Source organism: Antedon mediterranea, chromosome 6 (assembly GCF_964355755.1).
Source record: "Antedon mediterranea chromosome 6, ecAntMedi1.1, whole genome shotgun sequence".
Classification (NCBI taxonomy): Eukaryota; Metazoa; Echinodermata; class Crinoidea; order Comatulida; family Antedonidae; genus Antedon; species Antedon mediterranea.
The window spans coordinates 4877405-5021583 of NC_092675.1; the positions used below are offsets into that span (position 1 = coordinate 4877405).

Genomic DNA, 144179 nt, shown 5'->3' on the forward strand with positions numbered 1-144179 from the left:
TATAATATTTATTTGCATATCAAGCACAATCTTGTCAGGAGCAAGCAATAAGCATGCCTCAACAAATTAACAAATTGTAAAACATTTTCTGCAGAACACTCTCAATTTGATTTGATAGGCGGTAGGAGCCTAGAGAATCATTGGATTATACATTTTTATATACATCTGATTGTAAAAATAAACATTTCTTTCTCAACTTGAGCTTATTAATATTGTATGGAATTATTTAGCCAATAGAAAAATCTCTGCATATAGATTAAAATTAGAAATATTAAGTAACTGTGCCATAATATGTTATGCTGAATTATAATGCAGAATTCATGATTGATTGAAAAAAAAAGCTCTGTCTACATTATAAACATTTATGTGACAAAAAAAGTATGTGCCCATATATGGACATGACGATGTCATATCAATGGTTTAATGCTTTTAAATTTATATAGCGCAAAATACAAATAGTCTCTATGCGCTGTTTAGCACAAGTGTGAAAATGAAAATGTCTTTATGATTAGAAGTTTTAAAATAACTGTAAAATTTAAATTGTTAGAATACAGTTTCATATACCTAACAGTATAACCCTTCCTTTGGGACACTTTTCAAACGATAAAGAGGAAATGCTTTAAAACTAAGGCCCACCATTATTCCGGGACATCTCTATTTATTAAGGGGACATTTTGTGGGGTTTCGGAAGTGTCTTGTTTATAGGTGTTCTACTGTGTAGTAAAAGCTCTAGATTTAAGCAAAGAACTTATAACACAAGAATCTCCTGTTCTACCGAAGCGCGTAACAATTTCGAAAGGCATTGTGGGATAGAATAGAGCTAATGGGTGGCGCCATTGTGAGCCATGGATTAGGGCGCCCGCATCAAATTAGAAAGTCAAAATAATAGAGGGGATCTGCTAATACTCTAGGGGGGATAGAGTAATTGACTGAGGAGTAGGGCGCCCGCATCAAATTAGAAAGTCAAAATCATAGAGGGGATCTGCTAATACTCTAGGGGGGGTAGAGTAATTGACTTCCTAGTTTGGAGGGGGCGCTGCTCCATGCTGTGAAATGGCGTCGCCCAGTTTGACCTTTTAACCCTGTACTTCCGATACTGTGTTTTGAATGCAAATTGAAGAACAGGAGATTCTTGTGTTATAAGTTCTTTGATTTACGTGTTTATTTAGCTATTTGAAAGCATGACCCACCCAAAGCATGACCCACCCAAAGCATGACCCACCCAAAGCATGACCCACCCAAAGCATGACCCACCCAAAGCATGACCCACCCAAAGCATGACCCACCCAAAGCATGACCCACCCAAAGCATGACCCACCCAAAGCATGACCCACCCAAAGCATGACCCACCCAAAGCATGACCCACCCAAATCAACATTGAAAGAGCTGTCGTGCATTATTTACAAGTAGTCTGGTTCAATGTTTTAACAGTACGTGTAATAAATGATTAAAAACTCACGATGAAGCCTATATACAAAACAAATTAATATGAAAGATGTACGTTTGATTACAACATGATTTTTTAATGTATTAAATGCTAATACATTGCAAATAAGGCTATACGTTCTTAATAACATCATACTTGTACACCAGCTCTTGATGAAAGCATTTCTGAAAATAAATGTAATAGATATAGTATTATTACCCCGATCGAGTTAACAACAGCACCCTAGTGTGTGTAAACTTCTGAGTTTTGCTAGATAATGTGAATGGGTATATCAATGCAAAGTTTGAGTAGTGTAAATCAGAAAGAAAAGTGTCCCTGAGAGAATAGACAAAAATATTGAATGTAGACATTATTAATTTGAGACAGGGTTTTCAAGAAAATGTCTCTATAATAGGGTGTACCTTGGCTGTGAGGATGAAAAACATATTTCCACCCATTCGTTTCAGTGTTCTCTTAATAGAGATCCAACAGACGGGTTTCTATATATTGTATGTGTTCAATATACAAGAAACACACAAACTTACCATCATTAAATCAATATTGCACTGGTGTTGCTTCAGGTACTCTCCTGACTTTCATAGAACTTTTTTGTTGCACTGAATTATTATTGTTAGAGGAGTGTTTTGATCTGCCAGATTGAGGAAAAGATCCATTTTGAGAGATTTGATCATGTGAATTATGTTCACTAAACGACGTCTGAGATCCCCTCCTGTTTTCTGAATGATTCGTGAACCAACGTTGACTACTATACATTGATGGCATTTGTCCATCATGGTTCCGGGAACAGTACGAAGATAATATTGCTTGTTCTCTTGGTACGGGTATGCTAACGGTTTTGGCAGCTGCATACGCTGATGATATCATTCCGGTGGATGCTGCAGGAAACTGTGAAGGCTTTGGTTTTTTTTCAGTACGAATAAAATTATGTCCTGTGAAACGGTACATAGATGAATACTCTGCATCATTTGGCCCTGGGTACCTACAAAGTTGAACAAAGAATTTCAGTCGTTGCTGTGTTTTGATTTCAATTAAGCCATCATGCATAAAAGCTTTAATCTAATTTATTTAAAAAAACTTACCAAGGGTTCTGGTACAAATGAGTATGCCTATTCTCATTCGCTCTTCGAAATTCGCCATTCTATAAGTCAATTAAATTATTATTATTTTTTATTATTTTAAGTAGTAAATTTTATTAGTTTATATGTATGGGTATTGTTTTTGGGGTCTTTCTCGAGACAAGAAACGTTATTTCTTCTAGAGAAGACCCTAAGTGATGGTTTATAACCATGTTCATTTAAATACACACCTATGTTATACTGTACAATAATATGCCATTAATGGGCCTGTTTCTGCTGCATAGAAAATAACCGGTTAAAATCGGTGTGAATAAATTAAAATCAGTGTGAATAAATTAACTCCATTTTCTTAATCTTCTATTACCATTTAACAATAATAATAAATATTACTTGAAAATAAAAAGTTTGTTATTACTACAGCAAATAACCTCATAATTGATCACAGTAAATTGTTTGATATCAATAATTTAAAATGCATTATTCATAACAGAAAACAATTATGTACTGTACTATCAAATTATTACCTCCGTCAAGGAGGTTATATTTTCACCCCTGTATGTTTGTGTGTTTGTGCGTTTGTGTGTTTGTGTGTGTGTCTGTGAACAACCTGGAGGCCACAGTTTTTATCCGATTCTCACCAAATTTGGCCATAATAATCTATGCCCCAAAAGCTCGGACGAGTTCGAATTTGAGGGGAAAAGGTCATAGGTCAAGGTCATAGGTCACAACTAACAAAATACTATTTTACTGCCTAGAGACCGCGGTTTTTATCCGATTCTCACCAAACTTGGCCACAATGATCAATGACTCATCATATAATTTTGGTTAAATTTGAGCTATCCAATACCAAATTGGCGAGTAAATCATGTTTTACTTTAAATTAAATTCATACGCTCTTCCACAAGGTCAACTGTTAGTTATACATACAGACTACAGTATATTAAAACAATGATCTTGAAGTTGAACACGTAGGGCATTTCTTTGAATTCTTTCCTATCGTCGTTTTGTGGTAATTTACAGCTTTTTTTATGTTTAACAAGCGTACATAATCAATTGCGTCTGCATCATGCCAGACTACAACTTCCGGTAGTGACGTAATCAGCACATTTTTGGTAATAAAACTTTTTCCCTAAGCTAGGGAATCTTCTGATATCAATATTCATTAGACCGTACTTTAGTTAGTCAATCAAAATAAATGTATACACAATTTTGCGGCGATGTTACATGTTGCTGAGTTAAAATATACTGTGTTTTACAATAACCAATTTGGTTAGAGTAAAACACAATGATATAAAGAATAGGAAACATTTAATAATAATTATGATAAATTACATTTACATAGCAATTTAACACCGTGTTTTACTATAACCAATTTGGTTATAGTAAAACACAATGATATAGAATAGGAAACATTTAATAATATGATAAATTACATTTACATAGCAATTTATCACTGTGTTTTCTACAACCAATTTGATTAGAGTAAAACACAATGATATAAAATAGGAAACATTTAATAACATGATAAATGACATTTACATAGCAATTTAGCACTGTGTTTTACTATAACCAATTTGGTTATAGTAAAACACAATGATAATAGGAAACATTTAATAACATGATAAATGACATTTACATAGCAATTTATCACTGTGTTTTACTATAACCAATTTGGTTATAGTAAAACACAATGATATAGAATAGGAAACATTTAATAATATGATAAATGACATTTACATAGCAATATAGAATAGGAAACATTTAATAATATGATAAATGACATTTACATAGCAATTTAGCACTGTGTTTTACTATAACCAATTTGGTTAGAGTAAAACACAATGATAGGGAATAGGAAACATTTAATAATATGATAAATTACATTTACATAGCAATTTAGCACTGTGTTTTACTATAACCAATTTGGTTATAGTAAATTCCAAATGGTTTTAATTCAATCAATGATGAAAATTACTACTTGGCCTACTAGTAAAGTAAATGATGATGTTAATAATGATGTTTATTATCTATTCTTTATCATTGTGTTTTACTCTAATCAAATTGGTTATAGTAAAACACAGTGCTAAATTGCTATGTAAATGTAATTTATCATGTTATTAAATGTTTCCTATTCTGTATCATTGTGTTTTACTCTAATCAAATTGGTTATAGCAAAGAATATAAATAGGTAAAGAATCAACAGTACGCGCTGTTATACATAGAAGGATAGGAAACGCGGACGCTTATTCATGGACGCGTAAGAATCCAGCAGCCGAACGACGGCGGACTCTAGATATGGTTCCCGTCTAATCCCACGTTTCGATGGATCGTGATGATCTGATGTGTTCTTGCGTCTGTGCTCTACTAATTTTGATATTATTAATATTTTGATAATCATTTTGATAAATAATCATCGTTTGCATTTTTATAGATATTTACAATAAAAGTTTTACCTTACCCACGCCTGAAGGTGGCGCACTTCTTCTAGCGAAAAAGAAATGCGCCACCTTCAGGCGTAGGCAAATAGTAACCCGGATGTGGTTTACACCGCCAACGGAACTGTTGTATCTTCTCCTTTTATTATCTTTGGTTATAGTAAAACACAGTGCTAAATTACTATGTAAATGTCATTTATCATATTATTAAATGTTTCCTATTCTTTATCATTGTGCTTTACTCTAATCAAATTGGTTATAGTAAAACACAGTGCTAAATTGCTATGTGGATGTTATTTATCATATTATTAAATGTTTCCTATTCTTTATCATTGCGTTTAATTCTAACCAAATTGGTTATAGTAAAACACAGTGATAAATTGCTATGTAAATGTCATTTATCATATTATTAAATGTTTCCTATTCTTTATCATTGTATTTTACTCTAACCAAATTGGTTATAATTTATTTCATTTCATTTCAAAAGACATTTAGCTAAATTGCTATGTAAATGTCATTTATCAAATTATTAAATGTTTCCTATTATTTATCTGGTTATAATATAGTAAAACACTGTGCTAAATTGCTATTGTATTAAGGACGAGTTCCGAGAAGAAGTATTCAAAGCTACAACCAATCAGAACAGTGTTAATCAATATAATCCATGGCTACAACCAATCAGAAACGTCCAAATCGCAATAACCCCTAGGATAGAAATTATTGGTCCGAGTAGCCTTTTCAACCAGACGTTGCGAGGTTTAAAAGTAAAACATGATTTACTCGCCAGTTTGGTATAGTTTATATACCTTTTAATTTTGAATGGTCAGGGTCAAAGATCAAGGTCCAAAAAAAAAAAGAAATAAAAAAATAATAAAAAAAAATAAAAATCCTCAGCGGGACTTGAACCAGCGATCTCAACTGTGAGAGGCTGGATACATATAACCATTACACCAAACTCTCATCCACAACTTTGTAGTGTGCAGTTAGCCTTTTTACACTTAGAACTAATAAAAAAAAAAAAAAAAAAATATATATATTTTCCGGACACATTTTATGTAGGGGAATTTTACAGTAGGCGGAGATTTGTACTCTCGGAGTACCCTCTAGTTTAATTGTTTATATTTTTATGTCTATGTTACTTTCTTCTTTTGTTATGATGCTGTCTGAAGATTCTGGAATGTGCTACAAAATATTTATGATGATTACTTATAAATATAAGTTCGCTTTCAATCAATTTAAAATATTGGAAAAAATAAATAGAAGACGATGTTTGTCCTTTTTACCTTTATTTGTTGTCGAGATGATACAGCTCTGTAGTCTTTGTACGGTGGAATCAACCACCCAATTTCACCCACCCAACTTGTTTTCGGTCGAGGATGAGGTGTTTTTGGTGAAGCTCTCATAATATATTTAAGTTCGCTTGTACCTTCTGCAGACATAGTTCCAATTCCAACAAATCGATCGTCTGTTACTACATTAACTTTGTAGTCGCCTATCCCATCTGGACCTGTTGGTATAGGCTTACATTCATTTATATTCAGATATGCATTCGTCTGGCTCAAAACACAGAGTAAAAATTAAAATAGCATGACTGCCACCTTGTCCTTGCTTGTATATTTAATAATCTATGACAGAGGTGATCAACTCTCAACCATACCATTTGAGAGTGTAGGCCTAGGCCTAGCTAGTAGTAATTAACATAAATCTTCTCTCCTCCAGGTGGCCTAACAGTACACCTTCCTACCTACTAGTTAGGCCTATATAGGCCTAGGCCTACTAGGGCCTAGCTAGGCTAACAATGTATACAAAATACAACTAAAACATAAAAATGTAGCCTACCAGTAGCCAGTTAGACTGCCTGCATGCTATAGGCCTATGCCCATTCATGCACGGGATATTTAAGAAGTGTAGAAGGCCTAGTGGAGCCTACTAGGCCTAGTTAGAATAGATTGGCTAGTAGGGCCAGGCGCGCCTACTATAGGCCTCTAGTTAGTAGTAGTAAGTAGCTTACCGGTAAACAGTACTGCTCCCTTCCCCATCGGATTACTGCCAGTTGGAGTCTTCCAGGTAGCATCGGAATACGTAGAATTTCTAGTGTAAGATCTTCTTCTAGGTTTTACGTAAGCCATGAGATTACTTCCTAATCATGCAGATCCTATAAACTAGATACCCCCGGAGATACTCTGGCAGCACACCACTACGTATACACGTGTTTGTTTACATTATAAAAGCGTCCCGTTACCACGGTCGTTGTTAACCAAATTTGCATAACATCACTGCCAACAAAACGGTACCGGTACGGCATTAGTGGTGCGTTGCTTTTGGTATTATAAATTAATTAATATAGGCCTAGCAATATTTTATGCAGACTTTTAACTTATTTAAATACATTTTTTGTAACAAAGACTATTTTGTTTTTTACATATTAATTATGGCTTAGGCTAAATGACTAGTAAAGGTCGGGTCATAAACTCTAGTGTGATGCAGTTTTCCTGCTTATTGGAGAGAGGCCTATAAAGATCCAGATCCAGATAATTGGAGAATTTCGTAACAGAGTCCGTCAGATTGTAAACTAATATTGCTGCAAAGTTATTGCATAATAGGCCTATCACTAAAAAGTAATGACGTTGATTCGAATTTGTGCTTAATTATTGGCTCAGAGAGTAGCCCTATGCCTAAAATCGAACGTTCGATTGGATTCAATTGAAACGTGAAATTATTTTCAAACGATGAAAATATTATGTTTAGTAAATTACTTTGTCAATCTTCTGTTACCGGTACTGATTTCCTTGAAAACATTATTAGGCCTATCGCTTTTATTATCGAAATCTATTAATATCAAGCCACATCAAAATTATTATCCGATGCACGATTCCATTTATTGTGTGAACCGATCATTCGCAGAGAAGATAAGACAGGCCATAGTTTTGTATTGCCATGTCCACAGCATGGTGAACAATTTCCTGCTGCTTTACAAACACAGAAAATTCACAATGGTTAACATAAACAAGTATATAAAACATATAATATAATTGATGTATGCTTTAATGAATGTTTTTATTTTTGTTTCTATGTATGATGTAATGTGAATGTTTTGTTTGTTTTGCCATATCTTCTGTCGAGGAAAACAATTTTTCCATGTAGGCCTACACATTTTAATATGGAACAAATACAGATTTGATTTGATTGAATTGATAAAAACGTAGAATTGACATGGCATACATAGATAAATAAAACATTATAAAATAATCTCATTTTATTTACACACATGTGTTCCTACATTATTATAAAAGATCAAACAAACCAACATCATGGCTTTTATTCATATTGGTGTACCAACTATCAACGGAGTACATCCATGAAATTATTTCTCCATAAACAATTCTATAAACATAACAAAATATGCCTAATATACGCATAATATATTACATTTTACATACTAAATATACTAAACATTGTTTAATGTTAAATGTGTGCTGCCTTGTTCTCCTCTATTTTTACAACATCCAGTCTGAAAAATGTTGATCACTTCAGTTCGGAACTGGGATAAAGAAATCGTATAAATAAATGGATTAAGAGAAAAATTTAATACCACCAAGTCCACTGCAACATATTTTCTAATCCCTTTACTCACAAAAATATCTCCATATAGAAAAACAATAATTGGCACAAAGCACACTATATAGGCCGTGCTCACAGCTATGAACACTTTTAGTGTTTTTACGTGTATGGATGATGTCATTTGATTGCTTACATTATTTTTCATTTTAACCAATTCGAAAATGATTCTTGTATAAATAAGTACCAGTATTAATATAGTAGATATACATACAACTGGGATTATATTTGTTGTAATTTTTCTTGCTAACTCTTCCTTTTCCTCTCCATCATCATCATCACATTGGATATTTTGAGTTATAATCTTATATAACATAATTAGCATTGTTGGATGACACAGAATACCAAGAATCCAAGCAGACACCATCATGATTACTGTTCGTTTTACTGTGTAATTAGTTTCAAACCAAAATGGCTTTATAATCGCGAAGTACCTCTCAACCGAAATAAATAATACATTTACACTAGATGCCGTCGAGAGTGTAAACGTCGCACTTTGAAACCATAGAGTAATTCTATTGTAAAAACAATCAAAAGGGGAGAAAGGTAATAATGATAATACAAAGAAAAGTAAACATCCTGTCGCATCGATTAATGATTGGTTGAAAATAAACCAGCGTGTAGTTTTACGAATGAAAACAACTCGATTAATAATGAGAAGTACTACAATATTTACGATGAAACCAAGAACGGACAAGGCACAGCCGATGTTGATCAGTGACTCGACCACGCCCAAACTCTCTTCTGTAATGTTCGAAGCCATCGTCAGAGAGTTTCCTTTGGCAAAAATCACATAGGCCTATAGATGCTAGGCTGAAACAACTCAGTCTGTCCAACACCTCTAACAAAGTTTCTGGCCTCCAACAAGTTGAATACAGTAACGGTGTATGTCTCAAAATCAGATCAACTTGAATTCATGGCATAAAAAAACAGAGTCTGGGTATACAAGATAATAGCGCAATGTGCACTCATCAGTCATCCATCCATGATTTAGAAAGTCGAACTTTAAACTTTTCTCAGAAAAAACAGCAGCAAGAGTAGCAACTGTACATCGAATTATTTTCTGATTCCAATCACCTTTATAGTTTCGAGTGCTTAAAAAATACTGAAGTTCGTCTGCACTCAAGTTTTATATCCACTGCAGGAAATAGCCCATCTTCCGAATGGATACAACTATGACCCGGTACCAACACGATTGTAAATTAAAGCATGTCTCAAGCATGTATATTCTTACAAAACCATCATTGTTCAGACAGAAAACTATTTGGACTGTTTACAAACGTGCTATAAATATTTCCAAGCGACGAAAATATTAACCTTGGTTAAACAAAAAACTGAATAAGAATACATTGTTATTTCCTTGTAAAAATATTACCGATTTTGATTACCGCAATGATAAGAACATTTTGAGCACGTACTGATATTTGTGAATCACAACAAAATGAAACTAACATTCACTATGTTCGCCAACGATTTGGTTGGAATACATTGTCCACTGAGATTTCATAAAAGAGACTCACAAATTGTCCTTACAAAAATTTAAATATAAAATTACAAGGGAATGAGTCTGCTGTCAATATTTACCTACAGTTTACCAAAGACACATGGTTGCACATTACTATCAACAAATAATGTTAATAACATAATAAGGTAAACTATATTAATATTGAATATTCATGTATGTAGTTCGCAAATCGCTACATAATTATGTATACCGTATACGAATTAAGATATTTCAGTTGCATGAGATATTATTGTCTTTTTGAACCAATATCCTGATATTTTGGTGTATCCATGAAATGATTTGCACGTGATGTAGCATAGTAATCCCAATAGATGACATTGTATACAAATAATAAAACGATAAGAACAAAAAATCATAGTTATTGAATCTAGAAGAATTATACAATAGTTGAAATAGTTTGGACCGTACAAAAAATAATATTAAATGACTAAATTAGACATAAAATATGTTTTAAATATACATAAATTGTACCAATAAGATAGTTTCATGAATTGTACCAATAAATGAAAACAATCTCTCTGTATGATGCATCCCAAACGAATGATAGTGTATCCATGAAAATGACAAGGTGTTATCCATGATATCACATGGTGCTATCCATGGAATGACATGGTGTATTCCTGGAATACTATTATGGTAATGTATATCCCTATGGAATAACGTGGTGCTTCAGAGTAATGTGGGCGTGGTGCTCAGGAATAATAATACCAACAGCAGCCAATAATAACATATTGCAGGCTGTGACTATGAACACTATTATCAACACCTACACTCACACCTACACTCATTCTATACATAGTCGTTTTAGCTTTCTGTTTTTCCTCCTCTGGTAAACTCGAAAACGTAGGCTTTTGTATATTCTATAAGAAGACAGGTACAAAATACTGCAACTATGTGTGTCTAAACAAAATCATAACTATAATAAGTCTATACATTTTCAATTGAAAAAGACGCTTACATACCGTGATATAGTAATTCAGATAAGAGTAAATGTAATATTGGTTAATTTAGCATCCAGGATGTTGGGAAAGTCCCGGAAAAAATAGAAATTTTGGGTTCTCCCAATACCCCCATGAGACGATTTCGCTTTAAAAAAATTAAGAGGAGGGTAGGCTCCTCCACATCCATTGTGTATAGATGTATTTTTGAGAGTATAGTATACGCTAACTTTTATTCTGATAGTAGTAGGCCTAATAGAAACAAATTATGACACAATACGTTAGATAATTACACCTACGTTGTGTTTAACGGTTTTCACAATAAACAGGATGCCATGTGGACGCCAACTGAGTAACGAGCCAAGCCAAGCATTGTTGAAATGGCATAGAAAAGCCAAACTCTATCCATTTGAAGTTTGTAGAAAAGGACAATGATGTTGACTGTTTCTGTTATACCTAATCCCTCTAGTGTTCCTGCAGCAATAATATCAAAACTCCATAGTTGTTCAACTTCCTGTTAATAAAACGAATGCTATTTTTCTTTACAATAAAAAAAAACCCAATGTTTCGGAACCATCATACCATTTTAAGAAACAAAAATTATCATTTGAGGGCAATGGGTTTCCTTTGAATGTAACTGTTTATTTTGTAATTTTTATAAGCGAAATCATCATGTTTTGGCAAAAGTGAATGACTTTCTCTAAAAAAACAACAAAATTACATTATTCAAAATTTAATTTTGTAGGCCTACATCTTTTAGTTTTGTTCATAACTTGGGAATCAACGTCTTGCATGATTTACCAGGACCGAACAGCCAAGTTAATAATTTTTCTCCCATTTAATTATGTTTATCATCATTGAAATTAATAACATCTTCATCAGGAAAAGATTGAAGTTCTTGCACAATCACATCACAAGGCTTGATATCAATATAGGCATAGGATTGACTATATGTTGTTATTATTAGATTAGGCCTATGCCTTACCTTAATACCCTGTTTTGAAGTAGATATCAGACCTTCTTTTTCTTTGGCGACATATTCAGCACTTCTTTGAGGCATTTTTGTATTTTATAGTTTTTATATTATTATGGCTATTTTAAATTTCTTTAAATACCAACATAAATACCAGCAAAATATACATAATTCTGAGGTAAGAACTTTGTTAAATATTAACCATTTACAAATGGACACTCAGTAAAGCCGTTTCTATCAGTAAGATAACATCAACCAACTTTTTGACAGGACAAATTAATTAATTATTAGATTAATCTTCGCATGACATCAATTAATAATTTATGAGATTACCAACAAGTATCATTTTAATTAGTCTCAATGATTCTAATAGCAATAGCATAGCGCAATTAACTTTTACCTCACATCCCTTTACAAAAAACAATTATAGATAAGGAGCACAGACAGTGATTAAAACTAAAACACTAATGAATGGTTGCTAACGTTTATGTTTTGTGGACCGAATTTCTTATTATTCGTTGAGAAGTCAGTCGTTATATTTGATCACAACTTAATTAGGATTTATGGTAAGAAATTGCTGATTTACATTTACATTCTAGGCCTTTATTGTTTTTCTACATCCAGTATACTTGAATCGGAAATGTTGGGGGAATGACTTATAGCAATCAATAAAAAAATTAAAATCTTAAGCAACATCTTTTTACTCCTTCTTTTGGTATGATAGGATAGACAGATGCCTTTTTCACTCGAGCTGATGTGAATACTGTTCCGGCGAGCTCTCCTATGAGAGCTTCAAAGTGCTGGAGAACGGAGCGGTGTAAAAGGTTCCTCTGTTTTTCATTTTTTGATTATCTTAGGATATTTTATGGATCGTATTTTGTGTATGTAAAGCGTTTAGAAACATGGTATTAGACGCTATGTAAGACTACTTTTATTATATTACTATTATGCATCTATAGTTTATTGAATATCACGAGAAATACATTGTGCTTAAATCATTTTATTCCAATCTGATTATTAAATTAGACCAAATATCACCAATTGATTTATATGAGCTGTACAGTACACGTGGTTTTCTCGAATCAAAACGAATCAATGACGACGGAGCCTATATAATCGCAAAACTTGTTGACTCAATAATGATTATAGCCAGTGTAATTTCAGTGTAATACGTGTAAATAATTCAAAAATTATATTGAATAATTCATACTTAATGCACTAATTATAAAATAATAGACAACAAGAACTTCTATTAAGAGGACACCACCGAGACCCCAAAAGAGTGTCCCCTTAGTAAGGGTGTACCTTGAAAGGGGTTGTTAAAATATACTTCGCCCTTTTCATTTCATGGAAACGTGTCCCCTTAATAGAAGTTTCTCCTGAATATAGGTGTCATAAAGGAGGAGTTCTATTGTAATATAATCACCAAAGTAATGTTATTGAATCGAATAGTGTATAATGTTGGTAATGGCTTATTCAAGAGTGCTTAATATATTTGCAGTTTTTCCGTATTTTATATTTTGTGTGTTATTTACTAAACTCTATGGGCGTACCTCCACGGTAATGCAACTCCACAAGAAAATAAAAGAGGTCGAATAGGCCTATTGGTATAATTGTCACTTGATAATTAAGGATAAATATACTAAACATTGCTTGATCTTATTACATTTGTGTTGCCTTGATCGATGTTGCCTTGTTGATGTTCTCCTATATTTTTACATCCAGTCTGAAAAATGTTGATCACTTCAGTTCGGAACTGGGATAAAGAAATCGTATAAATAAATGGATTAAGAGAAAAATTCAATACTACCATGTCCACTGCAATAAATTGTCCAATCAAATCTTTCGTTCCAGAAGATTTAACTCCATATAAAAAAACAATAATAGGCACAAAGCAAACTATATAGGCCGTGCTCACAGCTATGAACACTTTTAGTGTTTGTACTTGTATGGATTGTGTCATTTGATTGCTTACATTATTTTTCATTTTAACCAATTCGAAAATGATTCTTGTATAAATAAGTACAAGTATTAATATTGTAGATATACATACAACTGGGATTATATTTGTTGTAAGTGTAATTGCTAACTCTTCCTTTTTCTCTCCATCACATTGGATATTTTGAGTTATAATCTTATATAATATAATTGGCATTGTTGGATTACACAGAATACCAAGAATCCAAGCAGACAAAATCATGATTACTGTTCGTTTTACTGTGTAATTAGTTTCAAACCAAAATGGCTTTATAATCGCAAAGTACCTCTCAACCGAAATAAATAATACATTTACACTAGATGCCATCGAGAGTGTAAACGTCGCACAGTACAACCATGTAGTAATTTCATAGTAAATCCCATAGTACAAACAATCAAAAGGGGAGAAAGGTAATAATGATAATACAAAGAAAAGTAAACACCCTGTCGCATCGATTAATGATTGGTTGAAAATAAACCAGCGTGTAGTTTTACGAATTAAAACAATGCGATTAATAATGAGAAGTACTACAATATTTACGATGAAACCAAGAACGGACAAGGCACAGCCGATGTTGATCAGTGACTCGACCACGCCCAAACTCTCTTCTGTAATGTTCGAAGCCATTGTCAGAGAGTTTCCTTTGGCAAAAACTACCTATAGATGCTAGACTGAAACAACTCAGTCTGTCCAACACCTCTAACAAAGTTTCTGGCCTCCAACAAGTTGAATACAGTAACGGTGTATGTCTCAAAATCAGATCAACTTGAATTCATGGCATAAAAAAACAGAGTCTGGGTATACAAGATAATAGCGCAATGTGCACTCATCAGTCATCCATCCATGATTTAGAAAGTCGAACTTTAAACTTTTCTCAGAAAAAACAGCAGCAAGAGTAGCAACTGTACATCGAATTATTTTCTGATTCCAATCACCTTTATAGTTTCGAGTGCTTAAAAAATACTGAAGTTCGTCTGCACTCAAGTTTTATATCCACTGCAGGAAATAGCCCATCTTCCGAATGGATACAACTATGACCCGGTACCAACACGATTGTAAATTAAAGCATGTCTCAAGCATGTATATTCTTACAAAACCATCATTGTTCAGACAGAAAACTATTTGGACTGTTTACAAACGTGCTATAAATATTTCCAAGCGACGAAAATATTAACCTTGGTTTTATAAAACAAAAAACTGAATAATAATACATTGTTATTTCCTTGTAAAAATATTACCGATTTTGATTACCGCAATGATAAGAACATTTTGAGCACGTATTGATATTTGTGAATCACAACAAAATTAAACTAACATTCACTATGTTTGCCATCGATTTGGTTGGAATACATTGTCCACAAGATTTCATAAAAAAAGACCCACAAATTCTCCTTACAAAAATTTTAATATGAAATTACAAGTGAATGAGTCTGCTGTCAATATTTATCTATAGTTTACCAAAGACACATGGTTGCACATTACTATCAACAAATAATGTTAATAACATAATAAGGTAAACTATATTTATATTGAATATTCAATTTGAATAGCAAACATTCAAATGTAGTTCCTAAGTCGCTTAATAAATATTCATAGGTATACCGTATACAAATTAAGATATTTCAGTTGCATGAGATATTATTGTCTTTTTGAACCAATATCCTGATATGGGAATGATATTTTGGTGTATCCATGAAATGAATGGCACGTGATGTATCCATAGTAAATCCCAAAGGATGACATTGTATACAAATATTAAAAAGATAAGAACAACAAATCAATGTGATTAAATCTAAAAGAATTATACAATAGTTGAAATAGTTTGAATCGTACAAAGGAAATAGTAATAACAAAATATAACTAAATAATATTAAATGATAACACAATTAGACATAAAATATGTTTTAAATATACATGTTAAAATATAAGACAGTTTCATAAATTGTACCAATAAATGAAAACAATCTCTCTGTATGATGCATCCCAAAAGAATGACAGTTTATCCATGAAAATGACAAGGTGCTATCCATGATATCACATGGTGCTATCCATGGAATGACATGGTGTATTCCTGGAATACAATTATGGTAATAATGAAAACATTTCTTCTGGTTTCGATTCGTATATTGATATGTAGTTCTTTGATACGTAAGTTTACATAACTGGTTTACTATCAAAGAACTACATATCAATTATGGTAATGTATATCCATATGGAATGACATGGTGTATTCCTGGAATACTATTATGGTAATGTATATCCCTATGGAATGACATGGGGCTTCAGAGTAATGTGGGTGTGGTGCTCAGGACTAATAATACCAACAGCAGCCAATAATAACATATTGCAGACTGTGACTACGAACACCATTATCAACACTGCTACACTCATTCTATACATAGTCGTTTTAGCTTTCTGTTTTTCCTCCTCTGGTAAACTCGAAAACGTAGGCTTTTGTATATTCTGTAAGAAGATAGCTAGGTACAAAATACTGCAGCTATGTGTGTCTAAACAAAATCATAACTATAATAAGTCTATAAATTTTCAATTGAAAAGAAAAGCTTACATACCATGGTATGTTGATTCAGAGAATAGTAAATGTAATATAGGTTAATTTAGCATCCAGGATGTTGGGAAGATTTTGGGTTCTCTCAATACCACCATTAAAAAAATAAAGGGGAGGTTGAGCGCTTAACAAATAAAGATGGTGGTAGGCTCCTTCACATCCATTGTGTACAGATGTATTTTTTTTACGCTAACTTTTTCTTCTAATAGTAGTAGTAGACCTAATAGAAACAAATTATGACACTATACGTTAGATAATTACACCTACGTTGTGTTTAACGGTTTTCATAATAAAAACAACACCCGACGCTAACTGAGTAACGAGCAACAAGCCAAGCATTGTTGAAATGGCATAGAAAAGCCAAACTCTATTCATTTGAAGTTTGTAGAAAAGGACAATGATGTTGACTGTTTCTGTTATACCTAATCCCTCTAGTGTTCCTGCAGCAATAATATCAAAACTCCATAGTTGTTCAACTTCCTGTTAATAAAACGAATGCTATTTTTCTTTACAATAAAAAAAATGTTTCGGAACCATTATACCATTTTAAGAAACATTATCATTTGAGGGGAATGGGTTTCGTTTGAATGTAACTGTTTATTTTGTAATTTTTATAAGCGAAATCATCATGTTTTGGCAAAAGTGAATGACTTTCTAAAAAAACAACAACATTATATTGTTAAGTTTAATTTTGTACATCTTTTAGTTTTTTTCCTAATTTGGGTATCAACGTCTTTCTTTATTTACCAGTACCGAACAGCCAAGTTATTAATTTTCTCCCATAGGCCTATAATTATGTTTATCACCATTGAAGTTAATAACATCTTCATCACGAAAAGATTGAAGTTCTTGCACAATTCATATCACAATGCTTGATATCAATATAGGCCTACGATTGACTAAATGTTCTTATCATTAAATTATGACTTACCTTAATACCCTGTTTTGGAATAGATATCAGACCTTCTTTTTCTTTGGAGACATATTCAGCACTTCTTTGAGGCATGTTTGAATTTTATAGTTTTTATATTGTTAAGTCTATTTTTAATTTCTTTAAATACCAACATAAATACCAGCAAAATATATATAACGCTGAGCTAAAAACTTTGTTAAATATTAACCATTTATAAATGGACACGACACTCGGCAAAGCCTTTCCTATCAGTATGCCTACGGTTGGTCCAGTAAGATAACATAAACCAACTTTCTGACAGGACATATTGATTAATTATTAGATTAATCTTCGCATGACATCAATTAATAATTTATGAGATTACCAACAAGTATCATTTTAATTAGTCGCAATGATTCTAATAAACTTTTACCTCACATCCCTGTACAAAAAAACAATTATAGATAAAGAGCACATTATTAGGCAGTGATTAAAACTAAAACACTATGAATGGTTGTTAACGTTTATGTTTTGTGGACCGAATTTCTTATTATTCATCGAGAAGTCAGTCGTTATATTTGATCACAACTTAATAAGGACTTATGGTAAGAAATTGCTGATTTACATTTTAGGCCTTTGTTGTTTTTTTACATCCACTATACTTGAATCGGAAATGTTGGGGGAATATCAATCGATAAAAAAAATAAAATCTTAAGCAACATCATTTTACTCCTTCGCTAGGTAGGATAGGATAGACAGATTCCTTTTTTTTAAACTGTTACTGCTTCAATGTGCTGGAGAACGGAGCGGTGTAAATGGTGCCTCTGCTCTTTTCCATTTTGTTTTGTTTATCTTAGGATATTTTATGGATCATTGTTATGTGTAAAGTGCTTAGAAACATTAGTATTATATTAATATTATTCATCTATAATTTAGAATTGAAATTTTACGAGAAATACATTGTGCTTAAATCATTTTAATTCCAATCTAATTGTAATTGCTATATGTACAATTGTTTTTAATTCAAACAATATAGCGTTACTACTATTTGCATACAACAGATAACATAAGATATTTAATGTGAAATTACAAATCGTAGTAAAATATAATTTACTAAATACCAAAACCAATAAGTGTTATTTAATTAGACTAAACATCACAAATTGATTTATATGATCTGTATACAGTACACGTCGTTTTCCCGAATCCAAACAATGACGGAGCCTATATCTTTGCAAAACTTGTTGACTCAATAATGATTATAGCTATAGTGTAATTATGTTTATAGAGAATTACTTCTGGAAGGTTTCAGCGTAATACGTGTAAATAATTCAAAAATTATACTAAATAATTCATACTTGATGCACTAATTATAAAATAAGTACAATAGACAAGAACTCCTATTAAGAGGACACCACCGGGACCCCAAAAGAGTGTCCCCATATAAAGCAGGCGTTCTATTGTAATATAATCACCAAAGTTCACAGTTACAATTTTAATTACATTTACAACAACACCCAACAGTACACCAAAAAGAAGCGATCAGTGCTTGTCAGTTTAGTGACTATTATTTAAATGCATCTACATGTACATACAACATACAACGAAGTAATGTGTTTATTATAGTTTGAAATTTTTACCTATTTTATATTTGGTGTCTTATTGCTTATTACTAATTCATTAATTTGTAGACCTGTGTTCGTTCATATTTACAGTGATAATAAAGTAAAAGCTACAAAAGAAAAATCACGTATGGCTGTACATACACCAGGAACCATGTAAACTCTATGGGCGTACCTCCACGGATAATGCAACTCCACAAGAAAATAAAAGAGGCCTTAAAAGATAATTAAAAAACATTTTTAATTTTATAGATAATTTGTTTAATTTATTTCTGAAAAAAGAAAAATTTGTATAATTGTCGCTTAATAATTAAGGATAAATATAAATATACTAAATATTGCTTGATCTTATTACATTTGTGTTGCCTTGTGCGATGTTGCCTTGGACGTTATTCATATTGGTGTACCAACTGCCAAAGGAGTACATGCACATGGAATTATTTCTCCATAAACAATTCTATAAACATAACAAAATATGCCTATTTACACATATTACATTTTACATACTAAATATATTAAACATGGTTTAATCTAAAATTTGTGCTGCCTTGTTCTCCTGTATTTTTACAACATCCAGCCTGAACAATGTTGATCAATTCAGTTCGGAACTGGGATAAAGAAACCGTATAAATAAATGGATTAAGAGCAAAATTTAATACTACCAAGTCCACTGCAATATATTGTGCAATAAAATCTTTACTTCCAGAAGATATATCTCCATATAAGAAAACAATAATTGGCACAAAGCAAACTATATAGGCCGTGCTCACAGCTATGAACACTTTTAGTGTTTTTACGTGTATGGATGATGTCATTTGATTGCTTACATTATTTTTCATTTTAACCAATTCGAAAATGATTCTTGTATAAATAAGTACCAGTATTAATATAGTAGATATACATACAACTGCGATTATATTTATTGTAATTTTAAGTGCTAACTCTTCCTTTTCCTCTCCATCATAAATAGGCCTACATTGGATATTTTGAGTTATAATCTTATATAATATAATTAGCATTATTGGATTAGACAGAATACCAAGAATCCAAGCAGATACCATCATGATTACAGTTCGTTTTACTGTGTAATTAGTTTCAAACCAAAATGGCTTTATAATCGCGAAGTACCTCTCAACCGAAATAAATAATACATTTACACTAGATGCCGTCGAGAGTGTAAACGTCGCACAGTAAAACCATAGAGTAATCTCTTAGTACAAACAATCAGAAGGGGAGACAGGTAATAATGATAATACAAAGAAAAGTAAACATCCTGTCGCATCGATTAATGATTGGTTGAAAATAAACCAGCGTGTAGTTTTACGAATGAAAACAACTCGATTAATAATGAGAAGTGCTACAATATTTACGATGAAACCAAGAACGGACAAGGCACAGCCGATGTTGATCAGTGACTCGACCACGTCCAAACTCGCTTCTGTAACATTCAAATCCATCGTCAGAGAATTTCCTTTGGCAAACAATGAAAGGGGGAGGAAGGTAATAGTAAAAATATTTTCTGAAACGTTCGAAGGTAAACTCTTATAGATCCAAATCCGAAACGTGACTCATTCAGCCATGTCCAACACTCTGTCCCTGCTAGAACTTTCGACAAATCGGCATATATCTTTTTTCTCCTTGGGTAGGCCTACATCTATGACCTCAACAGATCAACTTAGAATTCATTGCAGAAACCGTATCAATAGCGCAAATGTTAACTTAATTTAGTCACCTATAGACTGTAAAGATTTAGAAAGTATATCAAAATACAATTATAATCTACTCCAACACGATTCGTAGGCAACATTCAATTTTCCAATCGCCACACCAAATAAGATTTGTATATTTGCTGATTCAGCTTTTATATGCCTTATAGTTTCGAGTTCAGGAAATATAATCATTGTTTTATTTTATTTACACTCAAGGTTTTACCACTGCAGGAAGTATATCCACTCCTCTATAAACTATTTATAAATCTAGGAAGACGATTTTAAAAAAAAAATTAAAAAAATTGTTAATGTAAAACCAAAACATGTTTGGCAGATGATAATGAGCACGCGAGTGTTCGAGTATTTCACAACCGTTTTTAAAACAATCAATGTACCTGTAGACCTATTACACGATTCTCAGTGCTCTCCCCATACAATTTACCCAGTATCTGGCATATTTTGGTAATAGAGGACCTCATTTGTATGTATCACAATGTGGTTCCGTTCCTGTATCTTTTAATGTAAGGTTAGGCAAAGGTTAGGTTATGGATATAGTTGCAAAAATGTAGAACAGTACCGAGAATCGAGTGTCTATGTTATAATTTGGATACTTTTATCAACCAAGTTTAGGGAGAGATTTTATTATTACCTCCACCAAGGAGGTTATATTTTCACCCCTGTATGTGTGTGGGTGTGTATGTGAACAGCCTAGAGGCCAAAGTTTTCATCCCAATCCGGCCAAATTTTGCCACAATGACTTATGCCCCAAAAGGTCGGACGAGTTCGATTTTGAGGGGAAAAGGTCATAGGTCAAGGTCACAACTAACAAAAAACTACTTCGCTGCCTAGAGACCACAGTTTTTATTCGATTCTCATCAAACTTAGCCACAATGACCAATGACTCGTCATATAATTGTGGTTATATTTTGAAGGATCAAAGATCAAGGTCTAAAAAAAAAACCTCAGCGGGAATTGAACCAGCGATCTCAACTGTGAGAGGCTGGACACATAACCATTACACCAAACTCTCATCCACAACTTAGTCTATTTACACTTAGAACTAATAAAAAAGAAATAAAAAAAATATCTATATTTTCCGGTGACATTTTATGTAGGGGAATTTTACAGTACTAGGTGGAGGTTTGTACTCTCGGAGTACCCTCTAGTTTTAAAATTCAATAGGAGTGTTTCAACAGAAGTAAGGCGATGAGTGTGTTTAACACGTCAATGTTTATATACATTAAATATTGTATTATGGAATAACGTGGTGTTGGAGAGTAATGTGGGCGTGGTGCTCAGGACTAATAATACCAACAGCAGCCAATAATAACATATTGCAGGCTGCGACTATGAACACCATTATCAACACTGCTACACTCATTCTATACATAGTCGTTTTAGCTTTCTGTTTTTCCTCCTCTGGTAAATTCGAAAATTTACGCATTCGCATATTCTGTAAGAAGATAGACAAATGCAGTAAATAGTGTGTGGATATCATAATCATTAACTAATAGGTCTACAAATTTTTAAATAAAAAAACAAACAAAAATAGGCTACATACAGCGGTTAAATAATTACGGTATGTTAATGTAGCGGCTGATCAAGGATGTTGGGAAAGTGCCGGGGAAAGTGCCGGGAAAAGGTTGGAAGTTCTTTATCATCCCTCACCAAGAGGCATTTCACTTAAAACATAACTTGGGGATATGATGAGAGCCAGCTCAGTCTCTTCAAATTCATGCATTTCGACGGCAATTGAGCCGGTTCTTTTAATAATTAATAGAAAAACACATTCCATAAATAATATTACACTTACGCTTTGTTTAACGGTTTTCACAATAAACAGGATACCCGACGCCAACTGAGTAACGAGCAACAAGCCAAGAATTGTTGAAATGGCATAGAAAAGCCAAACTCTATTCATTTGAAGTTTGTAGAAAAGGACAATGATGTTGACTGTTTCTGTTATACCTAATCCCTCTAGTGTTCCTGCAGCAATAATATCAAAACTCCATAACTGTGCAACTTCCTGTTAATAAACAAATGCTGTTTTCTTTAAAATGAAATGACCACCGCCCCCACCCCCACCCACTATAAAAAAAAAAGGATCAACGTTTCGGAATAATCATGGAACCATTTCCAAGATTGATTGATAACAAATAAGAACCACCAACGAAGCAGAAGATGATTATAAGATGTACCATTTGGAAAAAGTATACGAGGCTTGATAACATGAACATGAGGCTTGATTCTTGAGATAGTTAAGGGTTGTAGGGTCAATATTGATATATGATAAACAATATCATACACATTGTTATACCTTACTCGAAAAGAAGAAATATATCGTTTCGAGATGGGCTTCTTTGCAGTAGGCCTACTGCAAATTGAAATCTAAAGGTTGAAGATTGAGCTAATAATAATAGTCATTGTTTTTATGACTTACCTCAATACCCTGTGTTGGAGTAGATATCAGACCTTCTTTCTCTTCTTCTTTGGCGACATATTCAGCAGGCATTTTTGTATTTATGGTTATGTTATTACAATACTGTCAATTTCAATGCCGACGCTTAAGGCTATACCAGCAGAATATACTAAAACGCATAAGGCTTTGTTAAATATTAACCTTTAAACCAAAATGTATAACACTCAATGATTCAATACATAACAGTGTAACAAAATTCCCCATTCTCTACATTGTATCCCCCCCTCCCCCAAATACAAAAACCCCAAAACACTTACTATATCAATTAGAAAAGGTGTGGTGAGTTTGGTTGTCAGAAGACGCGTTATAAACTTTTCATTGAAAGGTTGCTAATTAAGCATGAACTAAAGGCAAACTTTCCACCCTTTTAAAAAAAATTCTCTTATTGGCCATAATTATCTCATCTTAATATTATAGATATTTCATCGAAACGATGGAAATTAGTATACTTGAACTCGAGTTACAGTAAACACGTAGCCATCATTACGGGCGGTCTTTCCAGTTTTAGCCTGAACACTTTTTTACTGGACACATCGATAATCATTATATTGGAGTCGCATCATATAACATAATAACGTATGCGATTTCCCTATAAGAGGTTCATTAAAATTAGTCTAACGGATTCGATTATTAGCAGCGAGTTCTGCAAAAATAAACGTTACGTAAAAAAATGATATTTCTTAATGTGCGCTAACATGAGATGCAAGTATACAAAGTGCTAAAATTAACGTTGTCTGCGCAGAATTCTATAACATAAGTGACGTCATAAAAATGAAATGATAATACAATTATTCGTCATTCAAGTGGAATCGTTTTTCCATGGTTCAACCATATTGCCTTTTTTCACCTGCACTTGTTCTTGCGTCAGCGGCGCGTAGCAATTCAAAATCAGGATTGCATCAGTAATCTATTGACATGTTGAAGAAAATTGACAAAGGACAGGCGAGGTACGCGCTACTACTTAACTACGCAGAAAGAGACATTCACATTTCAATCATTGGAGGAGCCGATTCAAAAATACAAACTATTGCGCAATGGCGAGGGCAGGTTTTTTACACGTTTGTAATTGTTTCTAAGTTCATAAAACTAAATCGTATTTATCAAGAACAGAAAGCATAGCAGTGGTAAACGATACTTATTTGGCTACGATAGTGCGCATGCGAAAGAGTTTGAAATTTAGTGCTCAGCTCTCCGAGTGACTTCATGAGCATTGTATGACACAAGAAACTGACCCATTATACATTTTAAAATATATGTTTTTATTATTACACAAGAAGAATTTCATAAAATTGTGCGTTAAGCCGATTTTCCACTAGGCGAATTTGTTCGCGCGAATCGAAAGCGCCAGCTTGTACGCATGTGTATTCATGTTTACATCTTCCACATCCTTCTCTACGCATGCGTATTAGCTGACGCCTTCGATTCGCGCGAACAAATTCGCCTAGTGGAAAATCGGCTTTAAGCTACCCTGCACGGCTCGTGAAGTCAAATACAAAATAGTATATACAGTAAATATTTGGCTAAGTTTAGGGTTTAGAGAACGGCTGTTACCAAAAAACGAGAAGATGGAAGTATATTTCTTACAATGACACTACCTAGTGTGTATCACCTAATTATTAAGGATGTAGAACACTGACTTTATTTTTTGGTTATCTTAGTATTACCCGTATGCAAAGTCACTGAATGCCCATTAATCAAGACTGGAAGGTTGACTACTAATTGTTTCAGTTATCACAAAATCATTTAAAAAAACATACATTTATACATTATTAAACAATTTTAAAAGAGTACAAAATATTTGTATTAGCATACCCGATAGACAAATGTTTCTGAAGTCTGATCGCCTTCCTGAATATCAGTATGTCTTTCAATTAATTTCCATTTTCCTTCTTCCTCCACTTGTGCCATGTCGCCTTCTAACTTCCCATCTCTGTAACTGGGCTCAACTGTGAACCACTTCGTCCGCATATTGATTAAGATGTAGCCCCCTTTATAGGTATAAAATAAACAATTAAAAAAAACTCTAAAAATTATGTTTATTTTCTTGGTTATATTGTTGTTTTAATGTTTAATTTAATCAAAATATATATTCTCGTCGTTTATGAGATTGAGTAATGATGCCTTGTTGTGTTAACCATACTGTAAGTGGCGAATTTGTGTCTATGTTTTGGTTGATAAATAAACAATAATTATTTTTATAAAATTGAAGAATTGTTGATTTAATCACAGAATTCATAATTAACTCTAGCCTATACCTGGTTTTACAACTCGAACAAATTCCGGAAAAACATCCGATTTCAATTGGTTGAGCATAAACCCGCCTGCACATACCAATGCATCATAGTTATCTACAATGTTTAGATAAGAAGATAAACTTATTTTGTTGAAAAAAAAAATGTTTGAAAAACGTACTGGTCCATCTTAAGCCCCTGCCGTGGATCGACAAGCGTTTAATGGCATGCTGTAACACATGAATAATGTTGTATGTCATCCACACTTGTGCGCCTGTTACGCCCGATATGGAGGTTATTCTCACATCACATACACCAAATAAACCGGTCCATACTAGATTATGGTATAGTGATGTGATATAAATGTGACTAAATATTTCTGTACATCAAATTGTATATATTGAAGACACTGTAAATGTATCAGATTTAATTTACTTGAAAATCTACAGATTTTAGTGACATTTACCATCTTTGATACTCAATTTGTTGTCGCCTCCAAGCCATTCGACATATAGGTTTTTGTAGATGTTCTTTTTACGAGCCACTTCTATACTTGTTTCACTGCCATCCACTGCATCAATGTTAGTATAACCAGTATCAACCAGCTGATAAGGGCAAATCAGACGCTACTTTATCTTTAAAAGTTTTTATTTCTATTTTATTTGTATATGGATGTACTATCCAAAATAATGAAAATGAATGAATGAATGAATACAGTGGTTTGCCATCAATATTTATACTGGAATAAATTTGTTTCCAATCGGAATTAAAAATGGTCACTGTAAGAATGTACGTAACATAATATAAAAAAATTTGAACAATCAGAAATACTGTTTATCATAGTAATAATAATATATTGATTATCCTGGTTAATACTTACACATTCACCTACAAGGCCTGTTCCTGCTGCAACATCAAATATCCACGCATCTTTTGACTTAACATATTTTTGAAGAAAAGTTGCAATAATAGAAGGACCAACGTATCCAAAAGATTTCACTGCCTAAAATTAAGATGTATTAACTTCATGAGTGTAAAGGTTATCATTTTCGGTTACTTTCAAATGACAACACTTTCATATTAAACACAAAATTAATTCTAAACATACATTTGGAGCATGAAACTTACATGAGAGTACATATGTATAATATTTAACCACAAATCGACATACAGAAACTAGTCTGGTATATATATTTAATCTTTAATTTATTCTTTAGTGAAATGGTATTTATTGAAACTCACTTTATCGTAGAATGGAGCAAAACCGTCATAAAATTGTCCTAGTTTTTCATGTGTATTTACTTCTTCCATTGTTGATACATACTCCTTTATTTCTTTTTTAGACCAATCAGCAGCCATGGTTATACCAATAACTATTTGAAAGAAATACAAACAACAGTACATAAATAGGAACAGATAAAGACAAAATTCTTTAATTCTATTAATTCTTTCTGATTAATTATCATAACAACATCACATGTTTGCAAAGGATTTATATTGCAAATGAACGCGACACCAATAAATCGGCAATATGGATATATCTGTATGGACTTTCTATGGGGAATCATTTTAAAGAGTGTGAGCACGCTCGCATGACTCTGGTGCGTTCCTAACAAATGAAGGTGAGAAGAAAGAAAATCAAAATAAACCCAGCAAACCTTTTCTATAGAGACTATAATAATTACCACTTGTAATTACCACTTGTCGACAGTGGAGTGACATACTCAAATGAATGAATGTTCAAATTAATTAATTAGTTAGTTTAAAAAAAACACTCAATTGTGTATTGGGCGTGGCTTCAATCTGACGTATTTAATTGGTCGAGGTTGCAGCATTGCCATGAAAGCCATTTAATGCATCCATGTTTGTTTTAATGATTGTTTGATTCTTGAGTTGACAGTTAATGTTTTGAAGTTAGTCTCTCTGTAATACACTACAAATAACTCAAATATTATGTTCGCAATGTGATCATATGTTGCCTTAACCATAGAGATATTATAATAATCTCTATGCCGAATTTATGTAGCTCAGGCCTAAATAATAGCAAGGCAATCAGATTGCCTTGAGTATAAAAGCGGAAATAAGCATAATCCACAATGGTATGGAAGACGATCCCTGAATTCGCTCTTGCTTTTGTACTATGGTGTAATTATATTACCATCCTCCATGTTTCTGCTAACATTATCTTTGAATTATAGGTAGGCCTATCGTTTTCTGTACGATGTATTTTTAGCTTCTTCTTATGGTTAACTATGTTATTTTCTAAATTTTCTATAAATATGTTATGAACATTATTATGACATTCTGAGATAAAAAGATTGAATGAATGTTTCAATAATTATTTTGTTTCTTTGCATATGATATATTTTTGTAATTCTAATTTATTCCTGCAATTTTAAGGAGAGTCATTTTATTTCCCCTTTTTGGAAAAAACAGTATATTATCAATAAACCATGGAACGCCATGACTAAACCATGAAGAGAGGTGTGTTTCATACGTGGATGCACTGTGTAAATAATACAGTTTCAGTAGCCTATAAACAAATGGTACATATACTCTATAATAGAATAAGCTAAAAAAAAAACAATCCAAAAAACATAAACTCAATCAGTGTAATATTGTTATATTAAAAAAAACACTTTGTCGATAAATAAGACCGGCTGTGTGTAGGCCTAGAGCCTACTTACTGGAATGAATTAAGCATCCTTACACGTAATAATACTTACATTTACAATACTATTACTAACAGTGACGGAAGACAGCGTGTTCGGGGTTCGTATACCAGTCGGCGCTAACACAAATAAATACGTCTAATTCTTTGTGTTTGCAGATGTATAAATACGTACGTCAGATTAGATCGATGATTTCAAAATACAGTGTTTCAATCGTGATGGAAGAAATTACTGTTTTATAGCAATGAAGGCGTAATATTTATAGAAATGAATAAACGGGCTCCGGTCACATTGGTTAATTATGAGGTAGTAGTGATCGTATTCGTAATCATGGTGACTTGCCCTTTCCAATTGACCTTGGTCTGGGAATGTAGTTCAATGGATAAAACGCTACAGTGCACAATAATAGCCTGCAAACAATGGGTCACAATTAATTTCTTACAGTTCCCCCATAGCTCCGGTTCAACCAAGCAAAACTGGGATTATGGCCATTTTGTTTGCATTTTATGTCCCACCTGACCACCATATCTGACATGCATCAGTTATGTCTATCAGTTTTCTAAATTAAATCAGGGAGATGTAAAATAAATTTATTTTAGTTTTTACCGTCCTCCCTGATATCCGATATATTATATGTATAGTTCTACTACGTACTACTGTACTAGGCCAAAAAAAGAGCTTTTCGGCCGTAAAAAAGAGCTTTTCGGCCTTTGCCCGCTTGATAGTTCTCATGTTTTACTATTAATAGCCAAGATAAATTGTTAATATCGTCCTCTAATTTATGATAATAATGTATTGGTTACTCTCCTTTAAAACGGAGGAACACTCTCGTAACAAGAGGTTCGACCCATAAAAAAATGTTTACAAAATATAATCATACAGTAGTTACAATATACAGATACAAAATATGGTTCACAATTACAAAACATCAAGCAGCAAAAATTCATATTAAGGGGTGGAAATTTGTTTCAATATTTCAGTCCCATGTGTGTAATAGCTTTAATTAAAAATGATTTACTATTATTGTAAAAAATGGAGCAAATTGTTTTATCTTTATAATTCGAACATGTTTTCTTAAAACCTCCTAATATTTCATTTTTTCAACTTAAGCTGGTCCCTTTGAATCTATCTATTGTTAGACTACCTCGTGTCGACCCTGAGGGAAAGTGCAACAGTTGTTTTCAGAACTACCGCAAACTTTATCCTTATAACAAATAAACCAATCATGTTCACTTAATGGAAATATATACTAAAACTGACCAATAACATTAAACTTACTCAACCGTTTGCACCAATCATGTTCACTTAATGGAAATTTATACTAAAACTGACCAATAACATTAAACCTACTCAACCGTTTGCACCAATCATGTTCACTTAATGGAAATATATACTAAAACTGACCAATAACATTAAACTTACTCAACCGTTTGCACCAATCATGTTCACTTAATGGAAATATATACTAAAACTGACCAATAACATTAAACTTACTCAACCGTTTGCACCAATCATGTTCACTTAATGGAAATAGATACTAAAACTGACCAATAACATTAAACTTACTCAACCGTTTGCACCAATCATGTTCACTTAATGGAAATATATACTAAAACTGACCCATAACATTCATTCATTCATTCATCTTTTATTTCGGAAAAAAAAAATTCTCCATAGCTCAGTAACAAATTAGTGTACATTATTGTAAATATAACAAATATATATATATTAATTAAATTTCAGTATATCACCGGGCGGTTTAGAATTAATGTTCTTTGCCTGATGTATTTATATATATAAAAGTATCTCTTCGGAGATCCCGCCTCGTGAATAAAAATACTGAAAGATGAGGGCGTATCAATTTGATCTCTGTTGCGCGTGCGTACAACTGAGGACTAGTGCTGTTCCGCCGTACACCACGCCGAGAGTGTTAAAGAGTCGCTATCCAATCGAGTTTGAACAATACTGTACCATGAAAGCCCCAGTGGTCTAATGGTTAGGACATCTGCATATCAAGCAGACGGTCTGAGTTCGAGTCTCGGTTGGGACGAATTTTTCTCATTCTCACAGATTTCCTCATCTTTATTTTCAAATTAATTAATTAAATTTCAGTATATCACCGGGCGGTTTAGAATTAATGTTCTTTGCCTGATGTAAGAATTAATGTTCTGTGCCTGATTTGTTTATATATATATATATATATATATATATAGATATATAAAAAAAAAACCCTACGCCACATAGTCACGTGGTTAGAACAATAGCTTCATCTATCTACTATATTAAACTTACTCAACCGTTTGCACCAATTATTTTCATTAAATGTAATTAGCAAATTGTAACAAACTAACAGATTATGGTACCTCTAGATTGGGAGTTTAATCAATTTTTTTTTTATTTAAAAAATAAATTATTGTTTTTATTTTTTATAAAAAAAAAATTAATTTGAAGATGGGACTTTAAATTTGATATATGTATTTTCTTTTATTTCGGCCACTTCAATCAGGTTATTATATATTAATCATTATTATTAATTTGAAAAAAAAGATGGTATATTAATTACAGTACAGTATATATTACCAGTCCAGTCCTGATAGGAATTTGGAAGTGTTCTAAACATCAATGTTATTAGATTAATTATTGCTAAATTAAAGAAAAAGATGGTATTCTACTACGATAACAGTTAAATATTATTACCATTTATTTAGAATAAAGCAATCCTATAATAGGTTTCAGGGATCTAACTTTTTGTGTTTCTTTTAATTGTAATTAGACCATGGAAGAAAAAAATGAATCAGTTTTTAATGAATGGTTCACAATAACTGTATTGACTAACTTTATTCATTACCTCGTGTTAAATATTTATCAAATACGATTATAGATCAGAATCACCTGACATTCAATAGATTTCACGTGAGTTTGTTCCTCTTATCAAAGAATATATATATTATTTGCTATATTATTATTCACAACGTCACATAACTACTGCTGACGTCATCACCTGCAGGTACCAACAAAGTAGTACACTACACTACATTCTACACTGGTAACAATACAATGCAATAGTTAATAATTGTATTATTAATGTTATATTATGTGACAATAAATTAAATCTTGAATAGAGGTCTGATAATATTATAGTAGAAAAAACTATTGTGTTTACTACTGTAGATAGAGATTTGCTAAAGAACGTTTAGACAAGACAAGTTTATTACTAGGATCAAAGTCAATTTTCTGATAACATGGTTTTGTTTTGTGTAAATACACTTAGGCCTACGATTAGAAACTAAATATAGATATGATGTTAACTGTATAATCATACTCTAAAGATTATATTGTTCTCAGTTCCTTTATATTAAACAACGGCACTCCCTTTGAGGCATACGCTTGCTGTTGTTGCTACATCTTCTGCTATTTCTTCACATTTGGACCGGGACCAGAAAGGGTACCGTAAACTACAGCCTCCGTTCTTGTTATCATTTTTTTGGTATCCTAAATATATACCTCTGTTTGATTCATCAATTAATTTTCAAATAATCAAGTTTATTTTACAAGAATATGGCAAGTATATTTGTTAAAGAACTAGATGACCGTGTACTGGAGTGTGCTATTTGCATGAACAGATTTAATCGACCGAAAACGCTACCATGTCTTCATAGTTTTTGCCAGAAATGTTTGAAGGACTGGGTGGAAAAGAACAATCAGTTAAGTTGTCCCACTTGCATGGATAACTTTGAGATTCCTGACGGTGGACTTGAAAGTATTCCCCCAAACACCTTTGTGAATAATCTTCTAGAATATGTAGATCACCTCGAAGGCGGTGAACTTATGTGTTCCTATTGTACACTTGCTGCTGTTAAGTTTTGCAAAGACTGCTCTCAAAACTTTTGTGCTACATGCGTTAAAAGTCACAGTGAAGTGGACGTTCTCAAATCACATACCTTATATACGGACGATGAACTCAGAAAATTAACACTAGAACAGCGTCAGTTATTGTCAATGCACTGTAAGAATCACACGGATCAATCCCTTAAATTCTATTGTAATACTTGTAAAGAAGCTATCTGCGTCGAATGCATTATCATCGAACATAAAACGTGTCACATTACCGATAATGTTGTAAAGATATTAGATGCATTTGAGGTATTCAAGAAAACTGCTGCCGAGTTGATCGATGAAGGGGAAAAACGTGAAACTAAAATTCAAGAGGAGAAGCTGAAGAGGAAGAAGAAGGCTGACCAGCTTAAATTGGAACGTAGCTTTTGCGAACAAAGAATTAATAGATCCGTGGATGAAGCGATTCTTAAACTACAAGAAGAACGCAAACAGCTTATAGATAGTCTTCAGACGATGTATGATGGTAAGAAAGTCCCCGTTCTTAAAATGATTGATCAATTTGATGCTGCTAGTAATGATTTTGTACATATAAAGCAGCTTGTTCATCTTTCTGTCAACAATTCAAACCCGGCGACAGCGTTAGACGCAAAAGATCAACTGTTAGACAAACTAAAGAAAACCGTTCATTCGTACCCAACCGTTGAAGAACAAGTTAATGGTGCTCTTTTACATTTTGAAGAGACTCAATCTCTCAAGAAAAGTATTGGACATGTTACTGAAACACTTGAAGTACACAAACTTTTTGAAATTAGGAAACAGGATGAAAACATCATTGTTACCAAAAACCAACCATTCTTTGTTGAAATAGCCACTCCAATTTTAGAAAAAGTAGAAGACATTTCAGCATATCTGATAACGGTATCTGGAAAGCAAGAAACTCCAGTGGTGTTTCAATATCACGAAAACGGAATTTACCGAGCCGAGTGCAGCTGCTCGGAGCTAAGCGAGTTACATGTCAAATTTAACGATGTTCTTATAAAGGGATCTCCTTCAGTAATCTGTGTAGAGAACGATGGTTTGGTTCGGACAATCCGTGACTTTGAAAACATCGAATTTGAAAACCAACACGGCAAAGCTACAGATGTAATGACTGACGATGGATATCTGTTAGTTTCAATGAATAGTCGGGAAGTTCTGAAGTTTGATTCTAAAACAGGAAAGCATGTAGATACCATTAACATGCCGCCAAAATGCCACGTTTACATGATGTGTAGAGCCAAGGCAGACGGTTTAATAATATACAGTGACAGTAGAAATAAATGTGTAACGGTATGTGAAAATGACGGCACTACCATACGATCATTTGGAAAAGGTTTCTTAACGTTTGCCGCAGGCCTTGCTTTGGATGAGTGTACACGTACTCTGTATGTTGTAGATCGTACTGCCCACTGTGTAGTTAAATTCAATTTCGACAACGGGGAGTTTTTAGAAAAAATTATTTCCAATAATGAAGGGGAGTTCTACTTCAATAGACCCTACCGTGCAGCCATGCTTGGCAACGGCATTGTCATAACAGATTGTAGAAACAATCGGCTACAGTTGTTAGATAAGAACACCAATGTTGTAACAGTTCTTGTGAAACATATTGATAATGATATTAATTTAAAGTGTCCACTTGGTCTAGTAGTTGATGACGATGGGAACATTATTGTTTCCGGTCACGGAATGTTACAAGTGTTTAATGGTGATGGAGAGTTTGTTAGAAGAATTGATACTGGAAACGACAATCTTAATATACCGTGTGGTCTAGCGGTTGTATCATACAGACCTAGACGGGTAGCTGTTGCAAATTATGGCAACAGCTGTGTCAAGATATATAATTATTAAACAATGATAATTAATGAAGTTCAGCATTGTTGCACTATATTTCACAATAACAAACGCAAATCATATTTTAAAGAATATTTTCAGAAATTACATTCATTCTTATTGGCTGTACCACTTATGTAAATATTATAAGGAATTTCATTATACTGTACCGCCTTTTATATATAGAGCCTACTAATCGGTCACGTGACTTTACGTAGAATAGCAGTAACAAACATTTGAACATGACATCAATATATAGGAAATTGTTAGTGTTTGAATTCCGTCATTGGTTGCATCCTGTTAACATTAATGGTGTGTGATGTGATTTGATTTATCTATTCTTAAACGATGATTATTATTATGAAAACTGACAGTAAACCTCAGATACGTAATTCACGCATAGTTTGAACGTACGTGAAGCTTAGATATGATGTCTCTCTTCCGTTTAAGCCATTTTGTGTTTTAATATTTTTTTTGTATAACTGAAAATCATTTTAGAATTGGGCAACATATTTAGCACTCAAAAAAGGTAAATCATAAAAATGATGAGTGTATTAGCCCATTGGACATAACAAAATTCTGGATTATTTTTTCAAAATATATTCACATGAAGACAACCAGAGATTGAATTGCATAGTTACTTTTTGATGTAAATAAAGTGTTGCCTAAAATATTGCATTTCGCTTTGTATTAATTCAGTGTGTACAATCCGTGTTTAGGTGTGACTGAGCTCACTATGTCGATCGGTTGGTCGGTCGGTAAACAATAACTCATACTTGAGCCATGTATATGGCTTTGTTTTCTACCCTAAGTAAGTTCACGTGACCGAATGTCTTCCTTGAATTAGTTTTGTGGTGAGGTTGTATTCCTCAAATTATGTTATTGTGTTTTTATCAAGAGACACAATGCTCAAAATATTAATTTACATCCGGTTTCAGTTTTGTTTATTGGAATTTGTCAGACATACCCGGACTGACAACTGAATAACAATACTATATAGATTTGAACCTGGATTTCTATGACGTAAGCTAAACAATTGTATTTAACTTAGCTAGCCTTCACTTCTATTGTTTACATAGTTTGAATGCGAGAGAAGATAAAAAAAAAAAACAAAAAAAAAAAAACGTAATGCAAGTTAAATTGTAGGCTGTATCAAATCTTCAAACGTTTTTCTCAAGATGATTCTGAGTACATTGTACAGATTATCCTATATTTATATTTCAAAATACAACCGGTAGCATGTTGCGATGAAACGATTAGTCTGAAGCTGTTTACCAAATGTTCTAACATGGTCCGGCATGTTTCTTTTTTAAAAGAAAAATTCTCTCTATCATTTCTATTGTAAATAACGTTTCATAAAACAAATCTTATGTTGATAGAAAAACCGGATTGATTTGAGTGATACACTTCCGAAACTAAAATGATCTAACTGCTAACTTCTTAATATATAATAATGCTCAATTTCCATTATCAGTATGTATTTCATCTTTGTTTTGTGTATTTTCGTTATTATTATTTAAACTTTCTGTAGATTTATGGAACGCTTCCTCACCATGAGTTACAATTAGATAACCAGTGTCATCTTCACTAATAGCAATACTTGAGCATAGCGTCTCGGTACTTTTCATGCTCCACTCCTCAATAGTTGTATAATTATGCTCACTTCCATCTTCACTAAGCGTAGGCGATATATTGTGATAAATATCTGAGTCCTCATCGTCCGAATCAACACATAGTGAGAGATAATAATTAGGCTTAGCAGGGAGTTCAAATAATTCTTTTATGTCAGCGTACATATTATCTGAATCATCACTAGTATCACTGGTTTGGGAAGATACATCTTCAATATGATGGTATAACCCCTCATCCTGCTTCTTCTCATCGTCATCATCTTCCGACAGTTCATCTATGGTGGAATACCCACATTCATCTGTTTCTGATATTCCAGATTCGTTGTTTACTTCATCTTCTTCACTAGTTGCAACAGTGTCATCAGTAGGCGTATTTGCTCCTTCTTCCAATTGTTCAATTGTCTGCTTTGACTTCATGTCATGGACATTTTGTTCAGTAACGTTGACATTTATTTCGCTATCATCGTTCACCTGCCCATCATTTGTATTTTCTACCATTATTTCAGTAAGACATAGACCTGTAAATAATTATAATTTGTCATCATTATATCATATTCATAAGGTAAATGTAATATCATTTGGCAAATAAAATTGTGACCAGGATAGCCCCCAAAAACCAATTACTCAGAGCATTTCCATGGTAACATGAATTTCTGGGCCGAGTAAGTTGTTTCGTATTATTTAATCAACCAAAAAACTGGCAATTCTTATATTTAACATTGTCATATAATCAATAGGTACATATTACTTGAAATGACCTGCATTCAAATGGTTTTAAATAAAACTGAAAGTTATATTTTTTTAGTTTAAAGTTTAGAATACATACTGTACTGCATGCTTAAATAGGCCTATCTAGGATATTAGTGCTTACCGTCGGTTTGATCCGGTAGGTCATCCGACTCATCTTCATGCCTAACCGTTTGTTTAATGGTAGTTCGACGAACACAGCATTTAAACACGCCCAATATCACTGAAATTACTGTTGAAATTAGTACCAATATACCAGTAAATGTCGCATAATCTGTACGGGAAACAAGGAAGTAAAATAAATATCGTTGTAATCAAACATTACATACGGAAAAGAGAAGTTTTGTTTTAAAATTATAATCGAAATAAAAAAATAGATTAAAGATACATAGCATGGGATACATTGAACATTATCGACAATAAGGAAATGTTAATTGGCTACCTACCTGACATTTTTCAATGAAGAAAAAGTCATTATAAAATGCATAGGCCTACAGCTACACTTTAACACGTTCTTATGTCCATATTGTATTGTTGATAAAGTGAAATAATCGTTATCACCAGTTAGACGACATTACCTCTTCCGTTTGAACTGTTGTCTAACAATGACCTCACTTAACTTCCGACGTAGACTTTAAACGACAATTCTTTGAACTAGCACTATTATTAAATATTCACTCTTCCCTCCACTGGATCTTCCACTCTTTTGTTGTTGTTTTTTCATGTTTTAGGCATGATCTGAAAGGTCACAATTCGCTGCTAGTTGCATGTTGCGACCGTCGAGCCAACAGTGAAACCTTGAAAAATACTGAACTACAGGCCTATAATACCTCTCCACATAATACAGTACAAAGTTTAATAATCATAACAAAAAAAATCGTTTAGCCTACTTGCGATTTAAATTTCTAGACACTATGCAGTAGCAATTAAGCAATGAAACACATTTCATACACAAAAACCAGTGATACACACATTGTTATTATTCAATGCCAAAGTTTGTAACACTTTTATATTATGTTAAACTGTTGGACATTATAATTAAAAAATACAACAACATAGCATTTATACCTACGGCTTATCATCTAGACACTACTCTAATGACAATTATATAACGAAACATATTTTATACACAGATATATTATTTATACACTGTAGGCCTATTAGTATTTATTCAACGATTAATTTGACTTAAATTTTAATATTTAACAATTTTATTAGGATGATGACAAAAGCTGTAAACGTCTAACATCTAATATATTACCATTATGGACATAAACAAGATTAATAATCAGAATTATATTTTTGATAAGGGCATTATTGATTAATTATCATTATTTGTATTTAATATTAATACAGTACTTTTATATTATCTTAACCCAGAAAGCTCTTAGATGGTATCTCCTTATTTCCCTCAACAGCAACAAGTAGAATCATTTCTTTACTTTCAAGAAGTTTAATGAAAGCATTAGCCACGTCATCAGTTCTGTAAAAAAAAATCGTTATGTATACATTTTAAAGGAAATATAATACTATATATTAGACTGATGATAAACACAAGGAAATAATTATTATATTTGAAATATGATAATACGAACTGAAACATCTTACGATAACTTAGGAGTGGCATCTCGTTTTGCACTGACAAATACTTTTTCACTTTCGTCGTCAACAACGAAGTCCTCTTTAATAAGCCGTGTAGCAACAAGTGATGGACAAAGAACTTTGATAGTGATTCCATTATCTTTACATTGCACTTGTTCCTGTTGGACATTAATCATAATATAATATAATTTTATATATTTGAAGCAAACTGATATTGTCACAGACCAGGTTGGATATAAACACGTATATTAAGCATTATCGGCAACAACATGTTTGTATACGTATCCGGACAACTACCCCCTGGACAATGACCACCTGGACAACTACCACCCGGACAATGACCCCCTAGGACAACTACCACCCGGACATTTACCCCCTAGGACAACTATCCTATAGGACAACTACCCAATTAACACAACTCCCACCCGGACAACTACCCCCTAGGACAACTACCCCCTAGGACCACTACCCCCTAGGACAACTACCCTCTAGGACAACTACCCTCCTAGGATAACTGCTATGCCCCTAGGACAACACCCTCTGAACAACCACACTTATATCATGACACCTACACCTTATTAGGTTATAATTACGATCTTGTAAAACTTACTGAACTTCAAAACATAGGGAGAGAGATTGATCTTAAATGAAAGCTTTTGAATTTTTTAATATGCGTATCGTCAGCAGTTATTTTACATTAAACGAGAATCGATCAATTATTAAAACGTATTCCAATCTTGAAAAATAAATGGGTGGCTTATTTTATTCTTGTGTGACATGAAGATGCCGTATATAAATCTAGGAGCATACAGTTTACCTAGCTGCACCAGTCAATCAAACAGTATTTCATTTGAGATCAATCTCTCTCCTTATGTTTTGAAGTTCAGTAAGCTTTACAAGATTGTAATTATAACCTAAGGTGTAGGTGTGGTTGTTCAGAGAGTGTTGTTGTTCTAGAGGGGTAGCATAGCAGTAAGACTAGAGGGTAGTTGTAAGATAGTGGAGCAGCCCTTTTTATCGATACAATTGGCCCGATTTTGTTCTCTCTTTTCTTTTTCAAAACAAATGTTTTACCGTAAGAGCTTATTTTATGCTGTTTAATGACATTATACGTTTACTACTACAAGTCCAGTAATAATGGAATATTGGGTTGGCTGTTACTACTTCATAGAAGAACTTTAATTAATTTGTTTTTTAAATTTTCTCCCCACTCATGAGAAAATATGACAATAAACGTTTTTAGAACCTAAGAACTTAAAAAAATAAATATCGCTACAGTTATTACAAATCTTAGGTACGTCGATATTTTAATAATTTCACGTCAAATATTGTTAAATGTATAGTGTGGTACAACGCCCTCGTAGTCATCTCTTCACACACAATTTGATTTTACAATACAATTGGCACCAAAAGAAGCAGCTTGTTAATTTGGTTACCAATCGTAATTGTCCAAAGCTGTAGTTGTTCCTAGTGGGTAGCTAGAGAGTAGTTTTCCTAGGGGGTAATTGTCCTAGGGGGTAGTTGTCCTAGAGGGTAGTTGTCCTAGAGGGTAGTTGACCTAGGGGGTAGTTGTCCTAGAGGGTAATTGTCCTACGCGGGTAGTTGTCCGGGGGTTAGTTGTCCTAGGGGGTAGTTGTCCTAAGAGGATAGTTGTCCTAGGTGGTAGTTGTCCTAGGAAGGTGATTGTCCAAGGGGTTATTGTCCGGGTGGTAGTTGTCCGGGTGGTAGTTGTCCAGGGGGTAGTTGTCCTAGACCCGTTTGTATATCCTTGTCAAAATAGTCGATCGGAACAATTTTTTGGGAGATTTATTCACTCATTAAACTACTTCATTATCATTATTGATATAGTAATTAAAAATAATTGTTTCCAATGCATGTATAATTGCGTAACATCATGAAAGAATGAATACTGAAAGTAACATATGAATCATACCTGTAGTGCCACAGAGAAGGAGCGTATCCCGTGTTTAGTAGCAGTGTAGGCTGCCATGTAAGGAACACACCTTAAACCTAAAACAGTTTAAATGTTAACATAATATCCGTCGAATACTAATCCTCTAGTAACTGGTGTGGGTTTGTATGAAAACACGGTAAAACATCCAATGTATTGTATTACCGAATATTAGTATGGATCACACTTGGAATGAAGAAGGTCTGTGAAGGATTTGTCGTACTATTTAGGCTAGGCCTATACTCACTTGCAACCGACGACATATTGACAACAGTTCCACCGTTTCCACCATTCCTAGTTCCCATCATATCAATTGCTAGGTAAGTTCCATGCATCACACCTTTCTACAAACAAAAATGATTTTAGTCAGTTCAAGTTGTCTTAGGCTTGGTTCCCACTAGAGACGCAACGCAAGGACGTCACGCAACGTTAGTGATTTGACCAATCACAAGCGATGGATTATTCTAACTAGCGCTTGTCATTGGTCAACTCGCTTGCGTCTACGTTCTTGCGTTGTGTCCTAATGGGAACCACGCTTTAGGGAGCATGACAGCTGATTAGTTTGTTGATCAAGGTGAGAGGGATGGACGGGGAGAAGGTTGAGGGGATAATGTTGAACATTTTGGAAAGAATGATTTGGAAAGTTGATAATTGTTATTACTCACCAGGTTTACGTCTATCATGAGAGACCAATTAACCTCATTGACAATACCTGCATTATTACAGACAATATCCAGTGTGCCAAAATGTGCCTTAGCCTGTTGAAATGCTTCTGTACAAGAAAAATATTTATTTTTCTGGTTATTGAAATGTTCAAAGCATATACAAAACTTGATTGTAGTGGTAAATGCTTCGTATCTCGAGTGGAAAACTCGCCAGCTCCCCATTTATAAACACGGACATCATATATATTTTGTTCACATTAATACACTTTCTGGTATATTTGAAGCTACATGGATGTATATTATATATAAACTACACCATACATATCTAAGCTGCGGTACCATGCATATTTAAGCTGCGGTACCATGCTGCTGCACCATGCATATTTAAGCTACCGCGCCATGCATTTTTAAGCTGCTGCACCATGCGTATTTAAGCTGCTGCACCATGCGTATTTAAGCTGCTGCACCATGCATATTTAGGCTGTTCACCATGTATATTTAAGCTGCTGCATAAACTTGCCTTTCAACAAAGCTTGTGACGTTACGTCACATTTGATGGTAATCGATCGTTCATTTCCAAACTTGTCCTTGATTTCGTCTTCCGTTTTTTTCAAATTGGCTTCGTTGATATCTAAAATAGCTACTCCCTGAAAACAGTTAGTACCAAATATTCTGTGAATATTTATTACTTATCCACAACAATATTAAATACACGTACATAGGCCTACATCTATTATATAAATGTTATCTTTATGTTTTAAAATGTATATTTTATTATCAATCTGTAATTGGTGCATTGCAATGTTGGTTGTAAGAATAAAGAATTAATTAATGCCTAAATCGGATTTTTTTCCCTCTGTTTGTAGTGCTTTCTGTCTATGTTTAGACATGTTAGAAAATATGAAAGATTAGCTGTACCTGTAGCCGTGAATTGTGCCTTTCCTTTATATATATACCGGTAATTTTATAAATTATTCATTGATAATTAAATACCTCATATACCATAATTATTATTTCATATTTTCACTTTTAAGGTCTATGTAGAACATAGAACAAGCAATCTGAAAATGTTATTATTATGTAAAGAGGCCTGCAAAATATATTAATGACTATTTAATTACAATTCAACTACTTGTATACCGTATGGTTAGCCGGTTAGTTGATGTGAAAAGAATTCATTATCATGTTTAGCATACGGTTAAGTACTTTAACCACATTTTCAATGTTTAAAATACAGGATATTACCGCATACATTGCTGAATAGCAATATTAAAATACTCGTAGACCCTGCTGCACAGAATGGCGTACCGTACTACAGTATAATGCTTGGTTTATAGCATGGAGTAAACGTTTATAGACAATCGTTTGTTTATTTTGTTTCAACCTTGAATCAGGAATCATTAAGAATTGTTTCAGTTTGTCAGTAAGCAATACCTGTAGGGGCTTACTTATACAATCTTACCATTTCATTTAAAAGATATTATTTTATTGTCTACATAGCAAAGATTTGACATCAATAATGTAAAAACAATGTGAAACTATCAATTAATAAATTCATATTTTGCATTTTCAAGTTCCATTCAGATTATAGGCGCGGCATCCTGACCATTATTGTATTGCAAGTTCATATAAAGATACGGTTATTAAACCTGAATTTAATGGTTAGTAGCGGAACAAATAAGAGAATTAAATAAAGGAGGACTGGAAATAAAACTCTATACAATACGGAACATTAAAAGTGTAACAAAAGAACGCAATGCCTGAACAAGAGTGTCGAGATTGAAATATAAAATGCAATTAAAACAGTAAAATGGCGTGCCCAATGTTAAGGTTGGTTCACACAAGACGCAACGCAATGACGTGTAGATAGCTAAATGCAAGCGATAGTTTAAATCCATCGCAATTGTGATTGTTCAAATCACTCGCGTTGCGCTTCTTATGTCCTTGCGTTGCGTCTCTAGGGGGACCCAAGCATTAAAAAATGTTATGATGTCATAACTACGCACGTAGTAGTGCTGAGATAATGACGTAATCACCTCATTGATTATTTACCTTAGCCTGTTCCTCTAACAGTTTGAAAACGATAGCTTTTCCAATGCCATCGGCACCTCCTGTAACAAGCGCTATCTTCCCAGATACTGCCATGCCTGTTTAGAAAAAACGAAGTTAATAGAATATAGGTGTGTACTGAATCTAATGATTAATCTGAATAAACGAGTGACATACCTTTAAAACAACCGACCCACTGATTCACAGGTGTGATTGGCATGTTCCATTTTCCTAATGGGGTTAACACAATTCAGTATAATATAGGCCTATAACTAGTGAAATTGCAAATATTCTGAGCATTGAGTAAGCCTATGTGTTTAGGACTATAATTGTACAAAAAAAATGTCAACGTGGTTCGTGAGTATACACACAAATATACGCATATATCCATCATACTTTCAGGCCTACATAAAACAAATTCAGACCCGCTCAGTAGAAAATTTGGTATAGGAACTTTTACACAAAGGACGCCCTCTATTATTTCAATTATAAAAGTTATAACTTTCTACGTTTACTCAGAAGTTCCAAAAATCAGATTCATATTGTGGATTACGTAGCCATACATCCATGTTTTAACGCTGGACGAGAACATGATGAATTGGTCATTTGATTGGATAATATTCCGAACCTTCAAAAAGAGACAATTACTTTATCTGTAATAAGCATCATCAAACTTAAAAAAGCAACAACAATGAGGTGGTTTCGAGTACTATGTACATTACTTCTTGTACAGCATTGCAATGCCAATGGTTATGGAGGTACGATTGAAGGTTCTGGAGTGTGCGGATGGTGAGTAACGTGCAAACTTACGTTCGTTGCACTATGCTATTGTAATATAAAGTTGATAGTTAATGTATTGATTTAACCTTTTTGATGCAAAGTAAGGCTGCACCAATTTAAATCGATGCATTATTAGTTTATTTTGGCATCTGAACAATTACGATATCTACAAAAAACCCTTACTACAATTGATTAATCTCAAAGTTGATTGGTGTCCATTGTTGCAAGCAATTGCTAAAATCTACCTCATAAATTGTATTTGCTTTTGTTAATCTTTTCTCTGATTTTGTCATATTAAGTTCAGTATTGTTCTTGTTCTTATGAAGCTTGCTTTTAAAAGATGAAATAGTAAAAATAAATATTGTTGGGTCAAAACACACGTCACTGTCCCACAATACAACGGCTCGGTTCCTGTTAACAAAAGTTCCTGTTGGTATACCTACTATTAAACCTTGTTACAATTTTTAAATAAAAGTATAAATATAGCATTAACAATGGTCAAAGATTTAGAAAATTAAATATATTTGCATATTATACACATGTTATTCATTACGATGAAAATTAAATTAGTGAAAATTAGTATAATTAAAAGAGGAAATGAATTGCGCATCATACATTTATTTTATTCTTGCATAACCTTCTTTTCGTTCGTAATTTACAACATGCCAACTATGAAATTAGGTAAAACTAAAATGATTTAAAAGTAAACATTAATGTGGAATTAGCCTAAAGTTTTCGGTCTACTCTTCAAGAGATATTATTTCGACAGGAAATATTGCTTTTAAGAGGCCATGAGTAATAGGACATGAGGTAATATCCCCAGATCTCCAATGTATTTTATTATTGAATATGGAAACGCACCAGAGCAATAATAGGATAATAACATAATTCGGCCCAAAACAACTCTTAATCATGCTCGACGCGACCGATTTAATGATGTGCATGTTACGTTGATAAAAGCTGGATTATAAGTAACATTCAAATGTGTTCCATGACTTTTACAGTACAGCATTATGTTTCAACTAAACTACCGCACAAAAAAGTACCGCGAGGTACGTATTCTTGGTATTGCATATTTCACTACGGTGTGTGGTGCTTATTTCGTCAGCCAACACTTCATTTATAATAATAAGCGATTGATTGAAACATAACAGTGACATTTGTGCAAGCAAGCGTTTTTTTTCGAACGCTAACTATTGATTATTACAGTTTTATGTGTACGTCAACTTAGTGTTCGTGTCATATTATTAGGTGTGGTGTAGAAAAGCTCAAAATGTTACTAAAAGATATCATGTTCATAGATTAACTTTACTTTTCTGAAATCAACTATAGTGTTTTATAGGGCTTTATGACCGTTGCATTTAAGTCCGATATTTATTCAATATTAGATCATTTACGGTATAACCTATTAATTCTATGGGAATCGTTGATTACGCTACCAATTCAGCTTAAACCATGGTAGACCCATGATAAGATGAATCAGTAACTATTCTTAATTTAAAAGTAAATGTAAAAATAAAACTTGGTCCCGCCGGGATCAGAACCCAAGTCCTTCATCAATATGACGGATGCCATACCGACTGAGCAATAAACCCAATATTACTCCCTAGGTAATCTCTATTAGTTTATAATTACTTATACTTATGTTTATATATTTAAAATATCTGCCTTTACAACGATTACACACATGCCTGATTAGAATACAGTTTTTTTCTTCATAAACTTAAAAAATGGAATAAATACTGTTATTAATAAAACTCACGATATCAAGTATTCTTGAATACAACTAACTACTTTAAATGTTATAAAATCGCTAAATTGCATTTGACACTATGGGATTATATCGATATGTGTTTCGCCTAAAATTTACTATAATTTTCGTTCTCAAATAGGCATAAGAAAAGGTATAACAACAGTTAATTCTATAATGATATCAGAGAAAAACTGTCCAGCGACGTAATCCTAAAGAAATAGATAATTACGTGTATTAAGTACAAAATCTGCGTAAAATAAATCAAATATAACGTCTAAGTAAGTACCTCACCACTTGAATGGCTAGTGTTGCCCGAAAGCTCTACTAGCTTTTCTGGCTGTTTTACTTTATCGTTTTGATTTAGCTTTTCGATTTTTTTGTTTGTATCTCCATTGAGATCCAGCCTGATACCCACAGCATTGCCATTTTTCAGTAATTTGCCTTTGGAATCAAATCACGATCCCACCAGAGACATTTTTTCATACAACTAAAAAATACGGAACTTTCGCAAATGAGTTATGCTCGACGCGATTATGAGATCATGTTCAGAATATGAGCACTGTTTCTATAATTTGACAGTATGATTTATATACAGTATATATATATATATATTTATTTCTATCCTGATAATAATTAGAGTATAATAATAATAATTGCTCCTACATTTTTATTCAAATCCTATTTAAATTTGTAAGTTCTTCAAATGTGATTATTTAAAATAAAAAAACGTAGTAAGTGATAAATCGTTTCAAAATAACGCAACAATATGTTTTAATATACATTTTAGTGGATTCACATGTGAAGCTTTTCGTGGTAGCGGTGCAACCACGTGCTACATAATGTATCAGAAGGAGGACGGCATGTGGCATCAGGAGGAACATTCACTCATCCACGAAGGGTTCTTAGACCAGAGAGAATGCAACACTGGTAGGTAACGGTTAGGCCTATATATTCTATTTTTAAAAACGTTATTTATTTATGACAATTCGGAGACACGTCTCTCGGGGAAGCCAGATAGTCACATAGTCGTTAAGTGTCTAATTAGGCGCCCCCCTTAAATTCGGTATCTTGAATTAATACAGAAAAACAGTAAAAGAAAAAGAAATCAAATCAGTAAATGTGCTTAAAATAATTCGAAAGGTTGATTTTAAATGATAAAATGGTTTGTGAATCATACAGATTGAGGTAATTTGCTCCGAAGTGAAATAACAGAGGGATAGTATGATGATTTAAATGCGGCCTTTGTGCGAGAAAACGGAATAAAAAATGTTTCCGGGTGATGGAAACGTACATATATATTCTGATAAAACTAATAATTAGGAAGCTTTCGATTTGCGACGATCTTAAGAGCTTGTTCACATTAGGCCTATATGTTAATTCATTTGCGCATACATAATAGGATGCTTCCCTTACTTGATCCCTTGAAACAGTTTCCAACTAATGTCTGGTTAATGATCATTGCGTATGCTTCATTTTTTTCAACAAGGCACCCACTGTGTACGGAGAATGATGGTGTTAGAAAAAGATACGTGCAAATAGTTATTCCATTTTATTGTAGACCTATGGTTTGAAGCCTTTTGGACCGAGAATACGATGTTACTGTTATGTTTATCTAATGCTTGCGTACATTAGTTATTCATCCAGGGCAGGCTGGTGGCTGTGCTATTTTTAGAAATGAGTAAGAATATAAAACGGATTGGTCATAGGCCTAACAGCCAAAACACGACAATTCCGAAGTAAAATTGTACTATAAATCATCGACAAGTTTATACTTCGAAGTTGACGATATTCTAGAGTAAATTATAATAAAACTATTGCCATTTCTCGATAAAAACATTATAAAATGCCCTCCAAAATATCCGATGTTATTTAGACAACAGTTAGAAAAGATTTTTCGTATTTTAGTGATAAAATTAGAAAACGATAAATACTGTTATATCAACGTCAATGTGTCATGTCAAGTAACATAGCAGTCAATGCATTAGCTGTTACAATGTGAAACGTAGTTATAACTATGTGAAAGTTATAAGGTGAAACAATTTACAATTATTGTATTATCTGTATCAAGTAAAACGTTATATTTTTAATTCTAAATCAAAGCTTATAAGAATACAAACTCTAATTCGGAGCATGCGCAGAGTAATTTCAATCACTTGAGTATATTTTCAATACACATTACATGTTGAAAAACACGTGACACATCTAGAGACTAAAGTGACTTAGTAAACGATAATTCTCGGTTCCTGCAATGCTTTCAAATTACTCAATGGATAGAAAAAGTAACATCTTTATTTGTTAGTTTTTTTTCTATTCGAAAATAAATCCCTTTTTGTGTTCGGTCAGTGCTAATTTTTGAAGTTAAAATAAAGCGATCTGTGTAAATAAATGCATACAAATGATAGAATGTCATTAATATAAATGTACCAATGCTATTGTATTTATTTGTGTTTTATTTAGGATTCCGTCCACACTGCTATATGTTTATTGCATACCCATCCTACTTACAATTGTCATGTGTTGATTCACATAATCTATGTCGACGTGCAAGCGGAGGTATCGCCAAGATCGACATGAACCACGAACTTTATGACTTCTCCAGTATCTTAGCAAGTAATCTTGTTACTGATTACCAAATAAAGTATTCTTACAAAACCATAGCTGGTGATCTATGGTACTATAACTCAGTCATACAGAACAAGTGCATGGATGTGCAGTCCTTAAATGTATATGGTGGTAGTGATGTACAGGCATCTAATTGTAGAGGGACATTCAAACCAGTGAATTCAATCTTGTGTGAAAACGCACGTAAGTATCATGACGAACACAAGCTATGGACGACGGCGCTGTTTCGTTAACTAATGAAAAAGCAGGGAAGATTGAAATGGTAATTTCAGTCTTCCATGAATGTATGATATACAAATATGTTTGGTTTCCTTGCCATTCATCAATATTACAAAAATAAACATTTTTTACCTGCAATTTATTAATTATTATTATCAATAAGATAATTGATTTTAGCCTAACGGTATACACTTATTAAGAAAACTAACAAACAGGTGTATTCTAAAAATAGCTACTACATTTGGTAAGGAAACAGTAATATGTAGCATTCAAAGTTACGATGTATTAATGTAATTAAACATTTTGAATCTGTGAAGGTGTCAAAACTACATTCATGTATTAAATGGCCTTGTAAAAACAAAAACAAAAACGGAAACTCCTATTTTTTGGTCAAATTAGAAATTTGAACTTGACTTCCACAAATTGTTTCACTTTGAAAAAAAATACAGGTCAGTTATTTAGACCCATGTGATATTGATTTCCAGGTCCATTTATATTCTTTCGTTATTAATTCAATTAGGTAAAAGTAGTTTGCTACATAACATTGTACAAAGATCAATTACATAGTTTATAGTAATTAAAACAACACTTGCCATTAATTAATTTACCATTTTGCGATATCATTGTGATAATGTAATTTTAAACTGGAATATTTAAAAGTGTATCATAATGGTTATAGCTGATTTAAAGGCCATATAGGTAATATAACTTGAATATTACATTTCTGCTATTTTTATTCAACTTCAGATTTTTATTTTCATGATATAGCAAAAATTATCCACCATATATCCACCATATTTTTTCACCTTCTAGGGAGTTACAAGACATGTTATTACATTAGGTTAAACTACCTAACTACTGAAAAAACGTCTTCCTGGCTTTTATGGCCGAATTTTGCCAAATTTTGTATTTGACCATATTAAGGAAAATTCGTCATGATTTCTGTTACAAATATTTGATTTATGTATAATTAACCAGATATTATATTTAAAATTCATGCCTGTACCTGAGCTTTAAGGCCTAACAAACAAAAAAAGATTATTGTGGTAGGTCCTGAATTGTGGATATAATTATAATATTAGATATGTATATGTTACTATTTCTACATTTCAGCTTTACCAATAAATTCATATTGTGCTCCACTGACAGCAAAGCCAACAAAGAAGCCCCGATCTCCTACAACAGTCGTACGAAAAGTAACCCAAGCAATGCCAAAAAGAACACCAAGTAGCCCCAATGCACCAACAGCAAATGTGTTTAACAGACCAAACGTCGGTCCAGGCCTGACTCCACCGCCAACTTGGTGGCCTCAAGACGTTACCACGAAAAATGCAGTAACAAAATCAAAATTTAAAAAGAAGAAAATGGTAGTGAATCATCAAGAACCTCACAACAAAAAGAAAAAGAAGGGTAATGTAACACATATAGTCACTGGTATATTTTTCGTTGGTACAATAGTTATGGTTGGATTCGCTTTACTGATTGGTTGTTTCTTCAGAAGACGACATGATAATCGAACAGACATTTTTAAGTGGTGAGTATTTAGAACACCAGAGAGTTATTTAAATAATTAATGTTTTGTAACTATATTAAACTACTGTGGAGTAGCTTTGCGTCAGGAAATTGACGATTTTCATACCTCTAGACCACCGAGGTATGAACGCCTGTCTAGTGATCTGGAGGTCGTGAGTTCGAGTCTCACCCGAGAATTACTTACGAATTCGCAATTATTCTCAAATGTACTTAGTATGAAGTACAAATTACGTCAGAGTAGGGCAAAACATCTGACCAATTAATGTTTTGTTTTCTTTACTTAGATATGTTTGTATGATTGTATAAGCCGATGATTCTTATTTTTGTCAAAATAATATTTAAATAAAGGTAGTGTGTCAGATAGGGCGACCTATAAAGTGTCAAAATCATGGTATATGTCAAAAGGGCACGGAGGAATTAACAGCTTAATTTCAAGTTTAAAAATTAAGTTTTCTTTTGAAATTGTTCGGCGTTTTAAATTATTAACTATTAAATTACGATCTACTTCGAGTTTTACAGTTTTCACTGTCTTTTGAAATATAATAATAATAATTCAAGTGAATCAAACTCATTTGTATAATTTGCATTATGGCTAAAAGTTGACATTCGAATTGTATTCCCACCTTTTACAATAGTTGCATTAGATCTGTATGCTGAGGTCAGCTATTTTTTTTACCTTCTTTCATAAACAAACATTTGTTTACACATGTTATCTATAAGAGCATAATTCTAAAAGAAGGCTTAATTGCAACATTGTTTGAAGTCATTTTGCGTCCCTGGAAAAACATATTACTATACGTATTATGCTTTTATATTAATTACGGTTATTAATAGAAAACAGCTCATTCGTTGAGTTAATATATTATAATAATGATTAATAGTTTGGGAATAGTGTCAATAAACAGTTATAAACTAGACCCACTAAATATGACCTTTGTTAATGCCCCAATGCCCCATAAATGTTCCTTTACTCACGCACTCTTACAAACTTAGTTGTTTGTTGACGTCAATCTTTCGGATGTAGGCTATAGACTGCTCTTCTTGTAGTAGTTGGCGTTTCATAGTATTGTGTCAATGCGTGCCTGTCTCCAAACACGTTATTTCCCGTGATGACGTATAACAATTTTATTCTATTTGGCAGTATTGCCAAGTACCTTGTTTTGTACTATTTGAATATAATATAACCCAGAAGGATGTGACCGCCAAATGTGTGTGTAAAGGAAACTGGGGGCTTAGCTTTTGTATTCGATTGCGTATTAGTTAAAAAAAGTTTGCTTTAACCTTCCTATTCCTAGTTTCATTAATTATTGTTTGATGTTTATAAAGCATTATGAAGTAAAAATACTAAAAACCGTCCCAGTAGAATAGATGATTTAACTGCATCACCACATTCGTTATAATTTCCAAGTGGTTGGTACATGTTTGCACATTGACGTCTGCAATTTCCATGTTATCGTACAGATTTTTTGTTCGCAAATATACACCTACCAGGTCTACTAATTTTCAGAAAAATCGACATATGGTGACGCTTATCAAAATATCGAGCTATCTTTATCACTATGGACCGGAATTGTCAGAGTAACTACAAAGGCAAATTCAAACAGACGAGCGGTAACGGTAAGCGGAAAACCATGTAGCTTGTTCCACGTAGAATCTTTATTTATCTTGAGCGTTGTGTAAATGGTCATTAGGAATAACATTTTCTATGTTTTAATTGCTTCAATAGATATACAGATTATTATGTGGAACAAGCTACGCGGTTTTCCGCTTACTGCTATCGCTTGTCTGTGTGAACTGGCTATTATAGGCACTATACGGTACTCTACATTGGGCTAGTGTTTTTTATTGGTTTCCTAACATTGGGATAGTTGGTAGACATAATTCATCAATTTTGTTTTAAATACGAATACACTTGTTAAGTTTCCTTTAATTACCAAGTCTCCTTTTAATTCCAAAAAAATTAAATTGTTTATTTGCTTGACTGTATACTACAATGAACACGTTTATTTATAAAATATATAGAAATATTTTATTAATGTTAGCTAGCTTTTTTTAGTGACTTTTCTTTCGTTGATGGTTTTTAGTCGCGTGCAACGCGACTCTACAGCACACTCTATCGGTCGGTTGGTCGGTCGGTCGGATGGTCGGTCGGTAAACACTAATTCAAATTTGAGCACGCGGCTGCAGCCATGTATATCGCCTTGTTTCTGTTGTTGCCTTTTTTGTATTATAAAAGTTTGAAAGTTAAAAATAAAGCCTCATTTTAATTAACACGAAATAATTAAAAAACTTCTAAAAATGATATAACCACATCACATCGTATTTGTAATCAAACATGTAATAATAATGTTAGACTATTTTACAGGTCAAACGCATCGGAGCTTGCAGACAGAACCCAGGAATACGAAGAGGTCGATGCTAGGAATGCTGTAAGTGATCATGTAGACGGATATTCAGTTATAAATACAAAAAGATACCAAAACACACGAATTGATTCAGTCAGTCAGAAACTTAGTCAGGAGGATTGTAGGCGATACAGGTTATCAAAAGCAATGAGCACTGATGTAAAATACGGTGACGATTTAAAAGAGTTACACTATCAGCAAGATATAATGAAAGCTCAGAATGCGTCGCCTGGCCGCCTACACAAAACACGCGTGCGCAGTTATGACGTAGACCGAACGAGCAGTGGAATATCAGTCTGTGGTTCTTCGAGATCATCTGCTCTGTATGAAATCCGTGGTTTGGAATATGATTACGCCTATACAAGCAATAACCATGTATTTAGAAGTCCTTTTAATCAACAATACATTGGAAACGTCCAAGAACCGTCATATGATTATGCGTACGCGACATCGAAATGGGTGAAGAAAACGAAGAAAAATAGACCAAGAAAAAAACGAGTCCACCATTTACATGGTGATATATGACGTTGATGACTTTTACCTGCATTATTGATACTATTCCGTTATTCCGTTCAACTGCAAAAATGTTTAATATAAATCTTAAAGGAGTGCATGGATTTTAGATCAAAATGGTGCTTAGGTGTTACATATACTTTTGATTGAATAAATTGTAATGTTAAGAAAATATATATTATATTTTTTTTACAATTTGAGTAGGACACAAATTATTATTATTCTTTTTAAAAAATTATTATTTCATCCATTTCCAAAAACACGATAAATAGGTCACCAGCTGTGGCAACAATGCAAAAAAGGGTTCAAAATGTATCATTAAAACTTTTAACGGAAAGTTGAACATGTTATATCATTACTTCTGGTGTCCTCAATACTAATTATTATTACTATATATGAAGAAAGAACGAGGCTCAGTAAATTGTTTTAACGAATGTTCAACTTTAACAGACAACAAAATAAACATTAATATTGAATGAATACATTTAAAGGATAAATAAATAACGTAAATAAATATTTTATGAAGAAATTGTATTTTGATTATTTTAGCAGTGAACTTAGATTAAGAACAATAAATAACTTATGTGCATTTGCGTCAACAACACGCAGTACCTTTCTGCTGGTCGTCACTCTATTCAAACCTGTCAAATGTATATGTGCACGGAGAACAACATTTAATTATATACAGTATCTTTAATTTCATTTTCTGGTTTTGGTTCTGATATATTATAAATATGAGTATAAGTATGTAAGTATACTTGATTATTATATAGATTATCTATTATTATAATATAAACTACACAGACAGGACATTCTGGCAAAGTATGGTTTTAGTCTTATACGACGAAGCAGCAACAGCAACAACCACTTATGCTTGGTTGTGGATATAGCAAGCACACAATAACGGTAACAATAAAAGGAAATGGACGATAGGCCTGAATCAAATGGGGGCCTTGCTTGCTGGAATAAAACAAGTGAACCGTCTTTTCTGTTCTAAATTGCGGCAGAAACAGATCGTTGCTCATCGCCTAGACTTCAGCATTAGTTTCAAAATAGAATTGAATAACAGTTTAGAGTTATAGTGTTCTGTGTTTTATAAAAAAAGCAAATAATTAATTGAATGTTACTTCTCTAGAATAAATATTGTTGAAGGCCTATTCAACTCGGCTCGTTGGATAAAACAAATCATTGTCATGTTACTGTCTTACTTTTCTTACATAACTTTCCGACTTCTTTCAACACACACATCCTGGTAATAGGCATACACCCAGCACTACAGCTGTCCCGGGCAAAGAGTCGAATGATAGTATACACGATTGGGTAGGCATCCTTGGAATTGTAATTGCATTGTCTGTAGCCTTAGCTGCCCTTTACGCTGCAATAAAAAAGAGGTTGGATAAAAGGTATAGTAGTATTTTTACACTATTCACCGTTGATTAACACGATCGCAATTATCACATAACGTCTAAGTTCTTTGTAACTTGCTATAGTGTGTAGTTTGGTTTCCATATGAAGACAGCGCAATGCCACGCACGTAAATTAATCAATCATGACGCGATAGATCATCTGAACTCTCACTTGTGATTGGTTAAGTCACTTGGGCGGCACGACGTGCGTTGCGTCCTAGTGTAAACTAAGCTTATACACCATGTGCAGCTTTTTAGCGTAGTCAAACGATAGAAGCATGTCGTGAATGAGTTAGAGAGGCATTATTTCTATTTCGACAATAGTCCATTTTTTGTTTTTTTTTATAAAAAAAATTAGGTTTAAATGATTACCTAAAACATACGTTTGCGCGTATTAACGTTTAATTTGCTAGTTGTTTTGATATGGAGCTTTCCAATTGCGACAACCAAATGACCAACGTTGATAATTTATTGTGTGCAACCGGAGATATTGGGACGTGTTTTCTCACTTCCCACTCAGACACTGGTTTCTAGGTTTGATGATTTCTAGGTCCGGGCGGTGATTTTTTTTCCTACATAAGACCTCATGTGAAAGATAGCCGAACTACTCTTCCTAAATATAACTAAACCTAACCCTCTAAATAATCTCTCTCTCACTATAAAGTAAATGTGATTCGAACCCCATACATTGACATGTAAAGTCCATAGTCTAATCCACTAGACTACACAGACGACTCGACAGAAAGCGTTTGCATAAGCGAATTGTAGTTACCTCAATTCTTACCTTATGCATATGACTAATGCATATTCATGTTTATTTTGTAACGTTTCACGAGGGGTCTCTAACTTATGTACGAAAAGAAATATCGCGTCCGGGCGACGACTGGCGACACATTGATTGACCTGTGACCTTAGGTTGGTATTCGGTCGTCCCAAATCGAAAGCTCCCTTAATAATGTTTAAAACAATTGTAATTGGTACGATGTTCTTGTATTTACGAACTAGTGATTACAATGACATGGTGATTAATTATGACGAAGAGGAGGAAGTGGATACCGAATATAAGCATAGCGCAGGTAAAGACAATTAAAAAAAATTTCCATCGATCTTCTGATAATTAATTTCTTTTCCCGAATACTGTGGCCAGCCGCATCCACAAATTACGTCAATATTAAAAGACACTATCCTTGCAATAATGCATATTTTACATAACATGCAGTTTGTAAATTAGATAAAACAAATTCTAGAGATAGGATTACAGAGGAGACTTATTATATAAACTATGGGAAAATGTTTCCCTTAGCTAGACCCATTTACACTAGGGCGATAACGATCGACGATAAAAAGATAAATATGCATTTTTCATACTTAAAACAAAAGAATTTTAAAAAAGTTTTCATGCTAGAACTATAGGATTATCATCTAGGCCTATGCATCTATAATATTTCCACACGTCCAATCAAATGACGTCATGATTAGTAAGAGCAATAATATCGTTACAAAACAACGATTTTATTGTTTTATTAATCATGACGTCATTTGATTGGATTTTCAAAAAATATTATCTTTATCAAATACAGTATACATGATTATTTTATAGTTCTAGAACGAAAAACTTTTATAATTTCCTTCGTTTTATTCAAGAAGATAATGTTTATCTATTTATCGTCGATCGTTATCGCCCTAGTGTAAATGGGCCTTAACGTCGTTTTTAAATCATTTGACCATGACACTTATTGTTTGTATTTTAAAATGGCGATAGTTAGGAATGCAATGCTTTTAATCAATATACTAATAATAATAAAAACAAATTTTCTGTTGAATTGAAGAATACACAAATGATTACTCGGACATGTACAAGACAAACTTTGAGGGAGAATACGTGCATTTAAGCCTCCATGATAATGTGGTTACTATCACCACATCGCCTGCAGGTTAGTATTCGTTTATGTTTTCCTGTCTGAAAAACCCAAACAATTTGTTTTTGAATGCTCCTTCGATTTACATGAGGCTACATAGGCCTAATATAAATAATAAAATAAATACATTTTATTTTCCTGCTCAGCTTCAACACGAAGAAAAGGAGTCCTGAAGCACACTTGGGGAACTTTTCATTTCGATAAAATACGGTTGCAAATGTTTATTATTAGTGTTAATTAATAATAACTTTCAATTTGTGTTAACATATTGTAAAATAATCACTAATATTTATGTATTTTAAGGTGGGCCTATACGATATACTTGATGGATCAATTTAGATTAATAAAGATGACATAAAAGATGTTTGATGTTTGAATACACCCTCTATAATAGCCAAGAAGCTACAGTGTGATAGAGGGCTTCCAAGTGTTAACACAAAAACACTTTTACAAATGACATTTGGTTGACACTACGAGGCCAAACATTATTGTATTATTTCTGTTATTATTTTGTTATTATGTAACACGACGTGGCTATTCCATCATCCCACCACCAGCGTACTGAGAATTCTGTATATTTCTCGTTAATTCTACCAATTGATTTTTTACGTAACATTTAAATAATTAGTTAGATAAAATTATAGATAGATTAAAACTATCTATCACAGAATGAAAAACGTAATTCACAAATTAGGAGGAAAACTGAAACTTTCTCAAAACAAGGTTTTATATGGTAAAATCATACTTCTTCTTTTCTTCGATTTCTTTTGTTTAGTTTCACAAGATTCTGATGGTAAAAAGGGCAAAAAAGGCAAAAAAATTAAAAAATCGTCTGCGGATGTTACTACCACACCAAATGAAGAGAACGGTAAAAAATACGAGCCGCCGCCATTTGAGTCTGTATATGAATATGGAGTAGTCAATGCTATTTATGATGATGGGATTTCTGATATTGGCAGATACACGTACACCTAAAAATTATGTCTACAATCATGTTTAGTTTTAGCTTGTTTCATAACATAATGTGGGTTTAAAATGTCAGTTGTTAAATACCATTGAAACTCCAAAGTTTTCAAAATCATGATATGATTGGTTTTTACAGTATATGATCAACTTTTTGTAACTGCACGTTAGAAATTTACAACATTTATTTATTTTACTATTAGTATTATACCTTCCCTTATATTGTATTGTTTGCATGATCCATAATCTTGTTAATGCGGAGTGTTATCGGGTAAGAACCGTTCCTTTTTATATAAAAAAGAAGAAATTACAAGACGAATACAGAAAACCGCTGCTTTTTGTATAACCTTAACATTTGTACATTCTTTTTTTACAATAACAATGGATTCTCTTTTCAATCCGCATCTTGTTTAGTGTTTTTTATGTTGTCTGTTAAAGTGTTGTAGGAATTCCAAATAACTGGATATCGATTGCCATGGTTTCCGAAGAACAAAAGTGTTCCATCACTTCACTTCATCCATCAATTGAGTGTGATCGAGTAAATAAAGAATGATTGTTTTTCAATTGCTCACTGAAATACAACAGTTCTTGTTTATAAGGAGACATGCTATATTTTGAAAAATGTTCGATACAATTCGTAGATTATTAGGTAAGGAAGAAATATAAATAATACAATAGACTGATATTATTTATATTTCCTCTGGTGATAAATGTACAGTACTTACATTATATCATAAATTAAATATCATTAGTATCATTTAACTGTCACTATTATCTATTTTGAGATTTAAGATAAAATGTACAGATTTTTTATCTAGTTGTATTAATTTTCTGATAGATCTATCTTATGGGAAATTGCTTTTCCGTGCAATGTCAATGCATGTTTTTATACGTCTATAATGAAATGTTTATCAGCGGACTACCAATGCTATTTTTTTTTGTCTCGAGCAGATAATTTAAAGCAAAAAATGGAAATAAATTGTTTAAAGTGTTAATTTATAACAAATGGCAACAATAAACCATTAACGATGGAACTAGCTTCTGACATTACTATAACGATCCACTGATCCATTTGTGTAAAGTAAATCTGTATCAATGGTGTGGGAATTTTTAGCCAGGGATATGGCTAAATCTTTTAATGTAATTAGTTAAGGTAGCACCACTGCAACAATAATAATACAAGCCACCATACACAACGATTTTAACTCCCCTGCTTGCATTACTGTATGTGACTGCACCCTATTACGCAAAGCAAAGCCGTATTACAAGGACAAGTAAAGAGAGACACCGTAAATTATTTAAATGTTGCAGATATTTCTGTTTATTTGTTGTTAGATGAAGCTTTAATGAAATAAAGTAAATAAACAAGTGGCAAATTGTACATCATGCTGATGATGATTTAGCTTTTTTAAAAATGTAAACAAGAGTCTTGTATGATGGTCAGTGATTCACCAATTCACAAGTTGTACAACTTGTGAAAAAGTAAAAACCGTCAATGATTTGTTTCCGTCGGCAAAAATGAATAAAGCAAAAGTAAATACGTATATTGTTATAATTTCCTTTCCTTGAGTTAAACTACTATAATGCAAAGTTTGAGGTGACGTTTGTCCATGAGCGGAAACTGGACACAACTATAATAACACAGACTACATATTTAAGCACTATTGGGTAAAAACATAATCCAAGATTATCAAAGTCAAGAAGCAGGTAAGGCAAAATAACACGTTATTATTACAGGTACTACAAATTGGTATGCTAATTAGATAAAAAATATTAATTTAGAAAACCAAAGCTAATGCTTTGGAGAGAACCATTGTAGTTTAGGCGATTCTCTCAGGTTGTAATTGTCTTGAGTCGAAGGAGCTGATCCACGATTCTGTAAAGCCGACACTAAATACTAAATTATGTAACACAGACAGTTAGGTTTAAAATATAGCATTAAGAGGGATGTAAAAAGATTATTTAGCTGTGTAAGTCAACCTCACTGCTCCTGACCATTCAACCGAGGCAGTGATCAAATATCTTCAATCCTAGCGAACCATCACTGACAATACTTTAGTCCTACTCTGGGGCCTACCGCATTTAAGATGGTGCTGATGTTGGTAGTTATGGTATAATATAAATGGTAATTATTCATATCATTTAATCATTCATCTTATTCGTAACTCTATCGTTTTGTTTTCAGACCACCATGGACATGAGCATATTTTATATCGTATTCATCTCACAAATATTTGTGTTTATCCATAACGTCACATGTAATTTAGTCCCAGATAAGTCATTTCCCAATGTGGAACATTTTAGGGAGAAACGCAAACCAGGCGGGCCAGGAGGTGTTAGGTGCGGACCGGGTGAATTAGTCAAACGATGCAAGTAAGATATTGTATTTTATTTAAATTCTCTTACATATTCTATAAGGCGAATACAACCAATAAAGCGCAATTCGTTAACAAAATATTATGTATATCTTAAGCCATGTTTCTAATTGAAAAGAACGTAACAATTAAATTTCGAACCCCAGTTTTAGAAGTATAAGGTCCGGTTGAAGATGCGGTGATAATGATGTAAATGTAGATGTGGGGGAATAACCTGTGACTTTCAGCCTAACTGGGCTGAATTGCACACATGTATGGACAGCACATACAATAACTTTCTTCCCCCTTAAGTCCATTAAGCTGCTGCTCGTTCGTCTGTCCACACCGATATGGGATGAATGGACAGTACACCGGGGTAACCCCCTACTCTTCCGAAAGATTAGAGTGCATACGAGTTAGATGTATACACTGGACCTCTAGGTCCTCAGAGAGGACTTGTTATACCACTAGAAAAATGGTACATGGTCGAGGACCTGTTTTAACCAATTGACTCGACGATAGTTCATCGATCACTGTAAAGTTTAAGAAAAATATTGCCCAAATACACACCATTTATTTTTACCCAGCAACATAATCCTTTAAACATTTCTGGATCATCCTTGAATGTCTCATTGCACTTTAAAGCAAAGTGAAAAGTTGCAATCTATATACTAAAACGTTAATATTGTTTCCTGCGTGTGTTATTGTCATTCAGTTTCAGTTCTTAAAACCAAAATGTTGATTTAGCCTTGTAATACCTCCGGGAAACCCTCAGATCAAACATGGTTTTGTTGGGTGGTAAGGGTTGTGGGGGTGGTAAGGGTTGTGGGGGTGGTAGTGGTTGTTGGTGGGGATAGTTGTTAAATCTAATAGTTAAACATACATTAAACAAAGATTTTTCATGTAGTTTTTAAAAATGTATTCATCAGTATTCATCATAGAGTGTTGTACAAAATATTTTCATATTTTACTTCACTATGGTTGTTAGAAAGAGGTTTGGAAAGCAATTAAAAAATAATCTGGCTAAGAAACAAAGTATTGTTTGTATCACTCCAAAGTCATGAATCGGAAATAATAATGATATGCTCAGCCAATCTTTTAAAAGTAATTAAAACAAGCCCTTAGTGTGTTAATACAGAAACCAATACGGTATTTCAAAACAGATATATTATTATTATTATGTAAAATTAAAATACAATTCAGCTTCAATTCAAAGTAAAATTAATCTTTCATAACTGAGTAAAAATAACGTATATTTACTCACTCATTCACCACTCCTCACCCCCAAAAAGAAGCAACCCCAAAAATTGTTGTAGGTGTCCAAATGAGAGAGCGCGCCCCCCATGGATCCCTCTCCTGTCATGTATGTGTGTGTGTACGATGCTAAACCTTACAAAAGGTACCGTGTAAACATAGGCCTACATAAATTAAATTCTATTTTTCAGATATGATGTTGATGACAACCAATATTATCGATGGTTGACACTAGGAGAAAGTACGTAAACACTTTTTGCCATCTTTTATACTTTTATTTACAGCTTACACATATTTTATTTACATTCAATTTATCTTCAATAGATCGCCCGTCATTTGAAGTAAGCATATTCAACTACGACATAACAAAATCGCAAGCATCTAACAACTGTCCACAAGGCACACGTTTAGCCGTCATCAACGATGCGTGGATACTAGACGAAGCTGTGGCATCGGTATTTGAAAGTTTTGATCGAGACACGAAATACTGGGTTGATGTTAACGTAGAACTAGACAATATCGATTTCTTTTTAGAGAGAACAGCATGTACTTGCGTTAGTACTGAATTTGCTTTAAATGGCGAGGAATCCACAGTCATGGAAGTAAAAAGAGATGAATATCAAATTAAGAAAAAGAGGTCGACTGATAAAAGGATGATGAGAGGAGTTATATGTCAAAAAGAAGGTAGATTTTATATTAAAACTTTACAGTAGGCCTACATATTATTAAGTTGAATCTAAAATATATTTTATGGTTACGTTTTTATAATATATTATTTCACAGAGAAAGTTGTTGTTGAGGTTTTCAAATAAATTGGTGGGATCCTGTTATTTCATGTTGCATATTAAAATTAATGTTGCATTTCTTACAGAGGGAACTACAGCAAAGCCTACTCAATCAACAAAACATACATCAACTTCCTCCAATCCTAGTAGTTCTTCTTCGTTTAGTATGACACCAACGATGAACCAATCTGTAAGCCTCCCAGTCATGAACCCAACTGCAGAGCCTACATCATCTTTCGATTGGATTATTTTCTTACTTAGCATCATTGCAGTGACGCTATTACTTGGTTTATTCCTAGGCTGTGTCATTTGCTGTAGAATTAAGTCGCACCAGAAAAATGTAAACCAGTCCGTAGTCTGTGCTGTTGAACCATCTTCAAAAGGTATTATTATACACTGTTAATTGGGGCATAGGGTCACCATAAACTAATCTAATGAGAAACCTAAATTTTCATATTCCTTCTTTCAGAATGTGTAGTATCGGTAATTCCAACAGCACCACCTGCCTATGAATCTAACGACTACCAAGGCCTGATGAGGAATCCTAAAGTTGACAATGTCCACACGAATCCAGATAAGTCTTTCCCACAAGAAGGTACCTATATCTACGAAACACCGATGGAAACACCACGTCTATTTCAGCAACCCGCTGGTATTTACAACGGTAGCAGTGGGTATATGGATATTGATGGTCCGACTTATAATAATCATCAAAGTACCGATGAATTCGTTTATGATGAGTTAGACACAAATACTACTCCACCAGAATATAGTTATGCATATGCCGATAGAAAGTCTATTGCTGATGAACTACAGAATAAAGTATATCCATAAACAAATGTTTAATATAGGTTTTCAGGGACCCAGTAAATTAATGGTTTTTGGCGAAAAGAAACGGAATCAGAATGATTATAGTATACAGTCATGATAACCAAAGTTACGCCAAATTGAATTTATTACTATAATATACCGTGTACATTTTTTAAAGTTAAAATGTAAGGGCTCTACATAGGCCTATCTATCAATTCATGTTTGCTATTTTTTGTAATGATGTACAGTACAAATAAATGCCTAAATCTACTCATGATTCAGATCTTATCGTTCTGTTTACTGTATCTATCTTTATCGATCATTAGTTGACACACGTGCATGATCATAAGCATTTTTTAAAATGTCCGCCAAATGTCACTTCATGTGTCTCTGATATGTTTTTTGGCTCTATTCCGCCTTTACAGGTTCTGAATAAGATGATTAGCCCATATAAACAATAAACAATATACATATCAATTCACTTAAGTAATAAGTGATGTTTTCACTAAACCTAATACCAGTGATAGTCCCTTACCACCAGTCTGATAAACATTCCAACAATAACTAGACATGTAACTCGTCACTTTGACGAGTTTGGTTATCCGCCGCGCAAGTGGTGCAACATTAACATTAAGGGGATAGGTTGAGGACAAAAGGAAGAGGTCACGTTGGCATTATGACCTGAACTGAAGAATATGATATGTTGTTATTGCTGAATTTTATCTATATATAAATTTATATATAGTATACACAGTATAATCTGTATCCATATCACATACAGTGTAGAATAGGTAAAATTACGGGACCCGCTAATTATTGCAATTTTTAACATGTTGACAGTTTTAAAATGAAACGCGAAGGTAGCAATTCCGAAAGGAAATTATTTCAGCAACAACGTATTAGCGTGTAGAAGAAATTTGAATACGTGAAATATTGATGCGCGCTCTTTTAAATGTAATGAATTATGACGCAAAAGATGAAAATACGACCTTTTTTATTAAACTGGCCATATGATGACGTCACAACATCCGATTGGCAACATTTTTACATAATTTCGTATCTACAATCCAATAGCTTCCAGAAAAAGTTTTAATCGTGATTATCACATTTTATTCTTACGAGCTATAACAGATTGAAATTTACTGTAAAGATGAAATTGATGCCACACGTGATTTAAATTTTTAGGCATGATGACGTCAAAAAAATTAAAATATTTTTAACTCATGCGAAAGATAGTTGATTGACCTAGACAATATCAAAATCGGGGTAAAAATGGAAAACGGATAAATGGAGATGCGCTCTATTCAATGTGATGAGCTATGACGAAAGATACAAAAATCCTAAATTTTATATTCGCGTGGCCATACGATGACGTCACAATGTCCGGTTAGCCATATTAATACCTGATCCGACATCTACAACTCATCTACTTCTAGAATATGTCATCCACAAAAATTTGACCGTCTAGTTTAGAAATTACGACTGTTTAAAAAAAGGCATATTTTAAACGAATTTTTTAACCTTTTCATAAAAAACGCGCGCAAATTGTCCAATTCGACGTGCTGGTATGACGTATCTTTAAGTCGAAATTGTTTAAAATTTGGTAAAATTACTAGAAAAGGCTGGAAAAACATAAATCACGTGAAAAAACTACGTTTTCAATGCTACGTGCGCACCGCACACGTAAAAATGTGCGCACGCGTGGGAATTTTTGACATGCTTAAAACGACATGAAACGCGTAGAAAGTTGATTAGAAATTAATTTTGCGCATTTCAAAATTTTAAATGCGCGTGCGCGCGTAACTTTGTGTAAAACACGGAATTTTTTTTCAACAGAAAGTTAGCGCATGATATAAATTAAACTTTTGCAAAGTTTCAAGTTGAAATGTTATTTGGTTGTCGAGCTATGTTAAATACGACAAAATCGTTAAATCGCGCGTAAGTCACGTTGCGCAATTGTAAACGTCATGAAAAGCTTCGCTTGACGACGTTACGTAAATGTCAATATGTTAAGATAGTTACCGAAATGTTATGTTTGCGAGTTTTAGAGAAAAGCGTTACACAAAAATCATACAGAATGATTTCGTACAATCACAAGAGGTTATCCTGCAACTTCGTTGCGGATAACCAATAATCATTTCCTTATAGACATATTTTAGCAAGTCAGCGAAGTCTATAGTTTGCATTTTATACAGTCATAGCGTCATCGTAGTCCTACACAATACATGTCCTCTATTTGGCTTTAAGTACCGGTAAAGTAAGGTTTATTCATTGTCCTCACCAATGACGCATGCAATGAATTTAAATAAAAATAGACAATAATATAACAAGTGTTTTTTGTTCATTTATTCGACACGACTTCAATCGGCTTGTCCAGTTGCTACAGGTATATAAGTTTACCAGGTAAATTAATTCATTACTATTACATTATAAATAATTTAGCTAATTCGATTTTAAAACCATCGGTTTTATCGTTGACGTAGGAAATCACTGGAATCATTTCCTCCATGCATTATTACTTTTTAACGGAAAGAATGGAAGTATTACTCCGGCTCCCGAACTAAAACGTAACTCAAATGAAGGTTGGTTGACTTTGAATCAAATATGTTATTGTTCTTTACGTACAATAATAAATGATTGTATGAACAGACAGTTTCCGTGTTAATTTAGACTTTACTCCGTTTTAAAAACTAGATCACAAAATGTCACCAATTAAGTACGTTTGTGCAACAATTTACGTATTTGCAATCGTAACAACAAGTCATGAATCACTATTTCAAAACCAAGAAAGGCTAGCAAACGAAGGAACATTACTTAATAGACAAAAACGAATGGGTGGTGGCAGTTTGATCAAACGATGTTGGTAAGTGTTCCTTTTTTCATACCGTAAAGAGATTTTTCAAAAATGTTCAAAGGATCCATACGTACACGTAACAAAGATAAATTAGGAATTCATGCAGTGTTTGGCATATAACATCTATACACATTTTAGGCCAACTGAATATTTTGAAGTATTATGATGAACTTTAACTATATTAAAATAGCTAAAATTTCTAAAATGAATTTCTGAAAAATTAAAAGAATCGCCGATATAATGAAAAATGTTATTTTAAAATTAACATTTCAATGTTGGTACTTTACACTAGCTATAACATAATAGTAGTAAAATAAAATAAAAATAAAAATAACGTGAAACTTTACCTAAGAGAGACTGTTGTATGTACCTACTCTTGTAACCATTTTTACTATAATTTGTTTTTCAAAGTAAACCTATTTTAGAGGGATTTCTTCATAATTTTTTCAAAGTTTTACATTAAAATTTACCATAATATTTTTTTATGACAATCGATTCCAATAATTATTATTTCAGGGAGGATGTAAATCTACAAAATGGTGACCTAACAAGGCAAGACAAATGTATTAAATATACACAGTGTAAGAGTTCATATGAAGTGATTTGTTTATTATACATTTGATTGTAATATGACACCATGTAAGTCTGCAGTACTGGTACAATTCAATTCATTAATTTATTTTTCAGATGGGTATACATGCTACACTTTTCTACCATCATCAGAAAATTATGAAAACTATGAAAATGAATGCAATGGCATTGCCGATCAAGGATATGAGCCCGCAAAAATCAACAGCGTCCTCATACTTGACGCCGTCGCTAAAATGATACAATACGAAAGAGATGCAGATGAGTATTGGTTGCAGGTCGACCCCACTTTACAGGATGTACCAGATTTTACCGAAGGCTGCTCTGAGTATAACATGGACTTTAATGTCATGGACGACGAAAGTACCGTTATAATGATTAAATCAATGGAGTATGAAATAAATAAAAAAAGGCGTAGTCAAGGGAGTCGCGGCTTTGTATGTCAAAAGTATAGTAAGTGTAGTAATACCAAACTGTCTTCACAGTGAAATCTGTAAAATCATGGATTACAATACTTTTACAGTAACTTACATCAAATCAAATTATGTTCACGTACCACGATAGTACCTCATTGGATATTCCATACTATTCAAATGAAATTTAAAAACATACTACAATAAAATGTGATTGTATGATAAAGCAGTTCTAATTACGTAAATATGCGTCTAGGTTTATATATTTATTTCATTTTGATATAGGGCCGACAACTGAAACGCCTTTTAAACCAACAACTAACACACCAATTCGAGAAACTAGTATAGATCGTGACGTAACTGATGATGAACGAGTGACGTCTAAAGCTACTTTGCAGGAGGAGCAAAAAGGTCAAAGCTCATCTAAAATGTCGGATGCCGTTATTCCAATTTCGATTGCTCTAGGGGTAGCTATCGTCTGCATTGTCATCTTGGTTGTTTTTATATTGTATAGAAGACGGTCATCTCAAGAAGGTGTCGCCACTGAATCAGATCAACCAAAGGAACAAAACAATCTAGGTAAACTTTCTTTCTAAATGTCTCTATTGGTACTATCTGAGTTTCCATTATCTGATACGAAATAATAATAATATAATAATAACAGGCCAATGTTAATACTTTTCACCAATATCACCCATTTTCCACAGATTCATAAAACTCCAATAACACATCAATAATTGCCAGTTGCATGCTTTATAGTAGAAAAAATAATAGGCCAATGTTGATACTTTTCACCAATATCACTCATTTTCTACAGATTCACAAAACTCCAAAAAGAATGAGCCACGCTACACTGAAACAATAAATGGCGGCGATACAAAAGAACCAGACCTTTATTCAAAGTACAGAACTTCTTTACCAGGAGACTACGCTTATCTCAGTAAAACTGCAACACAAGATCCAGATTCAATTACCGTAGATAATGAGGTTTATTCTGGTGGGCAATACGAATACCCAACACTCCCAGTACTTGATACTACCAATGCTAAGCCAACTATTGAAGATGATTTAAATGATTCCTCCTACGATAAGCTTGGTCCTTCCTATTATGTTTTAAATCCGACAGACGAGAAGAAAGATGATTATATTGAAATAGCTGAAGATCAGGAGTATTCATATCCGTATACTGACGTTGTTCCCAAGTAACATCATTTGATTTATAACAAATGAATGCCATCGTTCCTAATGATAACATCTTGAAGTATTATTCTGATTATTTTGAACAATTCAGTAATGGGATTAGGATTGAAAATTCGAGAGATTGTAAGGAAGCTGATCATTGATTGAATATAACTGAATCTAATCCTCTGGATAATATCTGTCAACTAATTAAAAGGCATTCATTAAAGTCGATAGGACTCACATATTATTCATAGTAATGCTCACTGTTATTATAGGTACTCTAGTGTCCCCTACAATGGGCGCCCTCTCTTTGCTTTGTAGAGGAAGTATATCGAGAAAAAATGTTTTCCCGTCCTCTGTTGAAACCGAGACTGGCAGTAAACATTATATTTTATTATTTAAAATTACTAACACAATAGATTTTCTTTTCACTTAAGAATGAATATATCTGCTTTCTTTGCTAATGTGCTTTACTACTAATGAATTTGTATCCCGTTTTCTAGAAAGGAAGAAGCGTCAACATAATATACAAATTGAAAGAATTATTGTTCACTAAAAGCTGTTTTAGTTTTTGTCCGGTACTGGTCTCAAATTTGATAAAAATGTCATCTTTTATCCTGTACCGGTAACATTGTATATTGATTCCTATAGTATGCGCACAAGGCTTTTCCATTTAATAGTGTATTTTATTATGTTGATTTTTGATTTGTTATATTATTGTAACTTTTAGTTTATACTTTTTTAATATCCTCTGGTGCGTTAGTTATATTTATTTTTGTACATTATTTGCAATATATTCCTAGAGTTTTACAATAAAGAATAAATAAAAAATAAATAAATAAATAAAATAAATACCCATAGTAGCAGTTTCATAGTCGACAAGTTTTTAATTTGTAATATACTTTAAACTAATAAAACATATAATATGAATGATATGGAAAAAGTGTATATTTACATATTATCGAAATCAAACCACGTGATACATAAAATATCCCATATGGTATCAAACGATAATACATTTATGCGTTTTAGTCAAAAAGTTAGTTGTTATAGGCATAATAAATATTCATTTCCATATCTTTTTAAGGTTTATGTGTCCATTAAACGCCTAGGCTATCAATGCTGAATTAAACGAATGATTAGATGCCTATGTTTGATTTAGAACTTTAAAATTCGGATACTTATGCCACGACATTTCTTCTTGTCGATGCATGTGTTTTACATACGAAACATGACTGTTTTACATACGAAACATGACTGTTTTACATACGAAACATGACTGTTTTACATACGAAAGATGACTGTTTTACTGGACATAAATAAAAGAAACGTTGAAAGTTCAAAATCTTTTATTGCAATCAATTAATTGTAATTGAATATTACAATTACATTATTACATAGGATTAGATTAAAACATTAAGGTAAACAAGTTACACAATTACAATTAGATATAACATAATACATAGAAATAAATATTATGATAAAAAAGTTACTTGAAATATTATATAAAATGTATACATTGTTGGCCAATGGAACGGGAGAAGTGAACACCAAAATAAATTGTTCTAGCATTGGTGGAAAACTCCAAAGTTGGTGATGAATGTTTTTGCTCTTTCAATCTTACTTTTAATAAACTGCCTTGAGGTTCTCAGGTTGTACCAATTGACAAGAGCAGGGGTTTGGAGGTAGTTTAAACGGTGTTTATTTTTTTTCAAAATAGTGTACTTTTTACAGAAATGTAATATAGTCAATCTTTAATTACGCGAACTCCAAGAGACATGGCAATCCAGGGAGGATGCATTTCATAGTTCTTTTGTTAATGTGTTTAATTATTTGTTGTTACTTAATAGTGCCTGTAAACAAGATAATTTCAGGTAATAACAGTACAACAACTTCAATTGTACTTTATTATTCAAACTTACATTTATTAAGCAAAAGTTTAGATTACAAATTTACAGAATTATTTTTGCCAAATAACTACACTATTTTTAATTACATTATATTTATAATAATTAACTTAGTACATTTATTTAACTATATCTCTATCTAGATCGACAGTTGAAACTGGATTGCAAACTTGAAATTTTAGCAACAGTTTACGAAAATGTTTATTAAATTGTTTATTTGTAGTGATGTAGATAAACGGATTTGCACAAGAGTTGACAAAACCCAAGAGAACTAGGACATTTTCTAAATTCGATTTAGCGTAACGTTCAAATAGTCCAATTGCATGTATAAAGAAACACATTTGTTCGGTACTCCAACACATAATGAATGTAACTGTCACAACAAACACAGTTTTCATTATATCTCTCTTTGCCTGGTGGAGTGTAATTGCAGGGCTATTTATGGAGCTAGTCTTTCTTCTGAATATATTTACTTGTCGCTTTAAAGAACGTATTATTGTATAATTTGCAGAAATCATAACAACAACAGGAATTGTGTACTTTGTTAGAAAGTTAAAAATACCAATAAAGGTTCGCCAATATTTTCCTGGCCATCTAACTGTACACGTACAGTTATCGAGTACATTTATCCATATGTTAAACGTGTTGAAAATGGCGGCTGAAAACCAAACGATAATAACTAAAATCCAGCATCTTGATCGGGAGAAGGTTTGCTTGTGCTTTGCAGGGTGCAACACGGCACTGTACCGATCTAACGTGAGGATCATCAGTAATAGCGAAGAAGCACATATTGATGTCCATAATAAGTAACCGCTAGAAACAAATCGGCAAAAATAGATATTATTTACATCATTATACAGCATATGCAGTGGTAGCATGTTTGCAGATGAGATCAAATCAGCAAAGGCTAAACTTACAATAAAAAATGATGTGGACGATTTGTTCATGTTTTTATTTTTGTAAATATGAATCACAAGAAGGTTTCCAACAATACCAATTATGGCTAAGATACACTCAGTCACTGTAAACCACGTGGCGTTGGAGGGTGTTTCTCTTGAATCACATGGCATAGGCGACGTGGAACTCATCTTGTACACTGGAAAATTAAACCAAGATATAATTTACTTTGCTGCTATGAAGGTACTATTAGGCCTACAGATAATGTATACGTTAACATTCATTGTGAAGTTATCAATGAAGAGTTGAATCCACAACCGTTAAAATAGAACGGAAAAATAGAACATAGGATTTAAAAAAAATAGATAATAGAAAATCGACTGATAGAACGGTTTTCAATGGGATTGTTATAAAAAAAATACTCTCAGTCCTCGATTACATAATATAATACTGGTTCAATCTAAAAAATGAATTGCTATCAGACTATATAATGAAACTGTAATTGGAAATGATTTTAACTACATGCTACTTATACAACAAATTTAAAATTAGATAGGCCTACTAGAAAATCCTCAGGTAATCAGATCATCAGATTGCCTTAAAAAAATGAAAAATAACTTACCTACTCTCAAGTTCACAGTTACGTGGATATATAGCTAATGAAATCAAAATCCTCTCATACGTTTAAAAGCCTACTAATACATAATATTATTATTATTTTATGATAGTCTATAATATTTTACTACTATTTTGTAGTAGTTTTGAAATATGTTTTATGCCATATATCAAGATACGGTACTTTATATTTTTTTATTGGTAAAAACATTTTTTGAACTAAAGACTGACAATAAACATCTTTTTTTCATAACATCGTTTTTAAGATAATGTTTCACACCATATTTGTTTACTGTTTAAAACATAAAAAAACATGATTATTTTAAAGGATACGGTAGCCCCGGATTAAAATCGCTTATAAACCTTTGCAACAGCTACTACACTCAGTGCTTAGTATTTAGAGTTACAAAATAAGCAAGGAATTATAATCTTTCAAGGAGTTTTGCATCATAATAACACCAAAAGTGTGTAATATAAATGTAATCGCTGCCAACATATAGAGTAGACTTACGTTTTATGCTTGTTAAATTATACTGTATATCAGCAAGACTTTAAACTCTAAACCACCCAGTGATAATGCTGTAATACAAATAAAATGTGTCGGTACCGGTATAAAAAAAAGTGAACGACAGCCAAGTTGCATACAATTTTAAGTTTGGTAGTCATCTTTGATTGTCATGTCTTTGATCAGCAAGAGACGAGACAGTGATCATTCCTCTTAAGCCCAATGAAGAATGGGTGGCAAATGGCCAGGTCCGCTAAAGGCCGAATGGCAACCGGCCAGGAGGAGGCAACGAGAGAAAATTATACATTAACACGGGGCCTACAATTGGCCTTTTTTTCTTTCTCATCCAAACGTTTCCGGTTTGCGATTCTGTTTCTGCTTTACTTGGTACATTGTAGGCCTACTTTTTACATGTTGTACTTTTTATATTAAATTCAAATTAATGCATGTACTATTATATGTTTACTGTTGCCAGCTTATATTAATATTCACCCAGTTGTTTCAAGCTCCATTTATGGAAAACTGTATTTACAAGGCATTTTATTCATTCTCACATTATTAATACAGTTATATGGCCGTATTAAGAAAACAGCTTTGGGATGTCCCCTTAATCATTGACATATTTCCCCTCGTTAGTTTTACAGCAAAAAGTCCCTTGATAGGAGTGTCCAAGCGAGGGGTTCCAATTAAAGCGTAAATGTATCAGCGTTGACTAACATGGTATTTGTTTTGAAACATTTAGAAAACGAAACATAAGCTTAATCGAAATAAAATTAAATTAAACTTTTAGGTTCCGTAAATACACAACGTTTCATATTCCCTGTCTTCCTCTCTTGATGACCTTGATTATTTCAATTTATTTTTTATGACAAATCAAACTTTTTGATATCGAAAATAAAATTTTGATTGAGGTACCACATTTAGGGGTCAGTTTCTATTTTATTCAAGGTCTTTATGTATTTTTAGTGATAGTATTCAGTTCTGGAAAACCCTCCTTTGTCTCATAATCAACCAAGAAGGTACACATTATAATATTAAAAAGTTAGGTAAACTTTCTTTCCTTACACATGGATTACATTTTAAGATAAGTTAATTCCTTACTGTCACGTAATGCATTATCCTGCGCATTAAATTTGCAATAAATGTGAATAACAATTTAATTCATCACTTTGACTAATTATAGGTGATATTTGTGATTTTACTGGCATTTAATTTAAAAAGACATAAAAACGCAACATGTACGGTATGTCAAATAATGCATGAGGTCGAACAAAAACGTTGACTCCATACTTATCAAGCATAATGTTGAATTGTCTATTGTGTTTGAGAATAATTTATATACAGGCATGAAATTACATGACCCACATTATATTCTTTTTTTATGGTATGATGACGTCATCAAAATCAAACTGAAGATGACAATTTCGAAAGATAATTGTCAGAACAAAAACTATTAAAATTTGAAGGAATATGGTAAACGTATTTTCTTAACTTATTTATTAATTTCGTTTTCTTTAGTAGGGTGGCCCTCTCAGTAAAAAAAAATAAACTAAACGTAAACTAAAACTGAAGAATGTTCTTATACAATGTTACTCAATTTGATTTTTTTGTAATGGTCTCATCTAATAACCGCATGCCAGTACGGTAACTCATGAATAGGCCTATACATACGTGAAACGGTTAATTATTGGTTTATTTATATATTAATAATAAAGGACACGAATAAGGAAAAGAAACACCAGACGGTGGCGAGATGGAATCAGCTTGGGGAGGCCTTCGCCCTGTGTTGATACAACAAGAAACACAAAGTATCTTGCAACTTCAAATTATATGTATTTATTATATTAATATGTATGGGTGCTGAATTACGAATATTAATTGTTTAATGTATCAGCTTCAATTTTAGGCAGACCGTTTGTCACCGTTAGTAGGCCTACAGTAAATATATTACGTAATGTCAATATTATGTCTGTGTCAATTAGTTTAGATTGGCGTCAATAAGAATATTTCAATTTACTTTTTAATTTAAGTATAAAAACGACTAAACCTAAATATAATTATTTTGTACAAATTATACTTTCATGTTCAACGCCAAATACTGATCTTTTTGTACAGGTCAGTTTACCAAGAAACGACTTGTGGTGAAGGTCTATTTCAATCCTGCCGTCAGTCAGTCAATATTGTAGGGCTAACATCCACGCAAGATCTAATTAAGTATGGCGAGTCCGAAGGGCACAAACTACTAGCATTGAGTCATTTTGCACTGTAGGAAGACGCAAATTATGACGTCAAAAACTGCAGTCGTCCAAAAGATGTTCAAATCGTCATAAACTACTGATGTTTCATTTTGTACGTTGAAATGTCCTGAAATGGTTCATGCGAAAGCAACAGAGCAAATTATCAAATAAGGTAAGAATGTGTTATATTTTCAAATAAAAAATATATCATTTAGATATGAGTTTCAATAGTTAAGAAGATGTATATAATTATTGACAACTTTAAGTACGGTTTTATTTTGAAAAAAAGAAAATTGTATCATACTTCATACATACAATTCTGACGAATAATGATGAATTGTGTTGTTGTTTAACCGCCCTACTTTGGTAATGGACACAGTTTTCTTGGTCGTGAATTCATGCAACCATTCGATGCTTTCAAACTAAGTATATGAATCAAGGAGGCAGGCCAACTTGATCTTGTTTGAATAATACAAAATGGATGATCTAATGCTATCAAGCAAGGGCTACAGTAGTTCCAATTTTGGTTGTTATTAGGCCTACTTCTTTTTCTCACACATTGTTTCTTATCGTTACGTTTTCACAGTACTAATTTGATACCATTTTACCAGCTTTTTAGTTGCATGCAACGCCACTCTACAGCTCACTATGTCGGTCGGTTAGTTGGTTGGTCGGTCGGTCGGTAAATATTAACTTAAGCACGCGACTGCAGCCATGTATATGACCTTGTTCAGTTACGAACTATTCATTTTAATATTATGATATAATAATATATACGTGATATAATTAATAATATTAATATAATATAATATTTGTTAAACGGGAGAAAGTATTTCTATAAAAATAAAGCTTCCTATTTATTTAATTCGTGAAATAATTTAGTATTATAAAACAAAAAATCAATCAAACTATAAAAGTTATTGTATTTTATATATTCTAATTGAATCTTTCAAAAATATCCTTGAAAATAACACTGGAGATAAATTGGTTCTGTATGTTTTAAAACCAAATTGACTTGAGCGTGCACAGATAAGAGGAAATAAGATCTAATTATTTTCTGCAGAATTAAGTAGAAGGAAGGAGATTTGTGGCCCAGAAGTTCAATAATTTGAAACATCCTTTTCCTTCGCAGAATTAGCCCTGACATGAAAAAGAAACGATGAACCATAAATTATTAATTATCGAGTATTAGGGGCCTTTTAACGTGCATCAATTCCAGGGTTATCGTATTTAAGAAAGAAAGTATCTATAAATGGGTATAGTTTCTGCCAGCACGAATATGAAAGAATTCTAACTTAAAATGTCAATATCAGTCACTATAATTATCTCACTTTCACTTAGGCGAAACATAAAAAAAAAACAACAAAAACGTGACCGATTAATAATTATTGATAATAATTAAATCAGTGAAACTCTTATTCGCTCGGTGATGTGGCCAAAAAATACCCAATATAAGCGATTGAAGATGACGGGAATAAATCGGCGAGATTCAAATTCGGTTCTTCGGCTTTATTAATATAAACCAGTAACAAAAATATTAACATGACGTATAATATAATTGACGATTTACTTTTGTTTTTCAGATGTATTGGCATAGAATAGTTTTGGTTGTTATTTTCGGCTTATTAATTAAGCGAGTATCATCGTTGGGAGGTCAGGCTGTTAAGTGCACTCCAATTTACTCAACTAAACCAAATGCAACGTGTTGGTCAGTATAAGCATTGCTAAACACTCTCAATATGGAATGTCTTTATGCTATGTATACAATAATTTTCGAAAATAATCTCATAATAAAGTTTACTATTTAATAATATTCTTAATACATACTGTAATGTAAAATTCTTCTAAAATTAGTATCTAAGGGGTTTCTACGCTTCAGCTGCATATGCTTACGATATTAACTGATTGTAATGATTAATAATTAAATGATTGTATTCTAATGTTACGTGGTCATTATAAAACGTTCCTTCCTTTCATGTACTGTTATTTTATTTTTTCAACTACCACCCAAGGTCTATCTATCTATTTCTAAACAATATTGCATATGACAAGTATTTAGGGACGGAAACATTAATTATTTGTTTAAACGAGGCCACTGAGGCCTTATTTTTACTTACACAATTAATGTCAGTTATTGTTTTGTCTTTAATAAATGAAAAACATTTTATATTTTTAGGAGGGAATTTTCAAATTCACCAATGGATGAATGTAGTAAGTATTTTTGTTATTGTTACATATTATAAATAATTCGTGGTGTTATGCAGAGTTATTTGTTTAAAGTTCTAAATCCTAAACTTCAATCATTTAATATTTAATCTAAACAAATTATGCAATTGTAAAATTTCCATTTCTTTCTCCTTTACTAAACGAGGTATTTGTGCTATATAATAGGCCTACATGTTAATATCGTAAGCACAATCATTGTTGATGATGTCAATTAAAATTAAATGTATGAGTTGTGATTTAGTATTTTTTTAGATATTTATTTTTATTCTACAGGTCACAAATTCTGCTATGATTTGAATGAAGGTACAAACAAATGTTCATCACCATGGAAAAAACCTACAATTCACAGAGAACACGAACTAGAACGTATAGCAACTTTGGCCAGAAGCGAATTCGTTACTCAGGCGTCGTGTACAATGAGGCTTAAAGTTAACAAAAACACAAAATCTGGCTTGCTTTTCTTTAAAAATGATGAAAACTGCCTTGGATTGGAAATGCTAACTTTATCTCAAGACTCGTGCGCTGTGGTTTACTTAAATCGCGCGTTGAGGGGTTACTGTATCTGGTATCATAACGAGTGTCCCAAAGTTGCAACAGACGTTACCGTATGCAAAAGAGAAAAATATGTTGGTACAGGTAGGTTATTTTTTTTTAAATTTTAAAAACAAGGGCCGGGAAAACAATAAAAGGTATGTGGAGCCATCATACTTTTTACAATCTATTTTGTGTTTTTTATTCTTCAAGAAATACCAACAAACTCTCCGAGAAAAGCTACAACAGAAGAGCCAATGGATACATCACCAATCAGCATTGAGATTATCATTATCGTAGCAGTTTCTGCTAATTTTCTTATAATGATAGTTGTTGCTTTTCTTGTCTCGTTCCTATTGAAACGAGTAAGTTTGAAACAAATATTCTTCTATTTTAATCTATATATATTTGTAATAGAATTCGACTGTTTCATGCAATACATTAATTAGATTTCATAAAACAGCTAATATCTAATTTTATATAATTGTAGTATTGTATTTTGTATCAAATTTATACTATATATGTACCCGGTACATTATATAAATTCACTCAAATTTGTATAAAAAAATAAGATTGTTTTTATAATTTGTGAAAACATTGCCAGTAGGTTTATTATGATACTTTAAAAGACAAAACCAAATCGAAAACAAATGGTTACAATATACATTTATTAGCATTACTAAACTACATTAATATTTTATTTTTAGTCTAGGATGACAAATGGTCATAATTCGCTGTCTCGAAACCCATCAAGTGAGTATTTATACATATTCAATTCAGCAGTATTTTAGTATATGACATTATCAAGTTTTAAATTGGAAATACAAATAAAACATAGGTTTTCAATGGTTTGTTGAAGATACTAATACAGTTATACATTATTATAAATTATCTGTAGAAGTTTTTGGATGAAAAACTGACATCAACTTTTTTTGCTGTGACTTACTTTAACATGTCAATGTTTATCAATAACATGATATTACAAGCGGTGAATTATCAATTGCTGAATCTTCATTGTTGAATGTATTTTTAAAATGCATAATCTTTAATTAATATTATCGTTTTTTAATTCTTATTATTATTCTTATTTATATTATTATTCATAATTTCAGACCGTCCTCTTCCTAGAGTTCCTAATGAGAAAATTAATCATAGATTTTCAAAAGCTGATAGTGCTGAATTTGATAAATGGAAAGATGAAAGCCACTATATGTACTTAAGTCATGAGTCTTTAGACATTCCTCGATACCATAGTATAACCAAGAGTGATATCAGAAAGACATCCGATTATTCTTACCCAGACATGGAGAAAGTTAAACAATCTTTAGAGGCTACGTCTTCTAAATCAAACTACATGCCTCTCATGAAAGATGGAGGTGAACGAGTCGCAAATGAAGGTAAAGAATTTTCAAAAAATGGAAAAAATAGCGAGGTTTCTGTCAAACTACCATGTGTTTCCATAGAGAACGATGGTCAGTCTGGTGACGATGTTGATAACGAAAAAGTGACTCATCACCGAAGTTCAATAGCATGTTCCGACATAGATGGAGAATACAGTGAGTTAAAACCGGATTATTATGTTCTCGAAGAAAACGATGTGACACATACAGTTACTGCTGAATCTAAACATGTGGACTGTCCCTCTATTGAAAATAACAAGGATAAACTATCTGATCGTATTGTTGAAAAGTGTGAAGAAAAAACTATTTGTGATCGTACTGTTGACAGTTATGAACTGAAATCACTTGACAATCATATCGTTAAAACTTCTGAGCATAAACCCACGAACTATCGTTCTGTTGACACTGATGAAGTTGAACCACATCCACAAAACGACTTGAATCATGATTACTTTCTACTTGAGAAGGACGGTAACGAAACGGAGGAGGTTCCTGAACCTGTTGCACAGGATACTGGCATTCACAAGGCTGTTGACAACATAACAGGATCGATACAAAATAGTTAAATAAGCAGTTTGCGAATAGAGGGCGTATGGATCAAGAATTCTCTCTAATGAACTAATGTTAATAATAATATATATGTTTATAATCTTAAAAAAAAAATGCAATGTCATAATAATATGAACTTGACTATAGTGATATGGCGGATGTGATTTGTAATTTAAATTAAAAAAAATTGTTGAGGTTGGCAATCTTAAGGATACATTTTTAATCTTCATCAACCTGGATTCCGATTTAAAAAAAATTTAATTAAAAAAAATTATTCCCCTATTCTAACGATTATAGTACAGTATGAAATTGTATTCGTCTTCAAAAAAATATAAACATAATGCTTGTTTATAGGCCTACAGCAATTTATAATTAAAAAGATAATGTACGTACCGGTACATCAGCAAACAAAAGCGACACATATAATAATATTTTCAGTAACACTGTTAAAATATATTAACATACTAATTTACTTTCAACACTAGTTGTTCCATACATACATACATACTTACTACATACATAGTTAAATTGTACAAATGCCATTTCTGTGTTTTATGTATATAACTTACCTTGTAAAAAAGTAATGATACTATATGTAAATATATCTACAATTTAATTCAAGTAAAAAGGTAAAAATGAAATGCTGCTGCATTCATTCAAGTGCCTCGTTTGTTTATTAAAGTAATGAAAGAAAATTTTATTTGATAGTCATTTTTTGTTGTAATGTTTATTACTCAATGCTCTATATTAAACATAAACGTATTATGACCACAAACGTTTAGAAAAATCGGCGACGTGGTTTCCGTATTATATGCATATATTATATGAGCCAAGGACAATGTAAGTTATTCTAACGGAAATGTTTGACTGTTTAGTTTTTTTCTCTTTTGTGGCGTTAACCACTACTTTTATTTATTTCATTTTCAAATGATCAAAACAATGATTTTATACATCTTCGTAATTTATATATTCCAATGTTATTCTTTCCTCAATTATTTTATTATATTTTCTTTCTTATTGTTTAGTTGTCAGCGGACTAGGCAAAACTATTTTGACATTCTACAATTATCAAAAAAAAAAAAATCATTTACATTAAATTATTTCATTGTATTTCTGTATTCATTTTAATTTGTTTAACTCAAAGCTGATCATGGATTATCTGACGTATCGACAAAATAATACACGAGTGAGTGGTGGCCAAGCGGTGAGTGAGTGGTGGCCGGGTGGTTAAGACAGTGGAACCGTAATTACGTAGCCATAACATCGGCAAGGGTTCGAGGCTCATTCGCTCCATGGTTCTGGTGGTAGAACAAGACTTAAGTCTTCTCGGATAATGACATGAACTGTAGGTCCAGTGTACACATAGCTCATGTGCACTTTAAAGAACCTAGTACATCTTTCGAGACGAGCAGGGGGTTACCCGGTGTACTAGTCCACACAAACACAGCCACTGTCGCACACAGCCACTGTGTAATTGGGACTGGACCGTTTTATAGGTGTTTACCATGCTGTTGGTCCAGATCCTCCACTAACAGAGTTAGTGAGAAGTTGAATAAATAAATAAATTAAAAACAAATCGAAATGCATTATAATTTATTATATAATAATCATATTTATATGGCTATATTATACTAATACACCATTCAGCACACCGTACAACAAGTATATGAGGAAAAGTGAAAAGTTAAGAGCCATTGTCTGTAAAAATCAAAGATTTGGTGGCAGATGTAAAAAAATGGATTTCTCTCAAATTTTTACCATGAATAGACATTTCAATAAAAAGCATATCTACAACATTCATTTTAATTTTTAGCCTCCGTTGCCATGACAACGGTCAATTATCCAAATTTTGATGTTTTTGCCATTTTTCACAGATTTTCTATAGTGAAAAAGTACAAACTTGTATACTTATTTTAACCAAAATTACTTACAGTATACAGTTTTAGTTTATAGCAGTGTAATCAACATGTATTGAGTTCCATTTAATGTAGAAAAAAAATAAATTACAAAATGGAGTTTGGTTGATACCATTATTTTAAAAAGGGGTGTTTTAAAAAATATTTTTTTTATAAAAGTATACCTCATAAACGTACCTATAACTTCCAAAGTGGTGTTTTTAAATCAATGAGGTTTTTTAATTTGATAGTCAATAGGTTTGTCAACAATAATAACGAAAAAAACACTGGGGTAAATTTCGTACATAGGTTTTGTGTTGCCAGGAAAATACGAAAAATACAAAAAATATAACAAAATATCAACAAACAAAACACATGAAATACAATTTAAATATGGCTAATCCAATAATAAAATGTATATGTGGCTTGTCATAATGCTACTAGAGTCATACGAATAGTTTAGATAAAATAGGAGAATGTGTTGCCAGGTTTATTTCAATTAATTGCCAGAAAAACAGTATTTTGCATTGAAATATTTAGTTGATGGAAAATAATGTTAAACTTGGAAATAATTGCGTCAATGGTTTTTATAAATTTTTTAATCTATTTTGTGTAAAGAGATACAGAAAGACCTCCCAAAAAATCTGACCTTGTAAATAGGTCATTTGAGGTCAAAAGGGGTCAGAATGCAAAACAGGACAGGTCCCCACTTTACTACACCTATTAATGTTTGATCAAAATTTACAAGATAGTTCATAACAATTCTCAACAATTTTCATATTTTACCTATAGTGTTACCTTAGCAACCATTTCTATGTGTAACTAAGGAAAGTAATTTTTAAAAAACCGTAAAAAATGGCGTTTTTATAAATACAAAGAATTGATTGCATTTGTAATTTTTCTCAATTTTACTTCTACTGCATTCCATTAATGACAAACTTGACCTTGTAAATTCATTCATTTTGAGGTCAACATTTTACCATAGTAACTGTTCCTATGCGAAAATTTCCAAAAAATAAGGGGTTTTTCATAAATACAAAACATTTTTTCTACATAGTTTTACATTTCTACTTTTTGCCAAATTTACTTTAAATACTGAATCCTAATAATCTCAGAAAGAAAGTCTTGACGAATCTGAATAAAGGTAAAAAAATGACCTTTAGTGTTATCTTAAATTTGTTTACGTAACTAATGATTTTTTTTACATATTGAGGTCAAATGACATCAACATTTTACCTATAGTGTATTGTAGCAACTGTTTCTATACGTAACTAAGTACAATATTTTTAATATGGGGTTTCATGACTACAAACAATTGATTACATAGCTTTACTACTTTTTCCCAAATTTACTTATCTACTGAATCCCAGAAAATGTCTGACCTTGTGAAAGGGTCATTTGTTGGGTCAGTTATGTCAAAATGTATTATTTATGTTATCTTAGAACCTATTTCTATGCATAACTAAGGATAATTGTTTTTTTAAATACAGTTGAACCTCCCGTAAGTGGCCACCCTCGGGACCTGGAAAAGTGGCCGCTTATAATTGTAGGCCTATTATTATTAATAATCAGGTGGTTTAGTATCTTTTAGCATTTTCAGACAAATTTTAAAAACTTTTATCATATGAAAAATGGTCGGTCAAAATCTTTGTAGTTTTCTCATCTCTTCACAGTAATGTTTTTAAAACCTCTTCAAAATAAAGCTAATATATAAAGAAATACAATAAACATGCACCTCTAATTCATAGGTCCATGCAATAAGTATCACATTTTTCGATTGGCCGCTTACAAAAAATCTCATTTTTTGTATAAAAAGGTGCCCGCAGCTGCTTACGGTAAGCACCAAATGCACTAATTAGATAGGAAGAACAAACAGACTTTTCAAAGTGCGTCCGTTAAGGGAGGTGGCCGCTGTAAATAAAATATGGGGTTTTCAAGAAGAAAGTGCTTACGAATATGACCTTGTGAAACGGTAATTTGAAAATGCAAATAAGGCATGCCTGCTAATAATCTACAAATTTAAATTTGTATAAGATAAATATGCAAAATCTAAAGAATATCTCAATTTTAGTTACCATAGTAACTGTTGCTATGCATAACTAAGAGAAATTAAATAATTATCAGATAATTATTAATTAATAATTAATACTGAATCCAACCATCACAGTAAAAAAAATATAGAATTTAAAACTAATATTTAATAATAAAGTGTGATATTTTACATGCTGACCTTAAATGAAATGAAATTTCAAATCAGGGCTTCAATATTTGTTATGTAGCATTAATATACCTGAGTATATCATTGACTTTTGATTGGTTCTATTTTGGGGAGGAGAAAGTGGTGGATCCAGGACTTTTAAATAGTTAGGGGGTTGAAGGCGAGGGTCTATTCATTGGGGCGATAGTAGCGGCAGTGTGGATGGTGCTTGAATGCATGCATTTGACACTCTATAGTGGATGATCGACCAAAGTGTTGCAGTTTATCTTTTTGTGGTTATAGTCGGGGTGGGGGGGGGGGGGAGGGGTGGAAGTCGAAAGTGGTGGTGGATGGGCATGTGGGATCTGCTTAGGTTAGCAAATAAAAGAAGTAAACAAATGAAAGAGGAGCTTCAAAATAAGAGAGGAGTAATCTGACGATTTATGATCTGATAATTTATTCAAATTTCCAGACCTATAAAATGACATTAAAACTGGGAATTACAGAATCTATAATTAAAAATTTATTTTTTTTCCTCACAACACAACTAGAACTATATAAAACATTAAGAATTTTTCTGACCAATGAGTTTCAAATCAAATAATCAAAGAAAATAAAATGTTTTTACTAATATACCATGGTTTTTTTTTTATAAAAATGCCTATGTTTCTCGCAACACTGCTTGTAGATTTAAAATTTACCCCAGTATTTTATTTTAGAAATCAATTATTAAACATTAGAACTACCTATTTGTAATAAATCAGCTAAAAAAATACACCACTTTGGGCGTTATGGTGAAGTAAAGTTTAGTTGCATTGAACAATTTTAAAAAAGTGAAAAACACCCCTTTTTAAATAAATGGTATCTCCCAAAGTATGAAATAAAAAAAAATAAAAAAATTTGAAACAGGTACACAATGCATTGTTATTATGCATACACTAATTATTTTTTATAATTAAATGAACAAAACAAAAATATCGTTCATCAAAGTAGTACCAATATCCATTTTTAAAAACCTTAAAAAAGGACAAAATTTGTCAAAAACACAGATTTGGCCGTTGCCATGGAAATATACGTGTGAAATAAAAAATACTTCATATTTGATTTCTCTCAACACATATATAGCCATGTGCAAAATTTGAAAGAAATCCATTTTTTGGAGTCTGCCACTCTTTTTGATATTTCTTTGATTCTTACAGACAATGGCTCTTAAATAGGTCCTAGAGAATGGAAAAAAATGACAACACTGAATTCCATATTGGTAGTGGGCCTAAGTTCGTCAGTTCCGGTTGTTTGTCCTTCTATTATGGCATTAGGCGTTTGATTGTTTCGTATTACTTCCTTTGCATGGCACTGAAAGTGTAGAAACCAACATCGTATAACCTAAAGAACTCATCAAGGAACAGAAAAACCTATATATTTAGTAAGTATGTCACTTTTTATTTTTCAACTAAAGTAGATATCAAAATTACATCGTTATACTGTATGTTGTTGATGTTTACAATTATCATATTATGTGAGCTAGACAGATGAAAAAAAAAACAGTCTACAAAAGTATTCATGCTAGGCCTACAGCTCAGCGAATTAGCCTCAGATCACAGTACTATGTAGGCATAATCTGTCAGTAAGGGCGACCGTATATCCTATTTTGATTTGAATACATAGAATACTGTATATTAATACATGTTTGTGCTAAAATCTGACTGTTAGCATGTATGGTAATATCTGGGGGTTTCTTAAAAAATATTTATATAAAATAAGTTACGAAGACAGTAATTATCCCTTAACAAACCATTACCACCATTAATTCGACAAGGTATGACGACATAGTTTATTGTGAAACAATAATGGCAGACAATCATAAAATGTGAACTAGTTATTTTACTCTTATATTGTTAATAAATCACACAGAAAATTCTTGAAACCATAATAATAATTACCATTATATAGTTTATAAATTTTAGACAATTATGTTAGAAATCAAATTAAATTCAATTCCATGTTAGGGCCTATTACCGTATATCATATCATATCATAAATACAATATACATTTGTGTCACTCTCACTCACTACAATACAAAAAAGTACAACATCATGACAGTCAGATTTAATAATAATAATAATAATAATAATAATAATAATAATAAATTAGGTATTTGTATAGCGCCAGAATCAACTAAACTGAAGTAAAAATCAAAGGCGCTTATATTGGATGTTAAAAAGATGCGTTTTAAGTTCTTTTTAAAAAATAGCAATAGAAGTTTATTTAGTAAAATGACGAGGGAGAGAATTCAAAAGAGAAGCAGCAGAGAACATAAAAGACCTTTGTCCATAAGATTTGGTGTTAATTCTAGGAACAAATTTATCACATAAATATTCAGTAAATATACAGCAATATTAATTAATAATTTAATTATTTTGAAATCCAGTAGGCCTATTATTTGTTACCGAAATAATTATCATCATAAATAAATATAAGTATTTGTAGTATCGCATATAATTTGAATTTTTTTTTTCAGCCAATGTGAAAAGACTTTATTCAAGATGAAAATTGTCAGTCTTTTACCCAGTCTGCTGTTGGTATTCTTTTGTAATGTTTTGAGTACTGATAAATTGGCAGCGGCAATGGAGGTTGCCACACTTTCTAGTAGTTGTTGGTTAGTTATTATAACTTGTTAATGTAACAGTATTAGTTAGTATCACCAAAAATACACATTGAGCCTGAATAGACGAGTCTAACTTTTGAGGAAATTTCCGTTCTATGTATTTGCTGAAAGTGTACTAAAATTGGCCGGTAACGAAAGTATGATTTTCTTAGATTGCTTCTAGGCCTATATCTTATTGTTTTGTAAACTTTGCCTTTAATATATCTAATCATAAAACATAACCATATTGTATATTATTAGATTGATAATAAAATACACAACAATGTAATTTCAAAATTGCCGTAATCTTAAAACATAAAACAAAATGTTCAATGAATGCAAAATACAAAAGTATGATCGATTCATTGCGAATAATTTTTCTTTAAAACTTTGTTTGACTTTAAAGGGAAGAAAATTCAGATCGTATCGAGAATGTGGATAAGGCGAATGCATGCTACGGGAATCAAAATACAGGTAAATAAACAAGATACCTCTTCTTTTTTTAAAAATCTAAACAATAATAGCATAATCAATTTATTCAGCACAGCAAATAATTATTTATTTTTAGATGAACTGTTGTGCTTTATGTTCCAAAACGATACGGATAAATGTAGAAATGGTTGGAAAGAACCAGTGATAAGCAACATGAACAACTTTAACTATGTCGTCGAAGCAGCCAAATACCTTCTTACACGCAACTCGACGTTTACAGTTCGGATGGAATTGGAAACGAGATTACAGCGGTTTATGAACTCATTTACTTCGGAGTGTGTTTCCAGAGAAGTTTCCAAGAACGTGTCAAAGAAGACTATTTTATGTGTTACCTTTGAAATTGATCAAGACGGTTATAAGATAAGAATTTTCAGAATGGGTAAAAAAGTTTCTTGTCAAAGACAATCTGACGATTATCTTCTGTGCCTCGCCGATGTCATTCAACCGACTTCAACGAGAACTGTTTATGGTAACGTATGTCTTTTTATGTTCTAAAAAAATCAGTTTAAAAGGAAATTAATGAATGTTAACGAAACATTGTGTCAATATACAGTTGTCAAAATTAACTTAAAACTCGAAAAATAAAACTGTAAAAAAATAAATCAATTTTAGCAAGGCCTAATGGAAAATGGAATACTATTAATCACATTAATAATGGTTCCATTGATTGATACAAATCTCAATAGTTTTAGTCTGTGCAATAATAATGTTATCGTTTAAAAATCGTTTACAATTTAAAACAGACATTACTACTAGTGGTACAACAAGTCTCTACAGTACCGGTAGTAGTCTACCAACTAGCTCTCTTCCTCTGTCTACAGAAGTTACCACCAGCGGTTCAACAAATACCAACAGGTTCTACACCAGAAGTCTACCAACTAGCTCTCTTCCTCTGTCTACAAAAGTTTCCACCAGCGGTTCAACAAATACCAACAGTTTATACACAAGTAGTCTATCAACTAGCTCTCTTACTCTATCTACAGAAGTTACCACCAGCGGTCCAACACATACCAACAGGTTCTACACCAGAAGTCTACCAACTAGCTCTCTTCCTCTGTCTACAAAAGTTTCCACCAGCGGTTCAACAAATACCAACAGTTTATACACAAGTAGTCTACCAACTAGCTTTCTTCCTCTATCTACAGAAGTTACCACCAGCGGTCCAACACATACCAACAGGTTATACACAAGTAGTCTACCAACTAGTTCTCTTCCTCTGTTTACAGAAGTTTCCACCAGCGGTTCAACAAATACCAACAGGTTCTACACCAGTAGTCTACAAACTAGCTCTCTTCCTCTGTCTACAAAAGTTACAACCAGTGGTTCAACAAATATCAACAGGTTCTACACAAATAGTCTAACAACTAGCTCTCTTCCTCTGTCTACAGAAGTTACAACCAGTGGTTCAACAAATATCAACAGTTTATACACAAATAGTCTAACAACTAGCTCTCTTCCTCTGTCTACAGACGTTACTACCATTGGTTTAAAACATCCCAACAAGTTTTATACTAGTGATGTACCAACTAGTTATCTTCGTCTATCTACTGATTATACCATGGAGATAAAGAAGGAGTCGACTAATGCAAATGTAGTTGCCGAAATAGATAGTTGTTGGTAAGTATTGTTATACTTAATTTATTAAATGTTTCAAAACCACCGGAACAAATTATTTATTATAAAATAACGTTTTAGATTGTGACTCTTAATTAATTTAATAGTCATATTGAAAAGCTACAGTAATACTACATTTATAATTTAAGTTTTCAAATTACAAACATTCTATTGTGTTTTCTATTATTATTTCAGGACACAACTTTCACCAAATGTCGAACGTGTTGGAAGGAATGATCTATGCTATATTAGCGATAATTTAGGTAAACCGGTTCGCTATTACATTTAAAAAAAATTGTGTTTGCTTTTTTTAAACAAAATAATCCGATATGGACAATCTTTTTCACAAAAATTCATTTCATTCACAATTCATTAAAAACTAGAATATAATTTACTGTTGATATCAATATTTAGATAAACAAAGATGCTACAAATTTGAGGATAACTTTCAAGAATGCGGAGAAGAATGGAAAAAAACAATAATTCATAACAAACAAGAGTTTGACTACATTATTACTAAAGCTAAATATCATCTGACACCAAACTCACGATTTACAATTAAGATGGAATTAGACATGAGGGCTGAACAGTTTATCAATAAATTTACATCCGATTGTGTGAATAAAGCGATTCATTCAGACGTAATGATGAAGAAAAACAGATGTGCCACTTTTGAGATTTACGAAGATGGGTACCACATGGAGATTTATACAGTTTCTAAGAATAAGCCGTGCACAAGTACTAAGGATGATAAAGTAGCCTGTTTCACATCCGTCAAGCCACAGGAATTAACAACAAAAGGTAAAACTTAATTAGGCTAATTAATCAGAAAACGAATCTCCTCATTCATGACATTCTCAGATGTAGAGTTAATTTACGGATATGGTTGGTTTGATTCAGGATAAAGCAAAGCTCTGTGTACACTCTCAAACTCAATCTGAATGTGATGTGCTTATATATGGACATGATGATGTCATATAACTACCATATTTGGGCATATCACTATAATGTTTGGGCACAACACACTTTTTTGTCAAACTAGTTTGATAGTGTAGACAGAGCTTTAGACATGTTACGTTACGATGTGGGAGGAGAGGACTTATATCCCGATGAAAGCGGAAATGGTAAGTTCTACAGAGGTTGAACCTCTTGCGGAAGTCATTGATAGAAAAGTTTCCATCATTACCTATCTTTAAAAAAAATTTTTTTTTTAAATGTTTTTAATTTTTTCCACCAGCATTCACTTACACCACCGATTCATCCGATATCCAAGCGTCGACAGATACGTTCTCTGTTTCTCTAATAGTGATGGTAATCGCTGTGTCTGTATTGGCTGTTATAGTATTGTCGCTTGGTTGTTTCTGCTACGGAAAATTCAAAGAGGTTAGAATAATTGTGATTGTTTGTGTATATGTAGCGCCACCAGTAGGTGTTTTGCTGCTCAGGTATAGTTATGACGCGCCATGTATGCGAAATGGTTTTCGCCGAATGTTATAAAAATGTCCACTTGGAACACAGACTAGCATTGAAGAACAGACCTAAAAATGTGATTTAATTGTTGTGACATTTATTTATAGACGAAAATATAAGCTAATTATATAACATTCATAAATCAAATAGGAAAGCTTTGCAATAGGTTATAAAATTTATATCTACATTATCAATCATTCTGCATTTAACTCTGATCTGATTTTCAACTTAGGAACTTATTATTATTATTATTTTTACTTTATTTAGAGAAAGACTCATCAAACTGCACCAGCAATACCTGCTCACGGAAAAGGCTTTAGTAAGTACTTATCAAATAATAATATAATATTTTTTTCAAACAACCAAACCAACACAGTTTTCATTCTATACTCATACAATTTCTGTCTTCGATAGAAATAATATTTTCAGATCATCAAATGATGTCATAGTAAATAAGAAGGATAGCATTCACGATTTGTATTGATCTTGACGTCATTTGTTGACTAGATTTGTGAAATATTTTGATTGATAAAGAAAATTGATTCTTATTTTTAGAATGAAAACTTTTATAATTTAGGCCTATTTTATTTTAGTTTAGAAAAAAAAATCCAACTATTTATCTGTTTATCGTCATCGTACCACATACTTAAGCATTTTAATTAGCATCCATTATTTGTACAATTGTGGAATGGGAACAATTGGATTCAAATGTTTTCTTCTTTTACAGATGAAGGTGTTGTTATTCCGATGCAAAGTGGCATTGCCAACTCAACATATGAATATCCATATGAACCGGAGCCCTTATATGCTGCTATCAACGATAACGGGCTATATACAGATCTTCTTCGATCACGGTCCGAAAGTGCATTGCATTTTGAAGGTGGTCAATTTCTTCCACAAACGCGATCTCTTCAACGATTGGTGCCCCAGAGAGTGGCAGAAAATAAATGGAGTACGTTACCATATCAAACAAAAATACAGTCTGAAGTCGGTGCCAATGCTTCAATAAAGATGAAGTATTTAACGTCTTCTCAGTCGGGTTTTAATAATACTGATGATTTGGTACGTAAGTTCCACTCGTCACAGGATACACATAGACAAACACAGGATAGAGTACATTACCGAAGTCAAGATGGTAGTATTAACTTCAGTCATGACGAGAAAGTTAACCATGTAAACGAGACGAACCACTTAGATCAGGATGGTTACATAAAATCGAACTTTAATTCTGGTCATACGAATAATGATGATCTGTATCTCACTCCGATAGCTACCAGTGACGATTCATCAACGCAAATAGAGAATTGCAGCGATATCGTAAATAGAGCAATATTTTCAGAATCGACAAATTTAAACCCCGATGACGAGGAAGAATTACCCACTTATACAACGTTAAATCCTACTGATATCAATACATATACAGCTTTAGAACAAGATAGCCAAAGCCAAACTCCATCTACGTATACCGATTTAACAAATACAGTTAAAGTAATAAACAAAACAAATCTGGAATCGACTTACATATCACTGGAACCTACGCCTAATGATGACTAAATTTCTATGGAAAATGAGGAAAGATACACCATTTTGAATTAGAAGCCAGTGACAATGAAGATTACATGTATCACTAACGATAATAATAATTATTGGATTGTTAATGATGACATCTTTGCATTGATTAAATAATTACGACCTTTTATAGTATTTAATTCTATTTAATAAATCATTTTGCAGTTATATGACTTTTATAGCTTTTAATAAACATAAACTGGAACTTGTGGTATTATGAAATTTATTTCTTTTAGCCAAAATGTACATGTTTCAGTGTTTTCCCATCAAGATCGGAATGCAAGCTCAACTATCAACTCATAACATACTTTGTGTAATGAAATTGGTGTAATGAAAACTGACTATAATGTAGTGCAGAACACATAGTAGTAAAAGTAAAATAGTTAAAGATTGTACGATTTCCTTTTCACAACAACCAAACAAATAGTAATCAATCAATCAACGGAAATGTTGTAATTCTGGTAAAATATCACAAATGATAAATCTGGAAAATTGTATAGACATTTCCTCCATGGTTTCATCTCCACATGATTAGTACCTTTTTTCCATGACGCTTCAGATTTCGGATATTACACACACTATACAGAATCATTCACCAGTATAGGTAATATCAATCAAACATTACGTCATTTCCGTTTCTAATTCGTATTCTGAAAGTCTTTAAACCACGTAATGCGGTTGGTTTTATAACTGTAGGCCTAAAAGACATGTTTGGTAGCAGAAGATGGACTACTCTCGTTTCAGGCTTGCAGCCATGTCAGCAACAGGTCGGTACGATTCGGTGAAATTGTTGACGCTTGTGATTATATGCCTGAGCATTGTTTCAAGATGTAATTGTGGTCTGCAGACAGTCCATGTTACCAGACGATGTTGGTAAGTGTCTTGAATGTAACAGAGGCAATGTGATCTTAAGCTCTGTCTACACTATCAAACTAGTTTGATAAAAATTGTGTGCCCAAATATGGAAGTGATATGCACAAACATGGTAGTGATATGACATGACCATGTCCATATATGGGCACATCACATTTTTTTGTCACAACATCAAGTTTATAGTGTAGACAAGGCTTTAGGGAATATGGAAATATACATTGTTTGTCAATTGAATTTTGTCTATAGTATGTTTGATTAAACACTCAAATTATGTCAATATTTTCTTCTCATACCTAATATGCCTATAATACTGCATGGCTATATCAAGAATGAATCTCGCAATTAACGCATGTTATCATTTAGAAAATAGAATATTGTACCTTAAGCTGAATCTGGAGATGCATAGACCCACCTCGAGATTGCACTGTTCATTTTGACCCAACTTTTCTCAATTTAATGTTTTGTCTCAAATACCTATACTGTAGTACATATCTTCTTCAAATGCCATTATGTTTTACTGTGCATTCTGTTAATTGTCGAATGTTCTGATACCATTATTATTTTAATAAATCACCTTCACCAGTGTAATACAGTACAAGGATTAAAAACTGCCAGCAAGTTCTACTTGAATTGTGTTTACGGTCATAGATTCTTAGGACCGGAAACGTTTTGTGACCTATCCCTATATCTTTCCTGAATAACTTATGCACATCGTACAAAGATTTGTCAATAGTATTACTATTCTACCATATTTTAAGAAAATTATATGTAGATAATTACTCTGAAGTAAATAAAAATACTATCTATTATCCGGGAATTAATGCAATCAATCACCCGGTTGGCTTTTCACAGATAACAATATCTAAGGAAATCCTTACAAGTCATTTTGCATTATGTGTTTGTTTTCAAGGACGAAGTAATGATCTTAATAACATAATGTAGGAGATAAACTCTAAATTCATAATCACAAACAAGTTCCTGGTATATTTAATATTTTCTTTCCAAACACCTAATTTATGAACAATGAACATGGATTAACTTTTGACAAATATTGTTTTCTTTAATTGAATCGTTCATATAAATTTAAATTGTAATATTTAGGCTACTGTCATGTTATAATTATTTCGTACTGAAATAAAATTCGATTCTTTAAACATAAATAATTTGTTTTCTGTTTATACAGGTCCGATGTACAAAATCCAGTGACAAACCTTAATGGACAGAATACAACATGTTTTTCCAAAAACACAAACGGTAAACTATTCCTATTACACGCTTTGTGTGGTATAATTAGCATCATCATTATCTTGTGATTAATTAATAATTACTTAATGATTAATTAAATGTACTTCAACTATACCGTAGTTTATTATACGACTAACACTCTATCGAATATCATTTAATTTAATGATTACAAATAATATTAGTCATACCGAACTATTAGGCCTACCAATAATATCCGCCTGACCTTAACGAAAAAACCGGTGGTATGAATGTTGAATATGTGCGACATGACAGGGGCGGCGGTATTCATTGAATAATTTCGATTTCTATTTGTGTTACGGTAATACTTTCAATTTCACGAGTCAACTACAATTTCCTACACTGTTACGAACACCGCCCCAACTGGATACTGTTTCGACAAGCTAAATTGTCTATACTTATTTCATTATTTTTTTCAGAGGCAATTTGTTATAAAATAAAAAATTATACCATTCAAGAATGTGAACCACCATGGAAACTAGTGGCATTCAAAGATCCTATTGAGATAGATCATCTTGCAATGACGTTGTTTAATGGAACTGATTTAAACATCGGTTTAAACATTGTTACTTCTGAAAAAGTGTTTAGAAACTTTAACTTACTTACTGAAAATAACGATTGTACGGCTTTTAAACCGTTCAATAATGCAATCAGTGTCAATTTGTGTGCATTTGTTATAGCGCGGACAAATACCGATTACTACGAGGTACACTTTCATAACACGTCTAAAGGCTGCAGTGAGCATGTTAGCACTTATTATTATGCGTGTTCAAAAACGGTCAGAATAGGTAAGTTTTAATATTGTTTTAACTACCTCGATAAATTACTATTGTCGGTTAGGAACTACAGCAAATTTAATATTAGAAGGTTTTTTTTTAATTGAGCGATTCTGCCTTAAAATAATGTATTCGTAGATTTATAAAAGAAGATATTTTATGCTGAATATGGTCAGGGTAAGGCTTGATCGTGATCTTTAAACGATCGGAAAATCGAAATGGAAATTTACCAACGTAAATTTTCTTAAGTTATTAGATGTTATACACAAAAATTAACATCAAACTCTCAACAAAGATGAAATATTAAAGATAAACTTCTCTTGTAATAAATGTAGTCAACGCATCCCAAGAGTCTGCGTCATCGCCGACAAATGAGACCATCATCTCGCCGACATCAATGGTTACTCCAACAGCAGGAATTGATATGCTGATCATCATTGTCATTATAGCTGCTGGGGCAATCAATGTACTAATCATTCTTGTAATTACAACGTGTTGCTGTTACTATAAACAAAAGGTTTGTCTTACTTTTGTCTGAATTTATTTGTATATTATAACTATATTTCACGATTAGACACTTGAAATAAAAGTAAGTAGGCTATACATGGCCCTGTATATAGTGATAATGCACTTTCGCGCTTACACAATCTAAAAACATTTTCGCTGCGCGGCGGTGATGTTGAGTGACCGTGAAACCTTTTAGGTGCGAAAGCGCCGATCGTGTCCCGGTTTTCGCCAGCCCTGGTATGATAATTCAGTAGCCATTATCTGATTTGCTATCAATTTAGATGTTTTTTCTAAAAAAGAATACATTCAACTTACAACTTATACGGGAATGTTCCGATAGCTGCTGTTCTGGTGAAACTTGCTTCCTTCCGAAGCAAATGTTCATAAAACCTGTAGAATAGCAAGCGATGAGACCACAGCTGATATTTGAGTATTCAAATAGAAATGAACCTCAACGGGAACGTTGAAATAATTGACATAACAATGGTTGTTACGTAATGGAGCTCAATAGAGAAAGAACGTTCGCTAATGAAAAGAAAATTCTAGATGAAGGTGTTCTCATCTATTTCTCAGTATTTTATTATTTTTTCTGTTTAGATTAGCTATACGGAAAAGTCACTGGTAGGCTATAGTTTTAGGTCCACATGAACACACTGCACACGAATTTCCGACTACTATACCAATTAAAACCCCACAGTATCAGAGGAATGAGCAATCCATGGATATGTAGAAAGACTAAAGAAAACTTTATGATATAATATTAGTATAGGCCTATAAACACTTTCTAGGAAAAAACCACCATGCTAAATCGCAAACAAATCTTATCTTTAAAGAAACAGCCGTCAACCATTCGTTGCAAGCAAGATCTATTTTTGCCAAAATGTAAAAACAGATTTATTATTCTATATCACGACGTATGCGTGCAATACACCATGGAAACCATATATAAAAGACCAATTTACACAGAAGACCAGTCGGTAATGGTAAGCGGAAAACCGCGTAGCTGGTACCCTGTCACTATCCTTATACAAACAATCAGTCACGTCGTAGTTGTTTCTGAATAATAAGAAAACTAGGCCAACTACGGCACTCGTATCAATTTAATTATTTTCCCGAAATCGAATCTGTTTTTATTGTAAGCGCATTTCGGCTAAATCGTTGTTGTAAGTGACGTCACATCCAAACAATTACATTTTAAATGGGGCTAAACAGATAAAGAAACAAAATGCCGGCGTACATTTAATATTGAATAATCAGTGATAGGTTATCTCCCCCACTTTAATTTGTATCTCCAGGTATTGTGTCTGACATGAGATACAGGGAATGTTCATGAATTTATATAAGGAAGTACATTTGGTGTTCTGGTATTTGATTTCTTTGATTACTACGCATGCGTTGCCTGAAGCGATTTCTCCGGTCCAGCTTACAGGGAATTGAAAATCAAGGATTCGTTAAACCAGGGAGTTGTAAATTATTTTAAAACTCCCTGGTTAAACGTTGAAGATACTATTATATTTCGTAATCACAATGACAGTTGTGTAGTCGTCTGACTGGTTGATGATTTCCTAAAATGTCAATAATAAACATGTTTATTTCCTTTTCTTTCAGTATCACAAAAAGTCTTTATTGATCAGTGGTTCAATGAAATATACAAGTAAGAAAATACTTCCGTTGCTCATATTCATAGTGTGTATTGTATTTCAAATGCACATAAACAACTTTGAAAGACCAGGCATATGTCGAAATTATTTATTCCAACATTTCCAAAGCTTTTTATAACTATTCAAATTACACAAATGTATTTATCAAAAAGGGAAATGTTAACGTTGTATCGAAATAACGTGAATTATATCCTTTTTGAAGGTTTCGAGGTCGTGCATCAGCCGACAACTCACACTTGACCTTGTATTTATTGTTTTGTTTTCCAATGTATTTCCAAATTATATTTTAAAATGGAGTCGACAGTAACGTTATTATTGTTTTTTTTTTGCAGATCGTTCGCTTCCAACACCAGCACCAGAAGCCACTTACAAACCCAGTCTGAGTGAATGCGGCGAATACGCTTACCCTACACTGCCAACTTTCCTAAGTAGGCCTAGTAATAAACAACCCGATCAAGATGAGAGCTCTGCATACATGTTATCAAATGCACCTCTAGAAAGAATGGACGACGATTGCGAATACATGGGTCTGGGGGAGACTGTCAATGAACACCGTCAGAAATCGATCTTAACAGTAAAACGACGTAAACATCAACAAAGACAGAATCGTAATGTATCTTCCTATTTAGAAGTTGAAGACGTATCTGAAACCAATAATTTGAATCCCCAAGGTCCCATAGCACACACATATGCCGATCTAGACAGCACCACACAGTGTAATAGCCATGAAGTTGGCGCAACAACACATCATACCACAAATCAGAAACAGGAGAGTAATTGTTACATGGATCTTGATGACGCTGCTCGCACACCGAACAGGCATATGGATGTATCTGTATACAAAGATCTCCATGGTCATATCATTCCATCAGGCTGCAACAGAAAAGGATGTCAAGAATGTAAATCGGCTCGTATGAATCAGACAACAAAGCATTCATCATTTAACCATGATAAATCTACGGAATCGCCATTATACCAAGAGGTCGAACAACCAGTCTTTTATATGGCTGTCGAAGGGAAGAGTAAAGCCTCTTGTGAAATTGGCCATATGGCGAAGTGCTTTGACGACAATACGTATTCGTTTTTAACATAAAATTAGTTTACAGATCGTACCATAAATAACCATGTTCATGACATGACATTTTCCCCTCTTAACATCATGCGACATGGCAGACGCAATGATGATACTAAAAGTGAGTACGAGCGCTAGGTATAAGGAATCTTGTGTTTATTGGCGAATGGTTGGCATATTTTGTCGTCCAGGGTTGGCATTTATCAATATTAATTTATTTTGATTTTGACTTAAGCTGAAATATTTAAGAAGTGCTTAAGCAAATACATTTTAATTTGCGCATGCGTAAAATTAAACTCCAGAGGGCAGCAAATTATTTCTTAAGACGAAAAATCCTTGCTTACGCGTGCGCATTAGCTTTTTTTAAATCCCTACAAAAGGTGGCGCATTCTGGTTGTTATGCTTTTATTACTTGGAATAGAAAAAGAGCACAACAGTCGGAAATACATACGAAAATCATTCGCTCTAAACTTAAATCAAATCAACAATTTTATACAAAATTAAGCAAATATTTTTTTGTATAGGCCTATAAATACATCTGACCAGGGAAGCCCTGATGGTGATTTTGTTGCTAAGCAAGTTTGATAAATCCGGCCCCAGTATCTATTATGACAACCTGCAATTATATTTTTCTTTTACTTTATTATTGCAATGCTATTGTTAAGTTAAACTGTAAAATAGACCTATATTTGAGGCCTCATATATAGTTTAATTTCAAATGAATGCCAGTGAAAGTAATTGTATCATAATTATAACGATTTATATTTAACACCATTCGATGTATTTAACATGAATTATATGGATAAAAACAAAACATTTTTTTGGTAAAAATTGAAATGATCTAGACTATGTTAGTTCGTTTGTTATGTGCAGATCTGTTAGACTACGTCATCCTTTGACAAAAACAGGTTTAACAACTCCTTTATTCCCTTCTCAATTTGTCTCTCTTTAACAAACAATTTGTAAGATAATTACTGTAATTACTTTTAATGAACTGTACATAGGCCTACAATGTATTTGACTTATATCGAATTGTATTGATGTTTTAACATGGTCTTTTTATTACGAATGTAACGGGGAACTGAGTCTCACATTTTATAATTATTATGTGACAATAACGTATATCTATGTCTATGTCTATGTTTTTACACCAAGACAATTTTAGAAGCGGTATATAAAGATATGTGATATTAGATTAGATTTATTCTACAATAAATGAAAATCCAGCTTGAAGATAACAACGATGTATTTATTTAGGAAGAGAAGCAGTATGTATATACATTTTCTTTGCTGTGAAAAAAAGTAATTGAAGTATACGAAAGTTATACCAGAAAATTACAATATCATAGGCCTATATTTCGATATTCGATAGGCCTATATTTCGCGACCCCATGATCCTATTTTGGGAATTTTTGCGACCCATCATTGCGTATTTGATCTTAAAGAAACACTCCCCTACCCATCGGCATCATCTTTACAATGTTTTACATTTGTTCCTAATTGGCTGACACTTGTATTTGTGTTCTCAAAATTGAGGGCGCTAAGAATAAAATTTAGGAGATTGAATCCACAGAAAAAAAACACTGACTGAACCAAAAGTTAAGTGACCCATTCATAGTCCTTTCCCTACATCTGGTAATGTCGTGGAAACGACCTCAATGCTGTGGCAGAGACAATGTGTCGTTTCCACGGCATCACCAGATGCATTGACTTGCTTGTGTGGTGGAACGGGGGACGTATTATTTTGTGAACCCCAAACACAGTAGCATATAGCTTTAACTCGTTTCCACCACGACCAGCATGGGGTTCGAACCCATGACATCCGCGTTGTTAACACGACGCTACTCACCTGAGCTAACCGATCATGTTGGATAATGAACAGGTTAATATCAGCTTTGACGGTCATGAATATATTTATGACGTAAAGATGAATTACATAATATGAAGTACGTATACATTGTCAGCTGCTCAGTCATGTACTTTGTGGCGTCACGGGTAATGCTCTAGCTTGGTTTCGAAACTCTGAAAGTTTTGTTTTTTTAATGAAATAAATATTGTTTTTATTTTATTTTGAAAGATATTGAGACAGTTCAGTTAATTTAGGAAATAGGTAAGCTATTTTTGCGATTTCACGGTCATATTAATACATTAGACATGATGCATACATAATCACTATCGTTATAGTAATCTCTATTAATGGGGCCATAGGCATTTTGCCACCCGCATCCTGTTGCCAGCACATCAAAAATGCACAATTTGTTAAATGACATCCCTAGCTGGAAATGGTACTTTCGCACGTAAAAATGATGATAAATGGCACCCGCTAGTTGGCCGGAAACGACACTCTAATAATAGCGCGCTCGCAATTGGCAAAACGCTCGTAGCCAGCTACTTTTTCCGCCGGTAAACACAATTGAATTCAATGCTAACGTCAAGGGGTTCTCCCGAACCATAAAGGTCTGAACTATGGAACGCCTCCTCTGCCTTCAGTTCACATTTATCATGCAGTACACACCAATGGTCATGCAGTACACACCAATGGTCATGCAGTACACACCAATGGTCATGCAGTACACACCAATGGTCATGCAGTACACACCAATCGTCATGCAGTACACACCAATCGTCATGCAGTACATCATGCAGTACACACCAATCGTCATGCAGTACACACCAATGGTCATGCAGTACACACCAATGGTCATGCAGTACACACCAATCGTCATGCAGTACACACCAATCGTCATGCAGTACACACCAATCGTCATGCAGTCAAATATTGCGTAATTTATACCGCCATCTATCGACAAAATTGAATATCACGTGACTTTTATTAGACGGCTGTAAAACTAAGGCTATATACAAACTTTATACTACGTTCTAAAAGGGGATTCACCACTTGTATATTACCAACAAACTATGCGTCAACAGTGTCCATTGCCCCGTCGTTGCTTCCCAATTTGTGTGTTACGCTACGGACTCGTCGCACGTCAACATAGGGAAAAACTGTAGATGTAAAATATAATCAGTGTTGTAGATTCTACACAACTGAGAACATTTCACATATAAATCAGTGTATAAAAAGTTTCAGTATCGGGAATAATCTCGTGACCCATACATTTTTTTCGCGACCCATAAATTGGGTCACGACACATAGGTTGCGGAACGGCGCTACGACAAGTCGCATAGGCACTTCGTGTTTATCTTGCGCCGTATAATACACATATTATACGAAAAAACCTCATCTTCAGACTGCAACAGACGGACTTACTAACTATTTTACCGTGACTCGTGATTGTTTTCATGATAGCCCAACTATCAATATGCAGGTTTAATAATTCAGGAGAAACGCAAGGAAGTAAATTCCGGAAGTACTTCCAATACCATGTATATAGTGATACGCCGGCTGTGACGACGATCGCTTTATGAACTTGATTTCGTTTACTGATCTCGCCAACCAATCGCATCTATTGAGAGATTCGTGGTATCATCCCGGACATTTTTAGATCAGTTCTACATGAATTATAATACATTTGGCTATTTACACGGAAATTACACTGTCTAACAAGCGTGTGCTAAAATCGCAAGTGTAATAACAGGATAAAATGCTACTTGTGTTAATTTTCCACGCGTTAGTTGCGTCTAAAACGGTTGTTTCACAAACACCTAACGTGACTACTACGGGGACTACTACGACAAACATAATAACAGAAAGCGTCAAGATTGTCAATAGCTGCAATGTCGGCACGTAAGTTATTTAAATACAATTATATTTTAGGCATATTATAAAGCGATGGCACCAGATTACTGATAGCCATAGATTATAAATCAACAAACACGTTCCCGCCTGTTTACACTATCACTTTCATCACTTTGTTTAGTATGTGCTAGGCGAATCGTTACATGGCCGACAGAGGATATGCTGTTATTTATTAAATACATAGGACTAGAATTATTTAAAATATGATTGAAAAAAAATATCTGAAACGAGATGATATGAGTGTTATCGTGACTCTTTGTATTTTATAAAGCAAAATCAATTTAATACTAATAATGATAGGCCTGATAAATACCGACATTTAATATTGGAATGAAGTGCTGAACTTATGATTTATCTTTTGTATTGTTTTTGCCAAATTGTAAGGGAAGGAACAAGTCGAACCCAACCCTTAATGCGTCCACCTATTCATTAAATAAATGTTTCGTCGATCAAGCCTAGCCATATGGTGAAATAGATTTATGATAGAAATAAATGCTGGTATTGATATATTACTTTAAACAAATAATAAAAGCCATTCCTGTTTCCTGATGACGATTATGTATAGACTGTTACGAGTCTTTAATAGTATTAATAAGCATGATAACAAGGTATTCAGCCATATTGATATAGATGTAATATGAACAATGACATAATGGAGAGATTATTAATTTATATGATGAGAGTAGTGTATCCAGTAGTGGGATACTGGATACTAAACACCACCTCTACCACTACCTGGATGCTAAACACCACCTATACCACTACCTGGATGCTAAATACCACCTCTACCATCACCTGGATACTAAACGCCACCTCTACCCCTACCTAGATGCTAAATACCACGTATACCACTACATGGATGCTAAATACCATCTCTACCCCTAACTGGATGCTAAATACCACCTCTACCACTACCTGGATACTAAACACCACATATACCACTACCTGGATACTAAATACCACCTCTGTCACCACCACCACCTGGATGCTAAACACCACCTCTACCACTACCTGGATGCTAAATACCACCTCTATCACCACCTGGATACTAAACGCCACCTCTACCCCTACCTGGATGCTAAATACCACCTCTACCCCTACCTGGATGCTAAATACCACCTCTACCACCACCTGGATGCTAAACACCACCTCTACCCTTACCTGGATGCTAAATACCACCTCTACCACCACCTGGATACTAAACACCACCTCTACCACTACCTGGATGCTAAACACCACCTCTACCACTACCTGGATGCTAAATACCACCTCTGCCACCACCACCACCACCACCTGGATGCTAAACACCACCTCTACTACTACCACCTGGATGCAAAGCACCACCTCTACCACTACCTGGATGCTAAGCACCACCTCTATCACTATATCTGGATGCAAGCACCACCTCTACCACTACCTGGATGCTAAACACACTCTACCACTACCATGATGCTAAACACCACCTCTACCACCACCTGGATGCTAAACACCACCCCTACCACTACCTGAATGCTAAACACTACTACTACCTGGATGCTAAACACCACTCCTACCACTACTTGCCCTAATAAAATCAGCATATACTAGAAATATATGTTGCCATATTTCTAACACTTGTTCGTTGGCTGCGTAACAACAGAACTACAAAATGCTAATGCGAAATGTTAAAATGAATCAAATTAGATAATCTACAAAGTAAGAGAGGAATGTTTAATAGTAGCAATGAAAATGTATGTTGATTATCAGTTATAGAAATTAAAAATACTAAGTCATACCGTAAGACAGAAATTTGTTTTGAAAACTGGTATTAGACCAGGAGCCCAGAGGGGTCAACCTAGCTGGAAAGTTAACCAATTTCTATGCATGTGGCAATTATCTACGTACATATCAATGTATGGAAATGACAGTCTGGCGCGTTTCTTTTGGTGGGTGTGGCTAGGAGGGACACTGTAAAGGGTAAAAAAAATGAGCTAGATCAGCTGAAAAGTTAACCCCATGAAATATTTTGCAAATTGTTTGACATAGAATGAAATATAAGGAATGGCTATTGCCAGACGATTTTAGTGGTGGGGGGTGCCTGCCAGACCCCCATTTCTGGAGGGCCAAAAATGAGCTAGATCAGCTTAAAAGTTAACCCTCTAAAACTGGTGGGAAAATGTTCAATAAACTCATAACTATCATGAATGACCATTGCCAGACATTTTCAGTGGTGGATTGTACCCGCCAGACCCCGTCAAACACCCCACCCACAAAAAATTGAGCTAGATCAGCTGAAAAGTTAACCCCATGAAATATTTTGCAAATTGTTTGACATAGAGTGAAATATAATGAATGGACATTGCCAGACGATTTTAGTGGTGGGGGGTGCCTGCCAGACCCCCATTTCTGGAGGGCCAAAAATGAACTAGATCAGCTTAAAAGTTAACCCTCTAAAACTGGTGGGAAAATGTTCAATGTACTCATAACTATTATGAATGACCATTGCCAGACATTTTCAGTGGTGGATTGTGCCCGCCAGATCCCGTCAAACACCCTCACTCCCAAAAATGAGCTAGATCAGCTGAAAAGCTAACCTTTTAAAACATGCTGTAGAATGTTCAGCATGATCCCTAGTATAATAAATGACCATTGCCAGACATTTTAAGTGGTGGGTTGTGTCAACCAGGCCCCCTCAAACACCCAACCCCCAAAAATGACCCAGATTAGGCCAAGGGTTAACCACTGTAAAACTGGTGGGAAAATGTGTAGTATACTGTCAAGGATATGAATTGTCATTACCAGACATTTTTATTTGCTCATTATAGAACCACCCCATCCATCCAACCCCTTACCTAATTCACAAATGTGCCACTATGGTATATAGTTCAACATAGTGTAAAATAGGTATTCAGAACAAGACTTCTTTGTCTTTTTGTGGTGTGGAAAAAAGTAAATCAATTAGTCAATTGGTTTATGCAGTTAAAGGACATATTTAGAAACTGACTTATCTTCTATAATGGTTCCCTAGAGAATAATGTTGTTGATTATCATCAACATTTCAAAACAAAGGCTTATTTTATTAAATGCATTTTGATTATGATAGAGAGTGGTACATCATATTTCAACGATTGTATGTTAAGAGCGTTCAGTGAAATGATATGGTCAACTGTAAAGAATGCTGCTGCATTACGTAAGAAAATGAAGTCTGACAAACATGCTGATACAACAAACAAGGTTTTTCTAATGAAACAACCTAAAAATTCAATCAGCTATCACCCTTTATGTCATAGGTATTACACTGCCGTGAAACAAAACAAAGTAGTGTCCTTCAGAAATCAGATGAGTGTGGCATGTTAAGGGGAACTTGCATATTTTGTGGAAAAGGCCGAAAAAATGGGAAAGAAGAGAAAAGGCTTAAGATAGCAACTGTTTCTGGGTGCAAGTCACTTTCCCAGCGGGTAAAATTTTTAAAAAACCAACGTATCAATAGTCTAATTTGGTGTGGCGTTGATCTGCCGAGTTCAGTTCTTCTAGAAACTGATAAACATGATGGTTCAACAGAAGAGCATTCATCTTATTGAAGTAACACATCTTATGGAAGTCACAAAAGGGCAATTTCATCCCTACTGAAACATATTGAATTATTATTAAGTATTGGGAAAACAACGAGCTATACTTGTCTCTGATTTGCTAAGCTTTTACAAAATCGAATTTGTCAATAATGGAGGAAAACTGATATCAACTCATATTCGTCCCAAAATCTTACAAGGAAAATTCAATAAAAATTTAAAGATGAAATCAAAGTAAAACCTGCAGACAGACGAAGAGGTAACTTCATTTATAGATCACTTCTTCTAGGAGAAGAAGCCACTGCTCGACTTTATGATAATTCTGAACAATATGTACAGGATAATAAAATAAAATGGGCTGCTCTTCATCTTAGATCTATAATCATGCAGCTCCCACAGACAAAGACCTGCTACAGTTCAAAACTTAAAAGAGTGTGCTGCCAAGATACCATCACAGTTAGAATTATTCTTTAGGAGTCTTCTTGGTGGCATCGACCAAAATGCCAATGATGCAAACAAAGACAAGTTTGATAGAAAGGTTATTTCCATTGCATCTGATGCCATCTATAATGTATCTCGTGGAACTGTGAAACCATGGAAACACACTGTCGTTGGTTTATGTTTTACATCTCTGACAGGATCAAAACTGGCTATGCAAATTTTGACATTGTATTAGTAGTGAAAGCAAAGGCCTTGAGACTGAGTTTGCCTATTCAGTTCAAGATGATGAACGCGACGCCCCAGATGGTATCCGGCTTGACCCAACCTTGGCAACTGCATGTGTATGGGAGAATAATGATACAAATGTAGAAACACTTGATGGTAAAGAAACTCTACACGCTACAGTTGGACATACATATCAGAATATATTGCATGACGACCAACTGCTCAATAGGAATACTATTGGATTTCGGGATGGTAGAAACAGGCGGAAATGTGTTGGAGTTGAAAGCGAAATACCACCTTTTAGGATAGGTATAAATAAAGCTTTGTTTATAAGAGTTCCAATGCCACATCAACTACAAATGTTAGAGAATGTAGTACAATCACTGACAAACCAATGGAATACCAAATACCACTGAAGGCATTGGATATGTATTGGTTTTGGAAACTGAATGATGGAGATACACCCCTACATGCTGGATTCATGAGCAAGTATATCAATAATCATTTACCAGTTCAGTGCATTTGCTACAGGGATCCTATATCAAAATCCCCAACAAACAATGATGTGGTTAGAGAGAGAAAATGATCCAGACTATGGCTATTGCCAAGGAAACTGGCCAAGACTATGCAGACAAGACTATGCAGTTGTGACATATGATTTGGCAGTAGCATTAAAAGCTTACTCCATACAAACAATACAATCCCCCCTATTTGATAAGCTTTTAGTATTACATGGCAATTTTCACACAGAGTTGGCGTTCTACGGAGCAGTTGGAACGTACATTAACGACAGCGGTATCGAATATATTCTCCAAGAAGCAGATATCTTGGCTGAGGGGTCAATGATGGGTTTCATCAAAGGAAAGTTTTACAACAGGTGCACTAGAATTCACCAATTGCTTGCCAATGTCTTGGAGCAAAAGTTGTATAAACGCTTTCTTCAAGAAATAAATGCAGAAGATCATCACACATTTTAAGAAATAATGTCAACTGCACCTTTGGACCCATCATTGATTGAAGAACATATATCGGATCCTGTCACCTGCAGAAGTATGAGAATTACTTCCAGTCAGTGCTTACTGGAAATATAGGTTCAACAGCACAATTCTGGGCTATTTACATTTTTCTTATTAATCGACTCCATAGAGAACTTCAGAGATGTGTGAAAACAAATGATGTCACTGGCTACATTAATGTATTTCCAACCATATTATCTGTTTACTTTGCCCTGAACCGACCTAACTACGCCAGATGGGGAACTCTATTCATACAGAAACTGAAAAACGTTGACCTAAAGTACTGGAAAAATGAGCATTTTCCATCAGACGTACAAATAAGCACTACAGTAGATCAGCTGTTGACCTTTCCTTAGAACAGACGGTCAATCGTGATTCTTCTTCAAGTATGAGAGGGATTGTTGCCTTTCCCTATTCAGAAAATGTAATGCGCCAGTGGTCATTGACTATGAGTCAACGAGCCATGGCAGTCACGGAGCTGAGAACATTTGCTGGTCTTGAATTGGGGGAAACTGCAACAGCTCAATGCCGTCCATCAAGAATAAAAAAGGACACATTGACAGTGAAACGGAAGAAACAGAGATTGAAGAATCAAGTGATTCTTATGGCGATGCATAGAGTGAAGAGGAATATATGGATTAATTTAAATAATTTGTGCAGAAAAGTCATAGCTTATTAAATAAGACTGTTTTTTGTTGTAACTAATGAAAACTACTGTAGATAGAATAAGGTACTATATAAAGTATCATATGCTAAAATGTCGGGTGTTTGATATTTGATGTAGTTCTCATTTTAGTCATTCATGCTGTTTTTTAGTGTACTTAATTGCTCCATATATTTTGTTTTATAAGTTTAGGTTTTGAGTTGATCTAGTTCATGTTTTTTTGGGGGGGGGGGGGGGGGGGGGTGTTTAATTGGTGTCTGGCGGACACAACCCACCACTTTAAATGTCTAGCAATGGTCATTTATTATACTAGGGATCATGCTGAACATTTTACAGCATGTTTTAAAAGGTTAGCTTTTCAGCTGATCTAGCTCATTTTTGGGAGTGGGGGTGTTTGACGGGTCTGGCGGGCACAATACACCACTGAAAATGTCTGGCAATGGTCATTCATAATAGTTATGAGTACATTGAACATTCTCCCACCAGTTTTAGAGGGTTAACTTTTAAGCTGATCTAGCTCATTTTTGGCCCTCCAGAAATGGGGGTCTGGCAGGCACCCCCACCACTAAAATCGTCTGGCAATGTCCATTCATTTTATTTCACTCTATGTCAAACAATTTGCAAAATATTTCACGGGGTTAACTTTTCAGCTGATCTAGCTCAATTTTTTGGGGGTGGGGTGTTTGACGGGCTCTGGCGGGCACAATCCACCACTGAAAATGTCTGGCAATGGTCATTCATGATAGTTATGAGTTTATTGAAGATTTTCCCACCAGTTTCAGAGGGTTAACTTTTAAGCTGATCTAGCTCATTTTTGGCCCCCCCCCCAGAAATGGGGGTCTGGCAGGTACCCCCCACCACTAAAATCGTCTGGCGATATTCATTCATTATATTTCACTCTATGTCAAACAATTTGCAAAATATTTCATGGGGTTAACTTTTCAGCTGATCTAGCTCAATTTTTGGGGGGTTGGGTGTTTGACGGGGTCTGGCGGGCACAATCCACCACTGAAAATGTCTGGCAATGGTCATTCATGATAATTATGAGTTTATTGAACATTTTCCCACCAGTTTCAGAGGGTTAACTTTTAAGCTGATCTAGCTCATTTTTGACCCCCCAGAAATAGGGGTCTGGCAGGCACCCCCCACCACTAAAATCGTCTGGCAATGGCCATTCCTTATATTTCACTCTATGTCAAACAATTTGCAAAATATTTCATGGGGTTAATTTTTCAGCTGATCTAGCTCATTTTTTTTACCCTTTACAATGTCCCTCCTAGCCACACCCACCAAAAGAAACGCGCCAGACTGTCATTTCCAAACATTGATATGTACGTAGATAATTGCCACATGCATAGAAATTGGTTAACTTTCCAGCTAGGTTGACCCCTCTGGGCTCCTGCTCTATATGTCATAAAAACAGAATAAGAAACTAAATATCGTTAGTTATTGAGTTTGTTATTGAACCTAAAAAACAATGTTAAAATTATAGTTTCGTTACATTTTTCAGAACAAATATAAGTTCGGAAATCATCGATCTAGGGGACGAAACTTGTACCCTACACTCGGATGGTAAGTTTAAGTTGAAGCAATAAGGTAAAGTTAGACATCGCATAATTTATTACATCATTATATCCAACAAAATAGAGTTTAGAATGGTCAATTAATTTAATACCTTATTTCTAACACTGAAACAAAAATGTATTATTTTCTTTAAAAATTAATAAAAAAGAATTCGAATTGTATATTTTGTAAACATAAAACAACTGGCACTACTACTATTATCGTAACAGCATGGAGGTATTTTATACCTCCATGGTAACAGCGACAAATGCAGAATTAGTATTAACTATATAGGCCTACTGTAGACTAATAGTTTCAGCATACGTTTTTAATGGAATCGGGTTAAATTTTGATATCTGTCTGTTCCCAGAGGCCATGTACAAATCTTTTGAGAGTCGTCGTGTAGCGTAACAAGTTTATACAATTTCACCAGTAATTAGTCAAACATCCGGATACAATTACTATAGATCAATGGCAAGAAGGAGATAATAGACCTGTTAATGAGTGTGTTTGATGCATACCTGGATAGATAGGCCTATTATATTTCTGTTATACGGTAAACAGCCTACCCCTACCGTAGTGTGATTTACATTCTACTTAGGCCTAATTACGTTAGGAACGTTTGGTGCCAATTACCGGTTATGAAGGAAAACGTTATAGCAGCAACTATTGCCTTTGGCCTGTCTGTGTGCCATAGTATCAAATTTATAAGACGATTTATAATATAATTGACTTGACTTATGGCGAGTGGAGTCCTTGAACCACCATGGCCCTCCAAAGTTTCCTATCTGTCATAGCTGTTTCCACTTCTGCTCTATCCAAGCCAGTATCCAATGATCATCTTTCATAGACAATTTTCTAGTGACGTAATGATAATAGTTTTGAACATGCTATGCTCCTGTAAACAACAGACGGTGGTTTTTACGTTAATTATCGCGTTTTAATGTGATTAATTTCATTTATTTTTGTCTCCATTAAAATACAATATAAAAAATCGTGGACAAACAACAAGAAAACATCACACAAAACCAGGCAGAGACAGGATTCCTAAAAAAGCGAACCTAATCACTATCTAGTAGGTCTCCTATTGCACTGATTGTATAAAAAACATTTAGATTAAAATTTGTATAAACATTAGAAATGCATATAAATATTATATCAAAATAAATTAAAATATATTGCATTCATTGTCATGATGTGGAAAACAATGTTTGTAATATTGCGTGTCAGGAGTAACAAAACCTAACCCTAACAACTTAAATTCTGTAAAATAAGATAATACTTTTCTTTATTATAAAATTATGCACCAGTGAATTATGTACCTTTTTTTTTCTGAAAAATTAAGTTTTGGTAATAAATCTCTTTTTAATGCATTTCCCGATGATCACAAACTGAGTAATACATTCTTTAAATTTATGCTGAAAAAAGGAATCATAAAATACATTTAAGTCAACGTGAACGAGAAAAGAATTTTATATAGTTTAAAATAAACTGGCTGGCACTCCTTTTATTCAACGAAATAATACTTCAGGAAAATAGATTAATTTCTGCTTGCCACTTCCGTTTTTGGTTTTAATATTGTGCACACATCCCGGTTGTTAACAGGCGTTCTATTGTGCGTATTTACATTTTATGAAAAATCTTTCGCATTGATAACGTCAATCATGCCAGTATGTTTCATTGAAGCAACGATTGACTTCAAATTACTGTACTAGAAAATTGTCTATGAAAGATGATCACTGTTGAATAATTATTCCATCACCTGTTTAATGGCTTTTAATGCCCATAATAATGATCATATTACACTGTGTTCAAATAGACGATTAGACTGGACTGGTGTTATGTTTATATTTTGTAACAATGCATTTCTTCTATAAAACTGTGAACTGCAATACGCAGAAACACTAATACTTGGTCTATCAGGTTTAGCTAAACTCAAATCCAACAATTGGTTACCACCAATCGTTTTTGCACGACTGACGTCCCATATTTTGCTTAACCTAAAAAATTATAATCAATCCGACCTGGTACAGATTATTTTGCGTGCTTACAATGTCTAAACGTTGAACTGCGTTACGTGAAAATACGTATGCTTGATCTATCAGGTTTTGCTACACAAATCCAACTACCGATCCTTGTAATGTCCTCTTGTTAAAAACTCATTTTTTTTGGATGTTACAAGATGGCGTAAAAGATACTTTTCATTCAACCTAATTTTCACGTAGGCCTATATGGAATGCATTGCCCACCGAAGAAAACTTTTTTTCTCCAAGACTCTTGATAATTTTCTATATAAAACAAATATGTATGGCCAACAGCCATTAAGTCGCGTGCTACAATGCATAGTGATACCGGACCGACAGACAGACAGACCGACAGACCGACACACAGACCGACCGACATAGTGAACTATAGATAAAAAGGCATAATTTTGACGAATTTTGGAACTTTTTCATCAAAAACGTGCGCAAATTATCCAATTCGACGTGCTCGTATGACGTAATTTTAAGTCGAAATTGTTTAAAAGTTGGTAAAATTATTAGAAAAGGCTACAAAAACCTAAATCACGAGAAAAAAGTATGTATTTAACGCTACGTGCGCACCGCGCGCGTAAAATTTGCGCGCGTATGGGAATTTTTGACATGCTCAAAATGACAAAAAACGCGTAGAAAGTTGATTAAAAATTAATTTTGCGCATTTTAAAATTTTAAATGCGCGTGCGCGCGTAACTGTGTAAAACACATTTTTTTTCAATTTAAAATGTTATTTGGTTTTTGACCTATGTTAAATAAGAGAAAATCGTTAAATCGCGCGTAAATCACGTTGCGCAACTCTAACGTCATTCACAATAGCACAATTTCACGTAAATGCCCACATGTTGACATCAAAACAGTTCAAAAAGTACAGAAAAGCAATAAAACGCATAGTGATACCGGACCGACAGACAGACCGACAGACCGACAGACAGACCGACAGACCGATTGACATAGTGAACTATAGAGTCGCTTCCACGCGACTAAAAAGAATTATTCGACTCATGTGTTGTTGACTTAGGCTATGCCCATGACATTTTAGTAGTTCACATGTGGAAACAATATCACAATGTTTTAACCCAAGTTGAGTACTTTCGAATGTAGACATTATAATGTCGTACCGGGGAAGAATTTCATAACTTGACGTTAATGGCATTGTGGCTAACTTATAACAAATGTTTTTACTTTCATCAATAATATTTTTCTCTTTATATATAGACACATGCTTTTATTTTGGGAGAAACAGTGTACCATACAAACATGCTTCTCAAGAATGCTTGGAAACAGGAGGAGGGGAGTTAGCATCCATAACTAATCCACGTATATTACATTTGCTACTTGAAATGGTTAATAAACAAAACTCTAGTGATGATCCAAATTGCTTTTGGATTAATATTTCTCATTCAACATTGATTTCATTGAACGAAACTTTTTCAATTTATTTTCAATCTTATAACAATTGTGGCTCAGTAGTTGGCGAAAATGTTCAACCACAACATACTTGTTACTTTGCAATGGCAAAACATCTAAATACCAAGTTAATATTGCGACAGATGAAGAAACAGGAAAAATGTACAACAGTCAACATGAAGGTGCTTTGTCAGGGTAGTAAGTATAAACAATTAATAAAAATGCATTACGGATTAGAACAATTTAATTATTATAATTCTAGTTGAATTTGACAGTGAGACTTTAGGAATAATGCATCCACATATTCATAAGACAAAAATATCATAATGTAATAGTGTATACCTTTTATAAAATGTATACACGATATGTTTTGGTTATTTCAGTTCCTGATGATAGGAGTAATTGTTTTAACCAAACTGTGTTTAATGATGTTATGATAGTTTTTGTTGTCTCTCTATTTTCTCGGTATTGTCTTTCTTCTTGTCATCTAACTTCTCATTCAGTTATCGGATCACGATACAATAACGATGGTTATACAACATTTTATATGTTATTACTTTTATTATGACAGGCCCAAGAGGTCTAGCTGATACAAAATTGATCAACTCGAATGGTCCAATCACTACCATCATAATCGCTACATCCGTTGGAATGTTAGCGTCACTACTTATTGTTGGTTTAATAATTAGGAGCCTACGCAAATCTCGAATTAATTCACATAACAGGTAAGGTTTATAATATGTACACATTCAATATGTTCCTCTAAGGCTAAAATGGGTAAAAGAATATATATGAATGCGCATTTAAACACTTGGATCGTGCTCTTTTTTGCAATAAACCATTGCTGTTCCACCCACGACCAGTTCTGATTATCTGTCTTGTCCATGCACTATAAATGATGTAAATTATGTGCTTTTTTCCTTTCAACACACACGATAGCATGTCAACTGAGGGTTTCGGAGAGGAGAGAGATAGAGGCAAAGAACTTATAACACAAGAATCTCCTGTTCGTCCGAAGCGCGTAACAATTTCGAAAGGCATTGTGGGATAGAATAGAGCTATGGGTGGCGCCATTGTGAGCCATGGAGTAGGGCGCCTGAATCAAATTAGAAAGTCAAAATCATAGAGGCGATCTGCTAATACTCTAGCGGGGATAGAGTAATTGACTGAGGAGTAGGGCGCGCCCGCATCAAATTAGAAAGCCAAAATCATAGAGGGGATCTGCTAATACTCTAGAGGGGGTAGAGTAATTGACTTCCTAGTTTGGAGGGGGCGCTGCTCCATGCTGTGAAATGGCGTCGCCCAGTTTGACCTTTTAACCATGTACTTCCGATACTGTGTTTTGAATGCAAATTGAAGAACAGGTCCAGATTCTTGTGTTATAAGTTCTTTGATAGAGGCAACTGAGAGGATACCGTAATTTGTACAATGTATTTACGACTTTTGATTATAACAAAATTATTTTATTTGAAAAAAAAAAAACATGTATTGAAGTAAATAGAGTAAAACCTTGACCTTTTAATATAAAGTAATACTTTTACATAAAATGTTATAGAGTAATCTATTCGCGGTCATAAAAGCTTAAAGGAGATTCGATTGCTAATTAACAAAGTATACAATCATTGACATAGTTTTTTTGTTTGTTGAAATTCTGTATGTTTATTTTTAATGTTAAGAATAACCGTATGCCTAATATGCTTCATTATATATTTTGATACTCATGAGTATGTAAGCTCATATCCATGCACACATCGTCTACCATAATTAGCACACCAAATTATCCTCTAATTATAGTATACTAAGCTATTTTCGAGCTTTGTATAACGTTCGTGTGCTTAACGTTCTATCTGAAGGATGAGTCAATACAAGGACATAGACAACACGGCACTGGCTTGAACTCAGATTTTCACACGAGTCTAGTCCGATGCCTTACTGTCTACACAATGAACCTAAACACGATTGTACATTAAATATCGCTTAGGATTAGAGATGCATAATAAATGAGCCAGTTATATCACATTAAAGTTTATAGCATGGAATGATATGATCATGAATATTTATTTTTTTTATTACAGAATGGAAAATGTTTCAAAATCATCTTCTGTAGAAGAAAGAAAGACCGAAGATCGTTGTAAGTAGGCCTAACATTAAAACAGATTTAATTGTATAATTAATAATAACAAAAGTAATTGTAAGAAAGGAATGATTATGAAAACTAACCAACGACATATTCATTACTCTTCCATGAAAATACATGATTTTTTAACATAACTATATATAGTCGTTATTAACCATTTTCGAGAAAAGCCATTGTAGTTGTTTAAAATACGTGTGTTTAGAAACGGAAGAGATTACCGTTATATAACCACATTGGTAAATCGATCTATAATTATGTACCAATTCTGAATACTGCACCTAAATAAACTTCAAACCGTACACTGTATGTAGGCCTATATAATGTAACCAATTTACTAGTTATAGGTTTAATTTGCCTCCATTATAATGAATTCATGTAAACCTAAGTCTCAGCTAATATAAAGAGAACTCTTCCAAATAGGAAAAGCATATACGAAATGAGACAATCAAAATTGAACGGTTAAATAATAGTCATTGAGCTGGAGGTAGTCGGTGTTCAAGAACTGTTTATCTAAGTTTTTTTTCTCTCAAAAATTTCAGACATAGCAAGTGATAATGATTATGACAACGATACCAAAGGAAACGAATTTTCTGACTACGCTGAACTAGATAATGATTTCAAACCTGACCAAAGCGTTACCAACTCAGATATAAAGAATACAAAAGTAGATCGTGATGCAAATGACACAGATAGCGGACAAGATGGTGTTGCTGGTGAAGAACCTTGTTACTTTGTTTTAAACAAACAGACATCTGAAGAGTCGCTACAGCATACGTATGAAGCATGTGGTTTTCGAGATCTTCCGTCAACATCATCGTTACCGATGACGTCAAATCCTCTTACGTTAACCCTACCTACGGGTGCGATGCGGAATGCCGACGCAACGGACGAGAATGTTTATGATTGGCCGGATCTGTTACAGCCAAGTTATAGCGCCAAATCAAGGAGAACACAAAGTGAAACTGAACCGCAGTATTTCACTTTAGAGATTGATAATGAGGACACTGAAAACATATATGACTCCGTGTTTCCCATCGAAAAACCCTTAAAGAAATCTCCAAAAACTTTCCGAACAAAGCATCTTTCACTTCCAAGAAAAAAACACAAAGCAAAACAACATAACCAAGCTAAAAGTCGTTTTATTAGTGGCGGAGTTACGCATAAATAGTCGTGTTATAGTTACCCAATATTTAAATAAATTATTAATTCAGATAACCACGTTTAACTGCTGGTATCACATTATCAGTTATCATTTCTTTAAACAAATTTCATTTCTTTATTACTTTCTCAATTCACAAGAAAAATAAACATTGCAAAATGAAATCAAATTTAATATTGAATCATTGCACTGCATCGACAAGTGTTTATAGGCTTACATCGTATACACATTTGTTTATAAAGCAATGCTTCTTTCAATCATGTAGTTAGTGAGTACTTTAAGAACATTTTTAAATTGAAGACGACAAAAATGTTGTCTATCCGACATTGCAACTTAACTGGAATACTGCTGGAGAGTGACATTGAAGAGGTGTTTTAGAACCTCCAATTTATGTAATGATACCATGAAATACAGATATCCATCCAGTGCCATATCTTTGACACAGTATTTCTACTTGATTAACGACCAAAGTTACTATTACCATAATTAGGCCTAATTGAAGTACAAACTTATAAGTTTTAAGTCAATTGGAATAGGAAGACATATCATTTGTATAATGTCTGGTTTGTATTTTGTATTGCTACGTTTTATACCATTTTTAAATTCATTTGCTAAATCTGTATTATACAATTCATCATTTTTGTATGGATATTATCTGAAATAAAAATAAGCATTTTGTACGAAGTATAACGAAAAACGTTATAAGAATTTAAAATTAATTACCACATACAATGTTATATTATGATTCATGTTGTAAATATTCGAATCTTTGTAAATAGAGTTTAATGTATCGGAAAACATGGTACAGTATACAATTCGTTAAAAAATAATCATTTTCTACGAAATATAAACGTAATAAAATTTATAAATCAACACATAAAATGTTGTAGGATATTAAAAGGTTTATGTTGTAATTATTCTTAGTACGCAATAGACGCAATAATGTATCGTCTAAATATTTAAGAATTCCTAATTACACTGTAGGCCCAGGCCTCTGTCTGCCATATCAATCCAGGCGATTCTCGTACGGTGCCGTGTCTAGAGACACTACACAGAAGTCATGGATGCCCATGTCCAGTTAACTTAATGAAAAAAGAGGTAGTGCAGTGTCAGAAAAGATACCGATTATCAGTACTCTCCATATACATACATGTGGTGCGTAGCCTATATCATGTACGTTTAGGTTTAGGTATACACTAGGCGATACATGTGATACGATATCCAAATATTCCTATATGTCTGTAATATAGATACAGTACCGAGAATTGTGTAGAAAAGAAACTACAGGCGCTGTCTCTGATACAGTACGAGAACCGGATGACAAGTATTTATGTAGTTTTAATATTTTTAACCCATACAATAAAACTAATAAATTGATATTGTAAAATCTGCTTATGCCAAGATTTATCTTTCTATTGACGCTATGATTTTGATAATAAAACTTCTGCAAAACAACGTTTTGTTTGTATGACTTTGAGGTAATAGAATCGGAAATAATAGTTATGCTCAGCCAATCCTTCAAAACAACTAAAAGAACACAGCCCTTGTTATCACAAACATATCAAATATGTAAATTGCTGGAACTAAAAACCTGTAACAGGACTCAATTCACAAAGAAAAACTAAATATTAATAATAGACAAATTTTCGGAATAATTATCTTAAACCATCGTGGTACACTACCGTTCTTAAACTAAGGGTATTTAAAGAAGATAAAAATGGAATTGCGGTCGAACAAATTTAACTATATATCTTATATACATGTGTTGTGATCGTTTACATGTAGAGTTGTAGTGTCAAATGTGAATAGTAAAGCACGATTATCGGCTATAGTGATCGTTTGGCACTATAAATATACAACCACAACACATTCCGTTTGGTCCGTGTACAGATTGACATTTTCTACTGGTGAGAGGTTTTGAATCTTCGATTGAACAAAGCTTCTTGAATTTCTACAGTCAGGCAGTATTATAATAAAACAAAAGAATAATTTGCATATTACGTTTAGAATGGGTGGCGCAATTTTATATACACAGTTAAGTCAGTAATATTCCTTTAGTAGTTTATCATAACAGAGCAATGTCAAGGATAAGCTTCATAAAGATGATATGTAAAGTTTCCCCTAGTTAGGATGTGTAATGTTTAGGAAGAAGCTTCTAACGTGGAGTTCGAGATGCTACAAAAGTGCACATTGAAGGCTCACCGAATCTTATTGATTCGATTATAGATTAGTTCAAACATGAAACTATAATTTATAGCTCCATGGCCATGGATAGCTCATGGTTTAAACTATGAATTTAGTTAACGTCATAGTTCACCATTGAAAGTCCATTAAACAAGTAAATGGTTTTTAGGCGCGTCAAACGGAACCCACAACAATTGACAGTTATATAAATATTCTGCAAAATACTAATAATGTAATACAGTTAGGCCAAGTAAGTCTATATTAGTCCATACCACCCGTAGAGTTACAAAATCCCAATAAAGTTTTATTTCTTCTAGGCCTAGGCCTATGTGTACAAACCATGACCTTCTAGGTGAATTTACATGATCAATATAAGTTGCCTATTGAAAACAAACTATAACATATATGATGTTGTACACCATGTGTTATAGATATTTTCACTTTAAATTTTAAAGTTTTAATAATTTACTATGAATTCGTTGAGTTTAGTTTAAATACAATTATCTGGTCTCTTTAATGTTTTAATGTTTCAATACTATTATAGTATATGTATATAAGGCGTAATATTTTATTCAGATAAATTATAAAGCTGTGTCCTTACTTTTAAGAAATGGTAGAATTAGTAGCTGGACTATGAACGATTCAGATGATAACGGTATAATTATGATTATATTACTTAACCTATGTAAATACTAGAGTACGTGCTTGGTCGCAATAGCTACAGATACGAGGATCAACAACGTTTATTATCGGAACTGTAATCTGACATTAGATTAGGCCTACACTCAATAAAAATCAAATGGCAGGGTTCATTTTTTAGTCAAATAGTTGAACACATCCATATTCATTACAAATATATATTTCCATCAATGCTAAAATGTCTCACAGCAAAATACCAAGGAAGAGGGGAATTTCATTCTTCCTTGTTAATAATGACAATACCACAATTAAGGAGTTCATCAACTCTAGCTCCAAAGACAATGCTTTCACTGTTGATTTTACATGCAATAACTCACATTATACGGCATACAGTGTAGTATACCACATGATGTTCTGTTAATAATAACCGATTTTCTTATCAAATATTGAATGCATCATTTTATAGGGTCAATATTTACAAAGGCGCCCTTAGCCCTACATAAGTATATCGCCTTATATATGTTTCTTATCAGATGAACTTGGACTTTAGTCAATAAAAAGTCAGGCACGCCCGAGTTGTTCAGTATAAACCTGTATCGGGTTAACTTGGTGTTCTCTCTACGTGTCGTCTTTAAACAACCGAAGAATGGATAGAAATTGGTTTTACGTGTGTATATTGGCTTTTGTTGTTATTTTCTCTGCAGTAGAAGGAGCTGACGTATGGGAGGAATTAAGATTACCATCAAACATCAAACCGAACCTGTATGATCTAACCTTGCATCCTAATTTGACTACAGATACGTTCAGTGGATTTGTCGATATAGATGTCACCGTATCAAGTCCTACAGACACCTTTCTAGTACATATAAAAGAGCTTACAATCTCTAATACCAAAATCACCTCGAAGGAGGGTGGACTAGAGTGGGCAAAAGAAAAGGAGTTTCCATACACAGAAAATGAGTTTTACGTCATTCAAACAAAGACGGATCTACCAATTGGAGATTACATCCTTCATTACGAATTTACTGGTTCACTTGTCGGCCATATTGTTGGCTTTTATAAGAGCACATATTACAACAAAGATGGAAAACTAATGTAAGTGCCATTTTTATATTGTAGGTCTAGACACATATAGTTACTAGTACTGCTGAATAAGACACACCTACCTGTACTAGTGTAGCTCAATCGTTGGGAGAGACGGTCGTAGCCCCACATACATACCATTATAGAACATGTATAGCATGTGTATGATACAAAAAGTTGTAACTATTTACTATTAACACACTGACGTAAGTCTGCTTCAAATGTGTGAAAATTGATTATAATATAGAATTTAAACATAATATTCATTAATCGATTAAATGCTAAAAATGTACAGATGTTTCTTCGTTTATAATAATACAGTGTCGACTTAAACTGTTTTCTCCATTATAAAAACTCTATTTTACACCATCTGTTGTACAGTAGGCCTATATGACCCCGATGTCAGTGTAAATATGAAATTGAAACTTTGTATGACACCATTTTGTATACAGTAGGTCTATCAATATACATGCAGTTATTTTTAATAGCATGGTGATTAAACCTCACTGATTAAGGCTCTGACTTGTATTTATTTGGCTTTTCGACGTTTCTATTATTTACCTGAATTTTAGTCAATATTAACAAATAAAACTGACAATAAATTTAAAGCAGGTAGTCAATTAGGCCTTAGTGACGTTTCGCTTTTTTTTTTATTTTTAGGAGCATGGCAACAAGCAAATTTGAACCAACAGATGCTAGACGTGCATTTCCATGTTTCGATGAACCAAACCTGAAAGCTAATTATACAACTACATTGGTGCATGCCAATGGATACGATGCTCTCTCAAACATGAATATTGAATATGTAAGTCAGAAGAGCTAGACTGTTGCTCAAATAATACATTTTACACATTATTACATCAAACATCCTAAGGCATTCAATTAGATTATTGATTGTTAAGGCCTATTTTCAATTAAGTACATCTTTTTTAAATGACATATTTTAACTGCAGTTCGTAAAAAAACAAGTTAATCTGTTCAGTTGATCAGTGGAATACAGTATGATATTTACTATTTGACATTCTACAATTCCAGTGATAGCACGTTACTGAATTGTTTAATCTGTATTTTTGAGTTCTTTAATGTAGATTATGTCTATATCAATAATAAACGTCCCTCGATTCTGATCATGAACCCATAATCCAACTTTCTTTTTCACTTATAATACTATATTTTAGATTCAATATAAACCGGATGGACTTGTTTATACACGTTTCCATACTTCCGTAAAAATGAGCACCTATCTTGCTTGTTTTATCGTCTGCGACTTTGCGTACATCGAGGGTGAAACCGCTAGAGGAGTTAAGGTAATGAATGAGAAACGGTAATCAGCGTTGTTGTTTTACAATGCCCAGGAAAATCAAACCAATACAGTGGTTTGATAGATAATTTACTGGTACTCAACCATGGACCATCCGATTATCCATGTATCTATAATATTGTTCAGTGTCACATTTTCGTCAAAACTGATCATATACATTTTTTAGATTAACGTTAAAGTGAAAGAAATTGCACATTTCATAGAAATTTACATGATACTAAGGGCCTACTTGCAATCGGCAAATCTGGGATTTGAATCATGTTGATTAACCCAGAATATAGACAACATACCCTTAACATATACTATAAACGATTGATTAAGTAAAAATAATTTTGATTATTGTTAAAAATAGGCAGTGCAATATGTAATGTTTTATTTTATACTTGATTAGTTCAGGGTCTATGCGCCACACGATTCAATTGACCAGGCTCAATACGCTCTCAACCTTGGCATAAATGTAACTGATTACTACGAAGATTACTTTAATATACCATATCCACTGCCTAAACTCGGTAAGTGTTTAAACATATTTTTAGTTATCTTGTATTTACTGAATGTTTCTTGCTTTGGTTAGATTATTATTTCATGTGTTTCTTTACAAAAGTAATTATTTACTCCAAATATTACGCGCCTTATTATGCGTACAGAATAGATAGAAATCAAATAAATCATGACATTAACATGGTCTATATAGTGTTATATACAAATGTTATATAGCCTAGTTTATAGTTTTCATTGTAAAACAGAATGGACAATTAACCCATAGAGATATTATAGTGAACTATAATATCTCTATGATTAACCCCAGGCTTATAAAACGTCAAGTGTCATGCCATAATCACGTGTCATTTTGCGATGGTATGCATAGTTTTCATCAATGGTGGTAATAGGTTTACTAAAGTATAGATAAAAACTGAAGGTTAAACAAATTATGATTGATAAGAATACCACTTTATCCGATGTCATGTTAACTAACTAACAATTAAACTAACTAAACTATACGCTCATAAATATAATCGTACATTATACAAATAATGAATGTTTATGAGTGCAATGGTACAAATAATGGCACGAGGTGAATGATGAAAGGTTATATCAACGAGGCAAAACCGAGTTGATATAACCTTTCATCATTCACCAAGTGCCATTATTTGTACCATTACACGAATACAAAACATTCATTATTTGTTTTATATAACATCTAGACGTTTTTTTTTCGTACACAAAAATGTCTCAAAAAGTACTATTTAACGATCGTTGAATAGTGCGTACTATTGCACGCCATGTGACCCACATTCGTCCAATCAAATGACAGGAATTTATATAGGTGTTATATAAAATTACTTATTTGATGAACTATCCCTTAAAGATGAAGTGAAGAGAAAAGTGTTTCGGATTAAACATTACTTGATAATCCTCCTTTCTTAAATTGTAGATACGTCAATGCAAATAAAATTAGTATGATTAGCATCGATTGCAACGTATTTCTAACAACATGTTTCGACACTGAAAAATGTCTTCAAAACAAAACATGAGTATCGCAATGAACGATACAACGATATAAATAGATCCCATATATATATTTGCTATTAGATATGATTGCTATTCCGGACTTTGTTTCTGGAGCAATGGAACATTGGGGACTGATTACATACCGGGAAACCAACTTGTTGTATGATAATCTAGAATCTTCAGAAGCTAACAAACAGAGAGTGGCTGCTGTAATATCCCATGAACTTGCGCACCAGGTAAGTCAAATCAGACAAACTATCCCCCACCCCAATAAGGCCTACAATGTATGCCTAATGAAACCGTAACAATAAAATAGATACATTAATTATTATAACGGGTTCAATCTATGATGATAGAGTACCAGCATTTTCTATTCAGCGCGGAAGACGTAGCCTACATTTCTTAAAATTACAGTGTATATATATTTTCTCTTGAATGTCCACCTGTGCCTTATTTAAATTATACATGTCTTTTTTTCTTGCAGTGGTTTGGGAATATAGTAACTATGGATTGGTGGGATGACTTGTGGCTTAACGAAGGGTTTGCTAGCTTTTTAGAATATAGTGGAGTCGCACATGCAGAACCGGACTGGCAAATGGTATTTTAGTAGTTAAAGCTTGGTTTCCACTTAGACGCAACGCAGTGACGTAACCGCGTCACAAGCAATTTGACCAATCATGACGCAATGATATTCGAACTGTTCCTTTACGATTGATCAACTCACTTCCGTTGTGCCTACGTCATTGTGTTGCGTCCAAGAAGTGAGAACAAAGTTTTCCCTTCCCTGTGTGTTCGTTTCTTTACATACTGAGTGATTATAATCCGCATTAAAGATATAAATGTAATAAGGTTTAAGTTTCCTTTTTGTGTCCCCGCCCACTGCCGGGTTCTGTGTTGAATTTCTGTGATGAAAAGACCTACTGTACTGTACGAAGGGATTGTGTTAGCATAGAAAGAATAGGTTAGGCCTATATGAAAACTGAAAAGCTTCCATAAGTGTAATCTGCATCATTTATTCGTAACAGCTTGACCAATTTGTGACTGAAGATATGTATTATGTAATGGGACTCGATCAGATTGTTTCATCTCATCCTATAATTATTGAAGTCAATCATCCAGATGAAATAAACGAAATATTTGACTCTATTTCGTATAGCAAGGTAATGCATTTTACATTTACACATTTAATTAAGTTAAATACTTTTAGCCAGGTTCTTCTTCTTCAGAAATAGTAATTACTAAAAGCATGGCTAAAAGTTAGCGCTGCTAGGTCAAAATTGTTGCGTAAACGCGAACTACAGAAGCTCCTTGACGGCGGTGAAGTAAACAGTAAATTTACAGAAATGTTTTAAAATTAAGATCATCCGAGACCTTCTAAAAATATATTTGTAAAAACAATTAAGCAGGACCTATTTATGCATTATAACATGAAATATATATATAAACAAATCAGGCAAAGAACTTTAATTCTAAACCGCCCGGTGATATACTGAAATGTAATTAATTAATTTGAAACGATAAAGATAACGAAATCTGTGAGAATGAGAAAAATTCGCCCCAACCGAGACTCGAACTCCGACCGCCTGCTTGATATGCAGATGTCCTAACCATTAGACCACTGGGGCTTTCATGGTATTGTTTGAACTCGATTGGATAGCGACTCTTTAACATTCTCGGCGTGGTACGGCGGAACAGCACTAGTCCTCAGTTGTACGCATGCGCACCAGAGATCAAATTGATACGCCCTCATCTTACAGTATAGTATTTTTATTCACGAGGCGGGATCTCCGAAGAGATACTTCTATATAATATATAAACAAATCAGACAAAGAACATTAATTCTAAACCGCCCGGTGATATACTGAAATTTAATTAATTAATTTGAAACGATAAAGATAAGGAAATCTGTGAGAATGAGAAAAAGTCGCCCCAACCGAGACTCGAACTCGGACCGCCTGCTTGATATGCAGATGTCCTAACCATTAGGAAATATGAAATATATATATATATATATATATATATATATATATATTACATATTACTGAAATTATCATTATTATATTATATGTTTTACAGGGTGCATCAGTTTTACGTATGTTAAATGACATCATGGGAGAGGATACTTTTAGAGAAGGATTAACGGTTAGTATTTTCATTGAGACTTAGTACCGTAATTGATTTTGTTAAACACCCCCCCCCCCCCCTACATACTTACAGAAGAACAAGTTGTCGAATAAAGAGGTTGAAGGCGGATAAGCGTGTACCGTATTATATGACAGATATAAAAAAAAAAAAAAACCCCTAAAGAACAAGTATGAATAAACAAACATAATGATATTATTAGTCAATTTTTATTTCAGAACTACTTAAATAAATTTTCGTACGCGAATGCTAAAACTGACGATCTGTGGAAAGAACTTGGTGATGTAAGTATAGAATTGTTATTTTTGCAAGGCATTTCATCCGTCCTCCTCTCGAATCTCTTACAAAATCAAAGGGGATGGTATCTACCGATGTTTGTTCATGCCAACGTTATAAATGGTAAGCCTAATATATACATTATTATGTTTAAGGTTAGCGGCATGGATATTAAAGGCATAATGGACACTTGGACACTTCAGATGGGATTTCCTGTAGTGACTTTAAATCGCAATACAGATACTGAACTAGGTGCTTCTCAAGAGTGGTTTCTTGTTGATCCGGCAGCTAACAAAAGCCAAGATGAATTCGGATCTTCTTTCAAGTAAGACTGGCCATTTACACGTGTCATTTGATTAACTTGTTGAACATAAAACGATTGTTAGAACTTGAAACGGAAGGGAATGGGGAATAGGATGTTGGGAGGCCATACATGTAAAAGATACAATGTTACTTGTCACCATACCATTAGCAAATGACACTTGCTACACTTAATGATCAGTAATCATCCTACAAATTATTGATTTCATAAATTGAGAAATGTATTTTGGCCGATTATATAAATGAAATAATAAATTGCTTAAACGAGAAACCAGAGAAACCAGATATTGATCATGCTCATCAGTGTATAAAGATCATTGTCATTTGATTGTTTTTGAAATTTAAAATTATTCCCTATCTTTTATATTGTTTCAGTTATAAATGGAATATTTACTTCGATTACTCGTTTGATAACAATCTTGTTGAAAGCACACAGATGGACAAAGGGAATGGTAAGACTGAATAATAAGTTAAAAGAAATAACGATTACAATATTTAATGAATGCTCACAGACGATTTAAGGGATCGATGAATAGACGAATTATTAACGAACGGACGATGGAGTTATATAAATGAACGAATTACCAATGAATCGTATCCGGATATTCATCCCCTGGACATTTACCCCCCGGAAAACTACCCCCCGGACAACCACCACCTGGACAACTACCCCCTTAGGACAACTACCCCTTTAGGACAACTACCCCCCGGACAAATACCTCCCGGACAACTACCCCCTTAGGACAACAGCCCCCTTAAGACAACTACCCCCTGGACAACTACCCCCGGACAATTACCCCCTATGAACAATTACCCCTGACAATTACCCCCCGGACAATTCCCCCCCCCCCCGGGTAATTACCCCGCGAACAACTACCTCTGACACAATAGGACAACTACCTCCTGAACCTGGACAATACTCCGAGGGCAAATAATCTTTTAGGACAACTACCTCCGTTGGACAACTAACCCCTGTACAACTACCCCCGGACAATTACCCCCTAGGAACAATTACCCCCAGCCAATTACCCCCTGGACAATGACCCCCCCCCCCCCCCCCCCCGGGTAACCCCGCGGACAACCCAACCCAATGAATGAATAAACGAATGATCGAATGAACGTAAGAATTAGCAAACGAAACAATGTTTGTTTTACATATAATAGAAAAGTGATGGGGAAGGATGGGAATTTTAGCACGATCTTTATTGCTGAATCGTATACGGTACTTAATTGATTTTGCATAATATAGGTTATTTATGTTTTCATAAAATAGATTAAGTTTGAAAAATAGTATTTCGTTCATTTTTTATAGTGAAAATAACGACTCCAGATAAATTTAATTGGGTCATAGCGAATCGAAACCAGACTGGATACTATCGTGTAAACTACGATTCAGAAACATGGAATGCCCTCATTGTGGAACTTCAGAACAATCATGAGGTTAGAAAACAGCCATTTTAGTGGGTTTTACGTTGGACTTATTTGTAATCAATGGTCATATAACATCATCATATATATTTCTATCTGTCTATGTAGCCTATACATTTTCTTAAGAAGACTTTATGATTTATGACGTGTTTACGTTTATAATAATAATAATAATCGTATAATATCGGTGCAACGATGGGGGCTCACTTCTACATATTTTCTGGTTAAAATTTGTGATACCCACTCATCCAGACAAGACACGAGGTATACTTCAACACAATTTGATCATTAGTACCGTGTAACTACAATTACCGAGTCTACTTAATTTGAGTTATTTTTTTCAATTTTAATAACAATATTTGAGTTCTTTTTTTCAATTTTAATAACAATTTTGTCTATAAGGTGATACCTGTGGCTGATAGATCAGGGCTTATTGATGATGCATTCAATCTGGCTAGGTTAGTTTTTGTTCTATTATTAATATTGAAAAATAATAATATTTTTATTATAGTGTTTGTTTTTGTTTTGTTTTTCATTGTTGTCCAACCTTTGTCTCATATATTATTTTTAAGGTCTGGACAAATTGATTATTTTATACCACTGAACATCACAAAGTATTTCAATAAAGAAACAGAGTATATTCCGTGGGACGCAGCTTACAGCAACATAAACTGGATAAGTGAAATTCTACGATACAGACCACTGTTTGCAGATTGGAGGGTAAGCTTCGCCGGCAGCGATATTTCTTTTCCGTACATAAGTTTGGGACTTCTTATGAAATGTCACAAAATAATGACGTAAGAATTGAGCTACAATTCGCTAATGCAAACGCTTTCTGACGAGCCGTCTGTGTAGTCGAGTGGATTATGTATGGGGAATCCCATGAGCTATTTAGGTTAGGTTTAATTATATTCAGGAATTAGTTCGGCTATCTTTCAAATGGGGTCCCCAACTTATGTACGAGAAAATAAAAAGATCGCACGCCGGCACTATAAATTCGAAACACCATGGCACTTCCCGTTATTAGATGTCGTCATTTTAGCAGACGATCACGTACCACCACAAGCCTCTAGTTACTTTATAGTGCCACCAGCGGTCGGTTTTGTATTGTTGAGTATAGTTATGACACGCCGTGTGTGGCAAAATATATTCTTTTAACGAATAATAAGCCAAATAGCCATTTAGACCCCAGTTACAAAAATCAAGCACTCTGAAGTCGTGGTTCATGTATAGACCTTTTTTCTCTAGCTGTAGAATTTCCAATTTTTCAATCCCCTACCATCTGTTTTGAAAAATTAATACCTTCCCACTAGTTTCATCGACATTGTGTGATATTTTACACCATGTACACATTCATTGCTAGAACAATAGCCGGATAATGTAGCATTAACAATTTTAACATTATGCAGAACTTTACTAATTTAATGATAAAAAATTAAAATAAAAAACTTTGTATTTGTTGTTGTTTTAGAAATACGTCCAACGTCAAGTAAAACCACGTCTAGAGAAACTAACGTGGGACGATACGAACACTGAACATCTTGAAAGGTAATGGTGTAAAAAACCACGCTTAAAACAAAAAGGAGACTAACGTTGTCTGACTTAATGAAAGCAAATTGATGTTTTGATGATTTAACACAATTTTGCAAATTCAAAAAGACGGTACAAACAAGTCAATAATTCTTTAGATCTGTCAAAACTGACCGCACTATACTACTATTTTTTTGTTTTTATTTTAGTTACCTTCGTACAGATATCATTAGCCTTTCGTGTAGTCATGGTGATCCAGACTGTCTTTTAGAAGCCCAAAACAAATTCAAAGAATACATAGCTGGCACAAGGTGAGGCTAAAGTTTCGTTCACACTGATTATTAGAATTAGAACCGTTCGCGATTTTTTTTTCCGTACGAGAGTTCCTCCATCGGTTCGTTTCGGACTCAATCGACTCTTCGGTAAGCCACCGATGCTCACTGATGCGTGACAGCAACCACAAAACGTGAGCAGCTTCTTTGCATTACTCCATGATACTATACTAGAGGCCTAATACTATACTCACTGTAAATATAATAATAAATATTAATAGTAGTACTGAACGTCATTGTAATAATAATAATGGTCCTAGAATTTTAATAATATAATACTGTATAGGCAGCCACAAACCAATGTATGTACCATCAGATTCACAAACAGTAACACACACACACAGCAGCAGCACTTTGTTGGTCGTCACAAGCAAGGCCAGCTAGCCTAGCCCTACGTACGTGTGCTTCAATGTAGTACATTCCATCTACAGTACTATTTTTTATTTTAATAAAATGAAGTAGTAGGTTAGAAATTATATGTACAGAAGTAACACTAACAGATGTTTTTATCAAGAAAATTACAATTTTCTTCAGGTTTTTAAGTGTAACATTTGAAAAATTGTATACATTTAGGCCTAGTATTAGTAACATGTATTCTTGTAAGTTGTATGTAATGTATAGAAACACATGCTTGCTTATAAAGCGTTTAATATCGTGTTAATTTAATAATTGATGATAGTATCACATATAATTATAAGCTTCCTGGAAAATGTGTTATTATTTAATGTATTTTGTACTATTGCAGTCGTGTCAGTACCGTAATTGAATGTTTTTTACTTTGCATGTATTTTTTATGATTTTCCAAATTACATATAATAAACAATAATATTAGTTGTAGGCCTATAACTTAATTAAAACTCCAAAGTTGCCTATTATTAAAAGTCTGAAATCTTTTTTTCAAGATTGGGGATAATTAATACGTACACCTTTAACGTAAAATTTCCATTACCTTACAATATAAATATTAATTTAATAATATTATTTTAAAAGGTATAAAAAACATACACTGTGCATAGGAATTCCTACTGTACATAATCATTTTAAATTCAAAAGTAATACCTTGCATAGGCTTACACAAGCTAGCCTAGCCATGGGCTAGTCAGCTACAATACTCTTGTATTCTTGTAAGTTGTATGTAATGTATAGAAACACATGCTTGCTTATAAAGCGTTTAATATCGTGTTAATTTAATAATTGATGATAGTATCACATATAATTATAAGCTTCCTGGAAAATGTGTTATTATTTAATGTATTTTGTACTATTGCAGTCGTGTCAGTACCGTAATTGAATGTTTTTTACTTTGCATGTATTTTTTATGATTTTCCAAATTACATATAATAAACAATAATATTAGTTGTAGGCCTATAACTTAATTAAAACTCCAAAGTTGCCTATTATTAAAAGTCTGAAATCTTTTTTTCAAGATTGGGGATAATTAATACGTACACCTTTAACGTAAAATTTCCATTACCTTACAATATAAATATTAATTTAATAATATTATTTTAAAAGGTATAAAAAACATACACTGTGCATAGGAATTCCTACTGTACATAATCATTTTAAATTCAAAAGTAATACCTTGCATAGGCTTACACAAGCTAGCCTAGCCATGGGCTAGTCAGCTACAATACCATGATAAACGATAAGAAAAAGAGCCTCTCGTTCGTGACAAAAGGTCGTTCAACTTCAAAAAATAATATCTGATACGACCTACTATTGGGTCGTAGACCTAAATATCTTCAATATGCTATTGGGTTCTTAATGTAATTACTAAGTAGGCCTAGTATTTATTAATTAATGTCATCAAATCAAAACTCGTATTAGTGTAGATTTATTTTACTATTGTGAGAGCCTGTGTGTGAAAGTAAGCTCGCGGTTTGTAAATGTAAAATTGTATTATGTTGTCACGCATCAGTGAGCTGACTTTACCGAATACCGAAGAGAGTCGATTGAGTCCGAAACGAACCGATGGAGGAACTCTCGTACGGAAAAAAAAATCGCGAACCGTTCACACTAGGCCTATACTAACGCATTCCGATGCCGTACAAAATCGTACATAGCCCGGAGTTTTCTCGGACTTTTGAGCATGTGCGAATGTAGATAATGATACATACACATCCAATCATGTCGTTTTTAACTTATTCCTTTTTGATTAAGCCTAATAATAATACTTTTCTATCACATTGTATTGATTATTTAAATTTATTTTTAAAATTATTGAAAATATTTATAGAACTTCGCCGAATCTACGGTCCATGATTTATCGCTATGGCATGGAGAAAGCTGGAAACCAAAACGAGTGGGATTTTATGTGGGAAGGGTACCTTAACGCAACTGTATCTCAAGAGAGAAGCCGCCTTCTATATGGGCTGGCAAGGACAAGAAATGTATGGCTGCTTTGCAGGTTGGCAGTAATTAATTAATTATGCTATGGAAACTTCATAGGTTGAACTGATTTTATTTTATCTATAGGATAATTTTTGATGGCATGGTGACTTTATCAAGGTTGTAAGGTAGTACAAATAGCTATAAAGTTTATTGTTTGGGGGTAAAGGTCCATTTGTTCATAATTAGCACTTGAAACTGATAATTGGCCATGCAATTTTCGCATAATAATGAAACGAAAGTATGTACAGCCTTTCCAAAAGTTCACAATCCTCAATCCTAAACGTAAACTCTTTTGTTTTCTAATTCGTATATATGACTCCACATATTTTTAGGTAAACTAAACCAGTCCTCAATGTTAACTAAGCGTTCTTCTCCTATTTCTAGATACTTGGATTATGCCATGGATGAAAGTAAAGTACGCTCCCAAGACTTTTTCACGGTAGTGAATTATATCGCTGACAATCCTGTAGGAAATCCCATAGTCTGGGACTGGGTTCGAACTAACTGGGAGCTACTAGTCAATAGGTATTGTATTCCTCCGACGTTTTAAAATGATCACAAATATAAAATAAACCACAACAACTTTGCATACGCAAACTAATGTTTACATTTGTTTTTGTAAGATTTGGAATAAGCTCTAGATCACTGGGTCGTCTTGTGCCTAGCATCTGTGAATCGTATGCAACAGAATTCAAGCAGCAACAAGTAAGGTTTTTTTTCTGAATAGTTATAACAAGTAGTTAGGTTAGGCATAATATGGTATAACCTTTATATTATGGATTAACATTACATATACCGGTACATACTGTTCTTATAGATGAAAGATTTCTTCATGAAATACCCAGATGCCGGGGCTGGTGAAAGAGGGCGTAAACAAGCTCTGGAACGTGTACAGACGAATATCGACTGGCTGAAATCAAATGAAATGAAGATCGAAACGTGGCTTGCAGACAACATTTAATGCATTGAATATTGCTGTTTATAGCACCATTGAGCGTTTTTATATTTTTTGAATACGAATATTTTGATATGTAGTTTATAATTTTGATAAATTGGAATGGAAACATGCAAGTACAGTACATCAAAGTAATAGTAAACTTCTTATACGTAAACATTAACAATATACACTCAGTTTTTACATTTTTTATTTTCCCCATCAATTGATAAATTTATGATTAAGTCTGTTTCTGACTTTACGTAATTCATTGAAGAGTGAAATTCTTTCCATAGTAATATAATTCTGAAAAATCAGATGTTTTTTTTCAGACATTGTGCATTTAAGACACAATTGTACACTTTCACTATTATAGAGTGTACTTTCTATCCGTGTCGACATGAATATCCAACTTGTACTGCTGTATGAATGACATATGCCTGTGTATTGGTCAAAACATTGTAATGACATATGCCTGTGTATTGGTCAAAACATTGTAATGACATATGCCTGTGTATTGGTCAAAACATTGTAATGACATATGCCTGTGTATTGGTCAAAACATTGTAATTTGAGGTCTAAGAATGAAGGTATTATTATCCTTTACCGCTTGACCAGTGAAAACTTACGCGTTTTCGCCAAATAGACACATTTTTTCATTGAACGGATTGAGCGAACAGAATCAGATAAAGAATAGTATGTTTAAATTTGCTAATCTAACGCCCTCTATCGTCACACTGATGAAAAACTTTAGCTGTATGGCGCACTATATTAAATGAAGGACAAATAAAATTAGAAAAAAATAATATAACTTGAATCATGTTGTATTGTACAATAATGATATACAGCCTAACTATTAAAACAAAAAAAAATAAATGTCTGTTTTTTTATTATTAATCATTAATTATATAATTGCATAATACATTTTAAAAGAATAAGTTCATATCTTTAATATTTGTTTTTCAAAAAATCCTATTGCCAGTGAGTCTTTTTTTGGACAAATTTCAAGATTATTAACCAATTATTGTACCTACAATAATAGTCCACGTTGATTCATTTTAGGTGTCCAATTTTCCACAATAGAGAGCGTCGTTTGTAACGGAATACTGTACGATGTGGTCCTAATCAACCTTTTCCAACATACATCGATTATAATATCCTAGTAATAAAAATAAAAATTAAAGATTAGATAGAAAGCGACAACGGCCTATTTAAATATGTGTTTATAATATCGCACATTTGTCAAATGAAAAAGAAAGCGTATTTGAAAACTTGTAAGCTCTAGATGTATGCCAATATGTTGTAACCATTTAAAACAGATGAGATAACGACACTTCATATTTGCAACACACAATTTACATTTGCATATTGAAGAAGAGCAAGCAAGCATTAACTGGGTTATGGTCATCCTTTTATCTCGATTAAGCTATGCAGATTCAAGAGCTTATAAGTCGGCAATTTCTAAAGGTAAATCAACTGGTAGTGGAACTTATCTCACCCAATACATAAAGAAGAAGATTATTCAACACTGACTTGTGATGGAAATCAACGGAAGCGTGTTGTTTTTCCAAAGATCCATTTCCTATTCTTGTAACAAAAAATGTTTGTAATAATTGACGTTCCATTTCTGACTTTTAATATTTCATATTGTATTTTCAGCAGTGCAAATTTAAATGATAGTATAATGGACAAAATCGTTTAAAAGTGCGCGTAATTACAGTTCACTGAGAGTATGAAGAATTTCGAGATATAGCGACACTGTCCAAGTTTATATTCATTATTGATATGTACTGATTTTACCACAGTCTTGATTAGATGTATTAGGCACATGATCAGTTGTTTTTGTTTGACTAGATATAGACTATAACTGAACTACTAATACTGATAGCCTTGCATGGAATGTGAACATACAATGTTATTCTTTTTTCATCAAAACTTCAACAAAATAATACTTCATTAATATGTAAACATTATATTTGTTTCAAATACAAAACAATTGATATTCGAAACAGTTGATAATCTCTATTCTTATTCTATTGTATTCTGGTATTGTATTTTAATTAATATTTAATTTTAATAAGCAGTACTGTAATCGAGGCTGTATAAAACATTATGAAATGATAATATACTTGTTTTGATTCAATAGTATTAATTAAGTGTAAATTATATTGATTATCATAGTGTGTTGGTGACTTCAGTGGTTCCATACATCATGTCTCTTTTAAAAGTAATTGAAAACATTCATTCCATATTTAGTTCAAGGTTGACCCAAATCTCTTTCTGAATAATATTCCACTGTTTGAAATCATGTCCTTTATTTACATTAGATATTATAATTATGGAAGTGAGACCTCAACGTTGGAATTTGCAGATTGTATGAATTTGAATCTATATTATTGTAATATTTTGTATTTTTTTCATATGATATCTCCTATCAGCTAATGATTAACTTTGTTTGTTTTAAACGTACACACACTATTTGTTCACCGTCAATATGATACGGCACAGTATGTATTAGAAATAAAGTGTAATCGGTTTGTTACTTATTTGGGTGTCGATAATTCAAGTTTAACTCTTGGAGGTAAACTTCAACGGGTCAAATAAATTAAGATAGACGACAGTATTGTATTGGACATTTATCCTCCACTTTTCACACAAGTTAAACCATTTCGATCAAGATCAGACCTCTTACTTCTATTTCCTACCCGTTTCTATTTCTAAATCTAGAAAACAAGTCTTGCTGGTAAACAATGTGAAATGGAAAGGTTTGCAGAATGGAAAAATGATTATCGTTTTCTATGTGGAAAACCATAATAATTGAGAATTAGTTCACAAATTCTTCAGTTTAAATCAGGTGCAACAATTTTCTTCTACAACTCACCTGTTTCATAAATTTAGCTTTGTTAGTTACTCTCTTACTATTATTGTTAAGTTATTATGATTTTATAAATGAGAACGTGCGTCACAAACATCATGTCTTTTGCATACGTGGAACATTGTGAACGAATAAGAAGCACAAAATGGTACCACACCTGCCCCATCAATCAACGAAATTTTCGCTAAATCCTCGTTTGAAATTTATAAGCTTTACTCATCCTCTTGAGAAACAATTTTGAAAATGTGATGGCAAAAACAAGTGCACCAAAAAGAAACTTCCTGATTATTTTGTCATACATCATCAAAGTTTAAAAACATAAATTATATCCAAATATCATACCTTTGATGTAATGTTTATATATATTTTTTGTATTACTGCTTACTATACCACTATATATGATATTAACACAATGCTCATATAAAGCAATGTTATCGCATACTAATTTAAAGAAAATTCCTGTACTATTATAATACATGGAATTAAAAAAAACATACACATTTCGACAATTTTTCGACATAGCTGGTGGTTTACTACTGTATACCACTTAGGCCTATAAAGATACTTTTTAAACAATATTACCGCATAATACTTGGATTTTGAAAAGTTGAAATGTTGTCCTTTTTCAAACAAGAAACTTCGAAACTTTTGAAAAAATCTCTGTACAGGGATATTTTTCAAAAAATACCCAAATGTTGACCCTTTATTTGTTGACATAACTGCTTGTGTGTCTATAAGATGATGATAATGGAATATATACGCATATCTAGCAATATATTATTGCATAATAATTTAATTAGGAAAAGTGCATACTTTGGCCATTTTTCGCAAAAAATCCCTGTATTAGGGATGTATCAAAACATTTCCAAATTTTGACCCTTTTTTTTTTACATAATGGCTTACTATGGGTCTATAAGATGATGATAAGTACATATTTTGGAAATTTTTCGAAAAATTCCATGTACTATAGTACAGGGATTTTATTAAAAAATTGCCAAATTGTTTTACATAAGTGCTTATATAGGTCTATAAGATGATGATAACGCTATAAATACGCATATGAAGCAATACTATTGCATAATAATTGAATTTTTTGATAAAATCCTTGCACTATAGTACGAGGATTTTGTCAAAAAATGCCCACATTTTAACCCTTTTTATTTTTTCACACAATACTCTTGCTTACATTTTAAAAAGTGCGTATTTTGGGCATTTTTAGAAAAAATCCCTGTACTATATAACAAGTTTTTTTATCAAAAAATTGCCTAAGTTTGACCCTTTATTTATTGACATAACTGCTTACTATATGGGTCTATAAGATGATGATAACGCAATATATACGCATATATAGCAATATTCTTGGATAATAATTGAATAATTGAAGTGCGATTTTTGGCTTTTCTCTATATTAACACAATGATCATATAATTAATTGTTAATTTGCTGATAATTCAAATATGAAAAGTCGATATTTTGGCCTTTTTCGAAAAAAAATCTCTGTACTAAGTAAGTAGTAAAAACTGACAAATTTTGTCAATTTTCTTCCAAAACTGTATTTGGCAATCACTTAGAAGATACTCTTAAGAAAATGTACAGGTATGATCAAGCTGTATTACCGTATAATAAAATATAATTGAAATTTTAAAATTTAATACTTTTGTCCTTAAAAAAAAAGTATATATATTTCGATATACAGGTAATAGCAAATAGCTAATATATAGCATTATCGCATAACAATTTGGAAGTCAATATGTTGGTCATTGTTATAGTACAGGGATGAATTCACAAAATATAGATGTACATATAAATATATTCGATCCTGTTATTTTTCGATACAGCTTCTTACTATAATACATAAGGCGCATATAGCTATAGTATCAAAACGGGCTAAAATATCGACTTTTGGAAAGAATCTGTATGATGTAAATTTTAGGTAGAGTAATTTTTAAATCAAATTTGTAATGTTTTCATTCGTTTAAGCATATATAGTATATGCATCAAATAGATGAAAGCGTTACTTCAAGGCAAATCCACATTCCTTTTATCAAAGAGATTACGATAAAAAAATCAGAAAAAAAAAACTGATTTTACCTCAAGGTGATATTAATTCAGTGTATAGTTAATATGCAATGGTTTATTATCATATACATGAAGCTTCAAACACAATTACTCATTACACGCGGATGTTTAATTCCAAATTTCACATTTATACCGAGCGTGATATACGTCGTAATCCATTACGCCAGTCAAGACATAATATCACAATGTTGTGTTAACAAACTATCTTATCGTCCTATTTCGTATTTACTCGATTTGCTTGATCCTTTCGATACACACAACGGTCTTAGTACCAGTCTGAGACGATTACCAATTTCTCATCTTGTTATCCATGAATGTTTTGATGTATACCGCCTCGATCTATTGCTAACGGGTTTGACAGTTATTATAAAAATAATGATTGTGGTAGCACCTAATTTGTAGGTGTACGAGTATTTACTGGATACACTGAACAAATATCATGTACTTAGTTAGGGTAACAGATTGGAGATTATAACTTATTTTGACCCCTATACGTAGGTTGTTCGCATAAGTCTGTAAATTCGTTAATAACCTTATTTGTGATTATGTAGATTATGGAATTTGTATTTTGTTATAAATGATATTGATATTATTTAAGATAAACAAATTTATATATTGTTCTTTTAAATAATACATAAAGTGTAACACATGTTTTTTTTGGAAGTTTTACTTTAATAAATTTTACTTGCATTACAGTTATTGAAAAAGAAAAATGTATAAAAATAGAAAATGATCTTGAAGATTTCTGTTTCTATCATGTTGGTTTTATATTCAATAATACTGAGCATAAAGAGTTCTACAGTCACAATACATTATTTATAACGGTAGGCCTACTACATATAAAATAAATATATAATGTAGGCCTATTATTCTTTTTTATTTAAGCAAAACTGTTAAGAATATTAAACAACTGTTATATAAATAGAAATATTTAGGCTGCTGTTCACTATGTATAAATATTAACAATTCAAACCGACATTTTATTACAAATTTATTAAGATATATTCGTTTGTGTAAAGCACGAACTAACGATTCAACACCAAGACGTGTTTACCTGATTAAATAAACAAATAATTGTTATAAAACTAAAATTAACTTAATAATTAGCGAGCTTTCGTTTTCACGACGCGCCATGCAGCTGTGTCAAGGCAAAAGGTAATTTTGCGCACGCTAAAAATCATGCGCAGAATGAATGTTAAGCTGTATCTACACTATCAAACTATAGTTTGTATGAAAAAAATGTGTTGTGCCCAAATATGGTATAGTTATATGCTTAAATATGGTAGTGATAGACATCATCAAGTCCATATTTGTGCATATCACATTTGTTTGTCACATAAAGTGTGATAGTGTATATACAGAGCTTTGGACACAATAGTTGCGCATGGTAGTCGCGTAGCGCATCATAAAAAAAATAATACTGCTATTTTGCTGCATATGCAACTTTATCAGATGACTATGGACAAACAATAAAGCATCATTTGTTGATTATCAGACAGCATGTTATCCATTTTAAACTCATGTTACTGATTTTGTTGACAACGAAATACATATTAACATAACATGATATCAATAACAAGGACTTCATGTATGGTGCAGGTAGTAACTAAAACATTATTGTAATTAATGTATTTATTTTTAATAATTTCTAAATAATATCAAATAATGTTGGTAGTTTAAATAGTTGAACAATCAGATGAAAGGATTTTGTTTGTACATTGGAAGAACAATATGAATACAAATACATCATTAGGCCTAAACCACATAAAAAAAATATATATAATATATAATAATAATAATATATAGGCCTAATGTATGTGTCATAAAATATTAGGAAATTGGGTCTCAGGAAACTAAGAAGGGTTTGAAAATGTATGATTTTCGTTAGGCGTATAATATTTCAAAAAGACAGAAAGAAACATAATAACTGTTTTATAATTTGTGTATCACTGAACCGACATTGAGATAAATACAAAGAATCGAGTGAAAACAGTCTTGGCTTGCAGAACCTCCCAAAAGTTATGTCTTAAAATACGTTTAAGCCTATAGTAGGAAAGTTTAACCAAAATCAAATTATGAATATATCTTTATACTATTTTAAAAATAATCTATATTATAATTTATTACATAATAACAACATTTTAGCCGGAAGATTCCTATGGTGATAGGTCATAAAAAGCGGTTTATTATTAAAGTTGTAATTCATTTATAAACATTAGGGCCTATACACATTTTCAAAATGCTCTGGAAATTAGTTATGTTTAAAATCATGTTAACTTTATAACATATTGCTCGTTTTGAAACTCGAGAATTATTTGCCTGTTTGACCTATTAGCGAAAAGTATAAAATACTACCGTATATAGTTGTATTAATGTTGCGTAAATGAGAAAACAGACATAGTTTCGGCATTTATGAAATTAGGGTTTTTACATTTTAAAATTTAAATGGCAGTATAGCGTTATGAAGCATTTTACAAATTAAGTTTTGAATTGGAATCATAATCTCTTGTCGGTGAGAACAAAGGCTCCCCTTTTTTCATTATGTATTGCTCTCACGAGGAGAGAATGCAATTCTGTAATCTCATTCAAACCATCAATGGATGAATTTTGAATCTAAGGGCATACACTATAGTTAATCTTTTGGATTAATAATTGAAGCATTCAATTCCTACTTGTTTCTAACGCAATTTAATTTTTGAGAAGTTTCAAATCCTGTTAGCGGCCTCAATCGTGTTCTACCATTTTAATGAAAAGGATTTACATGTCAGATATGTCAACCTGGTATTTATAAAATTGATATTAACAGAAATTGACAATTTTCCAAAGTGTCTCTGTTTTAAGAGTTGTTCTTTTAACGAAATAACATGCACATTATTTTAAAACTCATTCCAAACTTTAAGATAATTATGGAAAGGTAAATTGATTTTGGAAACTAATCAGAAATATTGAAGCAGATACAATTTAACTTGAAGCATATAAATGATTTGTAAATTATGCATCAAACGTCCACTGCATCGAGTGTCCTAGTTTCTCGTATCAGTCATAATGATATGCATCGAAAGCCATTCTCAAGGCCAGGGTCAAGGTTTGCATTGGTTATTGATTCATTTCTCTGCAGTTGTTATCCCATAGTGCTTTTAGCGAAAACATAAAAACGAATCCCGGAAGACTAAAGATTTAGCCGGGTACCAGTCCGACCTAGTTCGTAATCCCAAATATTCTATAGAATAAAATGTCTATAAAGCTAGGTTTATTGATGAAATCGAGACTGGAAAACATGTTAGATAATAATATGAACTTATTTTAAATATTCATTTCTCACGGATACAAATTTATTAGTGTATCGATTGAACATACAGTTATAAAGACCTAATTGCTTAGTGATTGTAACTTTATAAAGGTAATGGCAGTATAATTAATTGATCCTTGTATATCATGTATCCTGAAGAAGAATCTAAAATCCGTTTTTGTGAATGAGTTTGCTAGACACTTGACGAACCTTGTCCCAATTCTCAAAGTATACCGATTGTTTCTGCGAAGTACGATTAGTCATTTTAGCTCATATACATACTCCCTGGCCTTGCACCAACCACTCTCACGAATCTAACAACTTTACATTATAGGTTATTCTGGATATCCTAAAAAAATAAAATAACGTTAGCCAGGTTGTCATCACATACGATTTAACCTAATTTAAAATTATTAATTGTAACGTATGACCATTGGATTTTATTAGTGAAAAAAAATGTATTTTTAAACCGATTAGCCTACAAGAAATATCGTGGGCGTTTAAAATGAAAGTCAATTTATCCTTATAATATCATAATTTGTTTACATTACACAGTCCCCATATCATTTCTAGTTTCATGATCAGGCTTATTTGTAGGCCTAAATGTATCAACAAATATTATATTTACGTATGTAGGCCTATGCAATATATTTTGTTATATTACCAGTTTTTATGATAACGAATTTGTTGTTATTTAAAAAATTATTATACACATTTATATATTTATTTGAAGGTACTTTATATCTATTAAACGTTAGAATATGTCTAATGTAAGTACCGGTATAAGTCTAATATCAACCACAACGGCAAGAATGTAATATCGCAATAACAACAAAACAGAGACGAACAATTAACCAAAATAACATTACGAAATACAGTATAACTAAAAAAACATCTGAAATGCAGTGGTCAATTTACTTTAAATCAAATTTATTTTTAAGGTAAAGGCATGTTTAAATGTTCTACTTCCCAAAAAAATCAAATAATATGCATATAAATATAGTAAAAGCCCCGTAAACAGGTTTACTACTGTTTCTCTGTTTGCTAGTAATTATTTACTGTTATATCTAAAATCTACAGTAACTACAAAAGTACAGTAACTACAATTTGTATGTGTTTTATAAATGAGAATCGATTCAATGTTTTAGTATAAAAATATTCGTTAAAGCAGAATATCAAGTAGGCCTACAGTACATGTAGGCCTAAGGTTCGTCTTATATTTTTTATATTCTTAGTGTTTGATGGTTGAATTATGTTATATTGTTTAGTAACAATTATACAAAGAGTTTATATGGAATATGATATCATTAGACGGAAAACGATCTCAATTAACCATGTTTAATGAAATGGTTTCGATGTCGATTGATTTTCCTAATTGAAAGGTTCAATAAGTGTCAATTTCATTAAGTGTGTGTCATTACGTCCCACTGAAGTGTTGGTTTTCATGTCTCCAGCTTCATAAACTCATCTGTTTGCAGCAGCAAATATAGAATCTTCTAATTCTAATAATCAAAGTTCTACACCAACGTTCAATAGTGCTTGAGTGACGAAGTGCCTGTTCCCTAAGTGTAGCACAAACTGAAGAGAAATAGTCGTGCAAACTATAGCCGCTTTGATCTTGGTTTTTTCCAAGCCATTCAAGGTCGGCCATCTGACATGCCTATCATTCATATGGCGCCAGCATGTCTAGAAGCAATGTACATATTGAATTTACACAACTGAAGAATGATGGCGGCAAAATGAATTCATCATGTTGAGCAAATCTTTGCGCCGAATTATGAATGGCGAACAGTTCAATTCCATTGCCTGTACTTATACAAGTTTCTCATTTGTAAAAAGAAGCGCTTTTATTAAGCTTAAGAAAAGGTGAGAGATTTGTTTGATCTCTAAACCCTCACGAATTGTTTCTGTAATCTTTTGACTATTGCAGCTGTAATCCACGTGTATGCACTAAACACGCACGAATTTCCCCATCTTTGACGACCTCACAACACTCAGTTGAAACGCAAACATAATTCGGAATGGATAAATGTAATTGCTAGATATTGCAATGTTAAACAAAAGCAAAGTTCCAAGCTTACAGAATTAAGTTATAGACATTTAACGATCGAACAGAGCGCACTTTGCAAAATGTTAGGTAACACCGAAAGCACCATTTTGCAAATCCTAGTGCACACACAAAATAAAAGGTTTTACAGCATTTAATTCCTGTTTATCACATGTTGAGGTCAAAACTTTTAGGTTATAATACTATAGTAAGAAGCAGTTTTATTTTATTAGAAAATGTTTCCAATTTATTTAAGAAATTTATGTTCCTTAACAAATATTTCTGCTGTTGTCAAGGAAATTGCTGAACGAGTTTAAAAAATGTTCTGTTTTTTAGTAATTTATAGCAGAAACTTAACCGAACAATTATATGTTCGTTTCTTTTTACCGTATTTGTTCTAGATTAGTGTAACCAAGGGTTGTTAATACATCATCTCAAACACTTTACTTTTTAATTCAAGTACAAAGAATTCATCGACTATTGAAAACATATTTTTAGAAAATCTTTTATTTACTATACATTTCCATTCCAGTGATGCGTGGTGTATTTCAACAATATATGTCACAACTGTACTGTAGAGATTGTTCTTCGTTTGATATCTACACCTAAATATATACTTTACTTAATACCTGATCGCATAATCTACTCTCAAAACTTGAATATAAGCAAGACAAGTCCTTTGTCAATTGGGAGGGTGTTCTTATAAAACCTAAATCAAAGTCACTGAATCTCTACACTTCATTCCTAATCCAGACACTTATTTTTTATTCCACGACTTTAAACTGCTTCACACATATGACGTTTGATTAGGGCTTTAATCGTCGCGTGTGTTGATTCAGCATACAGTGCAAATTTGAAAGTAAGTATAAGAGTAAATAATTATTTTAAAGTTCCAAAAACATACAGCATAAATATGAGATAATAGAACAATAGCAGGAAAGAAAGACAAATGATAAAAGAGAACACAAAAATATTATAAAATATAATTCTTGGTTAAAAGACAAGTTGAAAAGAAACGAAAGAATAACGCAACTATTAACAAATATTGAAAAATTGTAATAGGCTGATTGCGATGTTTTTCAATATATTCTACAACAGTAATTTAGTATTTCGAAAATATTCAACAAAACGATATTTAAATTTGAAAAGATAGGAAAATATTTTAAAAGAAAAAAAAAAACACGACGAAGATAGACACGAGATAGTGAATGTAAAGCAAATATGGAAAAATGAGAACAAATATATTGAATGGAAAGTAGAGATGGAAAATGAATAGCAATGTTGAGAAAAAAAAAAAAAAAAGCAAAACGAAAATGAGTAATTTTTGATGATAATAAACAACACTGTATCTATTCGTTATTCCTATAACATTTTTTTCTGTGAGAAATGTATCAGAAAATGAATATTTATATAGCCAATAATTATTGAGATGAAAAAGACTCGATTGTAAATCTGAGATTTGCTGTTTTTGGATTTCATACCTGTCTAGGTAATTTTTCATAATTTTCATTAAAGGAAAATTTCCTTTGTATTGCCGCTAATATTCTTTATATATGAAAGTGTGCGTTGTTTTTCATCAGTGAGTAAGTCGCAGTCTATCATTAGTTGTCTGCTAATCGCAAGCGCGCAAACCAGTTCTCACTCTCCTTCTTCTCTTTCTCTTCACACTATTAGCAAAATTGATGTGAATATACAAAAGTAGGACGGGTGAAATATCCCATCTTCTGATCGATTACAACTTCAAACTCATCAAAGTCATCTAAATATCCAAAAAATATGTCTCATCTTATTACTGAGATCAGTGATTGATTCAAAAACATTGAAAAGAAAATGTGTTCGTCAACGCATATTGTAAATGTACTTTGCCCAATCACAAAAAAAAAAAAAAAAAAATCACATTTTTTCTTCTTTTTTTTCTCACAGGGTAAGTTAAAAGACATTTAGGTCTACTAGCGTACTATGCCTACTGTACTAACGACGAATTTATTTTTATTTGTGACGTTTTGGATTTAATATCAAGGTGTTTATGTCAGTTTCTATGAAATGTATGTTAAATTGACTCTTTGTATTTAAATAATCCATAAAATCAGCTAAGTCTTAATAAGGCCTAAATTAATAATGTAAATAATACAAACGTCATCAATAACAATTGGTAAAATAATAGTAAAATGGAGTTTTATGATGTCAGGGAATAAGACGAACTTCTGTTTAATGTTGTGAATGTGAAGGATTTAAACCTTACATATTATCTTAAAATGAATAATGTTTTATGTACTGTTTGAAATTACGATCTAATTAATATTTAATTTGTTAGGACTTTAGAAAAGCGGTCGAACATCACCCAATGGACGTCAGCGGTTTTGCCGTAAGGTAGTAAATCACATATGTTATTGACAAATGCAACCAACGATGACAATATTGCATAAAAACAAGTAAAAAGGAGATATCCATTACTATGTTGTTGATCTTAAACAGCGCCCCCTAACGACTGACCTGGTAAGTGGGCTTATTGTGTATTAAAACATCTTTAAAGTGTTATTCTGTGGATTAATACTTATCATTGTATTTATACAGAAACTAATATTTAGATTTATGAAATTATTAGTTATATAGATTAATATGTACTCAATTAGAATATCTATTTTGAAAGTTTGGACTACAAATTCGTTGTTTTGCGTAAATTAGAAAAACTGAAAAAAAAATCATTGCGTGATGGAAATTTGTCATTCACGGGACGTAACTCAGGTGTGTTATAGTTGTCTGTCTGAAGAGAAAAACAGAAACACTTGAATTCCACTAAGTATTATTCTGTGACCTGAATAGAATTAAAGATTTAAATACTCGGCCGACTTTTGACCACATCCTGAAGAGACTCTAACGAAATATTCTTGAAAAAAGCAAGTAATGAAATAAGGTCATAATTTTTAACACAGGGATTAGATACGATTACTGTTTGTATACAATTCTTTAAAAATCAACTATTTAGTAGGTGAAGTTACATAAACAAATAACAAAGAACCGCTACCAAAAATAGGTTACACGCGAAATATGGAGAGAATATCAAAGTCAAGGTTAAAATCACTGATATGTACACGTACAAAAAATAAACCAAATAACCATTGGAATGTTTACTATCAACCCAACCTCAATAAATACAATGAGTTGAATAGATAATGAACTTCATAATAGTTTGAACGCTTTATGAAAAACGAATTGACTTTAAAACACGTAGGTCTTTACAGTAAATAGAAGTAAAACACATCAATGAACAATCGAATTTTGTTTATAAGAATGTAACATTTCGTTTTCCATTTAAATGGTAAACCATTTTGAAATGAACTAAATTTTGATATCATCGGTATATGTTGAGACACAGTTGATCTAATAATAAACTAGGATATCTAGGTCGAGATTACAAAGCTTAATGGAACAAAACTCACTTAATGCCTTTTCCTATCCACAGGTTTTAAAATCTTTCAATTCATCCACTATCCGTTATTATCACCCATGAATTTGTTTATTTCCAACGTTCAACAAATCTAGGATATTGTTAGGCGTTTTTGTCTAGTCCGTCTAATGAATCGCTCGTTATAGTTGTTTTACAAATACAATCCTGTTGTATTGTCAAAGTTCCAATTTTAGTTTAAAATAGTTAAATCTTCAATTCAGGTCATGTTGACATACATAAACGTTTTGTTGAAATAAAATTACTCTCAATACTAAACTGTACTATCATTTACACCATTATATTTTAGTTCTAAGCTTGAAACACACAATCAATTTGTGTTCGTTTATTATAATTATAAAGTACTGTTGATAGACCGAACCTTACGGCTAAAGTGAAGGATGTTTGCGTATAAACGCGATATCTAATACTTTGTAAACTCGACATTACGCACGGCGAGTGTTAGGATGAAAGCTAACTTACTGGTAAAACAAACCTAAGTTTGTGTACATAGTTGAAAAATAATGTTAAGGCTTACTGGCGAAGTTTATGTCACTCAACTGTATATATACCTTGACCCGTTTCCACGACCCTTTTCAATTTCATTTATTGGTCTGAAATCAAGC

General features: G+C 33.0%; 17 protein-coding genes across 22 annotated transcripts; 10 read left to right on the forward strand and 7 right to left on the reverse strand.

Moving 5' to 3' along the window:
* Nucleotides 1–1502: 1502 nt before the first annotated feature.
* On the reverse strand, nucleotides 1503–7162 carry LOC140051943 (uncharacterized). Its single transcript, XM_072097296.1, has 5 exons — nucleotides 6970–7162; nucleotides 6242–6465; nucleotides 2527–2585; nucleotides 1972–2426; nucleotides 1503–1611 (listed from the first exon to the last, which is right to left on the reverse strand). Exons 1-4 carry the CDS (start codon nucleotides 7085–7087, stop codon nucleotides 1982–1984), a joined length of 846 nt encoding a protein of 281 aa, XP_071953397.1. The 5' UTR covers nucleotides 7088–7162; the 3' UTR covers nucleotides 1503–1611; nucleotides 1972–1981.
* A 1073-nt stretch (nucleotides 7163–8235) lies between these two features.
* On the reverse strand, nucleotides 8236–9881 carry LOC140052102 (histamine H2 receptor-like). The gene has a single exon (XM_072097509.1). It carries the CDS (start codon nucleotides 9337–9339, stop codon nucleotides 8407–8409), a length of 933 nt encoding a protein of 310 aa, XP_071953610.1. The 5' UTR covers nucleotides 9340–9881; the 3' UTR covers nucleotides 8236–8406.
* An 8537-nt stretch (nucleotides 9882–18418) lies between these two features.
* On the reverse strand, nucleotides 18419–23388 carry LOC140052251 (uncharacterized). 2 transcript variants are annotated; one of them, XR_011845608.1, is made up of 4 exons: nucleotides 23220–23388; nucleotides 22593–22805; nucleotides 19426–22232; nucleotides 18419–19285 (listed from the first exon to the last, which is right to left on the reverse strand). XR_011845608.1 is itself a non-coding variant. In XM_072097718.1 (3 exons), the coding sequence occupies exons 1-3, from the start codon at nucleotides 23289–23291 to the stop codon at nucleotides 22032–22034; spliced, it is 486 nt and encodes a 161-aa protein (XP_071953819.1). In that variant the 5' UTR covers nucleotides 23292–23388; the 3' UTR covers nucleotides 21622–22031. The 2 variants fall into 2 exon arrangements, 1 of the variants encoding a protein (XP_071953819.1); XM_072097718.1 differs by lacking the exon at nucleotides 18419–19285 and having other exon boundaries at nucleotides 21622–22232.
* Nucleotides 23389–24495: 1107 nt separating this feature from the next.
* LOC140051571 (methyltransferase-like protein 27) lies at nucleotides 24496–28484 on the reverse strand. The gene is made up of 6 exons (XM_072096826.1): nucleotides 28216–28484; nucleotides 26732–26862; nucleotides 26370–26492; nucleotides 25956–26094; nucleotides 25514–25606; nucleotides 24496–25246 (listed from the first exon to the last, which is right to left on the reverse strand). Exons 2-6 carry the CDS (start codon nucleotides 26846–26848, stop codon nucleotides 25062–25064), a joined length of 657 nt encoding a protein of 218 aa, XP_071952927.1. The 5' UTR covers nucleotides 26849–26862; nucleotides 28216–28484; the 3' UTR covers nucleotides 24496–25061.
* A 3235-nt stretch (nucleotides 28485–31719) lies between these two features.
* LOC140051868 (tripartite motif-containing protein 2-like) lies at nucleotides 31720–33885 on the forward strand. Its single transcript, XM_072097198.1, has one exon. The coding sequence runs from the start codon at nucleotides 31720–31722 to the stop codon at nucleotides 33883–33885; it is 2166 nt and encodes a 721-aa protein (XP_071953299.1).
* A 910-nt stretch (nucleotides 33886–34795) lies between these two features.
* LOC140051331 (uncharacterized) lies at nucleotides 34796–37064 on the reverse strand. The gene is made up of 3 exons (XM_072096516.1): nucleotides 36692–37064; nucleotides 36370–36519; nucleotides 34796–36016 (listed from the first exon to the last, which is right to left on the reverse strand). The coding sequence occupies exons 1-3, from the start codon at nucleotides 36696–36698 to the stop codon at nucleotides 35325–35327; spliced, it is 849 nt and encodes a 282-aa protein (XP_071952617.1). The 5' UTR covers nucleotides 36699–37064; the 3' UTR covers nucleotides 34796–35324.
* Nucleotides 37065–37128: 64 nt separating this feature from the next.
* On the reverse strand, nucleotides 37129–42713 carry LOC140052085 (15-hydroxyprostaglandin dehydrogenase [NAD(+)]-like). Its single transcript, XM_072097478.1, has 8 exons — nucleotides 42690–42713; nucleotides 42516–42610; nucleotides 40984–41110; nucleotides 40464–40570; nucleotides 40046–40142; nucleotides 39781–39857; nucleotides 37854–38005; nucleotides 37129–37728 (listed from the first exon to the last, which is right to left on the reverse strand). The coding sequence occupies exons 2-8, from the start codon at nucleotides 42606–42608 to the stop codon at nucleotides 37617–37619; spliced, it is 765 nt and encodes a 254-aa protein (XP_071953579.1). The 5' UTR covers nucleotides 42609–42610; nucleotides 42690–42713; the 3' UTR covers nucleotides 37129–37616.
* A 312-nt stretch (nucleotides 42714–43025) lies between these two features.
* On the forward strand, nucleotides 43026–58179 carry LOC140052082 (uncharacterized). 2 transcript variants are annotated; one of them, XR_011845578.1, is made up of 9 exons: nucleotides 43026–43301; nucleotides 45833–45972; nucleotides 47503–47850; nucleotides 49000–49420; nucleotides 51785–53085; nucleotides 53597–53740; nucleotides 54749–54819; nucleotides 55573–55677; nucleotides 56438–58179. XR_011845578.1 is itself a non-coding variant. In XM_072097476.1 (5 exons), exons 1-5 carry the CDS (start codon nucleotides 43204–43206, stop codon nucleotides 52347–52349), a joined length of 1572 nt encoding a protein of 523 aa, XP_071953577.1. In that variant the 5' UTR covers nucleotides 43026–43203; the 3' UTR covers nucleotides 52350–53590. The 2 variants fall into 2 exon arrangements, 1 of the variants encoding a protein (XP_071953577.1); XM_072097476.1 differs by lacking the exons at nucleotides 53597–53740; nucleotides 54749–54819; nucleotides 55573–55677; nucleotides 56438–58179 and having other exon boundaries at nucleotides 51785–53590.
* A 117-nt stretch (nucleotides 58180–58296) lies between these two features.
* On the forward strand, nucleotides 58297–62098 carry LOC140051869 (uncharacterized). 2 transcript variants are annotated; one of them, XM_072097199.1, is made up of 6 exons: nucleotides 58297–58332; nucleotides 58811–58998; nucleotides 60425–60474; nucleotides 60558–60917; nucleotides 61105–61401; nucleotides 61488–62098. In XM_072097199.1, the coding sequence occupies exons 2-6, from the start codon at nucleotides 58817–58819 to the stop codon at nucleotides 61850–61852; spliced, it is 1254 nt and encodes a 417-aa protein (XP_071953300.1). In that variant the 5' UTR covers nucleotides 58297–58332; nucleotides 58811–58816; the 3' UTR covers nucleotides 61853–62098. The 2 variants fall into 2 exon arrangements, with proteins under 2 accessions (XP_071953300.1, XP_071953301.1); XM_072097200.1 differs by having other exon boundaries at nucleotides 61318–61401.
* Nucleotides 62099–64328: 2230 nt separating this feature from the next.
* On the forward strand, nucleotides 64329–67947 carry LOC140051359 (uncharacterized). Its single transcript, XM_072096551.1, has 6 exons — nucleotides 64329–64410; nucleotides 64523–64691; nucleotides 65199–65263; nucleotides 65370–65723; nucleotides 65969–66262; nucleotides 66501–67947. Exons 2-6 carry the CDS (start codon nucleotides 64531–64533, stop codon nucleotides 66887–66889), a joined length of 1263 nt encoding a protein of 420 aa, XP_071952652.1. The 5' UTR covers nucleotides 64329–64410; nucleotides 64523–64530; the 3' UTR covers nucleotides 66890–67947.
* Nucleotides 67948–68886: 939 nt separating this feature from the next.
* LOC140051681 (galanin receptor 2a-like) lies at nucleotides 68887–70001 on the reverse strand. The gene has a single exon (XM_072096972.1). It carries the CDS (start codon nucleotides 69858–69860, stop codon nucleotides 68892–68894), a length of 969 nt encoding a protein of 322 aa, XP_071953073.1. The 5' UTR covers nucleotides 69861–70001; the 3' UTR covers nucleotides 68887–68891.
* Nucleotides 70002–73153: 3152 nt separating this feature from the next.
* On the forward strand, nucleotides 73154–78391 carry LOC140052080 (uncharacterized). The gene is made up of 7 exons (XM_072097472.1): nucleotides 73154–73198; nucleotides 74610–74734; nucleotides 75203–75237; nucleotides 75526–75888; nucleotides 75997–76148; nucleotides 76491–76536; nucleotides 76896–78391. Exons 1-7 carry the CDS (start codon nucleotides 73166–73168, stop codon nucleotides 77747–77749), a joined length of 1608 nt encoding a protein of 535 aa, XP_071953573.1. The 5' UTR covers nucleotides 73154–73165; the 3' UTR covers nucleotides 77750–78391.
* Nucleotides 78392–83172: 4781 nt separating this feature from the next.
* Nucleotides 83173–86864, forward strand: LOC140051872 (uncharacterized). The gene is made up of 6 exons (XM_072097202.1): nucleotides 83173–83247; nucleotides 84344–84481; nucleotides 84876–84943; nucleotides 85038–85430; nucleotides 85705–86578; nucleotides 86771–86864. Exons 2-6 carry the CDS (start codon nucleotides 84369–84371, stop codon nucleotides 86862–86864), a joined length of 1542 nt encoding a protein of 513 aa, XP_071953303.1. The 5' UTR covers nucleotides 83173–83247; nucleotides 84344–84368.
* Nucleotides 86865–86989: 125 nt separating this feature from the next.
* Nucleotides 86990–89752, forward strand: LOC140052083 (uncharacterized). Its single transcript, XM_072097477.1, has 4 exons — nucleotides 86990–87376; nucleotides 87813–87958; nucleotides 88313–88364; nucleotides 88773–89752. Exons 1-4 carry the CDS (start codon nucleotides 87139–87141, stop codon nucleotides 89597–89599), a joined length of 1263 nt encoding a protein of 420 aa, XP_071953578.1. The 5' UTR covers nucleotides 86990–87138; the 3' UTR covers nucleotides 89600–89752.
* Nucleotides 89753–90265: 513 nt separating this feature from the next.
* Nucleotides 90266–97724, forward strand: LOC140052081 (uncharacterized). 3 transcript variants are annotated; one of them, XM_072097473.1, is made up of 6 exons: nucleotides 90266–90487; nucleotides 91671–91741; nucleotides 92170–92538; nucleotides 92862–93043; nucleotides 94642–94687; nucleotides 95027–97724. In XM_072097473.1, exons 1-6 carry the CDS (start codon nucleotides 90339–90341, stop codon nucleotides 95785–95787), a joined length of 1578 nt encoding a protein of 525 aa, XP_071953574.1. In that variant the 5' UTR covers nucleotides 90266–90338; the 3' UTR covers nucleotides 95788–97724. The 3 variants fall into 3 exon arrangements, with proteins under 3 accessions (XP_071953574.1, XP_071953576.1, XP_071953575.1); XM_072097475.1 differs by having other exon boundaries at nucleotides 92431–92538; nucleotides 95027–97721; XM_072097474.1 differs by lacking the exon at nucleotides 91671–91741 and having other exon boundaries at nucleotides 90340–90487.
* A 6999-nt stretch (nucleotides 97725–104723) lies between these two features.
* LOC140051697 (uncharacterized) lies at nucleotides 104724–115179 on the forward strand. Its single transcript, XM_072096990.1, has 7 exons — nucleotides 104724–104790; nucleotides 105113–105410; nucleotides 106931–106992; nucleotides 110235–110624; nucleotides 110998–111151; nucleotides 112502–112557; nucleotides 113103–115179. The coding sequence occupies exons 1-7, from the start codon at nucleotides 104724–104726 to the stop codon at nucleotides 113729–113731; spliced, it is 1656 nt and encodes a 551-aa protein (XP_071953091.1). The 3' UTR covers nucleotides 113732–115179.
* Nucleotides 115180–117110: 1931 nt separating this feature from the next.
* On the forward strand, nucleotides 117111–132547 carry LOC140052079 (glutamyl aminopeptidase-like). The gene is made up of 20 exons (XM_072097471.1): nucleotides 117111–117640; nucleotides 118289–118433; nucleotides 118807–118935; nucleotides 119341–119461; nucleotides 120543–120697; nucleotides 120946–121059; nucleotides 121487–121621; nucleotides 122538–122603; nucleotides 122822–122887; nucleotides 123035–123204; nucleotides 123576–123652; nucleotides 124513–124640; nucleotides 125031–125086; nucleotides 125201–125348; nucleotides 126100–126176; nucleotides 126368–126469; nucleotides 128730–128900; nucleotides 129269–129409; nucleotides 129508–129589; nucleotides 129702–132547. The coding sequence occupies exons 1-20, from the start codon at nucleotides 117192–117194 to the stop codon at nucleotides 129843–129845; spliced, it is 2676 nt and encodes an 891-aa protein (XP_071953572.1). The 5' UTR covers nucleotides 117111–117191; the 3' UTR covers nucleotides 129846–132547.
* The last annotated feature ends 11632 nt before the right edge of the window (nucleotides 132548–144179 follow it).

Bases quoted from the DNA above. Each gene is read 5' to 3' on its own strand.
- LOC140051868 (XM_072097198.1), top strand. From the start codon at position 31,720: ATGGCAAGTATATTTGTTAAAGAACTAGATGACCGTGTACTGGAGTGT.
- LOC140052081 (XM_072097473.1), top strand. From the start codon at position 90,339: ATGGACTACTCTCGTTTCAGGCTTGCAGCCATGTCAGCAACAGGTCGG. The intron at 91,742-92,169 runs GTAAACTATTCC...TATTTTTTTCAG, and splicing joins TTTTTCCAAAAACACAAACG to AGGCAATTTGTTATAAAATA. The intron at 94,688-95,026 runs GTAAGAAAATAC...TTTTTTTTGCAG, and splicing joins TGGTTCAATGAAATATACAA to ATCGTTCGCTTCCAACACCA.
- LOC140052251 (XM_072097718.1), bottom strand. From the start codon at position 23,291: ATGCCTGCTGAATATGTCGCCAAAGAAGAAGAGAAAGAAGGTCTGATA. The intron at 22,806-23,219 runs GTAAGTCATAAA...GTTTATTAACAG, and splicing joins CTCCAACACAGGGTATTGAG to GAAGTTGCACAGTTATGGAG. The intron at 22,233-22,592 runs GTAAGTGTAATA...ATCTTCTTACAG, and splicing joins TGAAAACCGTTAAACAAAGC to AATATGCGAATGCGTAAATT.
- LOC140052080 (XM_072097472.1), top strand. From the start codon at position 73,166: ATGCGAAAGCAACAGAGCAAATTATCAAATAAG. The intron at 74,735-75,202 runs GTCAGTATAAGC...TTATATTTTTAG, and splicing joins AAACCAAATGCAACGTGTTG to GAGGGAATTTTCAAATTCAC. The intron at 76,149-76,490 runs GTAAGTTTGAAA...TTTTATTTTTAG, and splicing joins TCTCGTTCCTATTGAAACGA to TCTAGGATGACAAATGGTCA.
- LOC140052102 (XM_072097509.1), bottom strand. From the start codon at position 9,339: ATGGCTTCGAACATTACAGAAGAGAGTTTGGGCGTGGTCGAGTCACTG.
- LOC140052085 (XM_072097478.1), bottom strand. From the start codon at position 42,608: ATGGCAGTATCTGGGAAGATAGCGCTTGTTACAGGAGGTGCCGATGGC. The intron at 39,858-40,045 runs GTGAGTATAGGC...AAACTGTTTTAG, and splicing joins CAATATGTCGTCGGTTGCAA to GTTTAAGGTGTGTTCCTTAC. The intron at 37,729-37,853 runs GTAAGATGTTTC...TTTTTTTTACAG, and splicing joins GATGCCACTCCTAAGTTATC to AACTGATGACGTGGCTAATG.
- LOC140051571 (XM_072096826.1), bottom strand. From the start codon at position 26,848: ATGGCTGCTGATTGGTCTAAAAAAGAAATAAAGGAGTATGTATCAACA. The intron at 26,095-26,369 runs GTAAGTATTAAC...TGCCCTTATCAG, and splicing joins CAGGCCTTGTAGGTGAATGT to CTGGTTGATACTGGTTATAC. The intron at 25,607-25,955 runs GTAAATGTCACT...TAAACATTGTAG, and splicing joins CAAATTGAGTATCAAAGATG to ATAACTATGATGCATTGGTA.
- LOC140051681 (XM_072096972.1), bottom strand. From the start codon at position 69,860: ATGAGTTCCACGTCGCCTATGCCATGTGATTCAAGAGAAACACCCTCC.
- LOC140051869 (XM_072097199.1), top strand. From the start codon at position 58,817: ATGGACATGAGCATATTTTATATCGTATTCATCTCACAAATATTTGTG. The intron at 60,475-60,557 runs GTACGTAAACAC...TATCTTCAATAG, and splicing joins ATGGTTGACACTAGGAGAAA to ATCGCCCGTCATTTGAAGTA. The intron at 61,402-61,487 runs GTATTATTATAC...TCCTTCTTTCAG, and splicing joins TGTTGAACCATCTTCAAAAG to AATGTGTAGTATCGGTAATT.
- LOC140051943 (XM_072097296.1), bottom strand. From the start codon at position 7,087: ATGGCTTACGTAAAACCTAGAAGAAGATCTTACACTAGAAATTCTACG. The intron at 6,466-6,969 runs GTAAGCTACTTA...CTATACCAACAG, and splicing joins GGGAGCAGTACTGTTTACCG to GTCCAGATGGGATAGGCGAC. The intron at 2,586-6,241 runs GTAAAAAGGACA...ATTGACTTATAG, and splicing joins CATCTCGACAACAAATAAAG to AATGGCGAATTTCGAAGAGC.
- LOC140052083 (XM_072097477.1), top strand. From the start codon at position 87,139: ATGGAATTAGACATGAGGGCTGAACAGTTTATCAATAAATTTACATCC. The intron at 87,377-87,812 runs GTAAAACTTAAT...TTTTTCCACCAG, and splicing joins ACAGGAATTAACAACAAAAG to CATTCACTTACACCACCGAT. The intron at 87,959-88,312 runs GTTAGAATAATT...TACTTTATTTAG, and splicing joins GCTACGGAAAATTCAAAGAG to AGAAAGACTCATCAAACTGC.
- LOC140051697 (XM_072096990.1), top strand. From the start codon at position 104,724: ATGTCAACTGCACCTTTGGACCCATCATTGATTGAAGAACATATATCG. The intron at 106,993-110,234 runs GTAAGTTTAAGT...CTTTATATATAG, and splicing joins TTGTACCCTACACTCGGATG to ACACATGCTTTTATTTTGGG. The intron at 112,558-113,102 runs GTAAGTAGGCCT...CAAAAATTTCAG, and splicing joins AAGAAAGACCGAAGATCGTT to ACATAGCAAGTGATAATGAT.
- LOC140051872 (XM_072097202.1), top strand. From the start codon at position 84,369: ATGAAAATTGTCAGTCTTTTACCCAGTCTGCTGTTGGTATTCTTTTGT. The intron at 84,482-84,875 runs GTTAGTTATTAT...TTGACTTTAAAG, and splicing joins ACACTTTCTAGTAGTTGTTG to GGAAGAAAATTCAGATCGTA. The intron at 85,431-85,704 runs GTAACGTATGTC...AATTTAAAACAG, and splicing joins TTCAACGAGAACTGTTTATG to ACATTACTACTAGTGGTACA.
- LOC140051331 (XM_072096516.1), bottom strand. The intron at 36,017-36,369 runs GTAAGCACTAAT...AATTATTTACAG, and splicing joins CCTACCGGATCAAACCGACG to GTCTATGTCTTACTGAAATA.
- LOC140052082 (XM_072097476.1), top strand. From the start codon at position 43,204: ATGAGGTGGTTTCGAGTACTATGTACATTACTTCTTGTACAGCATTGC. The intron at 43,302-45,832 runs GTGAGTAACGTG...TATACATTTTAG, and splicing joins GGTTCTGGAGTGTGCGGATG to TGGATTCACATGTGAAGCTT. The intron at 47,851-48,999 runs GTAAGTATCATG...TCTACATTTCAG, and splicing joins AATCTTGTGTGAAAACGCAC to CTTTACCAATAAATTCATAT.
- LOC140051359 (XM_072096551.1), top strand. From the start codon at position 64,531: ATGTCACCAATTAAGTACGTTTGTGCAACAATTTACGTATTTGCAATC. The intron at 65,264-65,369 runs GTAAGAGTTCAT...TTTATTTTTCAG, and splicing joins ATGTATTAAATATACACAGT to ATGGGTATACATGCTACACT. The intron at 65,724-65,968 runs GTAAGTGTAGTA...ATTTTGATATAG, and splicing joins CTTTGTATGTCAAAAGTATA to GGCCGACAACTGAAACGCCT.
- LOC140052079 (XM_072097471.1), top strand. From the start codon at position 117,192: ATGGATAGAAATTGGTTTTACGTGTGTATATTGGCTTTTGTTGTTATT. The intron at 123,653-124,512 runs GTAAGACTGAAT...CATTTTTTATAG, and splicing joins ACAGATGGACAAAGGGAATG to TGAAAATAACGACTCCAGAT. The intron at 125,087-125,200 runs GTTAGTTTTTGT...ATTATTTTTAAG, and splicing joins GATGCATTCAATCTGGCTAG to GTCTGGACAAATTGATTATT.